General features: G+C 46.3%; 3 protein-coding genes across 5 annotated transcripts in view; 2 read left to right on the plus strand and 1 right to left on the minus strand.

Annotated features, from left to right (window-relative positions):
- Positions 1–698: 698 nt before the first annotated feature.
- On the minus strand, positions 699–84,960 carry LOC134395555 (uncharacterized). Its single transcript, XM_063121718.1, has 36 exons — positions 84,565–84,960; positions 83,109–83,345; positions 78,524–78,709; positions 77,125–77,298; positions 76,189–76,302; positions 73,231–73,367; positions 71,378–71,519; positions 69,666–69,797; positions 67,810–67,899; positions 65,511–65,651; positions 63,090–63,187; positions 62,693–62,804; positions 61,827–61,980; positions 58,249–58,328; positions 50,416–50,507; positions 49,157–49,289; positions 47,381–47,430; positions 46,682–46,870; positions 40,362–40,524; positions 32,164–32,370; positions 29,814–29,999; positions 28,453–28,626; positions 24,188–24,283; positions 22,606–22,742; positions 18,898–19,036; positions 17,824–17,976; positions 16,282–16,380; positions 14,035–14,172; positions 12,680–12,777; positions 8,966–9,080; positions 8,602–8,749; positions 8,259–8,338; positions 6,962–7,080; positions 3,547–3,679; positions 2,821–2,870; positions 699–1,213 (listed from the first exon to the last, which is right to left on the minus strand). The coding sequence occupies exons 1-36, from the start codon at positions 84,602–84,604 to the stop codon at positions 1,016–1,018; spliced, it is 4,734 nt and encodes a 1,577-aa protein (XP_062977788.1). The 5' UTR covers positions 84,605–84,960; the 3' UTR covers positions 699–1,015.
- Positions 84,961–89,096: 4,136 nt separating this feature from the next.
- On the plus strand, positions 89,097–99,281 carry ZBTB12 (zinc finger and BTB domain containing 12). Its single transcript, XM_063123526.1, has 3 exons — positions 89,097–89,156; positions 93,589–94,178; positions 98,082–99,281. Exons 2-3 carry the CDS (start codon positions 93,682–93,684, stop codon positions 99,112–99,114), a joined length of 1,530 nt encoding a protein of 509 aa, XP_062979596.1. The 5' UTR covers positions 89,097–89,156; positions 93,589–93,681; the 3' UTR covers positions 99,115–99,281.
- Positions 99,282–104,599: 5,318 nt separating this feature from the next.
- EHMT2 (euchromatic histone lysine methyltransferase 2) overlaps positions 104,600–142,942 on the plus strand; it is a 50,844-nt gene continuing 12,501 nt past the window's right edge. Inside the window, exons 1-20 of one of the 3 annotated variants that reach the window (XM_063122379.1) lie at positions 104,600–104,655; positions 110,309–110,372; positions 110,970–111,209; positions 112,065–112,357; positions 113,716–113,788; positions 114,064–114,164; positions 114,825–114,968; positions 116,331–116,483; positions 117,639–117,753; positions 118,604–118,705; positions 121,521–121,666; positions 122,768–122,911; positions 123,674–123,903; positions 129,750–129,941; positions 130,414–130,496; positions 133,022–133,128; positions 135,426–135,548; positions 135,676–135,738; positions 137,240–137,341; positions 138,397–138,501. In XM_063122379.1, the coding sequence (XP_062978449.1) occupies positions 104,626–104,655; positions 110,309–110,372; positions 110,970–111,209; positions 112,065–112,357; positions 113,716–113,788; positions 114,064–114,164; positions 114,825–114,968; positions 116,331–116,483; positions 117,639–117,753; positions 118,604–118,705; positions 121,521–121,666; positions 122,768–122,911; positions 123,674–123,903; positions 129,750–129,941; positions 130,414–130,496; positions 133,022–133,128; positions 135,426–135,548; positions 135,676–135,738; positions 137,240–137,341; positions 138,397–138,501 (2,610 nt within the window). In that variant the 5' untranslated portion in view covers positions 104,600–104,625. The remainder of the gene's footprint in view (positions 104,656–110,308; positions 110,373–110,969; positions 111,210–112,064; positions 112,358–113,715; positions 113,789–114,063; positions 114,165–114,824; positions 114,969–116,330; positions 116,484–117,638; positions 117,754–118,603; positions 118,706–121,520; positions 121,667–122,767; positions 122,912–123,673; positions 123,904–129,749; positions 129,942–130,413; positions 130,497–133,021; positions 133,129–135,425; positions 135,549–135,675; positions 135,739–137,239; positions 137,342–138,396; positions 138,502–142,942) is intronic. The other 2 variants (XM_063122380.1, XM_063122381.1) reach the window with 2 other exon arrangements.

Consider the following 142,942-nt stretch of genomic DNA (forward strand, 5'->3'; position numbering starts at 1 on the left):
AGAAGGGTCCTAGTAGCCAGGCTGAAACCCTAAAGCAGACATCCCCAACCTGGTGGCCTCCAGATGTTATAAGAACATAAGAACCATGCTGGATCAGACCAAGGGTCCATCTAGTCCAGCACTCTGTTCACATAGTGGCCAACCAGCTGTCGACCAGGGGCCAACAAATGAGGACATGGTGCAACAGCACCTTCCCACCCATGTTCCCCAGCAACTGGTGCATACAGGCTTACAGCTTCAGATACTGGAGGTAGCACGTAGCCATCAGGTCTAGTAGCCATTGATTGTCTTCTCCTCTAGGAATTTATCCAACCCCCTTTTAAAGCCATCCAAATTGGAAGCCATCACCACATCTTGTGGTAGTGAATTCCACAGTTCAACTCTGCGCTGTGTGTCGAAGTCCTTCCTTTGATCTGTCCTGAATCTCCCACCAATCAGCTTCATGGGGTGACCCCATTGGGTTCTAGCCTTTTGAGAGAGGGAGAAAAAGGTCTCCCTATCCCCATTCTCCAGACTATTCATAATTTTGTACACCTTTATCATGTCTCCACTTAGCCTCCTTTTTCTCAAGCTTTTCCAATTCCCCCCGCCGCTCCCCTTGTGTGTTGTGGTTAACTGAATTTTTGTAAGCCATTCAGGAAGCCATTTTGGCCCAGGAGCAGGATAAAAATACTTAAATAAATAAATAAATAAATAAATAAATAAATAAGAGTTTATTTTTATTTTTCAGGTTCATCTGTGCAATCATGATGTAGAAACTTCTAAGAAAGAAAGACAAACACAGAGAGAAAGCAAGGAAGCTGAGATCTTGGGGGTGTGAAATTCTGTGCATGATAACAAGTCATAACTGTTTGGAATATGTACAGCTCTCCATAGGATATGAAATCCCCTCTCACGGAGTCAAGAGACGAGCAAATGAGACTATGTATCTCATCTTGCTTTTTGTACAATGACATTTAATACACAATTGTTAACACTGCATTCGCTTGACCAAATTTAAAGGTACTGGTTCTATTTACACAGAAGGGGGTGGGATGAATTCCAGATCTTCTTCCGCCAGCTGTTCTCTGAGCCAGGGCAGGACCTTAAAAAGGTTGATGTGAAAATCCCTGGCATGGGTGGGAGACTGCTCCTTGGGAGCATTTGCACTGTCGCACACAGGTATCCTCTTAAGTTTACAGAGATCAACGACACCCCAACTGATCACACCCACCTGCAAAAAGGGAGAGGATGGAGTGAAAACACAGCCTGAGGTTTTGCAGGACCTAGAGCAGTGGTTCCCAAACTTTTTCAGTTAACCGCCCCCTTGATTCCACAAACTCATGCCCAGTGCCCCCTACCCTACACTATAAAAACCATTATTCAGAATAGCAGTTTTCAACGACCCACTAAGGAAGATAATAACAATAAAATTCAAAACAGTAACAATTAATTGAATATTTATTCAAAATCCAAAGCACCCGCCACAGGCTTGCCGAGGGAGGGAGGGAGGGAGGGAGGGAAAAGAGAGCGAACGGCTCTGTTTTGCAGCCGGCGTGGCGGGGCACACCAAGCAGGGTATGTCTCTTCATTAGCGTTTTGGTGCTTTTGAAACATTTCAATTCACCGTTAAAAGGACTCTTCTTAAATGGTATTAATACATGTGTGGATTCTTCCCCTATATGGCTTGGGACCAATCTACCTTCTCCCATAAAAATGTCCCTGGGTTTTAAGACCTTCTGGAGAAGCGCTGCTCGGAAAAGATCACCTCAAGCGCCTCCCTGCTGCCCCTTTGCCTCTTAATGCCCCCCTACGCAATCCCACTGCCCCCAAGGGGGCGGTACCACCCACTTTGGGAACCACTGACCTAGAGGGAAGGAAGCCTCATCAGTTAAGCAGAACGGCTGAACGTGTTGCTGACTTTGGTCAACCAAGCTGTGCATCAAAAGGTTTTTAAGAAAAGCTGAGATTGTGGCTGTACCCACACCTGCATTGAGCAGGGGGTTGGACTCGACGGTCTTGTAGGCCCCTTCCAACTCTGCTATTCTATGATTCTAAAGAACGAGAATGGGAGACTGACAAATTCATCCATCCAGGCAGAGGAATTAGAGTGTTTAGGTCTTAAAGGTCTGGCCTTGAATCCCTACGCATTCAACTATATTTGTCTCTTTAGGGTAGCCATCTCTTTTTTTTTCCTGACAGATTCTTTAGCAGCTAGGGATGGGGGAGAAATTTAGCATTTTAATGCAAACTTAACTAATTTAGCACCTTTGAACCAATATGTGAACCGAAACTCAGTTGTCCTTCAAAATCGGCACTTCCCCAAATTTTGCAACTGAGTTTTCTAATCAAAATGGTTGTAAAAAAAATCCATGTATTAGGAAAAAAACGCTCACAAAAAAAGTGAAAAGTTTTTCATTCTCAAAATTTGGGACAATTTGAACTTAAGGTAGGAAAAATGAGGAAATGACTGAAATTGACTGATTCATCTATCCCTATTAACAGCAAAAGTGTGAATGTGGGAGAAACTTAAATAGACAGATTTGTCCATACCAAATGCTGCACTTATGCGGTACAGTTGTAGAACTTAGAGACCCACAGCTCTGCTTATGCTCCATGGAAGGCAGCCTTCCTCAACCTGGGGCGCTCCAGTTGTGTTGGACTGCATCTCCCAGAGCTGGCTGGGGCATTCTGGGAGTTGTAGTCCAACACATCTGGAGCGCCCCAGGTTGAGGAAGGCTGATGTAAGGGAATGGAAAACGGAGCTGGCAATTCTCCGCAGGACACTGAATGTGGGTCTTCGGTTGTCTAGCAGAGGAGCCTGCTCAAGTTACCACTCACCTGAATGTAACGCATCCTGTGTGCAATGATGAGGGGACCACCAGAATCACCTGCAAGCAAAAGGAAAGAGGGGATTAATTGAGGGGTGGGTGGCTGCAAAGGGATGAGTCAGGACCCGTATGAGAGGTTCCTTGGGAGAGTTTCATAGAATCAGAGTAGACTGGACTCCTAGGCTGTGGCCACATTAAAGAGCTGTACTGTTCACACTGTGAGGAGCTTAGGCTCTTTAAGAAGGAACATGGCCACTAATTCCAGCTGTGTTCATTCATGTGAAGGTTACAGATGTGGGGGGGTTTCACATTTTTCCTTCCCATGGGGCTGTTGTTCACCCCTACAGGAGGAAGCACAGTCGAGAATATCAGAAAGGGATATCCTATCCTCACAGGACTTCACTGACTGGAGTTCTCTTTCAGGACGCGATCCAAAAGTTGCGGTAAATCGCGAATGCGAATATACGCATTATTGTGTTAAAACCCCGGCACTACGGTGAATGGACGGCTGCGTCATGTGTCCTAAAACGTAAATATGTGCATTTAGGTCGGGGTAAACAAGCCGTATAGACAAGCCTCAGGAAGAAACCAGCGTTTTATAGTCCCGAACAGTCCCTACAAAAGCTTATCTTCCTCTGAAATGTCACACTAAGGTGAAGCACAAGGTCAGCCTGTGGCAACTGAGTGCCCTAAAGAGGAGGGAAGCAGGGATATAAATTAAGTTTCTGTTCCTCACCTTTGCAAGTGTTGGGGTCCACCTGGGGTACAACACCCCCTGTGCAGAGGAAGCGTTCAGTCACCACCTTCGAGACGTCCGTGACATTTTTGTAGTGGCTGGCTTTCTTGGCATCTTCCTCACAGGCCAATTTCTGAAAGGAGAGATGGAAAGGTCGGTTTCCTGAGGCAAAGCAGTATATCCAAAATGAACCCCACATATGCTGGCACCAAATACTTCTCACTATACGCCTCTTCTCCTACCTACAATCTGATCACACGATGCTGCTCCAAGCAAAGAAAATGTCCATAGGCAAAGGCCAAGTTAAAAATCCTACTCCCTGATAACTAATTTTATACATGGAGGATCTGGGGGCAGAACGAAGAAGTATTCAAGGATTTTATTTATTTTAATTATTGCATTTATATGAGAGTGTCTGTGACTGGCCCAAAGTCACCCAGTGGGTTTCCATGGCTGAGTGGGGACTAGAACCCGGATCTCCCGACTCCCAGTCCGACAAACTAGCTACTACACCACACTGGCTCTACACCTCCTGAGCCACCTTCTGCAGTGGTACAGTCCAGGCACAGAGTTGCCACCAACAGATGTGAGTGCTAGGCCCTAATTTTTATGAAGAACCGGTGTATTCACAACCGGCAGGCTGCAAGTGATGCTGAGCTGCAAATAGCAGATCTGCTCCAGAGCAGGGGGGGGGGGGGGCAATGTGTGGCCTTCCAGATGTTGCTGGATAGCTACACCCATCAGTCCTAGCCAACATAGATTACTGTGAGGGATGATGGGAGTTGCAATCTAACAACACCAGGAGGGCCACAAGTTGCCCACCTTTGTTCTAGACCATTGGTCCATCTACCCCAATATTGTCTGCTCTGACTATCAGTATTGTCTGCTCTGACTATCCGCCCCGCACACTCCAGTCTTCTGGGAAGAATCTACTTCAGTCCACCAAAACTAGGCTGACAAGTATTACCCAGAGGACCTTTTCTTCTGCTGCTCCCAGACTATGGAATGGCCTGCCGGAGGAGATTCATCAACTTAACAGTCTTTTTTAGCATTTAAGAAAACTATAAAGACTGATCTATTCCGGCAGGCCAACCCAGTGGAATTTTAGGACGTTTTTAGGTTGTTTTAATAATGTATACCATGTTTTTAGTTCAGTTTTATGTATTTTATACTTATTGTTCCCCGTCTCGATCCAAACGGTGAGGCGGGTAAGAAATAAATGTAGTAGTAGTAGTAGCTCTCTTCCAGCCTGAGATCTTACCCACTGTTTGCTCTCAGGTTCTTTTCCCCTTCCCTACCCGTTTTTTGCTTTCGCTAGAACGCTGGGGATGGAACTGAGGACAGTCTTGAGGCTGAGGATCTGCTGCAGCTCTCCCGCCACCAGCCCTGGCCTTAGCAGCAAGCAGAGCAGCCATGTTCTCGCTGACCTTGGCTCAGCTTCTCCGACGCGCCTGCCACTCGGCGGCTGGCAGTTTTCCCTTTTTTGAACCGTGCTGTTTTCATACCAGCACTTCAAGGGGGCTGGCACCATTTTGGCAGAGGCATTCCTTCCTCTTTTTCATAAACCGCCCAGAGAGCTTCGGCTGGGGGCGGTATATAAATGTAATTAAATAAATTAAATAAATAAATAAGAGGAAATGCTTCTCTAATGCTTGACCAGGGATTTGCCCTGGGGAGTGAAAAACTCCGGAGTGGCGGCAGGTCATCTATATGCCGCCGCTGCCGCCGCAAAACCATCCAGGGGCAGACCCCCAAAGCGCCGGCACTTACCCTGACTTTTTTTTCTCTTGGATCTGCTTTAGAGGGGTGTCTGGGCAGATGGCGAAGCCTGATTGGTCTCCATCTGCCAAGACGGGGGGGAGGGGTGGGCCAGCGGGCTGAATGGCTTCTGGCCAGCCTCCGCGCTTCTCCGGCATGAAGAGAAGCCCAGAAAAGGTAAAAAAAGAAACCCCCAAAAAAACAGGGATGGAAGACGGTGCGGGCACCCCGTGTACAGGCGCGGCGCCTCCTCCAAAGTAAAGGGGGGGAAACCAATGCTCCTCCTTGCATGCAACCCCCCGCGCTCGCTTCTTCACATGTGGATAATGTGAAGGAGCACAAAAGCAGGGGTTTGGGGGCTCACGGCACAGAAGCACCGTTGTCAAGATGAAGCCTAAGAAAGAGCTGCAGCATACATATGTATGCATCATCTAAAATCCAAGTAAGGAGGCTTTTTTTCTTCAGCACTGTTTTATTCATATGCAGATGTAATTGCTTTATTAAAACTCACACTATTAATCGCCTAATATCTCTTTGATCAGATGGTATCCCATGTGCGTCACTCTTTTCCTCCCCCTCCAGCTGCCCTGTTCCCCCCCCATTTTCAAAAAATCTGTAGATGCGAAGGTTCGCATCTATACATTTAAAAAGAATTGGGGGGGGGCAATGGATGCACAGCGCCCGAACCAGCCCTTTTCCAGCTGATGGTGACCAATCAGGTCGCCATCAGCTATGGCATGCCTCCGCTTAAAAAAAGCCGGGGTACGTGCCCGACTTTTTTAAAGCAGAGTTAAAGGGTTTGCCCCTGGATGGCTTTAGGATGGCAGCTGCGTCTCGCAGGTGGTGACTGCCGCGCCTCCGAATCCACCCCGGGGCAAACCCCTCGTCAACACAGGCTCCAGCACTGTTCACACGGTGTCCAACCAGCTGTCAACCAGGGACCAACAAACAGGATACAGGTGCAACAGCACCCTCCCACCCAGAAACCAATGTATATAGGCTCACTGCTTCTGATACTGGAGGTAGCACATAGCCATCAGGACTAGTAGCCATTGATTGTCTTCTCCTCTAGAAATTTATCCAACCCCCTTTTAAAGCCATCCAAATTGGAAGCCATCACCACATCTTGTGGTAGTGAATTCTATAGTTTAAATATGCGCTGTGTGAAGAACTCCTTCCTTTGATCTGTCCTGAATCTCCCACCAATCAGCTTCATGGGATGACCCCACTGGGTTCTAGTATTATGGGAGAGGGAGAAAAATGTCTCCCTGTCCACATGCTCCACACCAGGCATAATTTGGTACACCTCTATCATGTCTCCCTTTACCCTCCTTTTTTCCTAGCTAAACAATCCCAGCTAGGGGAGAAGCTCCAGTCCCTTAAATCATTTTAGTTGCCCTTTTCTGCATTTTTTTCCAGCTCTGCAATATCTATTTTTACGGGTGTTGACTAGAACTGTACACAGTATTCTAAATGTGGTCACACCATAGATTTGTATAAAGCCAGTATGATCCTGGCAGATTCTGAAAAGGGCCTTGGAAAGAGTCATTCCAAGGCTAAAAGGAAGGTGTTTCTAGCTCATTTGCATTCTTGCTGTCATCAGTATAATAGTACTAGTGGTTCTTATTCAAAATAGATGCCCAGGTTCTGTTCTCACATTTCCACCGGTCTTGATCCGCACAATTTTGTGACGCAGTCCATTTTCTGATCGGTCACGGTAGCTACAATCAGTTACAAAACGAGAAGGGATGTCCCCGACAGGCAGGAGTGCTTCCTCTGGGGAAAGCAAAGAACAAAACTCATAGTAAGGATGAATTAGGTAGATGCGGGGAACAGGGAGAGACGCTTGGGAGGGTCAGAATTCCAGTGGATCAATGGTGGCAAACAATTCAGGCAAGTGTGCCACAAGTCTAGGGCAGGATCTGCACTACTGCTTTAAAGCGTTTTAAAGCGCTTTACAACAGGTTTGACAACGGTTGGGGCCCAGGACACAATCCATATACCATTGTCAAAACTGTTATAAAGCGCTTTAAAGCAGTAGTGTCGATCCGGCCTCGTTCAAACAATTATGAGATAGAACTAGTGTGATGTACACTACAATACACAGTCTAAACCTCCCAAACCCCTGGTGATAGTGGGATGGTTTTGGTTCAAGTCTACTGAGCTTGAGAGCAGAGAGCCGTGCAGGGATGCAGAAGGAGATAGGAGCGTAAGCCTGCGTGAGTGTCACAGCTCGATTGACTGGTCCTCTTGCTTCTTTCAAGGCCCTATGAAGAGAGACTGAAAGAACTGGGCATGTTTAGCCTGGAGAAGAGAAGATTGAAGGGAGATATGATAGCACTCTTCAAATACTTAAAAGGTTGTCACACAGAGGAGGGCCAGGATCTCTTCTCGATCCTCCCAGAGTGCAGGACACAGAATAATGGGCTCAAGTTAAAGGAAGCCAGATTCTGGCTGGACATCAGGAAAAACTTCCTGACTGTTAGAGCAGTGCGACGGTGGAATCAGTTCCCTAGGGAGGTTGTGGGCTCTCCGACACTAGAGGCCTTCAAGAGGCAGCTGGACAAGCATCTGTCAGGGATGCTTTAGGGTGGATTCCTGCATTGAGCAGGGGGTTGGACTCGATGGCCTTGTAGGCCCCTTCCAACTCTGCTATTCTATGATTCTATGATAAGGCCTGCCACAAAGGCTCCCAGCGATACCAGTCAAAAGACCTAGTGCAGCTATTCCATGTTTCCCTCCTTAATGGATTTTCTGCAGTAAGGAAAAAGACTGGTGGGGAAATGTGTTCTCTGTATGTGTGTGTGTGTTTATAAATGGAGGATCACACTGTCTGGACCTCTGAAATCCTGTAAATGAGGCAGGACAACTGCAAGATAAAAGGTCTGCCGTCTACACCACTTGTGGCACCTCTACTGTGGATTAGCCATTCCTAAAAACCAATGACCTCTTACCATGATCCTTACAGGTGGTCTGTCCAATGGGCTTCCTCAGAGCCCGGGTGGCTCCTGCTGTGCATGGGAGGCAAATTGGCCTGCGGAGGAGAAGCACCAGAGAAACATCAGTAGGACGTCACAATCTGCCCTGGTGTGGGAACTACAACTTGCCTCATTTATTCTTTCTAGTTTGTTTGGGCAGTGTAAAACTTCTTCCATTAGACTATTAGGTGTCTTTAACCAACTCCTGTCCGTTTTCCTGAAACCAACTGCCTGCCACACACCTAGGAACATAAGAATTGCCCTGTTGGATCCATCACGGCTTAGCGTGTCTTTTTCTTTCTTTCTTCTTTCATCTCACCTTGCATCAGCGGAGTACTCGACTTTCTTGCCAAGTTTCACCAAGGCAACGTCATAATCATAAAATTCAGGAATCCCTTGATCTCGTAGCTTCCCAATGCGGTACTGAGGGTGGGACTGGAGCGCAGCCACTTCAAAGGTTTGTTTGCCTAGGGAAGAGGAGGATAAACATAAACTTCCTGGAGACATCTGAAGACATTAGCAGGCCACAGTTGAGGTGATGAAAAGCAACACCAGCTGATTTCTCCTCATCCAGCTGCTGTTCAAAGCACAACAGCACGACAGATTTTTTCCCCCCTGGCCTGTAGGCAACCCACCCTATTCCTTGCCTCTGTCCTTGCCCTTCATGAAAGAATTTGGCTTACCAATCCTGACAGTGATCTGCACGGCCTGGTCATCTATGCTGAAGCAGTGGGCTGCCGTCAAGACATAATACTCAGAAACAAGGGCTCCTTTACAGTGCTCAAATCCAGTCTCACGCTTTGATTTGGAAGAGAAAAGCATCATTTATTTATTTATTTATTTATTACATTTTTATACCGCCCAATAGCTGAAGCTCTCTGGGTGGTTCACAAAAATTAAAACCATGAAGAGCATAAAAAACAACCAACAATCTAAAAACACGATATAAAAAGCACAACCAGGATAGTTCAGAGGGACACCCAAAGAACTCACAGCAGAATCTTATGCATTTTTATCTGGAAGTAAGTTCCACTCTATTCAGATAAGTGTGTATAGGATTGCAGCTTCAGACGTGTAGCAGTGGGCAAACCTTCTGTCTTTCTGTTTGGGCTTCTGTGCATTGTAGGCAAAAATCCAACAGGTGAATCTTTTGTACGATGGAGAACTATACTTGATTAATTTCTGCCAGTTGTTAAAGGCACTGAAGATAAGCCCTCCTTCACAAATGTGATAGCCCTCACCCATCGTAGCTTGCTGAATAGTATTGTGACCAGATACAAAAGAGAGCAGGGCACCTGCAGCTTTAACTGTTGTGATGAAGAGGAAATTTCACCAGGTGCTGCATGCACACAAATGACACCTGTTGAAATTCCCTTTTCTATGCAACTGTTAAAGATACGGGAGCCCTGTCCTCCTTTCCATATGGTCACCCTAATGGAATCAATGGGAGGTAATGTTAGGGTGACCATATATGAAAAGGAGAACAGGGCTCCTGTATCTTTAACAGTTGTATTAACAGTTAAAGCTGCAGGTGCCCTGCCCTCTTTTAAATCTGGTCACTCTAGTATAGCTCCTGCAGCTTTAACTGTTGTGATGAAGAGGAACTTTCACCAGGTTTGACATGCGTACAAATGACACCTGCTGAAATCCCCTTTTCTATGCAACTGTTAAAAATATGGGAGCCCTGTCCTCCTTTTCATATGGTCACCCTAGGTAACTTGGAGATGGAGTTTCTTTATATGATTAATGCAGAAGCACAGAATTTGGCATCTGATACACAAATGTATGGGAGTCTGACTTAAAAAATAACAACAATATTTCTATCACTTACGGGCTGTCGAATGTCCGGGGAAAAGCCAGAGTGTCTGGGGGGAGAGGTGTGTGCATGCCACATGTGACTGAGATGTTCTCTGAAGCCCTTCCCCGTGATTGGTGATCCCTGCAGCAGCTCATTCTCACAAACTGGAGCTCTACAGCTGATTCCCTAGGCTCTAACCTGTCTCCCTGTTATGGAACCTCCGGATCCCCTTAGTGGCCATTCCTCTGGTATGCCTTCCTCTGCTTTCCAAAACGAAATATGTCAGGGAGTGGCAGGGCCAGGCAAAGCCCGGGCCAGATGGGAAATGTAGGCCCCGTTCCAAACTGCTCATTAAGTATTTTTTCATCAGTTCTAAATACATATGAACTAGAACGGTTTATAAAAAAGGTAATGGCAAGCACTTTTATTCAAGATGTATATTAGACATCACTTCTTCACATTCAGAAAAGCTTTATGCGCTTTTCTTTGGGCAAATTCATCAACAATAACAGAAAAATCAAGCAACTCTACCAGGGGGACTCGAAGTTGTTGTTGTTCATTCGTTCAGTCGTTTCCGACTCTTCATGACTTCATGGACCAGCCCACACCAGAGGTTTCTGTGGGCTGTCGCCACCCCTAGCTCCCCCAAGGTCAAGTCTGTCACCCCCAGAATACCATCCATCCATCTTGCCCTTGGTCGGCCCCTCTTCCTTTTGCCTTCCACTTTCCCTAGCATCAGCCTCTTCTCCAGGGTCTCCTGTCTTCTCATTATGTGGCCAAAGTACTTCAGTTTTGCCTTTAATACCATTCCCTCAAGTGAGCAGTCTGGCTTTATTTCCTGGAGTATGGACTGGTTTGATCTTCTTGCAGTCCAAGGCACTCTCAGAATTTTCCTCCAACACCACAGTTCAAAAGCCTCTATCTTCCTTCGCTCAGCTTTCCTTATGGTCCAGCTCTCGCAGCCATAGGCCCCCTCAAAATTGTAGGCCCATGCCAACTGGTCCCACTGGCCCCCACTCTGCTCAGCAATGGCGAGCGGGAGGGAAACCTTCTCCCAGGCATTTTTAACAGCATTTTAACAGCATTTAACAACGTTAAGTTTGTTTTTAATGGACCCCACAATTGTTGTTTTTAAATGGATACTGTTGTTTTTATACTGTTTTTATGTGTGTGTGTGTGTGTGTGTGTGTGTGTGTGTGTGTGTGTGTTTTTAAATTGTATACTTTTAATGTTTACTATTTTTAAATGTTGTAAACCGCCCAGAGAGCTTCGGCTGTGGGGCGGTATATAAATGTAATTAAATAAATAAATAAATAAATAAATAAACCAAAAGAAACAAGGCCTTGTGATTGTCCCAGCCACAGAGGGGCTTTGAAAGCCTCATATGCTTTGAAAGTCCCATGGTAGCGCTGCTGCATCAATTTTACAACGCAGCGGCCATCTCACAGGCATTGTGGTGCTTCCCCACAAAGCTGCAAATTGAAAAATTCAGGGGCTTACCCTGACTTTTTCGCTGGAACGAGGCAAGTACGGTGAATCCACCGATCTTGCTCTGGCATCACGGCGAGGGCGTTCCTGGGCAGATGGCAACGCTGTTTGGCCGCTGCCCGCTTGGGCAGACAGCAGGGGGTAGGCCTGGCGAGCTGAATGGCCACCGGAAGGCTTACACCCTCCCTCTGTGTTGGGATTAACTTCTGCCACCCCGCAGCAGAGAAAGTGCGGGAATTCCTTAAACACATGGCAACCCGGCACTGTAAAGACAGGGGCAGAAAGAGGGAAGACTTCCACTGCCTGTTACTTACAAATTCCTGACCCAGGATTGCTGACACCCTTTTAACCAGACCCTGCTCCTGTGCCTTTAACAGCAACTTGACCTGCAGATAATAGCTAATGATAATATTTAGCTCCACAACATAAAAAGTTTTATTGGGTGGTTTGTGCACATCAAGCTGCTATCAAAAGTACAAAACTATACGACAGGCCGTAGACTTTTGGGGGAGAGGGGTGGCTACCTGAAATGCAACTAGAGAAACACACACCTGCACTCCTTCCCTTTTCCCCCATGAGACTGACGCTTCTCAAAGGGAGTTGGTAGGATTGGCATGAGGAAGAAACAAGAGCCACGATCTGAGGCCTGTTCTACAAGTACAGCCAAATGAGGCGGGTAGCATGCTGCGATGGTAAAATAGACCATACCACGTCTGTTTGCAAGTGGTAGAATCACATTTTTAAACTCCTTGCAAGTAGAAAACTAGCACAGCAAGGTACAGGGGAGGCTAAAACATTTATCCTTGATGTTGCAGGTGGTGGTTCTTGTTTTAAGTGAGCATTCAAAAATAGGAAGTAGTAAAAGTCCAGAATTCTACCTCCTCTCAGTCTATCACCTCATTCCGTGGACTGTGTACAGTTGTGGCTAAGCAACCACAACTTATTTCCTGAAATGTAGTCGAGACAGTATGATTCCCAGGGATGGATGCCAATGCCCCAGCATATAAGGAAGACATACCCCACCTATCCAGAGAATTTGGAAGCTCTGAGCCTAATCCGGATCTCCACCAGATTGACTAAAGGAAGCCGCCTTCTCAAACCCAAGACTTACCCTGATAGTGATAGTGGTGTGCCAGGGATACTTCTGTTGGTCTTCTGCTTCTTTGAACTCCTTGGCGATGCCACACATGGAGAACACCTGGCTTTCATCTGGGAATATAAAGGGACATTTTTCAAAGCCTGTGGGATTTAGAGTTTTTTTAGAAAAGGAGGGAGACTAAGTGGGTTGGAAAGCAAGCAAAGCGGGGAGGGGAGAACCCTGAGTTCATGGGAAAGAAAGTGAGTCAGACAGGCCAGAAGGCAACGAAATGCCACAAGCTCCTGGGCTTTCAGGGGGAATAATTGAGCCGGTATTGTAGAGTGGGTAGAATTGGATCAAAGCAAAAGTCTCTTTAGTCCAGCATCCTGATTCCCTACAGTGGCCGACTATATACCTCTTGGGAAGCCATTAAACAGGGTATGGAAACAACCATCATCTCCTGCTTTTACTTTCCAGCAACTGGTATCCACGGCTCTACTTCCTCTGAATCGGAAGGTTCCATTTAGCCACTATAGCTAATAGCCCTTTTCTCCATGTCTGTGTCCACCACCACCCCTTTAAAACAAATAAAGCTATTGGCCACTGCGGCACTTCCAGGTCAAGCAGGGCCATTCTTAAGGCCCAACAATCCTGGCCAACGCCTTGCGTAAATTACGTATCTCCCCCTTAGATGTGGGAAGGGTTCGCTGAGAGCAGGCCCTCGTCTATATGAGTTCGTTATTGCTGCGCCCGGCGGTATGAGCCACAGTGGAGCTGCATTGATGCTCCATCCCAGCATCTACATGGGAAGGAGTGCAGCTGAGGGTTTCCCGCCGCTGGCTGCCGTCATGCCCGCCCACCTGAGCGCTCACGAGGCCGGTCCGGGGGCATCTACGCCCCTCTGCTCTGGTAAGTGGGGTTTTTAATGAGAAAAGGGGGCTGACGTGTTGTTGTTTTTGTTTAGCTGTAAATGCGAAGGGGGTAACAAGGGGGGAGGAATGGGGTGCTCCCTCCTGGAGGGATTTCCACCACCACCCTTTAAATTTTATTTATTTTTCCTTAACAAAGCTCCGCAGAGGCGCGGAGCCTTCTTCCAATCTAAAAAAGTCAGCGTAAGTACCCGACTTCTGTAGTGTGGAGCTTTGGGGTTTCCCCCCTGGATTGCTTCGGAGTGGGGGCTGCATCATGTAGATCACCTGCCACCACTCCAAAGTAATCCAAGGGCAAAGCGCCCGTGTGGACGAGCCCCAGGTGTTTGAGAATCTGCTCTTGAGTGTCACAAAAAAATGAGGAGGCCGAGAGCCAGAACTCCTGTATGTTCTGGGAAAGGAAAGCTTGAGGGACGTTGTAGGCAAAGGATGGAATCAATGAAAAGCAGATCCAATTACCGATCATGTTGTCAAAGGCCACCCGGACGTCGTCATAGTCTTTGAGTTTGAAGATGTGTGTCTCATCAGGTTTTTGAGATGCCAAGGCATTCATGTTGCCCATGTTGACCAGTTTCCCGACACCAAAGATGTAAACATCTAAGTGCAAGTGTAGATGGAAGCATGGGTGAGTAGAGAAATACTAAGTCTCCTGGGCTAATCTTCATGGTCAATTTACTGTGGAGGGGAGCACTTCAAGGTCGTTTGGGGCACATGACATTATGTCAAATCCACAGCAAAGCTGCCGTTTCCCTCTGACAAACACGCAGTTTCCGAAAGTCCCTTTACTGCGTCTTTTTCCTGAAATGTGGCTTCCACGCAGTTTTGCCACACTGTGCCATCTCTCTCCGCATTAAACCCTGGGTGTGCCTCTGTGGCCTAGCAGCGATATAGTCAAGGGGGCGGGACCATCCCATTCCCCCTTGTTTCCCCAACAGAAGTAACTTTTCCCATTGAGAAAACCTCCAGGACCACTGCAGTAACCTCTCACAATGAGTGGGGACACTCATTCACCTTAGGTAGCCTGCCTGTAATCTTAAACATTTCCCCCTTCTGTGCATGTTTACTCAGAAGTAAGAAATAAATCTCGCTACCCTGCAGTGAATCATTAACATATCCCAATGCATATGGAGCCACGATATATTGCCAAATCTCGCTAAAGCATTTAAAGAATTACTGGACCTGTGATAATGTATTGGATCTCCTCCCCTTTAATCCTGTTACAGTTTTTAACATTTTTAACATGTTTTAATTTTACTGTAGGTTTAATTCTATTTTAACTTTTATAAGTTATATTTATACGTTTTAATTGTACGTGTTTTAATCTTGTAAACCGCCTTGAGTCCCAGTCTTGAGAAAAAGGCAGGAAATAAATAAATAAATAAATGTGCTAAAGCAGTGGTTCCCAAAGTGGGCGGTATTGCCCCCTTGGGGGCGGTGGGATTGCATAGGGGGGCGTTAAGAGGCAATGGGGTGGCAGGGGGGTGCTAAGAGGCAAAGGGGCAGCAGGGGGGGCGCTTGAAGTGGTCTTTTCCAAGAAGCACCTCTCCAATAGGTCTTAAGACCGAGGGACATTTTTATGGGAGAAGGTAGTTTGGTCCCAAGCCATATAGGGGAAGAATCCACACATGTATTAATACCGTTTAAGAAGAGTCCTTTTAATGGTGAACTGAAATGTTTCAAAAGCACCAAAACGCTAATGAAGAGACATACCCTGCTTGGTGTGCCCCGCCACGCCGGCTGCAAAACAGAGGCGCTCGCTCTCTTTTCCCTCCCTCCCTCGTCAAGCCTGCGGCGGGTGCTTCCCATTTAAAGGGGCCGCACGCAGGGGGCACTGGGCATGAGTTTGTGGAACCAAGGGGGCGGTTACCTGAAAAAGTTTGGGAACCACTGTGCTAAAGCGTTACAAGAACTGAAGTGCTAAAGCAGATTAGCGCTGTAGGTCTTTTACCGCTTTAGCACTTTAAGAATATGGCGCTGTACCGCGGCTCTGTATGCATTGAACATAGTGTTTACAAAGAGACATGATGACTACTAGTTATTGATAATGCATAATTTATGCATTTGTCTAATCCCGTTTTGTAAGTCATTGTTGCTGTCCTGTAAATGGTTTTGCACTTGCTGAACTGAATTATAGTAATGTTAATCTTTCCTTTTTTATTTAATTTGTGTTTTATATATAATTCACATTTATTTATATTACACAGTTGTATTGCTTCATGATAGGCTAACACGACTTGTGACCTATCACGCCAAATGCAGCTCACAAGACACGTAATCTGTTTTTGCAGGCCTGGGCAGACAAGAGCGGAAATGGACGGAGCTCCCAGTGGGCCCACGGCTGGTGAGCTACGTTCAACTGGATGGGTCACAAGTTGTTCAGAGACTGCTTTATGGTCTCATCTCCATATTGTTCTCCCTCTCTCGTTCCTTGTAGTCAGGTGACCAGAAGTAAACTGGACTGCCACCAATTAAAAAACAAAACAAAACCAGAGTGGCATCAGGAAATGAGAACGGTAGAAAGTCCGGTTTGAAACTCCAGATCCCTGTGAAAAATGATCACACCGGGAGTTACCACAGGGAAGTACAGCTGAGGCGGAATAAGCCAGTCATTCCCGAATGGTGGCCTGGTAGTGGTGATGGGTCCCCTTCAGCCCCATTGTTTTTCTTCCCATCCCCCCATGCAGTCCACACATCATCACAACCTACCCAAGTAGTCAAGGCGAGGACTTTTGTCACCATGTATACTGAGGAATTCTTTTATTGACCCAATAACAGGAACTGGGTTACCCCCCATGTTGTAGTCACCTGGAGAAGGGAGACAGACAGACAAAGAGACAGAGAGAGAGAAGGAGAAAATCTGTTATTGTAGAGAACAGCTTATTGCTGACGTATCTGGATGTGTTTTAAGGGAACCTAAAAGTTCATAAGGAGGGAATCTACGCGTCGTACTGAAGGCGCTTGCGTGCGCCTCCAGTGCGCCGGCAAAACGATGGTGTAGACGGAGAAAGAAGAGACGAAGGAAGAGGTGGAGGAGGCGGCGGCGGCTGGGGAACCGGCCGCGTCCTTGCCGGCCTCCTGCTGCCGGGGAAAGAGCCACCCGGGTCGGAGAGCTCGGCTTCCGCTTCCACCGAGCTCTCCGACCTGGGTGGCTCTTACCCCAGCAGCAGGAGGCCGGCGGGGATGGGGAGGCGGCGGTGGCAAGGAGGCAGCCGGCTCCCCAGCCGCGTCCTCCACCTCCTCCTCCATCTCTTCTTCCTCCGTCTACACCATCGTTTTGATGGCGCACTGGAGGCGCACGCAAGCGCCTTCAGTACGACGTGTAGATTCCCTAAGGAGAGCTCTGCTGAATCAAAGAAAAGCACACTCAGTCCAGAGTCCTGTTCCTTTACTGGGAAAGTCTCACGCAGGCAACGCCCCTCCCCTGTGGTGACCCCGACATCTGGGACACCTCAGAACTAGTCTGCTGCTGTTAAATGGAGCTACCATTTAGCTATCAGGGCTAATGGTTATTATCTGGTTCCATTTGGCAGAGCCTGGGCCTCACGGCTGACAGATCCTCTACAAAAGAAAGACGCTCTGCGCATTATCAGCAGCACTTTATCCTTACATCCTTTAAAAATATATGTGCTGCTCCCTAGTGAAGGGGAATGAGATACTACACCAATGCCTTTTAGGATGTGCCCATTTTGGGTTGCATAGCAGGAAATAAATATTAGAAACAAAATTAAATGTTTTGGGTGTGACGAAAAAGGGTCCTGCAAGGACAACCAAATGCTCATTGAGAAGACCACAGGGTGCATTTTCCTCCTTAAAACCTCACCATCAAATGGAAGGCGCAAGGTGAATATCAAATAGAAGAATGGTACAAGAAAGTTTGGGATATTGCTATTAATGATAAGCTTACGTGTAGTATTAAAGTTAAAAAAGGAGTATTGAAGCGAAATGATTTTGAAGAGATATGGAGATCATTTGTGGAGTTTGTGTTAATAAAGGGGAAAGTGTGCAAACCTTCACAAAAATTGTTACAATTTTGGAAAGGAGAATAACGGTCCCGGGGATGGGGTGCACTTATTATTATTCATTATTCATTAGTATTGTTATGTACATAATACATTATGTATTGTTATTAGTTAATTGTGTTATGTTAGTTTATTATTGTATTATTTTAAGTTGATGTACTATTAATGTGTTGTGTTTATGTGAATATTTTTTAAAAAAAATATAATAATAATAAAAATAGAACCTTACCATCACTCAGGAGGAGGATAACGTGGCGCGTCTGATTGGCAACAGGAGGTGGGTTCAACCCTCGCCTCGTCTCGTCTGCTTCCTGATCGATCATCATTGTGTAGACAGCACGGAGGCCTTTGTAGATGTTGGTTCCAGGCTTCTTCTTGTGTTCTGGGAAAGCAAGAGGAAGAGTGATCAGTGCACTGGTTGGACAGCGACTGCAGGCCTCAGAAGGCCTGGGGGCGACTGGTTTAAGCAGGCCTGGCCAGAGGGGCCCCCAGTGGGGCCAGTGGGCATGGGCCTACGATTCTGAGGGGGCCTACTCCGAGTCCCCCTGGGCAAAGTTGCTTGATTTTTCTGTTGATGATGATGAATTTGCCCAAAGAAAAGCCAGTAAAGCATTTCTGAATGTGAAGAAGTGATGTCTTATATACATCTTGAATAAAAGTGCTTGCTGTTACCGGTTTTTTAAAAATAAACCGTTCTAGTTCATATGTATTTAGAACTGATGAAAAATACTTAATGAGCAGGTTGAAATGGGGCCTACATTTCCCATCTGGCCCGGGCCTATTACCAGCTTTGCCCGGCCCTGGGTTTAAGAAACAAGCTTCTCTGTGGACAAGACCTGCAAGTGCTGTTGCCTTCATCCTGGAGTGTCTTGGGGTTTGCTCAGAGCTCTTATATGTGGTGGTGGTGGTGGAGGAGGAGGAGGAGGAGGAGGAGAGAGCTCTCAACTGTTGCCCCCTTCTCTTTCTCTCATAGCAACACCACAAGCCAACTGACCTCCAGAAAGCATCATGGAGGAGCATAGCTGTCACATTCCTCAGTGGCTGCTTTCTCCTTTTCACCTCAAGACCAAAGGACGTATTATATAATCCCTGCATTTTATTAAGCATGCTTAAGATGGCCACTTGCATCTCCCTGTCGAGTTTAGCACTCTGTCCAGATTCCTGATGAATATTCCCACTTCCCCCCCCCCCCCGGCCCCGCTCTTGGGCCTCCACCCCCCAAAATGCATAAATTCCCCAGTTTTCTTCCCATCCTCCTGCCCCACAACTGTCCTCCAAGCCAGGGATCAGGAATGCATCTCACCGCCGTGTGTCATGTCTTCCAGTTTCTTAATCACGAAGGCGGCGTCGGTGCTCTCCTCATTGACTGTGCTGACAACCTGTACTGCGTTGGTGGCAAACGTGATGATGCCATATCTGGGGGTGATGTCATAGGTGGAGACCTACAAGGGGAGCCCAGGGTGTCCGGAGAGGGAGGAACCATTAGGATGAGTGCATCTTGCTTCCTCAAGAAAGGGTGGGTGTTTTTTTAAAGCTGTACACCTTGGGTCTATAAAGAACATTTGCATTGTGTTCTGCTCCTGGAAATCATAGAATCATAGAATCATAGAATAGCAGAGTTGGAAGGGGCCTACAAGGCCATCGAGTCCAACCCCCTGCTCAATGCAGGAATCCACCCTAAAGCATCACTGACAGATGGTTGTCCAGCTGCCTCTTGAAGGCCTCTAGTGTGGGAGAGCCCACAACCTCCCTAGGTAACTGATTCCACCATCGCACTGCTCTAACAGTTAGGAGGTTTTTCCTGATGTCCAGCCGGAATCTGGCTTCCTTTAACTTGAGCCCGTTATTCCGTGTCCTGCACTCTGGGAGGATCGAGAAGAGATCCTGGCCCTCCTCTGTGTGACAACCTTTTAAGTATTTGAAGAGTGCTATCATGTCTCCCCTCAGTCTTCTCTTCTCCAGGCTAAACAGGCCCAGTTCTTTCAGTCTCTCTTCATAGGGCTTTGTTTCTAGACCTCTGATCATCCTGGTTGCCCTCTTCTGAACACGCTCCAGCTTGTCTGCGTCCTTCTTGAATTGTGGAGCCCAGAACTGGACGCAATACTCTAGATGAGGCCTAACCAGGGCCGAATAGAGAGGAACCAGTTCCTCATGTGATTTGGAAGCTATACTTCTATTAATGCAGCCCAAAATAGCATTTGCCTTTCTTGCAGCCATGTCGCACTGTTGGCTCATATTCAGCTTGTGATCTACAACAATTCCAAGATCTTTCTCGTTTGTAGTATTGCGGAGCCAAGTGTCCCCATTAAATGACAAGAAATGACCGGGGATGGGCTCCCAGCAATCAAGAAGACCTAGATCTGGGTTTCAATCAAGGATGGCATCTAGAATGCAGCACAGGTCTGCCTAGGAATTGTCAACTAATCCCAAGAACCAAGCTCCTGTCCACCAAGCCATAGAAAGCCTTCACAGAGTATGCACCTCACTCCAATCAACGGTATCTATTTGTTATCTAACTTTATTTATTTATTTGTTACGTTTATATCCCGCCTTTCCTCCAAGGAGCCCAAAGCAGCGTACGTGATCCTCCTCCCCTCCATTTTCTATTCACCGCAAACCTGTGTAGCAGGCCAGCGACTGACCCCAAATCACTTACAACGATTTTTAAAAACAAATCAGACAATAAAATATAAAAAAGCAATTACCAATAACAAAGAATAAAAACAATGAACACTAGAACCACTAAAAGGCTTCACAGGTGGGAAGAAAATCTCAACTCAGACTAAAAGTCTGGTGATGGTGGGGAATTATTAGGGGAGAGGGTTCCGTAATCTGGGTGCCACAACTGGAAAGGCCCTGCCCCGCATTCTAGCTAGACAAGCTTCTGACAGAAACGGGACACATAGCCAGGCCTTCAATAATGGCTGCAGTCTCTCAGGTGAAGATGTAGCGGAAGGAATATGCATTGTAGTGTGTAGAATTGATAAGAATTTATTGTATCTTGTAATTGTGACTTGTTCTATAAATATGTGTTTTGAGATAACGAAGGGAAGGGGAATAAAGTGGCAGCTGGAAGAGGGCTCCAACCAAGTCTAGAGGGCCCTAGGAGACTGCCCATCTCTTACACCAACATTAAAATCACTCCACTGGCTGCCAATTAGTTTCCGGGCAAAGTACAAAGTGTTGGTCATTACCTTTAAAGCCCTAAATGGTTTGGGTCCAGGTTACCTGCGGGATCACCTTCTCCCATATAGTCCGCCCCGCACACTCAGGTCCTCTGGGGTGAACTTACTTCAGTCAGCTAAAACTAGGCTGACATCAGTTTCCCAGAGGACCCTTTCTTCTGTCGCCCCCCCCAGATTGTGGAACGGCCTGCCGGAGGAGATTCGTAATATTAACTCCCTCTGTGTGATTTTAAGGCAGCTTTAAAGACTAGCCTTTTCCGGCAGGCCTATCCAGATCAATGTTAAATCATGAATTTTTAAGATGTATTGATTCCTGTTCTAATGTTGTTCCCCACCTCGATCCAAAGGGAGAGGCGGGTAATAAATAAATAAATATATTATTATTATTATTATTATTATTATTATTATTATTATTATTAATCTGGCCAGAAATTACAAGAAAGGTGTTTCCTGTCAGGGAATCACGGTGCCTGCAGTCCAGCTCAGGACGACTGCCTATTTGCAGCTCTTTTCCAGTTGCTACCCTGCCCCCCATTCGCAACATGAGGTTTTTTTGTTTTATTTTTTGTCCTTAGGAGAGGTAGATGAGGTAGGAGTAGGGATAGACTGATCAGACTATTTTCAGTCCAGGTCAGTTTCACATTCTTAAGTGTGTTCTATCTTTTTTCCACATCAATCTCTGGCAGGGAGAGGAGTTGGGAACAACTAGGCTGGCAACTGTTACCCAGAGGACCTTTTCTTCTGCCGCCCCCAGATGTGGAATGGCCTGCCAGAGGAGATTCGTCAGCTTAATGCTCCCTCTGAGTTTAAGACAGCTGGCAGGCCTACCCAGATGAATTTTAAACCTAAGAATTTTAAGATGCTGTGATTGTTATTTTAATATTGTATTGGTTTTATATGCTCTTTTAACTAATTTTATGTATTATATTTTATTTAGTGTTGTTCCCTGCCTCGATCCAGAGGGAGAGGTGGGTAATAAATTATTATTATTATTATTATTATTATTATTATTATTATTATTATTATTATTAAAGTTGGTCCACCTTCATTTTGCTTGCACCAATTCAAGCAGGGTTGCTCACACAGTTCTTACCCCACCAGTATCCACAACTGCCGCTCTGGACTTGACCCCTGCCTGAGGTTGACTGTGCACTTGCTTCCAGCTCGTTTGAAAGCTCCATCACACTGGGGGTTAACACGCTCCCTACCTTTGCTTCTCCGCCCGTGTTTTCATTCCTCAGTTACTTCCTCTTTCAAAAGAGAAAGTACCGAATGAGCACAAGGCCCATTGAGTCCGCTGTTCTAATGGCGCTGCTTCTCCTGCACACAGCAGGGGAGAGCAGCGATTCCGAGATTAAAAATACATTGGACCTAATGAGGGGATTATTATTATTCTTTTGTGGTGCAAGGAAAGCCAGAAGGGGCGGAAGGCAGACGATTTCATGTGAGGGACCTGAGCAAACTCTGTGAGTGCCCAGTAATGAGCGTGCAAGAAAACGTTCGTCAGATGGAGCTTAGAGTCTTGGTCGCTGCCTTGGAATGCAAACCTTGACTGGTTTTGACCATGTGCCCTGCTTCTGGCCCACTTGGACTGACGGCATGCTCCCTCTGGCTCCCCATAACCTGACTCTCTGGAGCCTAACTCTTGCCAAAGCCTGATACTGCCCATGCACTCCAGCCCCTCCTATATCCATAGGGCCCTGACCCACAAATCCCCACCCAGATACTACATCTTCTTATTTCAAGTGTTAGTGCTTACATCTACACCACTCTTACATCTTCTTGGAGCAAGGTGGAGTAAAAAAGGGTTTCTGAGCATTCCTTACCTTCTCAATCAACGCGATTGCTGCATCCTTTGCTTTCTTAAACGTCTCCTTGCGAATGCTTTGGGAGGCATCAAGGACAATGTAGATGTTCAATAAGCCACCTTTATTAATCTTGATTCTACGCTTCTCTGTAGCGGCTGTGGGGAGAATAGAATCAGGGGTGGATTTCCCAGCCTCACTCAGCCTCTACACCAGGGATGTTAAAACTCCCAACCGAGGTCCCAATCTGGCCTTCAGAGGTTCCCTCTCATCCTAATTCCCTCTATTTCCAATGCTCACTTGCGTGTGTCATTGCTCATGTAGCCAAAGTGGCACTATCTACACACAGGAGGGAAGTTATCAGCTGGCTTGGGGGAACCCTGAGGTTTGCAGAAGGAGAAAACAATTTAGGGAACAAACCTAAGAGGGGGGAAAACCCCAAAATGGCCCAGTTAGGATTGAGCATGCTCACTGGTCACAGAATGCTGACTGAATGTCAGGGGTAGAGGGGAGGAATGGAAAACCAGGTGGGAAGGGGAATGGAGTATTGTAAAAAAGGGCATGGTTGACCAGCTGGAACCCTGAACGCCTTGCAGAACCCACTTGTGGGAACCTCTCTGTGTTTTTGAAGGAAATGCCCAACATGGATGGAGCAGGTGACATCCCTCCAGCTGCAGGAAGGGGACAGATGTGTGCGAGAGAAGCAGCAACTGGGAGTTTGTAAAACGCAGAGAGAGAGAGAGAGAGACGGACAGACAGAGAGAGAGAGAGAGAGAACGAGAACAGTGTTGCTAAATGAAGTTAGCTAAAACTGGGCTTGGTGCTGTCTAAATGTCGTCTTTGCCCGCAGTGGCTCCAGATCAGTGCTGCGTCAGTTATATGACGCAGCTGCCAACTTGCATCCACCGTGGGACAAAGAGGCGAAGATGTGCAGGAAAAAAGACAGGGATTTACCCCAACTTTTCCTGCAGGAGCGAGGTCTTCTGCTGTCTTTCCTTGGTCTGGTGCTGCACTGGGGGCATTCCCGGGCAGAAGGTGACCTTGGATTAGTTGCCAGAAGCTGGGTGAGGGTGAGGGGGTGGGCCCAGCAAGCCTAATGGCCACCGGAAAGCCTGCGCTGCCTACCTCAGTCAAGATTGCTCACCGCCGGCCCACAGCAGAGACACCACACAGGGTTAGGTGGCGGAGTGGTGCCAGCTCGGCACTGTGAAGGCAGTCCCCTGGTTGGGGCTGCCCAAATTGCTATTGGTGGCATCTTCTGCCTTGTAGAAGTACCAAAAATTTGCCTCCACTTATACTTAACTTACGCTCTGCTGATGTATTTGCAAACAAAGAAAACTCTACACCCAGTTGTTTCACTGTGATGTTTTTAGTGAGCATTTGTTTGCTTTCTTGAATTTTGGAGGGGAAAAGCATTAATTTAAAAACAAAACAAATATTTACAGCACCCTCTCCACCACAGAAACTAATGCCAGTAGCATAGCTCTGGAATATCTTACCACTCAGGGATGCAGGGAGTAGCTATCAATATTATTTTGTCCCTTGTTGCAAGCCGGGGGAGGGAGCCCTTGTACCAAGGCAGACACCACTCACAAAAACTTACAAACATTTTTATCAGGATCCGAGATCTCTGCAACATCAGCGAGGGAAGATATGAACTTGTCGGCGACTTCTTCTGGAGTGTCAAAGGTGAACGGGTCTGAGAAGGAAAATGTGGAGACTGAATTAGGAATAGGAGTCTAAAAGCTTGTTTACACAACTAGATATATAAAATCCTGCTGCAAACTAGAGTAGGGGCTGAAAAGATAGCCGGCAGGGAGGGGGGAAAGGGAAGCAGTTTGCTTTGCTGAATGGGGCTTACTTGTGAATGAACACTGAAAAAGGATCTTGACTATGGGGCTGAATAGTGCTATAATGAAGGGCTTCTGACCGATTGTGGGAAAACAATATGCCTCAACAGCACTAAAGGGCTCCAGTGTGGAAGGGGTGATTACAATGCTGAGGAAATGGCAGTGGGGTGGTACTGAGTCCTGGAAATTTGCCCTCTCCTCTGCCAATATAACCCTTTTAATGGTTGACTTCTTTAGCCTGCTCCCTTGGAGCACAACCCTTGCCTTGTTATTCGGTTATGCACCTGCTTCTGGCCCTCTTGACTGCCTAATGCTGCCTTGATATTCAGTCCTTGTGTGGTTTGGCCCATGCACTTGGACTGCCTCATCCTAGGCCCCGAAATGTGCTTTCCTGCATGGAGCCTGACCTTTGCCTGAGGCCTGACAGCCTGCTTCTGATACTGAAGCAGTATCCCTCAGTTTCCCTTTCCCTCAGTTTCTCTCACTAAAGTCCATCTGGGCCCTTTCCCTCAGTTTCTCTCACTGAAGTCCAGCTGGGCCCTTTCCCTCAGTTTCTCTCACTGAAGTCCAGCTGAGCCTTTTCCCTCAGTTTCTCTCACTGAAGTTCAGCTGGGCCTTTTCCCTCAGTTTCTCTCACTGAAGTCCAGCTGGGCCCTTTCCCTCAGTTTCTCTCACTGAAGTCCAGCTGGGCCCTTTCCCTCAGTTTCTCTCATTGAAGTCCAGCTGGGCCCTTTCCCTCAGTTTCTCTCATTGAAGTCCAGCTGGGCCCTTTCCCTCAGTTTCTCTCACTGAAGTCCAGCTGAGCCTTTTCCCTCAGTTTCTCTCACTGAAGTCCAGCTGGGCCTTTTCCCTCAGTTTCTCTCACTGAAGTCCAGCTGGGCCCTTTCCCTCAGTTTCTCTCACTGAAGTCCAGCTGGGCCCTTTCCCTCAGTTTCTCTCACTGAAGTCCAGCTGAGCCTTTTCCCTCAGTTTCTCTCACTGAAGTTCAGCTGGGCCTTTTCCCTCAGTTTCTCTCACTGAAGTCCAGCTGGGCCCTTTCCCTCAGTTTCTCTCACTGAAGTCCAGCTGGGCCCTTTCCCTCAGTTTCTCTCACTGAAGTCCAGCTGGGCCCTTTCCCTCAGTTTCTCTCACTGAAGTCGAGCTGAGCCTTTTCCCTCAGTTTCTCTCACTGAAGTCCAGCTGGGCCTTTTCCCTCAGTTTCTCTCACTGAAGTCCAGCTGGGCCCTTTCCCTCAGTTTCTCTCATTGAAGTCCAGCTGGGCCCTTTCCCTCAGTTTCTCTCACTGAAGTCCAGCTGAGCCTTTTCCCTCAGTTTCTCTCACTGAAGTCCAGCTGGGCCTTTTCCCTCAGTTTCTCTCACTGAAGTCCAGCTGGGCCTTTTCCCTCAGTTTCTCTCACTGAAGTCCAGCTGGGCCTTTTTCCTCAGTTTCTCTCACTGAAGTCCAGCTGGGCCCTTTCCCTCAGTTTCTCTCATTGAAGTCCAGCTGGGGCCTTTCCCTCAGTTTCTCTCACTGAAGTCCAGCTGAGCCTTTTCCCTCAGTTTCTCTCACTGAAGTCCAGCTGGGCCTTTTCCCTCAGTTTCTCTCACTGAAGTCCAGCTGGGCCCTTTCCCTCAGTTTCTCTCACTGAAGTCCAGCTGGGCTTTTTCCCTCAGTTTCTCTCACTGAAGTCCAGCTGGGCCTTTTCCCTCAGTTTCTCTTACTGAAGTCCAGCTGGGCCCTTTCCCTCAGTTTCTCTCAATGAATTTCAGTCGGGCCCTCTACCTCAGTTTCTCTCACTGTAGTCTAGTTGGGCCGTTTGTCTCAGGCCTCCATCACACCCGTGTTTTATCGCACTCTCGTCATGCCTGGTTTGCGGTTTTGGAGCGTGGCACTCAGGTGGCGTTGTGCCTGTCCTGCATACATCCTGCCTCTTCCCCTCCCCTTTTCATGTTTTCCTAGAGCGGGGAAAGTCTGGATAATTTCCCCCAAACGGTATTAAAGCACCCTTCATGCCCTGTGTAGTGCCGTCCTCTCCCTATTTCTTTTGTTGGGGAAGTGCTTTGAAGGAAGAGCATGCTGACGAAACCAAATAGAAACCAAATGCACAGTTACAAGATGGGGGACACTTGGCTCAGCAATACTACAAACGAGAAAGATCTTGGAATTGTTGTAGATCGCAAGTTGAATATGAGCCAACAGTGCGATATGGCTGCAAGAAAGACAAATGCTATTTTGGGCTGCATTAATAGAAGTATAGCTTCCAAATCACGTGAGGCACTGGTTCCTCTCTATTCGGCCCTGGTTAGGCCTCATCTAGAGTATAGTGTCCAGTTCTGGGCTCCACAATTCAAGAAGGATGCAGACAAGCTGGAGCGTGTTCAGAAGAGGGCAACCAGGATGATCAGGGGTCTAGAAACAAAGCCCTATGAAGAGAGACTGAAAGAACTGGGCATGTTTAGCCTGGAGAAGAGAAGATTGAGGGGAGACATGATAGCACTCTTCAAATACTTAAAAGGTTGTCACACAGAGGAGGGCCAGGATCTCTTCTCGATCCTTCCAGAGTGCAGGACACGGAATAACGGGCTCAAGTTAAAGGAAGCCAGATTCCGGCTGGACATCAGGAAAAACTTCCTGACTGTTAGAGCAGTGCGACGGTGGAATCAGTTACCTAGGGAGGTTGTGGGCTCTCCCACACTAGAGGCCTTCAAGAGGCAGCTGGACAACCATCTGTCAGGGATGCTTTAGGGTGGATTCCTGCATTGAGCAGGGGGTTGGACTAGATGGCCTTGTAGGCACCTTCCAACTCTGCTATTCTATGATTCTATGAAAGGGGAGGGTGGGGCGATTCTTCTCCTCCAACACTGTGTCAAACGAATGGAGTTGTGCTGAGTCAGTTGAATGGACTTTTACTGCTCCAACCCCACTCCCGTTGTCTGATGAAACGTTAAATCGGTAAATCACTAGACGACAAAGCCAGAGCGAGGAGGAGAAAGAGCCCACGCCCATCACAATGTTACAAGAAATGAACTGGAGGCGGAAGAAGACGGGGCAGAGCGGGGTGGAGTGGCGTGGAAGAACAAACAAGTGAAAGGGAAGTTTCGTCAGTATAGCGCGATACCACAAGCCCACATGAAAGGGGCCATTAGCTTGGCATGCTAATGCAATGGAGCTAGAAATCACAGAGACAAACTAGGGGGGGAAAGTAGGTGTGATGAAGCCCTCAGTTTCTCTCACTATAGTCCAATTGCACCTTTTCTCTCTTGGATCCTCACAGGTACATAAAAGAATATGTGTCCATCTAGCCAAATATTACCTATTTTGACTGGTAGTGGTTCTCTGAGGAAAATTGGGCTATTTTCTGAATTGCTGGATTGGAGTCCAATATGGTTTTTGTGGTCTACGCACAATGCTATTTGCTGGTCAAAGGCCTCTTATCTTACCAGATATAATTGACTATTTCCCTTCACTTTCTCACCAGTTCAGACATAACAAACACACAATAGTGTGGGCTTTTATCACATATCTCATACACTCCCCTGCTCCAATTCTCTCCTCTCATGTGTTTGAATTCCCTCCCACGACTGAGCAAACCATGTCATGAATCAGACAAGTGATATTTACCTCAAACCATAGCTTCCTTACGTGTATAAAACAGAACTGGAAACCACAGTTTGAATTAGGTTTCAGTTCAGTTTTGTAGGCAAACTATAGGTTGTCTGATTCAAATCTTGTGGCAACTATGATTTGTTCAAACCAGGAAGGGACGGAGGAAATCAGAGTATGGAAGGCAAGGGAGAGAGGAAATGCATAAGCCTGAAGCCCATTCTTGATAGCTATAGCATGGTTCAGCCACTACATTTGAATTGTGTCTGATTGAATCCCAGAAAGCAAGAACAAATCTGAATTGAAATTAATGCTGCTTATCTTTAGATAATGTATTTCGTAAACAGGAAACTTCCTCATGGTCACAGTCCACACTTTCAGGATTTATTCCCCCAGTCTCAGACCTCCACCTGCTACCTCTCCCAATTTACTCACTTCGGCATTCTGGTTCTGAGCCACTCCATTTTTCTGACTCTAGGCAAGTCCGTTCGTTGGATCCCACGAGACTGAGTCCTCTGTCACAGTAGTAGCGGACCTTGTATTCTACCCGATATTCAGTGCCAGTTTTTCGGGCACCAATTGGGATACCAGGGTTAGGGCAGTGGCCACCTGGATAGGAGAAAAGATTACACAATTACGGAACGGTCAATCATTTTGAAGTGTAACTGTGTAACAGTACGTGAATGTAAAAAATATCTGTCATTGTTCAAAAAACTCCCAAAGATATAAGGTTGCAGCCCTCCACCTTACTTAGAGCTCCATCCGACAAGCGTTTTATTGCACGCTCATTACTGGGTACTCACGGAGTTTGCTCAGGTCCCTCACATGACGTCGTCTGCCTCCTGCGCCCCATTCCACCCCTTCTGGCCTTCCAAGCGCAACAAAAAACCCACCTCTTTAAGTCCAATGTTTTTTTAAACTCGGAATGGCTGCTCTCTCCTGTTGTTTGCAGAAGAAGCAGCGCCATTAGAACAGTGGACTCAATGGGCCACATGCTCCTGCACTTCCTCTTTTGAAAAGTGGAAGTAATTGAGGAATTAAAACACCGTCTGAGAAGTGAAGGTAGGGAGCGTGTTAACCCCTGGTGTGATGGAGCTTTTAATTATCCATACACTTCGTTATTTCAAGAATCCAGAAATCCCTGTTTTCTTACCCACGCAGCAAAGGAAGCTAATAAGACTAGGCCTAGGGTGACCATATGAAAAGGAGGTCAGGGGCCCTGTATCTTTAACAATTGTATTGAAAAAGAGAATTTCAGCAGGTGTCATTTGTATGTATGCAGCACCTGGTGAAATTCCCTCTTCATCACAACAGTTAAAGCTGCAGGAGCCCTGCCCTCTTTTGTATCTGGTCACTCTTCATATGGTCACCCTAACTAGGCCACACTTCAGTATTTTAAGGCTGACCTGCATCTCAATTCTCTTAACTGATTCACAAATTACCTCCTGCAAAGAATATCTTGACTTACAGAGGAGTGGGGTGTCTTTGCAAATGGATCTAGTTGACATAGAAATTCTAAGTCTTGAGCTTATCCTGCTATTGATATTAGTTTAAAGAGAAACAGAGCACACAATATAAACATATTTACAATAGTTTAAAGAAAAAGAAAAAGAAACAGAGCACACATACATGCTTCTTTGGATTCATCTGGCTCAGCTTTGCAAAACTTATGACAAATGACCAAGTGTAGAAGTTGGTAGGTCGACGGAATCCACAGACACCAATCTTTATCATTTACGCCCTTCCCAAAGAGGAAGAGTTAGCAGATCTTCCCTGCAACTGAATGTCAAACTCACCTCCATCATCACATATCGTTGTCTCTCCACTCCATTTCCCATTGGGGAGGCAGACGCGGTTCTGGGATCCCAGCATTGTGTACCCCTGGTAGCACTCAAACCTCAGTTCCTGGCTTACATTGTAGTATTGTTGGCGGGGTTCATACCGGCCATTTTCGAACTCTAGGGGCCTGTGACAGCGGACAGCTGGAAGGAATAGCAAACGTCAATAAGTGGTGTCTATAATTTGTCTGCTTGGTCTGTCAAACCCTCCCACTTCACAATCCTGTCCTGTCCTGCCACTCTGAGGCCATTTCAGCCTTGAGGCTTATGGCTGACCCATAGCATTTGAAAATGCAGAGGAGGGTGGGCAAAATCCCTTGTTCTCACAATCATTTTTGATGTGGTAAAATCACCATGAAAAGCAAAAGGGCTCCCAGAGACAGTAAATTCCAGCTCTTATCAGATCTGTGGGATTGGCACCTTTCTTTCTGTTTTTTAACCAGCTCCAGCACCAGCTGGATCTGTGGACATTAGCAGAGGACAAAAAAAGCTTCTCCTACTGGTTCTTGCAGATCAAGTAGCTCTTAAAATGCACAGGAGCAAGCCAAGCCAACGTTCTTCCCGATCAGTTGTCAATTCCACATAGGTATATATGCTGGGGAACATCTGCCCTGTAGCCAGGATGGGGCAAATGGGTGCACCACCCTCCTTCCCCTCCAGAGCTATGCTTTGCCTCCCCCAGGATGATGATATTATTATTATTATTATTATTATTATTATTATTATTATTATTATTATTATTATTGGAAAATTGCCCTTTTAATTCGTGACATAGCCAGACATTTATGTCATTTAAAAATATACATAAATACTTGTTTTAAGAACAGGAGCAATTTGAGAATGGGACCTTCTGAAAAATTCAGTAAAGAAGGCAAGGTGAGTACACCTCAAAGCCTCATCTGGAAGAGCTTGCATTTTGTTCGCTCTAGAGCAACCTTCCTCAACCTGGGGCGCTCCAGATGTGTTGGACTACAACTCCCAGAATGCCCCAGCCAGCTGGCTGGGGCATTCTGGGAGATGCAGTCCAACACATCTGGAGCGCCCCAGGTTGAGGAAGGCTGCTCTAGACTTTCCCACACTGAGGATGGATTTTTCTTTATCACAATAACCCTATAATTTACTTAAGTGATCCTGAAAAAAAGAGTTAAATATTAACACTTTGTATTATGGGCCAAAGTTAGACTCCACCCTAGTACCTGATGGCAGAGGATGAAAATACCCATAGAGGAATCGAAACTGCTATGCACACTACTAGGGTGACCCTATGGAAGGGAGGACAGGGCTCCTGTATCTTTAACAGTTGTATTGAAAAGGGAATTTCAGCAGGTGTCATTTGTGTATATATATGGGGAACCTGGTGAAATTCCCTCTTCATCACAACAGTTAAAGCTGCAGGTGCCCTGCCCTCTTTTAAATCTGGTCACTCTAGTATAGCTCCTGCAGCTTTAACAGTTGTGATGAAGAGGGAATTTCACCAGGTTCTCCATATATACAAATGACACCTGCTGAAATCCCATTGTCTATGCAACTGTTAAAGATACAGGAGCCCTGTCCTCCTTTTCATATGGACACCCTACACACTACAGTTAGCTGGCTGGCCACCTAGGCTGTAACCCAGGCCTAATTTCAGATTTTCCCAATGTCTGCAGCTCAGCATTAGCTTAACATCCTTCCTTTTTCTTATAAAACAAACAAAAAATGCCAGTAATTTAATTCTTGGTGTTCATACTATTTTTCCCTGTTAATTTGACCTTTACATAGCCCATTATGTAAGTTAACACTCTCTGCGTGGAGGAGGAGTGGGTGGGGAGTGGAGGAAGTCACTGCTCCGCCTGGCCTGGCCCTCAAACCCTCTCCACGAGTGAGGGGGAGATAGAGTGACCCTATGAAAAGGAGGACAGGGCTCCTGTATTTTTAACAGTTGCATAGAAAAGGGAATTTCAACAGGTGTCATTTGTCTGCATGCAGCACTTGGAGAAATTTCTTCTTCATCACAACAGTGAAAGCTGCAGGAGTTCTGTCCTCTTTTGTATCTGGTCACTTGGGCAGGGCTCCTGCAGCTTTCACTGTTGTGATGAAGAGGGAATTTGTATGCTGCATGCATACAAATGGCATCTGCTGAAATTCCCTTTGGGGGGTCCCCAATGCTGCAGGCCTGGCTTACTACGTTTTAACATCTTATAATCAAAAGAGGGGTGGGTGCTACAAAACCACTGCGTCCAGAGTGTAGAATTATGTAACCGCCACTACTTCCAGGCCAGTTTGAAAGGCAAGACAGCTAATTAAAAATGAACAACTGTCCTCATACCTTCACATTTGGCTTTCTGGACTGGCCTTTTGTACACATTTTCCATGGAGCTCCACCGCCTGTTGTACTCACAAACCCGGGTCTCCGTAGGGTATGGGTATTTCCCAGCTGGGCATGAATATTCCAGCAGCGTGCCATTTTCCAGCACTGTGTAGGTGCCTCCTTCAATCTCTGCAGTTTGGGGGTCACAGGCGCCATCAGTCACATCTGGGGGGAAAGCAGATGTGGAAATTAAAAGGGTTCAGGTTACAATTGGCAAGACACAACCTATTTAACTTTTGTAAACTGCCCAGAGAGCTTCGGCTATAGGGCGGTATATAAATGTAATAAATAAATAAATATTTGCCTAGGTCATAGTCCAGACATTCCTCTAGTGACTGTAACTCTTTTGCAACACTTAACAATTTCCATGCAGAGACAGAGCTTCTCTGCATTAAGCAAAACCCCTGAGTCTCTCTGGGTTTACGATGGGCAGCTTTAGATTGCGAACACGTGATTTGGGATTAAAAAACTTCCCTTTATTTATTACACTTAAATCCCACCTTTTTTCCTCCAAGGAACCCAAGGCAATATACATAATCCTCCCACTCCTCTCCATTTTATCCTCATAACAACAACCCAGTGATGTAAGTTGAACTGAGAGTCTGTGACTGGCCCAAAGTCACCCGGTGAGCTTCCATGGCCAAGTGGGGACTAGAACCCAGATCTCCCGAATCCCAGTCCAACACTTTAACCACTACATCACCCTGGCTCTCCCTTCTCAGCAATGCTTTATATGTTCAATGAAACGGTGCCCTCTAGTGGTTGAATTATAGCGCTACACACTGTTGATATTTAAATTTAAGGTCCCTTATTGCTTTATCTCTGATCTTTTTGAAAGTGGGATGAAGGGGGGAAAGTGGAGATGTCCTGGAGATTGACGATGTTGTGTAAAGGTGGGATATAAATGCAATAAGAATAATAAAGGACCCGCAAACTTCAGTGAGTGGCCAGTCACGAGCATGCAATAAAAATCTAATGTAGAATTATTATTATTAATAATATTTATTTATATAGTGCCATCAATTTTCATCATGCTGTACACAACAAAATAAAACAAAATACAAAACACCCTGCCCTATGGCTTGCATTCTAAAATCACAAACAGGGAGGGGAAAGGCCAACCAGTACGGGGGAGAATAAAATAATAAAAACTAGTATCGTCACACTACGGCTAATAATAACAAATTGTTTGTTTCTTTTCCCCCTAATCAGCTGACAGCCCTAGACAGGAATCTTGCCTGAAAAAGAAAGCAACTAAACTTTCAGGAAAAAAATACTTTCTGTAAAATAAAACTTAGGTAAATCGCCGAGATGATGGTAATGATGGTGATTATAATTTTACAGATGAAATTGTGTATAAGGTGTTCAAAAGACCCACACCGAAAGACCCCCTTTCTGGGGGAAAGTGTACACCAAGCACTCAAGGCATTCTAAAATCTGTCACCAGACCCCCCCCTCCTTTCCCTCTGTTCATTAATAAAGAGTCATCAGAATGCAGTTGGCTGGTTGCTCAAGGTTGCCCTGCACTCACCACCCCCAGAGAAAGTTTAGCCTGCTTGGCAAATGTAGCAGTTTCCAAAAACACAGCTGCTAAGGCTTGGATCCCGGATCCAAGTTGCCATTATCCCAGCCACTTCGGTGCACCGCTCCTTGTTATCACGAAAACCACCCCAAGGGTCAGCAAAGTTAGCTTTGCCCGCCTTTGCGGGGGGGGGGGGCTTATCTGGTGCAGAAAGTTACATAAACAGGGCATAGTTGTCACAATATTATGTGTTGTTAGCTGTTAGAAATACTTTCATTTATAGGAAATGTATAACTCTGCAATCAATAAGGGATGGGAGGAGGGAGGAGCATGGAATGTTATAAAAGATGTTGGTTGTGGATGATTGGTAGAGATTAAGAAGCTCGTCTTCGATCCGTTGAGGGTGAGTTTCCTCCTACACGTGTAGTTCAATAAAGAATGGTCACTGAGTCTGGACTTGTCTAGTTTTTCTGTTCCCTCCCTTCTGGTTGGTTTTTTTACCCTAACTCTCTCTCTCTCTCTCTCTCTCATTTACAGGAATGTTTTTGATTTGTTCCACAAGTGTGTGAGCTTCCAAGAATAAAGCAGAAGTCTCCCCCTACTGGCAGAAAATATATAAACAAAGATGGAGGCTTGGTGCTAGGGGTGTGCACGGACCCCCCGCTCCGCCCCGCGGGCCGATCCAAAAATTTCGCAAGTGCGGCCTAGACTTCCTGGTTGAACCGCGGGCTCAATTGAAGAAGCCGAGGGACCGCGGACGGAGGCAGGTAAGGGAGAGGAGGAGGGGTTTACCGGGCCCTGCCGCTGTCACCGCATGGGCGACAGCGGCAGGGCCCGGTAAACCCCACTTACCTTTCCGGCGGAGCTCCAGATCGAGGCGAAGGATCCGCCTTCACCTCGACCCTCTTCGCCACGCTCCGCCGGCCCCCCAATCCTCTTCGCCTCCGCCTTAAGGGGAGGCGAAGCACCCCGCTCCGCTTCTAATTCGCCAGTTCGATTAGAAGCGGAGCACATCCCTACTTGGTGCCAATATATTTTAAAGGTGGAACCCAATGTGAGTGTGGGAATGACCTAAACTCCCCTTTCCCTGCCTATTGCGACCACCCTCATCACCACCACAACCCGTGGTGTTTGCGTGTTGTTGTTTAAACGTACACATTAAATGCGGAGACACATTTAATGTCAAGTCTACTTTGACCTTTAAGGCATATTTACGCTACAAGTACGAATCAGTTCAAAACTTTTTTGAACTTTGTCTGAAACCGCTCTGTCACAGCTTCCCCCATAAAGACTTGTGGGGATGAGAATTTTGTGAGGTTCTTTTTGTCAGAGTGTATTCAGCTTCTCCACAGAACAACAGTTGACAAGGAGCTACAGCGGACAGAAAGGAACCTTGTCAACGAAACACTCTCTAACAGAAAGCTGTGTCCACTATAGAGATTTGGAAACTGGCTTAAACTGGCCTGAGAAAAGATTGAATTAAAGACTTCAGAAGTCCCCTGGTATCAAATAATATTTACAGCCCCATAATGTTTTGTTTTGTTTTCTCAGTTGCCATAATTCATAGACAGTGAAGTAGGGCTTGTGTCAGGGTTAGCGTCGACAGACACCTAAGGCCCACACCCCAATAGGGGAACTTCAGCTGACTCTCAGAACCCTTTGGAGAGCGAAGCACTGTGGACAGCTCCTTTAGAGTTCTAAGAGATTCGGACTGAAACTGGGATTGGATTCACCGCCCCACTGACATCGGAGCCCCCAGCCTCTGCTCCCACATCTTATGGGAAGATAACAGCCTTGCCTTGTAGGAAACTTTAAAGAGCTTAGTTCATGTTTGTTTTGATTTCTCTCTCTAGTTAGAGAAAAATAGTAGCTCTATTCAAGCATTGCCTACTTATTCAATTCACATTGAGAAGGGGGCCGCTCCCACTGATACTGTCCCACACATTCCCATTAGCCCCACATTATTTATTATGATTACATTTTTTCCCCTCTTGCAAGCAACCCAAGGCAACTTACATGGTCCTCCTCCTTCAATCTATTCTCACAACAACCCTGTAAGGTAGGTGAGGCTGAGAGTCAGTGACTGGCCCAAAGTTACCCAGTGAGCTTCCATGGCTGAGTGGAGACTACAGCCCAGCTCTCCTGAGTCGCAGTCCAACCCTAACCACTACACTACACTACACCACTACATATCCACACCATCCCTATGTTGGGGAGGGAAGGTCTGGATGGCACAGAGCTCTAAAACACGGGAGGAACTTATTTATATAGACACCCCACCCCCAATACAGGGTCACCAGGAGGGGGGCAGTGGGTGCAAGCCTGCTCTCCCCCGCCTCATGCAGTGTTAATTGTGTGAAGGGAGAACTCCCAAATGGGCCTATAGCTTTACCTCATTTTATCCTCACAGAAATGCTGAGAGCAGAAGCATTCGCTGACAGGACAGAGCTTGTTTCGAAGGCCAACATGCACCCCAGGGTTAGGTGAAATATTAATCAAGATCAGAAGGTTTCTGAATATGTAGTGAGTGCATTTCACCTCAGCAATAAGTAAACACAGCTGCCCGTCATTCATCTGGAAGTCTAACAGGCAGGGCTTTTTAGATCAAGGAAACAGATCCAGCAAACAACGTCATTTAAAAAAAATAAATTATCCGGCGCCAAGTGAAAACATGCCTTTTTAACAAAGCTTTTAACGGTTGAATTCACTAAGCTGGCACATTGTTTTAACTGTTTTAATAGTTTTACTGCTTTTAAATTATATATTGTTTTAACTTGGTTTATGGTTTAATTTGTTTTTAGCGTGTATATTTAGTCTTTTATACTGTATACTTTTATCTGTACACTGCCCTGAGATCTTATTGATATAGGGCAGGGTATAAATGTTTTAAATAAATAAATGTATTGCACACATGCAAATCCACGTTCACGCAGAGGAGAGTGATGATGCAATATTGACAAATTCTTCACATTGGGAAATTCGCGGACCGTAGCAGTGCTTCCAGATTTTGTCAGTGACCCGGGAGCTAAGTGTACTTAGCATAATATTTAATCTAGTCTTTGTTCGTAGGGCACCTTTTCCTAAAATTACTTATGCCCTAAGTCAGTAAAGTTGAAATCCTGCCCTGTACCAAACTTGCTTTCTACTTCCATTAGAAAACAAGAGGACAAAAAAATAAAATACCATCTTTAAAAAAGAAAGAAAAGAAAAACAATACAGCAAGCCTTGAGCGTCATTTTTCTCTGCATTGAGTGCCATTTTTCTTGGTTGAAAGGCAGGGTACAAATTCCATAAATATGTACATACATAAAATCCTCACATATATACATGAAGTGGATACTCAGCACTTCATCCCTAGTTGTAGAAGGCTTCAACCTAGTTCTTGCTAGTCTATGTACTAGTCTATATAGACTATACAGTATACTAGTCTATATAGGGTAGATTCCTGCATTGAGCAGGGGGTTGGACTCGATGGCCTTGTAGGCCCCTTCCAACTCTGCTATTCTATGATTCTATGATTCTACTAGTCTATATTTTAGTTTTAATGCCCCCTACCCCGGTTGGTTTTTCCCTTCCCTCCCCTGTCTGTTACGGTGATTTTAGATTGTAAGCCATATGGCAGATTGTCTTGTTTTGTTTTATTCTGTACAGCGCCATGAAAATTGATGGTGCTTTATAAATAAATATTATAATAATAATTATAATAATAATAATAATTGCTGAGGTGCTAATCCTGTGCTTGGGCACTTCAGGCTGGAGATGTGGTTTTACAAAAGATAATGATTCTCCATCTAAAAAATAATAATCCCTGCACATAGACAAACTAAAACAACCTGACCCTACCTAGAGTCCTCCAGATATTTTGGACTACAACTCCCAGCATTCCTGACTATAGGCCATGCTTGCTAGGGTTAATGGGACTTGAAATGTACAACATCTGGAGGACACCAGGTTGTGGAAGGATGGGCTAGAACCTTTCCCCCCTGACATCTTGTTTTCTCCATGAAATTAGTTATACAGAAACTATTCAAGCATTTAAGTCCCAGCTGCAGCTTGAGGAGGTATTTACGTCTCAGAGAAAGAAATACCCGCCCCCAATGAATATCATAGGACTGCTTCAACCATTATAACAATCTTATGCAGAAACTTCTTTCATGTAGGAATTAACCTGCAACCCACTATGTGTGTTTGTTCAGAGTACATGCATTTAGTCACAGCTAACAATTGCTCCCCAGCATACATGTAAAGAAGCATGTGTACAATGGTTGCAGTAGGTTGCACTCCCAATTCCAATATGCAAGTGATCTCCAATTGAAATGTCTCTGAAACATTTGAAATGGCTCTGAAGCTTTAGAACGGGGCTGAAATGCATAATTTGTAAATAACCTAATTTTCCAATTTTGTCACTCAGACAAAGTGTGAATGTTTGACTTCAAATTTAAGTGTGAACATTTGGATTCAAATTTCAAAATTTAATTTTGAACCTGATTATATTTTTTCCTAAACTCAGAAACATTCAAGTGCTCTACACAACGATTTCTTGATTATTTTTGGTAGATAACATATATGGAAATCAGACATGTTGCCAGATATTAATATCATTGCATGTTCGCTATCAAATACCAATACCATTCATGACAGCTTTTAAATGCTGCCAGATACTAAATTGTATTACATATCATCTATCCAATTCTTCCTTGTAAAATGAAAGTACAGTCCTATATATGAATCCCCATTACATTCAATAAGATGTACTCCTGTGAAAATGTGTATAGGATTGCAGTCCAAATCATTATTGGTAGAATGTCAAACCAAATACTGGACAAGTGAGAATTCAGGAAAAATAAAATTTAGTGAATATTCAACATCAATGGGTTGTATCGGATGTTAGCCCTGCTTAGAGTAGACCCATTGAAATGAGTAACACAAATCCTCCAGTGAGGGAGGAAGCAGCAGCCAGGCATCTTTCCACCGTGCCTGGGTCCAGCTCCAGCTGAGAGCCCCCTCCCTTCTGCTGTCAACTGTCTCTGCAGAGGCCACCAGTGAGGGAGGAAGCAGCAGCCAGGCATCTTTCCACCGTGCCTGGGTCCAGCTCCAGCTGAGAGCCCCCTCCCTTCTGCTACCAACTGTCACTGCAGAGGCCACCATGAGGGAGGAAGCAGCAGCCAGGCATCTCTCCACCGTGCCTGGGTCCAGCTCCAGCTGAGAGCCCCCTCCCTCCTGCTACCAACTGTCTCTGCAGAGGCCACCATGAGGGAGGAAGCAGCAGCCAGGCATCTTTCCACCGTGCCTGGGTCCAGCTCCAGCTGAGAGCCCCCTCCCTCCTGCTACCAACTGTCTCTGCAGAGGCCACCATGAGGGAGGAAGCAGCAGCCAGGCATCTCTCCACCGTGCCTGGGTCCAGCTCCAGCTGAGAGCCCCCTCCCTCCTGCTACCAACTGTCTCTGCAGAGGCCACCATGAGGGAGGAAGCAGCAGCCAGGCATCTTTCCACCGTGCCTGGGTCCAGCTCCAGCTGAGAGCCCCCTCCCTCCTGCTACCAACTGTCTCTGCAGAGGCCACCAGTGAGGGAGGAAGCAGCAGCCAGGCATTTCTCCACCGTGCCTGGGTCCAGCTCCAGCTGAGAGCCCCCTCCCTCCTGCTACCAACTGTCTCTGCAGAGGCCACCATGAGGGAGGAAGCAGCAGCCAGGCATCTTTCCACCGTGCCTGGGTCCAGCTCCAGCTGAGAGCCCCCTCCCTCCTGCTACCAACTGTCTCTGCAGAGGCCACCATGAGGGAGGAAGCAGCAGCCAGGCATCTCTCCACCGTGCCTGGGTCCAGCTCCAGCTGAGAGCCCCCTCCCTCCTGCTACCAACTGTCTCTGCAGAGGCCACCATGAGGGAGGAAGCAGCAGCCAGGCATCTTTCCACCGTGCCTGGGTCCAGCTCCAGCTGAGAGCCCCCTCCCTCCTGCTACCAACTGTCTCTGCAGAGGCCACCAGTGAGGGAGGAAGCAGCAGCCAGGCATTTCTCCACCGTGCCTGGGTCCAGCTCCAGCTGAGAGCCCCCTCCCTCCTGCTACCAACTGTCTCTGCAGAGGGCACCATGAGGGAGGAAGCAGCAGCCAGGCATCTTTCCACCGTGCCTGGGTCCAGCTCCAGCTGAGAGCCCCCTCCCTTCTGCTGTCACCTGTAACTGCTGAACTTTCCAACTAAGATTGTAGTGCCTGAATTTGCTTTCCTTTTCCCCCTCCTCCTCCTCCCTCCCAATCCCCTTTCCTTTTGTGTCATGTCTTTTAGATTGTAAGCCTGTGGGCAGGGACTGTCAAGAAATACTTTTGTAAGCCGCCATGAGAGCCTTTTTTGGCTGAATGGCGGCATAAAAATACTTAAATAAATAAATAAATAAATAAATATTGGATACAACCTAATGTTCACTCAGAAAACTTCAAGAAGGATTTCAAAGTCTTTTCAGCTGTTCTACATCAGAATAAACATTCAGAATGAATTATTTTAGCATGGTCACAAACAGAAATGAGGCGCTAGGATTTTTGGCCTTAAGGCATCACCAAGTACAATTAGGCAGTGCACTGCTGTGAGGGAAGTTCGCAGCACTCGGATTCCTCTGCAGTTGGCTCCAGGATATGTTATCTTACCTGTATAAAATGCCCCAAGGCCAATAAGGATGCAGAAAAGTTGGTGAAGTCGCTGCATTTCTGGTTCTTTCTTCTGCTGTCTTTCAGCCTCTCCGCTGTTTCTATAGCAGCCACAACACTGTAGTTCTACTACTTGTGAAACTTTGGTTCTCCTGCCCACAAGCTAGTTGTTGGCTAACCCCACCCCGAGAAAGCAGCTGAGTTTTGGGAAATGGCATATTCATGAAGCAATTCCAGGGTAACGCAGGGAGGGGTGAGGAGAATTTTAGCTTGCAGATGGACATAAATCCATTCACCCTGAAGGAAGGAAACGGGGGGAAATCCAAATGTCTTGAAGGCAGGAAGGGAAGAAAGTGAAGCAGGGAAATCCCCATCTTAGACACATTGCACACGAATTTCAGAATGTGCACATTCCAGAGGTGACGTGAGTAATTTCAGACCCATGAGGTTAGAAAGTTTCGCCTCAGGCATGACCCAATTCCTGCACCTCCTCCTGTATTTGCTTTTCTAACATTACAATATTGACCCAGCTAAGCTATACTTAACTTCCTCATTTCCCCCCCCCACCCACCCACCCACAGAAATGAACTGAAAATTATTACTAAACACTTGTGGTTGTCAGGAAGGTGGGCAAACAGTGCGGTATAAAGTTTCCGTTCTTCTCAATCATGGTAATTACCAAATCTCAGCTAGGGTTACCAAGTGGACAGAAAAGCACGGTACACGCATTGCCTACACACCACCAGCCTGGTCTGCACCAGTCCTTCCAAACAGAGTTTGGATGTGTGGAAAACAGCAGATTACGTTAGCAGGTGTGGCTTTTCGTGGCATGGAGTTGAATGATTTATTTATCCACTGTTGGTTGGACACGAATGTTTTGGGTTCGAAATTGTGCATTCGGTTAACCAAATATTAAAAGTCAATTTGTCGCTTGATCCCAGAATATATTTATCAACCACATCTAAAAATATATACCCAAGCAATTTACAAAATCAAAATGCATTATAAGAAATGCCAAAAGCTCAACAATTTAAATGCTTAAAATATTTGAAACCAAAACTAAGTATTGAACAAATGAACTGGGCAACACAATCATTCAGGGAAGGCTTGGCTAAAGGGACGGGTCTTTAACGGGTGCATAACAACCAGCACTCAGCAAGTTGTTGGAGAGGTTGTGGGGGAAAGGGAACGTATTTACATATGTGGTGGGAATGTAAACTTGTGCAGAAATTGTGGAAGATGGTGTTTAATGAGATTGAAGAAATAGTTGGAATGAAGATTGAAGCGACACCAAGAGTGGCATTACTCTCACTATTTGAAAATCTAAAGTGTAAAAAATAAACTAAGGAGTTGATAACAAATTTGTTGACTGCTGCAAGGTTAATTATATCTAGGAACTGGAAGATTCAAGGGGATTATTATATTGAAGAATGGTATAAAGAAGTTTGGGATATTGCTATTAATGATAAATTGACATGTAATATTAAGGTAAGAAGAGGTATAGCAAAGACGAATGAATTTGATGTGATATGGAAACAGTTCCTAACTTTCGTGTTTTCTAAGGGAAGTGGAAATCCGCCACCAGAAGAGGTGCTAAGATTCTGGAAACAGGAGTGATCCCGAAGGGAAGGGGGTGCACTGGTTGGATTATGTTGATTGTTTATGGAAAACAAGTAGTTAACATTTATATACTTAAGTAATTTGTTATGTATTTGATTGCATTCGTTGTTTAGTTTGTATGTTATGTTAAGCGGTATTATTTGAAATAAAATTTATTTAAAAACAAAACGAACAAACAAACAAAAAATAACGGGTGCATAAAACGTGCCGCAATTGGTGCCTCCCAAATACCAGGGAGGAGGGCATTCTATTTATTTTATTTATTTATTACATTTTATTTATATATTACATTCTAAAAGGTGGGTGCCACCATGGAGAAGGCCTGCTTCACAGTTGCCACCAGCTGGCAATCTGCAGGTCGCAGTACAACCAGCAAGGCCTCCTTTGGTGATTGTAGCGATCGCTAGGGATGTCGGAGAACAAGTTTTCCTAGATCCACACACACACCCTGACAACTGTGCAAATTCAGCCACAATTTGTGCAAATTGCTCAGAAATTTGTGGAGATGGCTCAAAAATTTACGCGAATTGCAGAACCTTCAGGGGGAAAATGGGCAAAAAAAGTTCCTGCAACCCGGGGGAAAGGCTGCAGATTGCTTTGCAAATACAAATCGAGTTGTATATGCCACGGAACTTGGCTGAGTAAAAAAAAAAGGTGGGGGGAGAACTGGATTTGGATCAATTCCTGAAGGAGAAGGCTATCAATGGCTACTAGTCCTGATGGCAAAGTGCAACCTCCAGTATCAGAGGCAGCAAGCCTATATACATCAGTTGCTGGGGAACATAGGTAGGAGGATGCTGTTGCACTACGTCTTGCTTTGCTGGTCCTTGGTCGATAGGTGGTTGGCTACTATGTGAACAGAATTTTGGACTAAATTCCAGCAGGGCTAGAATCATAGAATAGTAGAGTTGGAAGGGGCCTATAAGGCCATCAATGCAGGAATCCACCCTAAAGCATACCTGACAGATGGTTGTCCAGCTGCCTCTTGAAGAGCTGGGTCTTCTTATGTTATTTACCAGTGATGGACAACCCCAGCAATCACACCAAATTGGGGAAGGTGATCCGTTTGGTGACCTGGTCCCATGTTATTCAGGGTTTTATACGGCGACAGCAAGACCCTGAACCTGGCTTGGTAGCTAATAAGCAGCAGTGCAGCTGCTTTAACACTGGTGTAATACGTGCTTGTCCAGGCACTCCTTTGCTTCTGGACCCAGCACAATATAAAGCCCATCACAGTAATGTAAACATGAGTTACTAATGCATGGACTACAGTGACCAACCTATTCCTCACCAAGAAACAGCATAGCTGGCATACCAACATAGCTGGTAATAGGTGTGCCTTGATATGGAAGCCACTTGGGCCTTTAATAACAAAGAAACAAAGGTAGCCATGTTGACCATAAGAAAAATTTCAGAATCCATGATGCTGTAATACCTTTTATTAGACCAATCAAAATATGACCCCCAGAATTATGCAGGCTTTAGAGATCCCTGGATCTCTTCTTCAGGCAAACGAAGAGGGCAAGGTGGGGAGGTGTCTACATGGCATTGGCCTTGTCCAGAAGACACACTAAGCCATGGTGGTTAAGCATTTTGAGCTAAACATTTTGGCTTACTGTGTTGTGCGAACCATGAAACAGTGCATCATGTGAACCATTCTTCACCACGGCGGCTATATAACCATGGTTTAAAGATGCTCATTAACCACTTACTGCAAAAGGGTTAGCGGCCTAACCATGGCTTAGCATGTTGTCTGAACAGGTCCACAGTCACATTGTCTGCAAATCCAGACTACTTAGTCCCAGATGTCATGTGGGAGGAGGTGTCTGCAGGTCATGTGATGGTTACAAGAGAACTCGGCTGCGTCTGGTTACGCCCGGAAGAAGTGGGGGAAATGTTGTATTCTTCTGGCAACTAGCTTGCTATGGGCAAGATACTGGAAAATCTAAAGACATCCCACACTGAAAAATGAATGGTATTTCTGACGTTGGGGGCCTGGCTAAAATGAACAAGGTTCATGTTATTTAATTTGGGGAAGAATGGAAACGTTTCAGCGTCTTATAGTGTGCTCCCAAAAATACATCCATCCATCCATATATACATATTAATTATCAAAAGTAATCCATTCCTTCAGTTAAAAGATATTCTTTTCTTCATTGCTATTATAGATTGTTTTTCCTTTGGTATTTTTTAAACGATTCAAGGAATATGTAATTGGGATCAATAACGTTTTTGAAGATTAAAAAAGAGACTGAAAACCCATTATTCCGGCTCACAGCCATTCCTTCTCATAATTCAGCCATTCCTGATCCTGGTGGGTCCCAAGTCCAAATGACTCTCTCTATGTTTGAATAGTGAGGAGGGGTAGTCAACAGTTTTCTCGTAACCCATGTTGATTTTGAGCACACACAGATTTGCTTGGAGCCCTATTTTCTGCCCGCCTCCTCACAGGAATATATTAAAAGATGGGAAAACATGAAGGAAGAGGGCACTGCCTTGGGGGGCATTCCCAATACTGGCACTTCCTGGAAATATTTAGCTTCTACCATGACAGTTATCATAGGGTGACCATATGAAAAGGAGGACAGGGCTCCTGTATCTTTAACAGTTGTATTGAAAAGGGAATTTCTGCAGGTGTCATTTGTATATATGGAGAACCTGGTGAAATTCCCTCTTCATCACAGCAGTTAAAGCTGCAGGTGCCCTACCCTCTTTTAAATCTGGTCATAGTATAGCTGCACTATAGCTCTTGCAGCTTTAACGGTTGTGATGAAGAGGAAATTTCACCAGGTGCAACATGCATACAAACGACACCTGCTGAAATTCCCTTTTCTATGCAACTGTTAAACATACAGGAGCCCTGTCCTCCTTTTCATATGGTCACCCTAAGTTATCAGGGCCTTAGGCTGCCATCAAATTACAGCCTCAGGCCTCTAAAGCCTTTCCCTATGCTCCCACTTGTGGTTGTCCAATGGCACTCTGAATGCTCAGAGGTAAGAACCTAAGAAGAGCCCTGCTGGATCAGACCGAGGGTCCATCTAGTCCAGCACTCTGTTCCCACAGTGGCCAACCAGCCATCGGCCAGGGATGAACAAGCAGGACATGGTGCAACCGCACCCTCCCACCCCTGTTCATTATTACTTCACATGCATTATGACTGTAACCCCCAAAACATTAAAAATGCATTCTGAGGTTGCTTCCACACTAGTTTAATCTGGAATTATCTCTTATTCACTTAAAACACATATGCACACCACCACCCCTGGATCCAGATGATGTATTTGCCTTTTAGTGTTTCCTCTGCTGTTCATTTGTTTTTTCTTCCAGACCATTTCTTAAATTTAAAATGAAATTGCAGAGTGAGCTAGCAAGAATAGATTGATAAAGCACTATTGAGGCTTTTCAAAAAATAATCTCCCCTTAATTAAAAGCCACCTGTTTGAAGATTCAGCCCCATTTATTGCTTCTTGCTGGGCATGGCAGCAAGATTACTGATGAAAAGCCCTTTAGGGCTTCTCTGAACAAGCAATTTGCTGCATGCCTGTGATTGGCCATTCATGGAAGTTTGCGGGTTCGTTACATGACGTTATCAATGTCCGGGATGTCTCCTGCACTATCCCCTGGTAATCTGGCTTTTAAAAAGGTTGGAGATAATGCAGTATTTAAAGTTATCACAGTGTGTAAAGTTGGCAATGCACAATACTTCTTTCACTAAATGGGGCTGCTTCAATAACTAAAATGAAGGCTTGATAGGGAGGGAACTTTTCAGTAGAAAATCATTTGGTTGCAAGTAAAGGAACACATCGTGAACATGGAAAGACTGTGGCAGACGAAAGCCCCTGGTAAGGCTGAAGGATTTTTCCTATTTGTAGAGAAACTCTAAATATCATTTCCTGATTTATTGATTACTGATTTCCTCACATTGCCTATGCGGCAGGGCCTTGCTATTTACTGTTTTACTCTGTACAGCACCATGTACATTGATGGTGCTATATAAATAAATAATAATAATAATAATAATTTCTTCCTTTTCATTGTTATATAGCAAATTAGTGCCCGTGCGTGTGTGTGTGTGTGTGTATACACTGTATGAGCTAATTCACTATATAACAATGAAAAGAAAAAAATAAGAGGAAATCTGTAACTGAAGCATGTGTACACATGTGTGAATGCATGAACATACCTGCGCAGGATAACCAGAACTGATATTAATTCTCCCTGATCGGGCTATTCATCTGTAATCCCTCTGCTCTGCTCTGCTTTGCTCAACAGGAAGCAATAAAAGGGACATGAACCAGCAAGGAGGCAGCTTTTAATTAACGTTGTAAGTGACCTTTGCCAAATAGGACTGCCTTTTGAATACACATTATAGATGCACCTTGGTATGGGGAAGAGAATTCCTGCCTAATATATGATTACATTAAGTGCTATGAAGAACCACTGCTTTAATTCTTCTTCTGATGGATTGAGGAAAATCAATGTCTGTGGAAGCAACTCAGGGCTCTGAATCAATGAGCCCTGGCATCAATTAAGTTCTGATCTTTGAGCTGGGAAAATAAACAGCACAGGCGTACAACAGACACACCTCACATAATCACTCTTTTTTTCTTTTTTTTTAATAACCATCATGGGAGTTGACATCTTGGCAAACGGTGCTGGGAAGAATTCTGAGTTAACACTGAATATGTGTTTGTGGCTCATTGCAGAGGGATGAATCTCAGAGAATCGCTCAAGTGTTGCCTCAGCCAGTCCTGCACACGAAAGAGGCTGATGTAGAAATCTCGTGGTTTATGCTGGCGCTGAGGGGGCTCCCGTATTATCTCTTTTGTGTTTGGGTCTTTTTTCTTCCATTTACATGGGTCATATGTGCCCCAGCTGATCACACCCACCTGCCAGGAGAGGTAAAAGAGCTGAGTCAAGAGCTAAAGCAGAAAATCTACAATTCACAAAATCAAAATAATTTAAAAAGGGGGGGGATGAACGGCCCCGTTCTTCTCTTCCCCCCACCCCCATTTTATTTATTTTTTGTTACTTTTACAGGCACGGGGCTGCCCATGGCAACCAATCGGGATGCCATGGGCTCCACTGCCAAAAAAGTCAGGGTAAGTGCCTGACTTTTTTGGAGCGGCGTTTCCAGGTTTGCCCCCAGAAGGCTTCGCAATGGCGGCTGTGTCATGTAGATGTCGTGCCACTACTGCAAAGCCACCCCAGGGCAAGCTTTTTGTGTAGACGAGCCCATGCGCGAACTAGCTCCAGGGTTTATGGCTGAGGAAGGATTTGAACAAAGCTCTTCCCTTGTATAAATCCAACATTCTAACCACTGTGCCACACTGGTTCTCGTGAAAAGTGGCAGGTCCATAGCAGCAAACAAGCAACTTGCCTGGAACAAGCTCACTTACCTGAAAATGTCTTTCCTTCCTTGCCACAAATAGTGATCCCCCAGATTCACCTATAAAAAAGGGGGGAGGGGGAATTAAAAGCTGACATAAGCCCCACCATCTCTTCTCACCACTATTTCAGAGAGGGAAACGCTCACATTTTATTTTTAGGCTTCTTAAACTCAATACATCTCTGATATGGGGATCAGAATAATAGATGACAGGATACCTGTATCTCCCCCCACCCCTGCCCTACCACAACAACCATCAAATCTGGGAATATTAGGAGATAGAGAACTTCTAAATCTACAGCCTCAACACTTTAACTTAATCAGGAAGGTAAGGGTAAATTTCTATCTAGCTTTTGATCTGTGTTTTTTTTTAAATAAACAAAAATAAACTCTCTTGCATGTGCTGCTCTCCTTAAAATGCCTCCATCCTGAATGTTCTGAAACGTCTCCCGCTGTTCATCTGGAATTCCAGCTGCATTAGCTGAGGAAGCTGAAAGGCAAAACCTTTAGCCGAACAGCACTGAACTTCTCTTTGTTTGGTCGTTCACATTACATAAAAGAACAGGCCAAGCCAGTTGCCATTTTGTCTGGCCCGCCCTGTAGATATATATATATATGAAAGCTGCTCTGCAGAGCAATTGTCACGGGAAGGCTGTTTCATGTGGCTTCCACATGGCAACTGTGAAATGAACACGCACCCTAATGAGACCTGTTCAAATTCCTTTGGTGTCTGAAATTCACAAGACACTGACATTTTATCCTATAAGAACAAAGAATAGAAACTTATTCAGCTTGGAGGAAGGATTCTTTATATGAAAGTTGTGAGCGACTAGATTCGATGCAGGCAAGGGAATTCCACAGTTGTGAAGGGTACATCATCTTTATGAAGGATACATCTACCACACCATTATCACTACTAGGAGCTTTATCACCCCAGGGTTATACTGTGCAATCACTGCGAATTGCATGGAAAGGACTCAGAAGTTTTCCACCTTATAATCCGCTTTGACTGTGAAGTATTCCCATGCATCCTGCCTTAATTGTGCAATAAAGCCAAAAGAAGTGCAATATTTTGGTACTACTTTTCGAGCGCGTCATTTGTTGTTTTCCGAGCTGCCGCTGGGGCGCAGGAGCAGGATTTGAGAAAAATTAAACAAATGCTTACATCTGCGTAAGCTTTAAAGATAAAGACATCAAAACTGGCACAGTAATAGATATTAAGGAGAGCTTTAAGCATACCAAATTTGAATCGGATTGGGACATCCGTTGATTTTTTATGATTTTTTTTTTTTTACATTTCCCCCCTTCAAACCCTTTGCAAAACGCTGCCGCCAGGGGTGTGGTTAGGCAACAACAACGCCGACAGCTTAGCGCTGTAGGGATAATACGAGGGAAACAGGTACGTGGGATGAAGCCCTAGTACTATTGCATTTACATCCTGCCTTTTTTCCTCTTGCAAGGAGAGGTGGCTTACATGGTCCTCCTCCTCTCTGTTGCATCCTCACGACAGCCCTGTGAGGTGAGTTAAGCTGAAATCAGCCCAAAGTCACCCAGTGAGCTTCCTGGGCCAGCGGGGACTAGAACTTAGATCTCCTGGGCCCTAGGCCAATACTATTAACCACTACACCACACTGGCTCTTGTTATCGCTCTGGTTACCAGGAGAAACTGTACAGCTCTGTTTGGATGAGATGCTTCTTCAGGATCCAAAAGGCTCTTTCTGCCTCTTTCCCCCTGCCCCTCCACTGAACCAGGACAGAGTCACCCTCCTTGTGTAGGCAAAACAACCTTTGCAAGTGGCAGCCTCCACAGCATTATCTTCCCCGCTGCACAGGAATCTATCCGTCACCACGTCAGAGACATCAGACACTTTGGAATATATCATATCCTCTTGAACAGCTCCGGAAATACACGAGGGACGCTACGGGAAGCAAAAAAAAAATAAAAAAAAATTCATATATTTGATGGCAGAATTGCTACCTGTGCCACGGTAGCTCAGCCCAGTGCTTTGTAAACTTTCATATAATGAAAATCAAGCAATATGTGCAAATGGAGCAGGAGTTGTTTTCTCCAGTTAGGACAGGCGACAGTCTTATTTAAACAAAAGTATATTTCATTCATCATTCTGGTCTTGGGGACAAAAACTCAGAAATGTATTTATTTACAATATTTATTTACAATATTTATATACTGCTCCCCTTTGAAAATTTCAGAGCGCTGTAGAAGATAAAATAAAAGCAGAATAAAATATTTTAAAATTATTATTATTATTATTATTTATTTATATAGCACCATCAATGTACATGGTGCTGTACAGAGTAAAACAGTAAATAGCAAGACTCTGCCGCATAGGCTTACAATCTAATAAAATCATAGTAAAACAATAAGGAGGGGAAGAGAATGCAAACAGGCACAGGGTAGGGAAAAACTAACAGTATAAAGTCTGCACAACATCAAGTTTTAAAAGCTTTAGGAAAAAGAAAAGTTTTTAGTTGAGCTTTAAAAGCTGCGATTGAACTTGTAGTTCTCAAATGTTCTGGAAGAGTGTTCCAGGCATAAGGGGCAGCAGAAGAAAATGGACGGAGCCGAGCAAGGGAAGTAGAGGCCCTTGGGCAGGCGAGAAACATGGCATTAGAGGAGCGAAGAGCACGAGCGGGGCAATAGTGTGAGATGAGAGAGGAAAGATAGGAAGGAGCTAGACCGTGAAAAGCTTTGAAGGTTAACAGGAGAAGTTTATAGTGGATTCTGGAAAGGTTTCCTGGCCTCCAGAAGCAAGGAATTCCACAGGAGGGGGGCCACCACGCTGAAGGCTCTTCCCCTGGTGCATTCCAATCGGAGGATGGGTCTATGTGGAACCACCAGCAGCAGGCCCTCGGATGACCTCAGTGACCGGGCAGGTTGGCAGGGGAGAAGGCGCTCTCTCAGGTATCCTGGTCTCAGGTTGTTTAGGGCTTTGTTTAGAAATGCTCCCACCTCCATTTTTCCAGGCCTTTACATTTCAAATTATTATTACCAATTATCCTATAAAGAGAAAATGGCACACTTACACTTGTCTTTGTCTTGATTTCAACGTTCATCCTCTTGTTGTCTATGGAAATGAATTGGGCAGGCACCTTTTCAAAACTCAGCAACTCCAGCTCTATAAGGCAGAAAAAGGGTGTGTGGGGAGGATGGGCTTGGATAGCGGAAGTTCAGGGCTTTCTGAGAGAGAGAACTGAAGCCCAGCTGTTCAATTAGTTACAGCAGGGGAAACTAACCTAGAGAGCAGTGAGGTTTAGTGGGCGATGCACTCTGGGACTTTGGAGTTAATAATCAGAACTTCCAGGTTCCAAAAGACAACAAGGTAACCTAACACCACAGTAACAGAATCTAACACCAAAGTTTGAGGTGGTTTAACACTTGGCAAACGTTGATCTCAGACAGATTGATAGTTCTCTCTTGAATCTGTGGGCGGGAGTGCATGGCCATTCTTAGTTGGTGGAGAGATTTGTCTGCTTAATTCCAATAACGAACAAGACTCTGGCATGCTAATGAGTTACGTGACCCCTGAACGGTCAACATGCAGCTTTCGTGAGCCAAGTGGCATGAAACTTTCAACTGGCTTCCAGGAAAACAGTCTTTGGGTCCAACATTGCAGAAGCTCAAAGGAACTGACTGAATAGCACAGCAGGAGTGGAGCCTGTGACTTAATTTGACTCAGCCGGGTTTATCCCAGGGCCGGTCTTGGCCTATAATGAGGTGGCAGAATGTTGAGGTGTAGAATGGACTGGACCACTGCAGCTCGGGGTGGTGCCATTTTTCAAAGCTTCCCCATATTAAAAAAACTTTTTGCGAATAGAAAATCAGAACAAACAGGCAAAAGACTGAGTTTGGACTTTCTCCTAGATGTGCGCATTTTTGTTTTTAATTTGTAGGGCATTTTGTTCGCAGGGGATCATTCAAAAGGAGTACCCCCTCTCCGCCCCTGTAGTATGAAGTGGCTCAGCCTGTTCTCCCACCTCAGCGTTCAACCATTTTGCTTCCTGTGTAGACCACCCAACATCACTTGCAGATGGTGACCAGGGCTGGTGCTACCATTAGGCCAACTAGGCAGCCGCCTAGGCCGCAGACCTCAGAGGGGCGCAGTACTGACCTTTAAGGGTCACAGTTTTATACAAATTAGCTGTTTTAAGAAAAACACAATAAAAGGAAAATATAATAGTTCAGAAACTCTTCTTGAACAGCTGAATCAAAGTTGGCAATTTTTGGTGTGTGTGTGTGTGTGTGTGCAAGTAGCTTGCCTTGCCTCAGGCGCAAAATAGTCTGGCACCGGCCCTGATGGTGATAGTTTCCTCACTTTCTGACCACTGAATAAGGAAACAACAGACTTTCCTTTGAAGGGCTGAGCAACTCTATCCCTCATAATGGAGTTTTGAAACTCCCTTCCGTTTCAAAAGGAACTGGTTGCGCTATGGCACTGGGAGCTTTCATTTGTGAAAAATAAATCAATCCAAAGAACGGTCTGGTTCATGAAACTAACTGTGTGGGCCTAGCAGTTATAGGCCTGGTTCTACACTTAGAAGAGGTGTTAGAATGGACCAATTCTCTTCAGACTGCAGGTGGGAATAGGGTTTGGTGCAGGTGTAAGGACGACATCAGCAAAGTATTTATTTACAGCATTTTAATCACACTCTTTAGCCAAAAAAGGCCCTCAAGACTGGCTTACACAGATTAATAATAAGACAGTTTATTTGCTCAGGCTTACAATAGAAAAATCACTTACCTGGTGACAGCGTTGAGTCACCATTTTGAATTCCCCATCATGCCCCATGCTGATGCCATCTCAGGCACTCTGGGGCACTGTGGGGGATTTAAAATGGTGGCTCTGCTGTCCATCTTGAGGTCTAGTGCAGGCATCAGTGCTGATAGGGCCTAGGGCACGTCTACATGAAGGGTTTGCCCCAGGCTGGCATCGCAGTCGCGGCTCATCATCTACATGACGCAGCCGCCATTGCGAAGCCATCCGGGGGCAAACCCTGGAAACTCTGCTCCAAAAAAGTCAGGCACTTCCCCTGACTTTCTTGGCAGCAGAGCCCATGGCGCCCCCTGATTGGTCACCATGGGCGGCCCCGCAACTCTGCAAAAGTAAAAAAATAAAAATGGGGGTGGATGGAGAGGAACGGGCAGCCAGAGGGAGGAGACATGGTTCACCCAGTTCCTCTCCTTGCGTCCTCCTCTGGCTGCCTTGTTCCTTTCCCCCATTTTTATTTTTATTATCTGTAACTGCGCAGCTGCGCAGATACAGACAATAAAATTGTAAAAAGTGGGGAGGAATGGCCCCGTTCCTCTCCCCCCCCCTTCACATGCAGATGCTGGGAAGGAATGCAAGTGCGGGAGCAAGGTGCCTCGTAGCGGCAAAGCACCACCGTATAGACAGGGGCCTAATCACTGCCCAAGGGTGCAGAGGTCGGACTCCTGAATACTCCCTTGTTGTTGTTGTTTTAAAAACCCCACAAATTTCCTTGCAAGTAGAAAATCGGCAAAGCAAGGAGATGTCTGGGCTTGAACCTTTACCCTGATGAGCTAGTTTTCTACTTGCAAGGAGCCTTTTAGCCGAGAACTCTGCATGGTATGTAATTCTTTCTCTGATCTGATCTGAATCTATTGGAAATCATTTTCATTGGGTGACTGAATAAATTCTCCTACCATGCACACTTTAGCCCTTTCCTCACAGGCAAAGCAAGGACGGGGGCAGCTACAGGGAAGAATGGAATGGGGAGATTTTTGCCTACTAGCCTGAGAAAGCAGAAGCATGCAAGAGGCATGTGGCTGCAACATGGAGAGGAAGTGGGGAGAGAAGGGAAGCAGTTCTTGAAAGCAGCAGCTGTGGTCCAAGAGTCACACGTGCCTCATTGACCTGGTACATACCCTGTTCTAGTGAAACTGGGGGAATGTTTATACGGGTTCTTTACCCCAACCTAAACGCACGGATACGCGTTTCAGGACACATGACGCAGCTATCCATTCACTGCAGTGCCATTTTTTTAACACGATAATGCACATATTCGTAGTTGCAATCTACTGTGACTTTTGGATCAATGTCCGAGTTTGCACCGCGTTATGGTTATGTGTCATTGGGAGAGTTAAATCGTATTTTGACATGTTGGGCGTAGCTTTGAGGGCAGGACAAAGTGATTGACCGATTTCCCACCTATCACGTCCTCCTCTGGCTCCCTCATTCCTTCGCACCGTTTTCAGTTTGAATTATGTGATTCTGCGGCACTCCGCAGATAGAGCTTATGATATTAAAACAAAGAGGGGGGAACGGGCAGCCGGAGTGTGGAGACATGTTCAGTCTCCCTCTCTCATCCTCCTCTGCTGCCTTGTTCATTCCCCCCCTCTCGGTTTTTCTCTTATATGAATCTACGGAGCTCCACATATACAATTTATAGCTTCACTCGTCTCTACTCCGTATCATTGTATGTGTGCATTAATAACTGCACTATAAAAAAAAATTCAGGAGATAAATCGCTGCTGCTGCTGCTGCAGTGTGACGCTCTTTGCCTAGATTTGAATCAATGGAAATTCGGGTTTATATTCAATGAGGAGCAATCCCGTTGTCGTATAGACAGGAGCTGGGTTGTGTTGTTTGCTTGGGAGGTTAGCCTTGACAAAGCGGTATGCTTTGTGTGTTTCTGTTTACCTGGAAACCCTTCTTCTGTTTTAGTTTAGTGGAAGAGCACATTATTTGCACTCCAAAGCTACTCCAAGGGTGAGAGCACATCAGGGTCATCCATGACACATGATGTCGCCACACCGCAGTGTTTTTCTGTTGCATCATCATTGTGTGAGGGCTGGCCCTATTTCCCCCTCCCCCCCATTTGTAGTAGAATCATAGAATAGTAGAGTTGGAAGGGGCCTATAAGGCCATCGAGTCCAACCCCTTGCTCAATGCAGGAATGCACCCTAAAGCATCCCTGACAGATGGTTGTCCAGCTGCCTCTTGAAGGCCTCTAGCGTGGGAGAGCCCACAACCTCTCTAGGTAACTGGTTCCATTGTCGTACTGCTCTAACAGTCAGGAAGTTTTTCCTGATGTCCAGCTGGAATCTGGCTTCCTTTACCTTGAGCCCGTTAGTCCATGTCCGGCACTCTGGGAGGATCGAGAAGAGATCCTGGCCCTCTTCTGTATGACAACCTTTTAAGTATTTGAAGAGTGCCATCCTGTCTCCCCTCAATCTTCTCTTCTCCAGGCTAAACATGCCCAGTTCTTTCAGTCTCTCTTCATAGGGCTTTGTTTCCAGACCCCTGATCATTTCCTTTAGCACTATTCCTCAGTAGCATGGTTCTACTCTTTACCGCTGCACAATTTCTGCAGTTGTGCGACTGTGCAGTTTTGCAATTGTTTCAGGGGTGGGTTAGAGTTGGGAAAACTGGGTGGGGAAGTTTTAAAATCCTACCTATGCATAGTCTTGCTAATCTGGATTGTGTGCCCAAACATTTACTTGGAGGTAGAAAAGGAAGTAAGGCTCAGCTGCTCACTATGTATTTGTGTACTTTAGCTCTCAAAGCTGCATTTGCAAGGATCCCTGCTGCTTTCCAACATTCCTCCAAATGTGGGCTCAGATCCTACTCCAATCCCCACTTGTTCCGCACTGGCTTGGAAAGAGATGGAGAATTCAAAGAGCAGTTCTTAATACTTAGCAGTGTGTTTCATAGAACACACGTCACCTACTAACCTTCCCCAACCTGGATCTTCCCAGATGTTTGAGAGTTTGACTCCCATTACCCCCTGCCACCATGGCCAATGGTCAGGCATGCTGGGAGTTGTGGTATAAAACAAACAGAGGGCATCAGGGTGGGGGAGGCTGACCTACACAATGTCCATAATCCTTACAGCAACCTTACTTTCTCCTGTGTAATTCTTAAAAGATGCCCCCACGTCAGCTTCATTTCAAGAAGGAAAGGAGCTTCCCTCAAGGGGCAGGGAGGAAAGACAAGTTAATTTTACCTTGGCTTAAGAAGTAAAATATCAGCGTGTGCACACCATGGTTCCAACACTGATGTGAAAGCAGCCCTACATTAACCTTTAAGCAATATAAGCACCTGCTTAGGGGACCAAGGGAAGGAGGGCACCACAGAGCTGTAGCCATCTAATTTTAAGGAATGCCAGATTTATAGGAAGGGCCTAACGGCATATTCTAAGAGTGGCAGATTTTTATTATTTGTGCTTTATTTTATTACACCCCATCGACCAGCTTTAGGCTCTACGTGCCCCACGACGTCATCTGACATCTGAGATAACTTTCTGACCATCTTTGTCTCGACATACACCTAGAGTTCAGTATGTTTGTCTTACCAACGTTTTCCGCGTGAATTTCAGTGTTTTGGAAGGGCCAAGGGGGCACCATTATTGGGCTGTGCTTAGGGCATTAATCTGGTCCTGTGTGAAAGCCTGACCCAACAAAAACTGCCCCGTCCACTCGCCCTGTTCCGTCCTCCTCTATATCCAAGCTGTGTGGATAAGAGCAAGCAGTTTTAAAATCAGAGCCAACTCCAAGTCGGGCCCCTCTGTCAGTGTGGCTGACCTTAAGATTCATCAACTTAACGCTCTCTCCGAGTTTAAGACAGCCATAAAGACTAATCTCTTCCGGCAGGCCTACCCAGATGAACAGGGCTGGGCAGGGCAGGGGGGGCAGTGGAGCCAGATTTTGAGGGGGCCTACTCCAAGTCCCCCTGGTAGAGGCAAAGGGGGACCCTTTGGTAAAGATCTGTTACAAAGTAGCTCTCCTGTGAGTGAGCAGTACTGACTCCATTTTGAGACAGCCAAAAAGCCAAAGTGTCTTCACCCCCCAATCTCTAGCAGAGATGAGACAAAAGCACATGAATAGGGCTGAGAGCAATCACAAAAGGCTAGATCAAGCGATTTTTATAAATTCTTCTAGTTCATATGTATTTAGAACTGATTAAAAATACTTAATGAGCTGTCTGAAATGGGGCCTACATTTCCCATCTGGCCTGGGCCTATTACCAGCTTTGCCTGGCCCTGCAGATTAATGTTAAACCAAGAATTTTAAAGATCTGTTGATTGTTATTTTGATGTTGCATTGATTTCACATGCTTTTAATTAATTTGATGTATCTGCTTTATACTGCATTGTTGTACTAATACTGTTCCCTACCTCAATCTAAAGGGAGAGGCGGGTAAGAAATAAATATATTATTAATTATTATTATTACTATTATTATTATTATTATTATTATTATTATTATTATTATTATTATTATTACCTGGTTGCAGCAGTAATGAGTGATTGACTCCAGCCACTGTTTCAATTTCCCAAAATGTACTTCTTCCCCATTTCTGACAAATCTCATTATTTTTATTACATGGACACTTCTCAAATGTAGCAATAATGAAATTATTGGGCAATAATGGAATAGTACACCAATTGGGAACTAAGGAGGGCACATATTAAGAAATGTGGGTGTATGTTTTTCCAGAAATAGTATTATGGTAGACTTCCTTCAGAACCTTTAAGACTTAGTATTTTATATAGTGTTTCATACCTCTCCAGTGTTCAAAGTACTGCCCAGGCATTATTCAGTGAGTAGTAAAGACCCTGTACCTTTAATCATTGCATGGAATAGAAAAGTGCAGCTTCAATGTGCAACTTCTCCCAACTTTGCATCAGTATGATATGTACTGGGAAGTATACTTCAATGTTCAGGACTATTCCTTGTAAACATGGCCAACTGAGCCCTGCCAATGCCTTTCCTTCAGGCTTCCCCGTTTGCAGTGTCTCCTGGCCCCCATCTTTATGGCGGCAGCTGGACAACCATCTGTCAGGGATGCTTTAAGGTGGATTCCTGCACTGAGCAGGGGGTTGGACTCGATGGCCTTGTAGGCCCCTTCTAACTCTGCTATTCTGTGATTCTATGAACACAAGTGTGAACTTTCTCAGTGTAAAGTAAAAAAAAAACCCGGGGGGAGGAGAGGAAATGGGGCCGTTCCTCCCCCCCTTTTTAATTTTTATTATCTGTATCTCCACAGCTGCGCAGATACAGATAATAAAAAGAACTGGGGGGCAGGAACTGGGGGGAGAAACGGCCAGAAGGAGGGCACGAGGAGAGGGGGCAGGGGTGAGCCACCTCTCCTCTCCTCCCTCTGGCTGCCCGGTCCTCCCCCACCATTTCTTTTTATTTTTATTATCTGTATCTGCGCAGCTGCAGAGATACAGATAATAAAATTAAAAAGGGGGAGGAACAGCCCCATTCCTCTCCTCCCTCCCCCCATTTTTTATTTTATTTTAACAGGCACGGGGCCGTCCATAGCGACCAATCAAGGGGTGCCATGGGCTCCGCTGCCAAAAAAGTTGAGGTAAGTGCCCGAATTTTTTGGAACGGAGTTTCCAGGGTTTGCCCCCGAATGGCTTCGCAATGGCGGCTGTGTCATGTAGATGATGTGGCGCTACCGGGAAGCCACCCCGGGGCAAACACTTCGTGTAGACAGGCCCCTGGGCCTGGCCTAAACATGCAGAAAAATGAAGCCAGTGAATCCTAAAGACCGTACCATCTTCTGTTACTCTTCCATCTATCAACCTTCCTGCAAGTAAACAAAACCCCTGTCACTTCAGAGAAAGGTTGTATTCCCATCCCGCTGTGCTACTCTTCCAATTGCAGGGTTCATTTGATTTTAAAATGTAGAGGAGCAAAACTGTGACTCCTCACCTGAAATGATTCAGTGCATTCTACCCACTTCAGGACTCTTCTGCCTCATTCCTGCCTCATTCCTACCTCATTCTGCTGCATGAGGGAACCAGGCCTCGGTCTGGTGAAAGGAGCACACAGCATTGTCCGCTGCAGCTCATTCCAAGAGATATCTGGTACCCTGATGTGCTCACCATGATCCTTGCATGTCGTGGTCCCTGGCTTCTTCTTCAGAGCTCTGTTGGCACCTTCGGTGCAAGGAAGGCAGACTGGCCTGCAAAGTAGAAGCACATGTGCTGCTGGCTTGGCGTTTGCACCATCAAAACGAACAAAGAGCAGGGCGGAGGATGCTGGAAGGCCCCAGCAAAGACAACAGAGAAACAGGTAACGAGGAAGGCAGGATTGCTAACCGATTACATATTGAGCAAATTCAGAATTAGGCCAAGTAAAGGGGGAAATGATGTAAATGTGCATAACTTAGAAAGGCTGCAGAATCCAGCAGGATCATTTATAAAGTCTGGGACGAGATGAGGGCTTTACTTTGACCACAAAAGGATTCCACTGGAGGGGGTGTGGCTGAACTCTCCCTTATGTCACACCTTAGCCGGCCTCCTCAGTCTGTCGTTCCAGCCATGTTTCTTCATTCCTGACTCACGTCTAGCATTGGAGCCAGGAAGGGAGAAAAGTGCCTGAAGCAAGCAGCTGCAGACAGTGAATGCGTGAGGTGAGGGATGGCTCAACCTCCCCCCTCCCTCCTACACTGGCTCTTTCTGCTGTTAAAAACAGCCCCTCCCACACCTACTTTGCATGCGAATGATGTCCTCGTTGTACCTACTTTGGCCCTGACGCACTAACCTGGTTCACGCAATCACTGCTGTTTAAACAAGCCACAGCGGCTTGTTCAAGCCACGATGCATGCTGGGCGCCATTTGCTTAATCAAGCGCCTGTTATGTCATGTGAACTCAGGCAGCATGTCTTGTTGGAGGGAGAAAACCCCCTCAAATAACCCAACAACAGCCCATAAGTTATTTGAGGGTTGTTTCCCCCACCCCACCCCAAACAAGTCATGCCACCTGGGTTTGGATGACGCTGCAAGTCGTGCCCGCGTAGGTGATTAGGCAAATGGTGCCTGGCACGCGCTGTGGCTCAAATATTGTGCGAAACGGGTTTCTTACTTTCTTCTGCAGCCCCCTGAACTTAATTACATTTATATATTTAGCAGATTCATGATTTGCACCTTCCATCCTTCAGGTGCTCAGGACCATAGCCAATTAAATTACAATAAAAACTAGTTATAAAATTCAGCTTCACGAAAAAATAAATATGAGGAAAACATTCAATGCAGTCAAATTAGAATGAGTGCCAGTAAAGAGCAGCATAAAAATATTAAACACCATCAAGAGTCCCGCAGAACAAGGCAGTCTTCATTGCCCGCCTAACGCTTAAAAGAGGGGTAGCCAACCTGACCTCTCTAGGGAGGGAGTTCCCTAAATTAGAGGCAACGTCACTATTGCACCCCAAAATGTCTTTTTGAGAGCGTGCAAAGTAAAAGCTTCATCACACTGGGGGTTAACACACTCCCTACCTTCGCTTCTCTGCCCGTGTTTTCGTTCCTCAGTTACTTCCTCTTTTCAAAAGAGTAAGTACAGAATGAGCAGGAGGCCCACGGAGTCCGCTGTTCTAATGGCGCTGCTTCTCCTGCACACAGCAGGGGAGAGCAGCGATTCCGAGTTTAAAAAAACATCAGACTTAATGAAGTGTTTTTTTGTTGTACAAGTAAGGCCAGCAGAGGCGAGAGGCAGACGACGTCACGTGAGGGACGTGAGCAAACTCCGTGAGTGCCCAGTAATGAGCGTGCAACAAAACGCTCATTGGATGGAGCTTTAAGAACTGCCTGGCTCAGATAAATTTACTCCCTTGGCATCTGCATGAGCCACTTCGCAGGAAATAGGAAAATTTACACTCCCCTCTAGCTCAGCCTTCCTCAACCTGGGGCGCTCCAGATGTGTTGGACTGCATCTCCCAGAATGCCCCAGGCTGAGGCATTCTGGGAGTTGTAGTCCAACACATCTGGAGCGCCCCAGGTTGAGGAAGGCTGCTCTGTACCAAGGGTGTTGAACCTCAGGACCATGGGCCAAATATTAACATCTTGGGGGTCTGCATCTGGCCCTCTTGAGTTCCCCAGATGGCCATGCCCTCTTGCCCTGTCCCTATCCCCTTCCCAGAAACTCAAAGGGCTGGATCAGGACCTCTGTGGGGGGCCCTAGGCCTGAGCTTCTCCATGCCTGTGTTAGACCAAAACAAAAACTCTGAGCAGTTTTGCATTTTAGGTTCCCTTAAAGCAAAACACCATAATGACTCCCATTCTGGGAGTTGTAGTCCAACACATCTGGAGCGCCCCAGGTTGAGGAAGGCTGCTCTAGCTGGAGTTGATAAGCATTGTTGTCTATCACATCTCCAGGGCGCCAGGTTGGGGGTGTCTACCATACAAAAGCAAAACAAGTGAAAAGTGCCCCTTCACTGTTATTTTCTTTAATCTTGTGTGGTTTACCTCCCCACTCTGCCCGCCCACTACAATCCCTTGTGGTCCACTGTTGCAGCCTGCATTTGCAAAGCAAGAGAGCCAGTGTGGTGTAGTGGTTAGAGCAGTGGTTCCCAAACTTTTTCAGGTCACCGCCCCCTTGGTTCCACAAACTCATGCCCAGCGCCCCCCTACCCTACCCTATAAAAATCATTATTCAGAGTAGCGGTTTTCAATGACCCACTAAGGAAGATAATACCAATAAAATTCAAAACAGTAGCAATTAACTGGATATTTCTTCAAAATCCAATTACATTTTTTTAGTTTATTCAATTAAACATAATTGATGAACTTGATCCAGTGATACCATCTTGTCAAAGCCTGATAGTCATTTAGCAAGAATATTAGATATCACATTTAGTAACTAGGGTAGAGTACCTCGCTATTCTGTAAGTGCTTAATGTGATGGATGGGCTTGATGAAGTGATACCAGTTTCCCAATGTTGGGTTTAAAGTCACTTAACATGAGTCTTAAATCACGTTTAGTAATCTGGAGTCAATTTCTTTGCTTGGAGAGAAGTAGGTAGACCCCACTACAACCACATTCCACCAAATATGACGTTGAAAATACAACCAGGAGCTTCTGAACCACTCTCCATAGTGCAGGATAGCGATCAGAATTTTCCTTCTGTAACCAAAACTCCTGGTACGGAAAAGACCATCTCGAGCGCCCCCCTGCCGCCCCTTTGCCTCTTAACGCCCCCCTATGCAATCCCACCGCCCCCAAGGGGGCAGTACCGCCCACTTTGGAAACCACTGGGTTAGAGTGTTGGACTGGGAGATGGGAGATCTGGGTTCTAGTCCCCATTTGGCCATAGAAGCTCACTGGGTAACTTTGGGCCAGTCACAGACTCTCAGCCCAACATACCTCTCACAGGGTTGTTGTTGTGAGGATAAAATAGAGAAGAGGAGGATTAAGTATGCTGCTTTGGGTTCCTTGGAGGAAAAAAGGCAGGATATAAACGCAATAAATTAAAATATATGTGTTCAGCAATCTTAAGGCATAACTAGCATGATGTGACTGAAAAGGCAAAAAACCGAACTGGATCCCTTCCTCTTTTTTTCATGAAACTTCTGTTTTGAATAGAGAACACACACGAGTTTTCAACCAAGACAACAGAGCAAGCCAGCCACTATAGCCTCAGATGTTTTCTTGGTTTGTCTAACCCTGTCCATAGGGGCAACATTACCTGATTCTCCCACCAAACTGCACAGGATTCTCCAGTTCGACTAGGGAAATGTCATAGTCATAGAATTCCTCAATGCCTTGGGCCAACTTAGCCCGAACATCGTATGATTTGTGGTCAATCCGTCTCTTTATTCGTAACTTTCTCTCTCCTCCTCCTAGGGGAGGAAGTACAATGAAATCAACCTCGGAATCCATTTTTTTACTGTAAAATGTTCCAATGTTTTGACGGTCCCAGTGATCCAGACTATCAACCTTTGGTACCTTTCCAGAGCTGGTAAGAGGGCAGAAGCAGGGGCCCAATTTGCAGAGGGGAACCCCTGCCCCTTATATGGGAAGAAGCTTCCTGTGCAGAGAAACCCAGGTCCACGCCACTATGCTTGCTTTACGTATGGAAGAAAGTGCCAAAGTCATGCTCCCTTTAAAACAGGGGTGGAGAACTGCAGGGCAAATTACAAGCCCACCAGGAACCACAACTCCACCCAGCACAAAAGAGGCCAGGGTCATGGTTCATGCAGTCCACCCCTGATGTAGAGTTTGCCAAGTAATGAAGCTGAGAAAGGCCTCTGGCAGGAGAACTAACGCTTGTCCCTGAAAATATTCAAAAATCATTATATAACTTCCAGGTAATTTGGGAAGAGCCACTAAGTAGCTCTAGCATGGAAGCAACTTTGCTCTTGCCTGCTGATCCCTTATTTTGTTTAAACAAGCCCAGAGGGCCTTAGCAAAGGCCTCCAAGCTCCACTAGAACCAATGGCAATGAATTTATTTATTTAAAACATTTCTCGGCCGCTTTTCAGGGCAGAAGTCCTCCCAAGGCGGCAGACAGCAATAAATGATACCAGGCTTGCCTTTTATTTTGCAGCTTACCCAGAATAACGGTCCAGCTGGAAGTGTCGTTTAACCTGTTGAAGCAGTGAGCTGATGTCAGAACCCACTTCTTGGAGATCAAAGCACCCCGGCAAGCATATTCTGTATGAACCTATAGCAAGAGCGACTGGGTTAATTCAATGGAGGGCTAACAATCGCAGGATTATGCTGAAGGCCAGCCTTCCCCAACAGAGGGCCCACAGATGTTTTGGACTACATCACCCATCAGCCCCAGTTAGCATGGCCAACGCTCAGAGATAATGGGAGTTAACAATCAAAATGTTTGGAGGACACCAGGTTGGGGAAGGCTGTTCTAGGTCTCTCAAACCTGGGAAGGGGTAATTAGAAATTTCATAATGGTATTGGGGAGGGTGGGTAAAAGTCAGGCTGTACTCACATCGCCTTGAAGGAGTACGTGCCACGGGTTCTTCTGGTCCCATCTGGCACTGTCAGAATAGTTTGCCAATCCACATATATCATCCAGATCCCTGGGGTCTGAGAATGGTGGAAAGGGTGGGGGTGGAGATACTCAATAATAATATAATAATCATAATCATAATAATTTATATGTTACCCGCCTCTCCCTCTGGATCGAGGTGTGGTACAACACAAATACCATCAAGTACATATAATTGATTAAAACATATAAAACTAATACCTTATTAAAAGCAGCACAAAATTAAAAGGCATCTTAAAATTCAACTGGGTAGGCCTGCTGGAATGGATCAGTCTTTACGGCTTTCTTATATTCTGGAAGACTGTTAAGTTGACGAATCTCTCCTGGCAAGCCATTCCACAATCTGGGAGCAGCAGAAGAAAAGGTCCTCTGGGTAATGGTTGTCAGCCTTGTTTTTTGTCGACTGCAGTAAATTCTTCCCAGAGGACCTGAGTGTGTGGGGCGGATTGTATAGGAGAAGGCGATCGCACAGGTAGCCTGGACCCAAACCATGTAGGGCTTTAAAGGTAATAACCAACACTTTATACTTTGCCCGGAAACTAATTTGCAACCAGTGAAGTGATTTTAAAATTGGTATAATATGGTCACCCCTAGGTGTACTGGTGACCAACCTGGCTGCCATATGCACTAGTTGAAGTTTCCGGACTAGGCACAAAGGTAGCCCTAAGTAGAGTGCATTGCAGAAGTCGACCCTCAAAGTTACCACTACCATCTTTAAGTCTTCCAACTCTAGGAAGGGGCGCAGCTGGCATATCAGCCGAAGCTGACAGTAGGCACTCCTGGCCGTAATTGATTCTCATTACTGTCATGGCATTTTCTTATCTTGCTTTTATCTTTTGCAGACCTCCCAAATAATCCTTCCAGCATGCCAACATACGGACCTTATGCTAGAAGAATCCCATTCCCTGTGGCTTGGTGGGATGCCACACGCAGGGACATCCCGCCAACCGGAAATGCGGTGCTGCAATTTGCTTTTGCATGTGGGAAAGTAAGGGAATCAGTGTGCGTTTCCCTACCGTTGCTTTGCCTCCTGCTTCTGTCCAACAGTAGGGGCGAACAGCTTCCTCTTTCTTCAGATGGGGGAAGAAAGAGGAAGCAAGCAACAGCCACGTTTCCGGGCCTTTTTTGTGACAGAAAAACGAGCAAAAGAAGTGGGGGGCATGCTAGGGGGAAGGCAGTGTTGTGAAAAGGACCCATGAAAACCTGTGAGTGGCCAATAATGAGCATGCTATAAAACACTCGTCTGATGACACGCTTAGCATCTATACAGCTTGTTTTGAGCATTTTAAAAACAACACCACCTGTTATGAGGGAGAGATAAGTCAGCAAGGACCCATACTTCAGCCTGACTGCCACTTGGCTACTCCTCTCCCAGAATTCCTTCCTTCACTGTCTGCCTCAGAGGGAGAAGGGAATCAGCAAGGCCCATTCTGTTGACTCAACTTGGGCCCAACTACCATTTGGCTCCTCTGCTCCTAGATTTCCTTTCTTTACTGTCTTCTTCAGAGGGACGGGGGGCGGGGTCAGTGAGGCCCATTCCATTGGCTCAGCTGTGAGTCAACTGCCACTTGGCTCCTCCTCTTGTCCTAGAACTGCCTCCATCATCAGTGGCTAGTTTACCGGGCTAAACATGGGGCCCCTGCAGCTATGCAAGGATGCCATATGCTGACACCAGGTCTGAGAAAGACAATCCAGGTACACAGAATCATAGAATAGTAGAGTTGGAAGGGGCCTATAAGGCCATCGAGTCCAACCCCCCACTCAATGCAGGAATCCACCCTAAAGCATCCCTGACAGATGGTTGTCCTGCTGCCTCTTGAAGGCCTCTAGTGTGGGAGAGCCCACAACCTCCCTACGTAACTGGTTCCATTGTCGTACTGCTCTAACAGTCAGGAAGTTTTTCCTGATGTCCAGCCGGAATCTGGGTTCCTGTCACTTGAGCCCGTTATTCTGTGTCCTGCACTCTGGGAGGATCGAGAAGATATCTTGGCCCTCCTCTGTGTGACAACCTCGTAAGTATTTGAAGAGTGCTATCCCGTCTCCCCTCAATCTTCTCTTCTCCAGGCTAAACATGCCCAGAAGTTGGCCATGCCTGGATTAGAAGAGGTGAAGTACCTTGGTTTTCTGTGAAGTAGAGAATGGGTTCTATACATCTGGAAGCTGGGAGGTGTCCAGCTGATGTTTTTCAGCTAGAGCACTGAGGTCCAGAAAGCCAGAACTGTGGTCTATCATTGGCTTCAGATGCAAGCTGAACATAGGGAAGACGCATCTGACACTGTGTACTCCCTACCCACCGCCCCTTTCCTCCACTTGCACAGTCCCCAGCTTTGCTGTGTCATGTGTGTGATATATCATACCTACCAAGAATGTCTTCAAAGGCTTTCTTGAGTTCCTGAGGGTTTTTCAGTATGAAGGCATGCCTCTCGCCCGGCTTCTTCGATGCTATCTCATTCATGGCCTGCCAGTCCACTTCAATGCTTCCAACCCCAAAAGCATAGATATCTGAACGCGACCAACACAGGAAAGGTCATCACCGGACATTCCAATAGCAGAGACTGGATATTCCCCAAAAAAACTCCCATCAGCTGAGTTTGCTCAAAACACAACAATTCACACACCCAGCAATGAATTGCAAGAATGAATGAATCAGAAGCAATAAACATCTTCTGAAACAGGAAGGTATCAATTTGCCCACCAAGTATCAACACATGTGTGTGAATTGCAGGGATTGTGTGTGAATTCTAAGGAGCATGCAGGAATTCCAGAAAACATGTAGTGAATTCTAGCAGTGCTTTTTGAACCTGATCCTGAAGAAACCTGTTGTTTTTGGTTTTTTTAGAATCCTTTTAGGATAAGAGTGGAGACGCTTTCCTGAAAGCATGTCAGCCACTACCAATTTCACACACCCTTCCTGCCCCCCACAATATGCAGGGGGTGTTGGGGTGTTCTACAGTATGGACTTCCAGTTCATAACAGATGCCCTTTCAGGTCTCCATGTGGGCTGCGCCTGTATCCTTTGACATGCCCCAGAATCCCTTGCAATGTGTAAGGATTCCATGCCAGATGTGCGACACAGCAGGGTTTTACCCTTAAAGACATCCTTAAAATAACTTTAAACAAATAAATAAAAGCAAATCAGCTTCCTGAAACAGAGGAGACTCTTCCCAGAATGATGAGGAAGTACATATTTGTTTATGAGTACCTCTTTCCAGTATCAGGGGCAATACGCCTATGTACACCAGTTGTTGGGGAACATGGGCGGGAGGGTGCTGTTGCTCCATGTCCTGCTTTGTTGGTCCCTGTTCAACAGCTGGTTGGCCACTGAGTGAACAGAATGCTGGTCTGAATGTACCCCTGGGCTGACTGAGCAGGGCTCTAATGTTCTTTCATGATATTTACTGTGTTGAATTACTTCTGCATTCAGTACTTGTTTTTCTTAAGTGTTATTTTCATTTTCTGGTTTTTAACCAGTGGTTGTTGTTTATTGTCAGTACATTTCATGTACTGTCAGCAGTACCTTTTTCAAGTATTCTATTTATGTGTGATATTTTAATTATTTTTGTCTGTGAGTGAGAGTCTAAGCATTGGTCCTTCCAGCTGTGTAGCCTTCACTAAGAACCTAAGAAGGGCCCTGCTGGATCAGACCAAGGGTCTATCTAGTCCAGTACTCTGTTCACACGGTGGCGAACCAGGTGTCAACCACTGCTCCGGTGCTCTGGAACTCTCTTCCCGGGGAAGCTAGGCTGGCTCCCTCCTTGATGGGCTTTTGGAAGCAGGCTAAAACTTTTTTGTTCCAGCAGGCCTTTGGAGAATAATCCAGCCCTCCATCTATGTTAATGTCTTATAATTTTGTTGTGTATTTTTTAAATTGTTTATGGTTTTGTTTCCCTCCCCCCAATGTATATTTTAAACTTTGTAAGGCCGCCTTGAGGCCCAGCATTGGGCAAAAGGCGGGATACTAATAATAATAATAATAATAATAATAATAATAATAATAATAATAATAATAATGGAACCACAAGCAGGACAAGGGCCCAACAGCACTCTCCCGCCCATGTCCTCCAGCAACTGGTGTATATTAGGCTTACTGCCACTGATAATGGAGAGAGCACATAGCCATCAGGACTAGAACCCATTGATAGCCTTCTCCTCCTCCAGGAATGTATCCAACTCCCTTTTAAAGCCACCCAAATTGGTGGCCGTCACTACATCTTCCACTGTTTGGCAGAACCTCTCCAGGGTATCAGGCAAGAGTATTTCCCAGTCATACTGGGACATGCCAGGGACTGAACAGGAGACATAAGATCCTATGAAGGGCCATGTTGGATCAGACCAAAGGTCTGTCTAGCCCAGCATTCTCTTCACACAGCACCCAATCAGCTGCCTATGGAAAACCCACAAGCAGGACATGTGTGCAATAGGATCTTTTGCATATGAATCATGTGCCCTCCCACTGAGCTACAGCTCTTCCCCCAAATCAGACAAATCGCTGCTGTGCAGTAGAGTCCCTGAGCCCAGCTCCTCCACCATGATGCTTCCCTTGGATCTGGGATCCAGAAACGAGTGCTCGGTTCTGTTGATTGCAGGAGCGCTGATTGCCTAAGGCAGGTTGGACTTCCTCATAGCAATTGCTCGGATAAAGTCTGTTTGTACCACTCACCCAGATAATCCTTTCGTCCCGCTCTCACGTTCACGAAGTCTTCTATTCTGCGCACCGCCGTTTGGGGAGAACCTCCCATATTGGATTTCCCTAAGGCAACAACCAGAGGATTTAGCGTCTTTCTACGCAAAGATGTTAACTGCTGAATCTACTTTCGGTTTTGTCGCAGAATTGAGATCGGAGCTCCAAACAAGGAGCTGTCCTTTTTCTTCTTTCCAGCTACATCATCTCTAATTAGAGCTGCCCCATGTTGGTATAGCACAAAAGCAAAGTGCTTTTAGAAATAATACCCCATTTTCCCTACAGACGTAGCCAGTGGAGAGAACCACACCGGCTATGAGGGGAAGGGGACAGGGAATGCGGTTTCTGGACTCTGAGGTGGGACCCCGGTTTCTGACTTTGGAGCTCATAAACTGACCAATCCTATGTTCCCCCCAGACATTGTCTGGGGGGACATAGGATTGCCCCCAAAACCAGTATTTATGGATTCAGGAAAAAATGTCCTATAACTGACTGGTTGGTGAATGCTGGGAGTTGTAGGACTTCTTTCTGTCTAAACATGCACAAGATTGTGCCCTGAATTTATTTATTAAATTGCTCCTAAAATACATTTTTCAAGGACAACCTCCATAAACTTAGTGCCACCCAGATGTGTTAGAGGGCACCAAGTTGGCTACAAGCACATCTGAACTGCAACTCCTATCATCCCCCAGCCAGCATGGCCAATGGAGTTTTTTCTTTCTTTCAGTACCTCTGCAGGAGGGGGTATTTTGGAGGGGGGGACAGCTGGGTAGGAAAGTTTATCCCTACCTTCATCCCATCTACATGTGGTGGTCCTGATCTGGATTGGGGCCCCACATGCTCACACTAAAGTAAAAAACAAGTTAGGATCATCTACATATACTATGCATTTCATATAACATGCAGTTTAGCTCTGAAGCTTAGGTGACCACCATGAGAGATGTAGTTCTCCCAAGTGTTCCTGCAGTGAAGGCAAAAAACTTTCCTCTTCTTTTGATGCTTAGTTATTATTTAATTCATAAGCTTTCTATACTTCTTTTAATTTAAAAAAATAAATAAATCCTAAAACAGATTACAGGATAAAAACATGATAAATGATCATAGACCCATAAATAAAACAGCAATAAACAAATAAAATATCTTATTAAAATAACCAAGGGTAGTGTCAATGCTAGAGTTCAGGAAATGCCTGGGCAAACAAATACAGCTGAGGTTGTCAGCAGAAACACTCCACATTAGGAGCCTGCCTGATCTCAATGGAGAGATCATTCCATGTGGTCGGTGCCACAATAGAAAAGGCCCCGCCTCCACACCACAGCCAAACACATCATGCTTTCGTTTACCATTGCTCTTGCCACCAGTTTAAGGAAAGGAAAGAGTAAGGGGGATCTTTTGGGGGATTGTGGTGGCAGGAGGGACCCTTGGGGATGGGGGAGTGGTGGAGAAAGACAAACCTCCAACCTTCATTTCCAAGCCAAAGAACATTCCCACTATCTCTAATGCAACCCGATCCTTTTAACGAGAGATGACCAAGATTGAATCTGTGACCTTCTGCATATAAAACAGGTGCTCTGTCACTGAGCATGGGTCACTCCCCTTGGCTTGCTTCCATGTATCGCCTGGGTAGACAATTCCGTGACTGCCTTCCACCACTAGCTGGCTAAGGCGGCACACTGATGGGCGTCTTGCCCGGAGACTCCCATAACCCTGAAGTTGGCACTGGTGCTGTGAGTTGCAAGAGCACAGGCCAGCTCGCTGGCAGGTGGAGGGACTTGGCTCCCTGGCTTGTGTAGGATCTTCCCCCAAACATTTTCCGCACCCCTATATCTCCTCACCATCCGTGAGCAGGATGATAGCGTGACGGACTGTGTTCCATTGCTCTAGGGAAAACGCTTGATCGGTGACCATCATATCGTAGACAGCCAATAACGCGGCCTGGATGTTAGTCCCTGTTGCGTTGCCATGATCTGAAGAGAAAACAAATTGGTATTGAATTGCTGTACAAAACTAAGGGGTACTATATATACATATAAAAGAAAGTAAGAATTAAAACACACACACACCGAATCAACAATTAAAGTGGCAGTAAGTACTTGCTACAATGCAAGTAGCACGATTCCCGAAAAGCCAGTCCTGTTGTCTCCTTAGATCCACATGTGTGAACATGTACAGGAGGAGGGGGATTGTGCCCATGGGCTAAATCCTACTTAGAGTAGACCCACTGAAATGAATGGGACTACTGAAGTACCATTCATTTAAATGAGTCTACTCTAAGTAACATTTAAGTTGGATTTTTTTCCATTGACCCCACTCCCAACCTCCACATGTTCAGTGGAAGGCAAGACGCTTTCCATATTTTAGATTTTATGCTTTGCCTTTATGCTGTTTTAATTTCTGTGAACCGTCCAGAGAGCTTTGGCTATTGGGTGGTATAGAAATGAAATGAAGTAAAGTAAGTAAATAAATAAATAAGGGACTCTACACACATTGGCTCTGTACATGTGGTCAGGAACCTGAATTGTGCCAGTGTTTCTGATTGTGCAGACAGACCATGGGTGCTAGAAGCCATTCTTATGTTCTGCTGAACATATGGAGGGCAGGGTCAACGGACACAATCCTGCACCCCCTCCATGCATTCACCAGTGGAATTCTTTTGACCTTGATGGGAGTATAAGGCCTTCAAGGTCAGGCTTCTTTGCAGGCAAGCACAAACCATAATTTGCTTGTTCGGGTGTGGGGGGACCTCCCTAGAGTGTGGCAAACTATGGTTTGCCACAAACAAGAACTAGACATGACCAATTGCTGCATGTGAGGGGAGACAGGGAGATGGGAGCACACAAGCTGAGTTTCATGCCTGTTTATTGCTGTGGCTGAGGGTTATGTCCCAGGACAAGGACCCTAAAGTTTGGGGGGACCCTGGGGTAAATTACCCCCCATCTCCAGTCACCCACTGTCCAACCCTGAACCTACCAGGCAATGGTGGGCAGGGGTCCCCTTTTTTTCTTTTTCTACATTTTTACTAGGGTGGGTGCATTGGGAAGCAAATCATCTGCTGAGGATGCAGCCACTCACCAGTTTCTTTCCCCCAGAATGCCTCTGGGCCATGACAAAGCAGAGTTCAGAGACATTCTGGGTAAAAGAAAATGGTGGGTGGATGCAGTCTCAGCCAGTGCCCAGCTTCACAATGCGCCCAATGCTCTAGTAAAAACATTAAAAGAAACAAATGAAAAAGGGATATACAGATAATTAAATAAAAACGGGGAGGAACTGCCCTGTTCATTTCTTTGGAACTTTTAAAAACCAGGAAAGTTTGCACTTGTGTTCCTTCCTGTGCAGATGTCAGGAAGGAACGCAAGTGCGGGCGTAAGGCACCTCATGGTGCTAAAGCACTGCAATCAAGATGGGAGCCTAGAGGGGGAAAGGCAGGTGTAACAAATCCCCCACTAAGGGAATAATAAGAAAAGGCCAGAGCGTTTGCTGGACCTTGCGTTTCAAAATAAACTCAGACCATGTAGTTGCTATGAATCAGAAGTTACTCTCAGCACACCTTTGTAGTTCATATCCTTCATCATCATCTCAAGAACTACTCCTGGATCTTCAGCTATATCGTCATAGATGTTAACAATGGCCTTGGGCTGGCTGGCGTAAGAGATGACTGAGAACTTGATGGGAACATCAAAACTAGCAACCTGGGAGGAGGAAGGAGGGGGGGGGGAAGAAGCATAAAGGCAAAGGGGTAAGGAGAAAATTGGAGAAGTGAGAAAGAAGAAAAAATGTGTTGGGGTCATAGAATTAAAGATGCACCCCTGCAAGTGCATTTTGGCCTAATAAATATTGAAATCACCTTAGAGAATTGTTTTTAAAAATTGCCTTCTAAAGAAAAATATTTGGTATTTTCTGTAAAACTGCTTTCTGGATGTTAACCCATAAATAAGGAGTTTTCAAATGACTTACAATCAAGGTACCCTACTACAAAGGAACCCCTGCACACCCACTATGGAATGGTAATGTTTTTGCAAAGGATTCTGGTGTATATTCCATAGTGTTCTGTTCCCTCAGTTCATGTGAAGCATGAGCCAAACCTGCCAGTCCTCATCGTGGCCTTGTTTGAACTGACCTAAATCACAGAACTGTGCATTACAAGGGAAGATCGATAGAATTGGGCAATTAATCTTTCAGGAAATGTTGTTTGCTTTTATATTAGGGCCCTTTAGAATTATGGACAGATTGCTTTTCCAGAGTTAACTGGAAACACAATTAAAACTGTTGTTTTATGCAGCACTTAATTGTGCTACATTATCCATCAATGCCCATGAGCAAGAGTTTTATAACGTTCTTTTACAAGTAAGTCCCATTCAGCAAAGGTCCCCTGCCACATTAATTGAAAGTTTCCTTCTAGCGAGATTTCAGGAATTCCTTGCTTTGTTCTCAGAACAATTTTCCCCATGTACTATGAAAGTAATGTGTACACTACAAACTTAAGAGCCTATTTCCAAGAGACTTTTATTCTGCACTTGTGATTGCTCACTCTCATAGTTTGTGGATCTTTAACATGATGTTTTCATCCTCTATAGCCTACTCTTTACAACCATTTCCCTAACTTTTGTTTAGGTTAAGGAAAGAGTTTAGAAATGGTGAAATGAGACTCTCATGTATTTGCACAATTTTGCTATACCACATCGCCATCTAGTGGTTGTGTATAGAAAAGAAGAGAAAGAAACTCCCTGGGGGGGAAACACGTGTAAAGGAGTTGAGTTTAATCCTGTAAAATATCCAGAAGCAAGAAGCCTCAGTAAAAGTGCATGTTAAATGCCTCATTTAGAAAAGTCCTTAAATCACTTAACTGCTGTGGTTTTCCTTCAAGGAATCCTGTGAATTCTCATCCCTCTAAAAAAGTTAATTTATACCGAGTGCCTTGGAAGAAGCCATTAACTTGCATGGGCAGGAGGATTTTCACTGAGATCACGGTGTCTGGGGAGGGGATGTTTAACTCTCCCCTCCCTAGTGAAGATCCCACCCCCTCTCACAGCAATTAACATTAGAGGGGGGAAGTTGCATTGGTGACTGTCAAAGCTTTTTTCTGAGGCTAATTACTGAGTTGCGAGGGGGGTTAGGATCATGGCTAAATTGTTAAACATCACCTCTCTGCATACTGTGATCCCAGTAAAAATCCCACATACTTTTTTAAAAAACACACACATACACACTCAGACATTGTTACTAATCACACTATTAAAGTAATGCTAGGTTTGGCCCTGAGTGACCATTAAATGAGTTTAGAATTACCTTATATTTGCAATGTAAACATGCCCTGAGGCAGCTAGAAATCAGCACTGTACATAGCAAACCAGCCTGGCACTACTTACCCCTTCAACAAGTCATATCTGGATAGAAACTTACCCTTGTGATGATGATCTCTAGACACTTTTTAAAGATCTTGAAGTTGGCTTCAGTGACACTGTGGGAGGCATCCACAAGCAAGTAGATGTAGAGGAAATTATCTTTGGACAGTATAAGCCTTCGTCCTAAAGATGGAGCTGGTACGGAGAAGGAAAAACTATCACCTTCCAGGTGAGTACAAGGGAGAGGGCCTTCTCAGTGGTGGTCCTGCGCACCTCTGGAATCAACTAGGGCTGTGCAGCACCTCAGGCCGAGGCCCCGAATCCGAGCCGAGGTGGGCTCATTCGGCCCATCTTGGCTCGGTTCTGAGGTGGTTCAGGCAAAGCCTGAGGCACCCCGAAGTTGAAGCCAATTGGCTCTGAAGCTTCAGGGCACCTCAGTGCTTCAGAGTTGGCCCTTACCTGCTGCCGCTGTCTGCTGCCACCCGCCATCTCCATCCTTGTATCTGGCGGCTTCCACTGCGGCATATGACCAGAAGTAGGCCGCATGCACAGGCCACCAGTGAGGGAGGAAGCAGCAGCCAGGCACCTCTCCATTGTGCCTGGGTCCAGCTCCAGCTGAGAGCCCCTTCCCTCCTCCTACCAACTGTCTCTGCAGAGGCCACCAGTGAGGGAGGAAGCAGCAGCCAGGCACCTCTCCATCGTGCCTGGGTCCAGCTCCAGCTGAGAGCCCCCTCCCTCCTGCTGCCAACAGTCAACTTTAACTGCTGAACTTTGCAACTAAGATTGTAGTGCCTGAATTTGCTTTCCTTTTCCCCTTCCTCCTCCTCCTCCCTCCCAATCCCCTTTCCTTTTGTGTCGTGTCTTTTAGATTGTAAGCCTGTGGGCAGAGACTGTCAAGAAATACTTTTGTAAGCCGCCGTGAGAGCCTTTTTTTGGCTGAATGGCGGCATAAAAATGCTTAAATACATAAAATAAAATAAAATATGCATCAGCGGCAACAGAGGCCGCCAGATGCAAGGATGGAGACGGCGGGTGGCAGCAGATGGCAGCAGCAGATAAGTGGGGAAAGAAAGCCTTTTCTGGGTGCCGGCTGTGCAGCTGGCACCCAGAAAAGTCTGAGTCACCTTGGAGGGCCCAAATCTCACCTCAGCTTCAGCGCTGAGGTGGGTCGGGCAACTCCCAAAGTACCCCCGAGCTGAACCGGGGGTACTTTGGGGGTTCCAAGCTGGCCTCCGAGGCGGATCGGGAGGTGGGTGGACAGCCCTAGAATCAACTTTCATTAGGGGTTTCTCAGGCCCCTTCTTTGGAGGTCTTCAGGAAAGCTCTGAAGACCCACATGCTTTGATAACTTTCCGTTAAGTTGGAGCAGTTGGTTTTTATTGGTAGGTTTCATTTTTAAGGATTTTAATTAGTAATTTCTCTTTTATGGATTTTGTTGAAGCATGTTTTTGTAATAGACATTTCATTTTATCCAATGAAATATTGTGTGTGTTTTTATCTTGTATGCCACCTTGAGAGGGCTCCTCCCTTAAAGGTAGCCTTTAAAGGTAGCCTAGAAATAATTTTAGGTAGATAAATGAGATAGACTGTCCCCTAACATGAGGAAAAGTGAGGCGGGCACCTCAGGTAACAGATTGCAGGGGACGGGCCATGAGGGATTGGAGGACAGAGCCGTATTTGCCACACGGCCTACCCTGAACCCCCTAAGCTAGTCAGCTGTCCTCAGCAGTGGTGGAAGATGTTGTTCCATTGCCACTGCTTAATCCAACTAGAGCTATGCGTAAACGGCCTCTCATAATTCTTCACCTTATTTGTGGGGAGAGAATTTATTATTATTGTGGGGATTCACTGGATTTTTCTGACGGAAGAGTTTCTTGCAGGTGGTGCTCACATCTTCTTTCTTTTCCCCCATCCACCCAAAGTCATTTTGGTTTTGCTGCTACTGTGTGGGCAGACTACTACTGTACATCCTCCACAATGCCTCAGGCCCAGTGTTCTTCTGGGGCATTGTGGGAACAAAAATAAAAAATGTGGGAATATTTTGGGGGGAAATATACAAAATGGCTTTCGACTGAGAAATTTCAGCTCAATTCTAGATTCGCCTGTCAGTTTGGTGCCATCTTGTATATTGCCTCAGATGGTGAAATAGCTTGGTTTGGCCCCAGTAGGCATTCCTCTAACAGTAGATGTTTTATAACCTTCATTTGGGTTACTTACTAGCTGATATGGAATATTTTGATTGTGTATTTTATTATTCATGTTAAGAGCTCAGCAGGTCTAAGGAAGGAATTTAGGAGCCGGTTGTTTGAGGCCTTCATCTTCCACTTTTCTAGCTCTACAATATCGTATCGAAAAGTATATTGTAGAGTTAGGAAAGGTGCAGAAAAGGGCAGCCAAAAATGATCATGGGGCTAGACCACCGCTCCTACAGGCGGAGAGATGACAGGCACAAGGAGAAGAAGCAGTAGGCTGTGGTCTCCTTGCCCTCTCCCTTAGGCGGCTGTGTGAGTTGAGTCCAAAGAGAGAAGGCAAGCGAATGAGCTGCAGTGACAACAGTGAGTTGGCGGGGGAGGCACTGAGGGCAAAGCCACACACACACACACACACACACACACACACACACACACACTCAAAACCTTTAGCCAACATTCTTTGTGTGTATGTTTTTATAACAGCAGCCATGAGGGCCTCCCTCACCCCCAACCTTGATCAGGTGCATGGCGTTGTTGGAGGGGTGATGAACTCTTCCTTTCTCTCAATCTAAGTCGGGGCCTTCTATGGCTGCTATTTTAAAATCCACACAAATGCAAAAAAGCATTTCAGGTAATATGTAAACAGGTTCAGGCGCAAACAGGTTCTAGTGTTAGCCCACCTGGAAAAAAAAAACATCTAGGAGTGAACCTCTGACGATGCTCTAATTAGATTTCCTTCCAGTCTCTGTTTTCTGGGTTTCAGCTTGAATGATAGAAACTCCATCACCAAAGCAGCGATCAGAGGGTAGAGAGCTCAGACCCACCTTGAGGTGTCCCAGAAGGATCAGGCCCAGAAGATGACACCTCGCTCAGGACATCGGTTAGTGAGGCTCCAAATTCAGCTCTAACATCTTCGGCCCGATCAAAAGAATAGGGGGCTATACGGAAAGGGGAGAAGGAACAGGCCATATGTCATTGCAGGATGAGACAGCAAAGAGATCAAGTGACATGTTCTCAGAGAAAGAGGGGGAATCTAGTGGGTTAGAGCTACGGATGGGAAAACTCCCCCATGCCGAGCTCCATCCCCAAATCAGATTCCTCTAACATCCCTAGGCTGGGTAGAGATGAAACAGTGTGAGTATTTGGGTGAAGGGAATTTCAGAAGCAAGGTATCACAACATAAAATGAATGAGTGGATCCAGTAAAGCGGGGATCAGCAGAAGATAGTCTGGGATCTGCTGGTAGGTCTCTGCGCAACTTGCAATAGATCAACAAAGGTTTCTGACTCCCAACTGTTTAACAGGAGCAACAAAAATACAGCTTTTCCCATCTAAATTAGGCTGCTAAAATGAAGAAAGCTTGGGGTAACCAGGAGTAGACCTTTCTAAGAAAGGACTATGTGCTCAGTTCAGTTCAAATATTCAAAATAAATTTCTGGGCTCAGGATGTGCTCAGAGGCACACTGTTCTTTTAATTCCAAGTGTCTGTCTTTTGCATCTGACTCTGGTTGGTGCAAGTTGTAGTTCTAGTAAAAGGAAAAAACACCAAAGCCCACCCAAAAAGCCTGATGCCTGCCCAACCCTGTAATAAAGAGAACACAAGGCTCAACAAAAATATGAAATGAAGAAACAGACAGGGAGCAAGAGAGATTTAGAAGTAAGAGTAAGAAGCTTATATTGAAGACACAGAAGGGTAAGGAAGTCAGCGAAGACGGACTCACAGCTTAGAGGTCATCTAGTCCAACCCGCTGGAATGTTTACCTCGACAACTCGGCTCAGCTCCTGACCATTCACCCTCTAGAGTGCAGACACGCTGGGATGATCCTACCAAGTCCAGGCCGCTCTGACACTGGAACGAGACCTGATCTCCAAGACTGTTGCGCCCCCCTGTAGCAATCGCCCCCGGTGGGATGGCAATACTTTGGCAGTGCCCCTCTGCAGAGTGAACAGGACAATGTGTGCACCAATGGGGAGAGAAACCACAGGATACAGGGTTACCTACCACCCTGCTCCAAGTCATGCAACAAGCAAAGCACAGCCCCTTCTCAGCTTTGTACCACAGCAAATTCCACAGCCCAGATCCAGCTAAAGCAAGCCTGGGATTCACTACCCTAAGATGTGGTGATGGCCACTAATTCAGACAGGGGATTACACAAATTGGTGGAGGATATGGCCATTAACGGGTACTAGGCATAGTTATATTTTTAATTTATTTACCGTTACATTTATATCCCACCTTTTTTCCTCTCGCAAGGAACCCATGGAGGCATACGCGGCCCTTCTCCTCTTCATTTTATCCTCACAACAACAACCCTGTGAGGTAGATTAGGTTGAGAGTCTGTGACTGGCCCAAAGTCATGCAGTGTGCTTCATGGCTGAGTGGGGACTAGAGCCCGGATCTCCCTAAGTCCCAACTCTAACCACTACACCACCCTGGCTCTCAGTGTGTGATGACTAAATGCTTCCTATAGGATCAGAGGCAGCATGAGCAACAACAGTGGGATGCTCTTTTGACCTCATCTCCTGCTTATAGGCTTGCTGTGGAAAACAGGATGCTAGACTAGGTAGCGCAAGTGGTAGGAACTTTTTCAGCCTAAGGCTCAAACACAATTTCGGAGAAGCTTTCAGGGGTCACATTCTAATGATGGACACCTTTTGATGGGCCTTTGGTTAGGTCCAGCTGGGCTCTTCAGACCTTTCTTAGGACACAATGAAAGCTATAATCCTAAACACGCTTACTAGAGAGTAAGCTGCAAGATACTTAAGAGACCTGCAGCTAACGTGCTCCATTGTTATTAATTTATTTATTACATTTATATACTGCCCCATAGCTAGGGTGACCATATGAAAAGGGGGGAAGGGCTCCTGTATCTTTAACAGCTGTATTGAAAAGGGAATTTCTGCAGGTGTCATTTGTGTATATGGGGAACCTGGTGAAATTCCCTCTCCATCACAACAGTTAAAGCTGCAGGTGCCCTGCCTTCTTTTAAATCTGGTCACTCTAGTATAGCTCCTGCAGCATTAATTGTTGTGATGAAGAGGAAATTTCACCAGGTTCTCCATATACACAAATGGCACCTGCTGAAATTCCCTTTTCTATGCAACTGTTAAAGATACAGGAGCCCTGTCACCCTAGTACTGAAAACCTAGCAGGAGTTACCTCCATCGTCACAAACTGGGGAGGTTCCATTCCAGCGGCCGTTGGGCTGGCAGTGCCTCTGGGATGAACCGAGAAGTTGGTATCCATCAGAACACTCAAAGCTCAGGACGTCACCGACTGGATGTGCGTTCCGTCTTGGGTTGAAAGAGCCGTGTTCAAAAGACCTCTGTGGAGGGCAGCGTATGGCTACAGAAGAGAGAGATTTAAACCTAATGAGTCAGCTTCTGTTCTTTGCTTGTCGTGGAGTGGAGATAAATTACTAGTTTCTCTTGCATTTCCCATTTCTTTCTTTTATAGCTAAGGGTGCTTATGCTATACATTTTTAGCAGGGGGAGCCCAAGTCTCAGCTGGCTGGGGAATGCTGGGTGTTGTGTACTGCCTCTTTAAGAGGCAAGCCCAGAAGGCCTCAGTGTTAGCGGGCCATATTAGAGGAATAGAAGGGGATGTTTTTGCTTTTGAGCAGAACTCACTAGGAGCAGCTAGGCCTGCATAATCGCCTGAGAGACCAGGACAATCCTGAGCCTACATGACTGTACCAGTTACAAGGCGGATCTGTGTTTCTGTAAGTTATGATAAATAGCTGTTGAGTTTGAAGAGTGAGTGTTGTTGTTTCCCATGAATAAAACTGGGAATTGAAGGACACACACCCTAAATTGCATAATAATAAAAGAAAAACAGAAACAATTCCCCGTTCCACAAAATCAAACAAAATAAACAAAAACGGGGGGGGGGGGGCACAAGCTGAATAATAGGTGACAATTCATCAGAAATTCTCTAGCTGCACTGAATAGCAAGTAATAAAATAATCAGACCCTAAAAGGAGGAAAAAAATAATTAAAGGCATCGTATCTGTGATAAGCCTCAATAGCAACTTCCCTGTAAACACCAGGATAGGAAGTTGCTGCAACTGAGTATATGGCAAGAAAAATGGCTACACATTAAGCCCGGGGGGGGGGGGGGACATACAAAGGGCAACACAGGAAAAAATTAGAATGCAACAATTTTACATTATCATATGAATTCTCCATAAAAACAAAGTGATCAAAGCATTTATTTATTGCATTTCTATACTGCCCAATAGCCGGCAATTGCCAATAGTATGGCAATTCCAGGGGAAAAAACCCACCACAGTAGTACCATGGAAGCAAGCCCAAGCCTTGTGTCTCTTGAACCACAGCCTCCTCTGTTGTATGGCAAACCAAGTTTGAAAAAGCAAGAGGTGTTTTAAAAGCCTTTTGTGATAATTATTTCTAGCATTTGGATAGCACTTTCTGTGGCTCAAAGTACTTCACATAACTCAGGAATAACTACGGCATTCAAAAATCTCCCTCTTAATGAGCCCAGCTCTCTGCACAGTTGATACAGTTACCAGAGTTCCTGATACAACTCCCTGATACAGTCACCATAGCTGAGGGACTGGAAAGTGGTGACCCAAGGCTGGAGCTCAATCCACTCAAGGCATTTCTGCCTGGCCCCTCTTCATAGTTCCTCAGCCTCTCTTTATTTTGCCAAGAGCTCTTTAACTCCCTCTGCTCTGGGTCGAAAAACAAAAGCATCGCAGAGGTTTTCAGTTATGTGCCTCAGCTGCTCACTCCCCTTTGCCTGTAGGGTGACCCTATGGAAAGGAGGACGGGGCTCCCGTATCTTTAACAGTTGCATAGAAAAGTGAATTTCAGCAGACGTCATTTGTATGCATGCAGCACCTGGTGGAATTTCCTCTTCAATTTCACCAGGTCCTGCATGCATACAAATGATACCTGCTGAAATTCTGGCTGAGTTCGGACGACACGCTAATCAACGGTTGTTTCCCATCCTGTTCCTATACCACCACCACCCGGTTTGATTAGCGTGTTGTCTGAACTCAGCCTCCCCTTCCAATATAACTGTTAAAAATACAGAAGCCCTGTCCTCCTTTTCATATGATCACCCTACTACAGGAATGAGTTTCCTAAAGTGGAGCTCTCTAACAGCCTCTGTGGCTTTTCACAAGCTGCAGGGCCAGGTTGGAGCGAGCCTCAGCAAGGGTAGGCAGACACCCCTTCTACACTGGGCCAAAAACCTGAACTAAAGTTCTCAAGAGCACTGTGGGAAATTTAAAATGGCAGGAGGTTTCCAGTTCAAGCGGTTGGGCTCTGATGGGGCACTTGGGCCCTGGCAACTGCCCAAGAATGCCAGGTAGTGATGCCAGCCTTGACAACACAGACTTCAGCTGGCCGTTGCCTTGAGTTCTCTTCAGGAGACACTCAGGCAGAGCCAATGTTGCTACAGGCCCTTCAGCCCTTGCTCAATTAGAAAAAAAGGGCCTCTGTTAAAATTTAATTATCCACCAGGGCCACAGAGGTCCTGTTGACTGGAATTTCTCCCCCTGTCCCTTCCTTTCATTTTCTCTTTTTTCAGCCCTTCCAGCAAAGAGTAAGGTGAGGCATATGTTTCTTTTTTGACCATGGATATTAATCACCCTGTGGCAATTCCAGTATGATGCATTCTGGGATACCACAGGAAATTCCATTCTTTCAACGAACTTTCAGGATCATAAAAGATGGGAAGTGTAATTTGGACATTATGTACAGAATGGATTAATAATTTATTACAGTCGCAGACCAATAAAAATTAATACAAAAATGTTACATAATAAGAAAACAAATACATTCAACCAAAAGCCAAAAGGGAGCTCTTCCTTTAACATCGGCTTCCTAATTTGTATTGAGGACAAAAAGAATTTAGCTGCCTTTTCACTAGTGGAAATGTTCTATGGTATCAATGATATCAAGAGTCTCAGTGGGTCTTCCAGGTAGAGTTTTTAATAAAGGAAAAATTAGCCTCTTTTGAGGCTTCCTCTACAAACTGCAATATAAAAAGAGGTGACCAACAGATTCTGCCTCTGATTCCACAGGGACAATGTCAACATTAAGTGGAAACTTAGTCAGTCAGCAAAGCAGAATGCAAAACATTTTGATGAACGAGCACTAATGCTGTCCTGTCAGGGCCTCTAGTGGCAGACGATGGGAGAAGGGGCAGTGGTAGGCAGCCAGGTAGAGTGGTGAGTGAGAGGCAGTGTTGAAGGACAGAGTTCTGGGTTTGACATGCCCTGCCCATCTAAGCTAATCTGCTACCCCAAAAGAAGATGTCCCCCTCTCACCAGCCTTGAAGTAACATTCAATAGCCAGGTCCAGTCAGTTTGTGTACATAGAATAGCTGTGGGGAGCACGGGTGGTGCACTATTTTGTGTTTTACCTCAGGCAGCAAAATGATGGTTTTAATGGTCAGTTGAAGTAAATATCTATAGTGCAGGCTGCCCCTGAAGGAAGGGTGTCCTCCGAAACATTGGGCGAGCGCTTTAAACAGGTGCTTTATTGGCTCAGAAACTTGTTTTTCTTTCCATTCCACAAAACAAGCCACCTCTCCAAGTGCATACTGGAGCCACTGTGCGAATTGGCCTTGTATCTGATTACATCAGGGGTCCCCAAACTTTTGGGGTCAGTGGGCCCAGTTGGAATTTTGAGAGTGTTTAATTTATTTATTTACAATATTTATATACTGCTCCCTATTAAAAATTTAGGAGTGGTGTACAAGATAAAATCAAATCAAATCAGAATAAAACTTTAAAATAGATTTTAAAAGAAGCAAAATGTACAGTGAACCGTGGTTGGTCATTAAGGAAAGGCTTCCTGGAATAATGACGTTTTCAGGAGGCGCCGAAAGGAATACAAAGTTGGCACCTGCCTGACCTCCAGAGGCAGGGAATTCCATAGGAGGGGGGACACCACACTGAAGGCTCTTCCCCTGGTGGATTCCAATCGGAGGATGGGTCTATGTGGAACCACCAAGGGGGGAATCCGCACATCGTAGCGAGATCGCTTCTAAGCGACCCCAGTGCGGCGTGAAAGCGATCGTGTAACTTGCCTTTGGAAGAGCCGACGAAGAGACGTCTTTGCTGCCGCCGCCGCCACCCACAGACCTCCTCGCCTACCGGCGAGGAGAGCTCGGCTGAAGAAGGCGGGGTGGAGAGCGGAAGAAGCTCTCCACCCCGCCTTCTTCCCCCGAGCTCTCCATCCCAGCCGGCGAGGAGGTCTGTGGGTGGCGGCGGCAAAGACGTCTCTTCGTCGGCTCTTCCAAAGGCAAGTTACACGATCGCTTTCACGCCGCACTGGGGTCACTTAGAAGCGATCTCGGTACAACGTGCAGATTCCCCCCAGGAGCATGCCCTCGGATGACCCACTCGCAAAATGGCTGCCATGGGGACAGGGGCTTGCCTATTCATAAAATGGCTGCCACGGTTGATCAAAAAACACTCATTTTGCAGAAGGCAAACTGGCATGAGACAAAAAGAAAAGTAACTTGCCTGAGAACCTAAATCAAGGCAGAGGTGGGGTCAGAGCTCCAGAACACAAAACCACTCTGCTGAACCCAAATAAAGATGGTGAGAGAGGGCAGAACTTCACTTTACAGCATGCCAGCCTCCCAATTAAAAAATAATTTAGAAATCTTTTAAAAAATAAAATATTGGAGATCACCACATTGGAGATCCAGGATTGCACCATGAGCATGCCAGCAAACTCCAAAGTAGCCAGTAACCTTGACATACCTTTGCATTGTGCTAGATTGGTTCGGCCTCCACTGGGTAAGCGCATGGGAGTCCACTTCCCATCTGATTGGCAGATCCGGCTTCGTGATGGGTATGGATAGGCGCCAGCTGGGCAGGAATAGGTGAGGATGCTTCCTTGGTGGTACCCATCTGAGAGTGAAAAGGTGCCACCTCTGATAGACACCGCCATTGGGCAGAATGGTGTTGTATCAAGGATAGACTCCTGGGTGGCAGCAGCTGCAAGGAGTGGGAAACAGGTGTCACTAGCTTAGGGTTTGAAATAAAATCTCTTTAGGAGTTTGACCCTTCCTCAGTTTGAACCTGGATTCAATACTGCTACCAATGTTTACATCAGGCTGTGAAGCAGTTATAAAGGGAGGCACGTCCAGAACTTACATAGGCTGCATTCGGACAACACAATAGTCAATGGTGGGTTAATAGTCAGCTCCAAGGTTGATAAAAGATGGGGTACTCCCCACACAACATGTGCCTACACAACTGTGCCATGGTTGGGGCTGGCATTGAGTGGACTAGTAGTCAACCTGGCATTTGACTGACACAGCCCCCACCTGCCCTCCTCCCGGTGCTATCCCAACAGCTTCTGCATGTTGTGTCGCTGTAGTAGAGCGGCTGGTGTGTTTTAAATACACATACAGGCTGCGTAAACATGCATAGGTCTCAGCTGTGAGAGAAGGAAATAGAGTGGTGTTCTGTTTTGTTTTAAAAAAGGATATTAAGGAAATAGAATGAAGCAATGAGAATAATAGTGCTTTCTTATGTCTACTCTAAAGCAGGCCCCATTTTGTTCAGTGGGACTTTACTTCCAGGGAGGAATATGTAGGATTGCATAGTTTACTTTTACATTTCTTCGTAATTTTAATAATTTTCTTACAGCTGCAATCCCAATTTGCATTTACTTGGGAGTAAGTCCCAATGAATTTAGTGGGACCTGCTTGCGTAGGTAGATCTGTAGGATTGTACTGTGCAGAAGATAAATTTGAAGGGAGGAAGAAAAACCCCAAAGAGAGAGGAAAAGAATTAAAGGGTTGCAAATAAAAAGTGAGATCAAAAACGAGGAAAGAACTTCGAGAGGAGGAAACAACCCGAGAGCTTGAAGCCGCAACCCTATACACATTTACCGGGGAGTAAGTCCCATTGAGCTTAATAGAACTTACTTCTGAGTAGGGATGCCTAATAGGATTTGCCAAATGAGAATGGGGTAAAGAATGAAAGTCAGAACTTAAGACAGACCTTCAGAGAAAACATCAGGTTCAAACATAACACAAACGGAGATTATTATTATTATTATTATTATTATTATTATTATTATTATTATTATTATTATTATTATTATTATTATTATTATGTTAAAGGCAGGTAGAAATGCTACACCCCTCTCCCGCCTCGCCCCCTTGCCAAGGACTTCCCAGCAGCGCGGGTCTGTGGCTACTAGTACCTGGCAAAAGGCTGAGGAGGGCACAGAGGAAGGGGATCATGGTTCAGCAGCTTCGGGGTCCGCTCCTGTTTCATGCAGCAGCTGCAAAGTGGGAATCTCCCAGCTTAGTTTCCAGCTGCTGGGGAGAACAGTTTCGGATCCGCCTTCAAAACGTTGAGAAGAGACACTGATGTGGGGGGAGAGGGGAGAAACCAGGGATTGAGCAAGCTCGATCGGAACTTGCAGTTCTCGGACGGACATCTCATTCAAAAGAGATTTCTGCTGGTAGGCAGGTTGCTGCTGCTGCTGCTGCAAGTTGGATCTGACTGGTGGTGCCGGGAAAGGAGGCATTTAACCCTTTCCTCCATGCAGTTTTCTAGATCTGCCCAACCACTGCCCCAAAGCTGCTGTGAGCCTGGCAGGGGTCAAAACATTGGTATAATAATAAGACGACATATGTGTGTTGTCCCACACGTGTGCGTGTGAACGTCCACGCAGGTTAAAATGGTGCGTGTGTTTATGACGCCTAAACTTTTCCTCCTGCTGCCAGGGGTTGTCTCCTTTTCCTTATGTTTCTGTGTCTGGCAGAGAGTTTCGCAAGCCTGCCTCTGGGTAGCTGGCATGAGTTGCATGCTCGCGATGGCAAAACATGCCCTGCACAAACAAAACCCCACTTTAATTTCCCGTAAATCTGTGTTATTTTGGCAAGTTTACTGAGCCAGGAGTCAAGGATATCTCCCATCCCTGTTAAAATACTGGCCCTTCCCATTCCAGTTAGGCAAAGTTGATATATGATTCTGAACCAAACAAAAAGATCAAAGTGCTCATTGTAACCACACTGCATATTCAAAGATACCTGGCTGGTACCATTTTGAAAATCCAATTTTAATTAATAAACATTAAGGAACAGATCAGTAGTTATAACATCTTCATTGTAGCTACTGACCTTCGTGATATTTGTTATGGCATCAACTTTCTTGGACTACAGTCCATGTTTATTAGCTGCTGTAAGTCCAGAGAATCTCATGCCGTAATAAATGTGTTAACCTTTAAGGTGTCACAAGACTTTGTTGTTTTTGCTGAGACAGACTAAGACAGCTAACCTTCTGGAAATTGACACTAGCTACTTTTCTCTTTACTTTTTTTTCTCTGCCTACTGAGGAAACTGTGTGTTTCCCCTAAGGTCGGAGGCAACTCTGAGTAACAACTTGATATTATTTATTTTAAAAATGGGGGAATCACCTTTTATGTGTCTGTTAGTCCCATGTACAGGGCCAGAGCGGTGTAGTGGTTAGAATGTTGGACTGGAAGTCTGGGAGATCCGGGTTCTAGTTCCCACTTGGCCATAGAAGCTCACTGGGTGACTTTAGGCCAGTCACAGGCTCTCAGCCCAACCTACCTCACAAGGTTGTTGTTGTGAGGATAAAATGGAGAAGAGAAGGATTATGTTAGCTGCCTTGAGTTCCTTGGAAGAAATAAGGTGGGATATAAATGTAATAAATAAATAAAATCCCAAGACATTTTGTGAAGGAAAGGATGGTGTTTCTGCTCCCATTCCATGTATAGAAGCCAACTGGCCTTCACCACACCTGAGGACAAAAGACTAGCTTTGGGGTCATAGGACAGGCTGTGTGGAATGCTCAATTCTGTCTTCCAACACCCAACTATTGCTCCCTGCCCCCCAGTACTTACCACCTGAGGCAGCTACCTCACTCTGCCTAACGGTAGGGCTTGTGGCCCTGTCTCACCATAACCTGAAACCTGCATGGCACGTAGGAAAACCTAATTCATTTACTTCTTTGCCTCTTCCTCTACTCCATCTTATGAACTGATCATGCATCGAAGTCAGACTTTCCCACCTCTCCCCATTATTAACATCTTGTCTGATGAAGAGATATGAAGATCTTGAAAGCTTGCCATGAGTTTTGTGCATATTTTAGTTAGTCCTAATAAAGGTATCATGGATTTAGGAAAATTTCCTATGGAATAACACAGTTTACATCTTTTTAAATGGGACGTGTAATCACGTAGTAAAATACATTTTCTGCTTATTATGGACAGAGGAAGAGAGCAGAATGGAGCCTTTCCCTTTACGTCATCTTTGCGTGGGGAAGGAGAAGACAGGTAGAAGGATTCAGGATGTTTAAACTGTTCCAGTTTGCTTCTGATCATCCTGCATCTATAATAATCAAGGAACCCAAAAGATGTCAATGTAATATGTGCAGATGTAAAAGAAGGCAGCGTTCTTACACTTTTAATAGTTGTGTAGGAGGCAAATCCAGTACTATTAAAAATGCAGGAAGGCCTGTCCTTTTTTGCAGCTGGCCATTCTAGATTTATGTAACTTGTATATTTTTTTATTGTTTGTCATAATAAACTTTCAGATTTTAACTTTATGAGAGGTTGGAAGTACATTTAATTGCCATCTTTTTAAAAAACTGACCCTGCTTTTGTGCTTTTAAACAGCAATGCAATGTAGGCAGCTGAAGCAATTCACACTACCCATGACACACAAAGCTTTGTTATTTATTTGCGTGTGTACATGTATGTAAATCTGCATCTCACCTTTCCTTGCAAAGCAAATATAAGGCAGCTTACAATTTATGAATACAAAATCCAGTATTGGAGCAATAAAATATAATGAACAGACTGGAGACAGAGCAAGAGAAAAACTTAAAAATTACTGGGCTTTCAAAAGCAAAAGAAAGAAACCACCATTTCTATTTTGTACTACTGCTAAATTTGTGTGGGCTCAGCTGCTCTTGGATATACAAGAGGACACCATATACAGAAGTTGAAATGTTACTTTGGAAATTTATTTATTTATTTAATTTTTATACCGCCCAATAGCCGAAGCTCTCTGGGCGGTTCACAAAAATTAAAACCATAATAAAACAACCAACAGGTTAAAAGCACAAATACAGTATAAAAAGCACAACCAGGATAAAAACCATACAGCAAAATTGATATAAAATTAAAATACAGAGTTAAAACAGTAAAATTAAAATTTAAGTTAAAATTAAGTGTTAAAATACTGAGAGAATAAAAAAGTCTTCAGCTGGCGACGAAAGGAGTAGTGTAGGCACCAGGTGGACCTCTCTGGGGAGCTCATTCCACAACCGGGGTGCCACAGCGGAGAAAGCTATTCAACAGTGGGGTGGCCAGATGCCAAAAAGGATGGGACTCTTCCACCTTTAATAGTAGTGTAAAAGAGGGAGTATCAGCAGGTATCAAGCAAGCTACAACTGCTGAAATTCCCTCCTTTGCCCGCCCTAAAAGAGCAGGGGTACTTCCAGACTAGGCCTTTATCATGCAATCATCATACCTCATTTACATAATGTTATGGGGAGTCCAGCCAAAGTAGTCTTCAATCTGAAACTCCTGCATTTTCCCCAGTGCTTCTTCTACTTTGTTTTTCTTATCAGAAAACAATCTGCTAAGGAAGACAGAATAGTTGCACAGTGCCTTTTGATCATTAGCATATCCAGAAGCACTTCTGGATAACAATATCATTTTAATTAGTATCCAAAAGACATCAGATTTGGTACCATTTTCTGAAAAAGATACCTTTTGAGACACTCAATAATCCTTGAAACTAAACAGATATTTGGACAGCAGATTGAACTAACCAGGCCAAATTTAGCCACCTGACTCAAATTGCTCCACAAATGGCCTCCCTGCTTCCTTTCTTTTTCCTATTATACAAATCCCTTCCTCCAGTTCTTCACCTATCATGGCTCTTTTCAATCATTGGTATGTTGTTTTAATGCTGGAAATAAAGTATTCCACAAGAACAGTGTCAATCAAAAAAGATAGCAACCAAAAGACCTAACAGGAATTCACTGATAGGATTGCTCTCTGTCTCGTTTTTCCTAGCAGGGCTTGAGATGCTCAGTAGAGGTATAACAGCTGGAAATCCAACAGGCAAAGCCAGTTATTGGGGATGGTATTAAAGAGATGAAAAAAGCTGCACCTGATGAATTTCTGCCTGTTGTGTAACAGTTGGAGGCGCAAGAGCCCAGCCCGAGTCTTTCCAATTTATTTGTCCTTTATCACATTCAGGTGTTTGGAGTTTAATTCCCAGCCAAGTGTGCTTTTTAAAAGTGTTGCATGGAGTGGCTGCAAGGGAAAAAGCGCTTTTACAGACTTGTGCACCCAATACTGCTTTCAATATACGCCTAAAACTTTCCTCCTTGGGGGGAGCTCAATGTAAGCTGAAACCAGCTATTTCAGAAGGAGGGGGGATTAGTTGCCAAGGTGATTTGGAGGAGGCTGGAAAAAATGCACCCCTCCCACCAACCTCCTGGAGGCGCGTTTTTATGACATCACTGGCCTTAAAGGGGAAGAAGGAGCGGATTTAAAGGACCCACAAATGGATTAGCAACTGTCCCACAATTCAATGAAGTTATTTCTCTCTTCTCTCTCCCACCCCCCGCTTCTTTCATTGACCCTTTTCTGTTCTTTTGCTGTGTGGCTGGCAAATATTCCTCTCCCGTTTCTGGCCGCCTGGCCCTTTAATGAGGCCCCTTTAATTCCTTTCTCTCCGTTCGCCTCCTTGTTTGGCCATTTGGGGCCACCCCCTCTCCTCCAAGAGAGGGGGAGCAGCGTGCAAGGTGAGAAGAGGGGGAGGGGAGCGAGAGGCTGGGAAATGGGGTGAGGGGGCAGGGAGGTGCATCCGATTTGAGCATGGTGGGTTGCAAGGAAGAAAGGAGCGTGTAAAGGGGAAAAGGAGGGACAGAGGGCTGTGGAGGAGGAGTGGAGGGTGCGGATCACATTGTTTGCATCTGGCTGTGAATGAAAGTGGGGGAGATTTGCACGGGATCAAAGAACACCGTTGAATCGTATTCTGCTGTATCTGGGAAAGGAGTATTTAAAAAGAATGGAGAAGAGTCGGCAGGGGGTGTGGGGGTGTAGAAAGCATGCAAAGAGGGAACTGGGGAGAAAGATGCAATCATTCGTTGCAATGCATGGAAGAGGCAGCGTGGAAAGCTTTGCGCAGGCAAAAGGGGATGTCGAGCGCACCATTAGCGGGCTTATGTCACATTTGGGCCGTTTCATATCGTATGCGTTTCCCACACAGAAGGCACGTGCGTGTAGGAGATCCCTATGCCGCCTGTGGGTCGGTTATCATGTGTGACGCTGGCACACGCATGTGTTTCGCATGTGCATGTGTTGCAACTTCGTGGTGCACGGATTTTGTGGGAATGCACACTAGTCGTTAGGCATGACAAGCAACACATGGTTAATCATACTTTTTCTTAACACACTTTCTCCATGCCACAAATCACAAGGCATCTTGCATGGGGATAATCATGTATGGTGTTTGCAGGTGTGTCTATTTCATAGTGGGCTTGTGCTGGAAAGCCACATGCAAAAGCAGGTTCCCAACGCACGGATAGTTGAAATGCGCAGCTTAGACATCTTATTGGCTGAAACATGGGATGGATGTGTAAACATAAGTTAAAATAAAATAAATGAATTTTCCGATGATGATGTACCTACATGTTCATATCTCTTTTGCAGTATAGGAGATATGTAATGTGGAAACTGAGGTTTGGAAGGAAAGGCCAGATAGAGGGTGTTTTTTTTTTTGCATTTGAGCACTGAACTAAAGAGAGGGTAAAGTTGTTGGATGTATTCAGATATCATGATAATCCATGGTTAACATGATAGGTACGATACCCTAGCCCCTCTCTCCCAAGGCTTCCAAGATCCCCATTCCCCTCTATTTCTTTGGCATGGCCATGAGTTGGAGATGAAAAGCTTTCACTCCCATTTTTGTTTCACTGTGGCTTGTGGTGTCATCCAAACCCAACCAACTGTAGTTCATCTTAACTGTGGTTTGCTTGAAATAAGCAACTTCAAGCTATGGGCCAGTTTGCATGATTAAACAATGCACTGTAGGTTGTTTAACCCATTGTGAGCTGTGGCATCGGCCAGCCACCATTTTGCACATTCAACTCCTGACTGGGGGTTGTCGTATCATGTGAACTGGGACACAAACTTTGCATAACCCACAGTGGCTGAGTTCAACATGACAACCCCCACTTGGGGGTTGAATATGCAAAATGGTGGCAAGCACGTACTGTAGTCTTACCATGGCTTGAATAACCCATGGTGGGCTGTTGTGTTGTGAGAATCAAGTCGATGCTTTATGAAGCAGGCTTATTTCAACCAAGCTATAGTTAAGATTAACCACAGGGTTCAGGTGACATGCTAAATGGCACTTAATCTAAAACAGAAGCAGAAGATTCCAGTTTCCTCGTAGCCAGGGCAGAGGGTGGCGGTGGGGAGAGAGCACTTGAGTCCAGGGGGAGGCTTATTTCCTTCCTGTTATTGAAAAAAAATGTTTTTTTCCCTGATACAGCCATAGTAAATGAGGAGCATCCACATGTGGGGGAAATGTGTGTTGGAAGGAGGAATAGAGATATGTAGGAATCTACTTTACATCTTCTGCGGAAGATGTGTTCAAAGGATGAAATAGACATTATAAACATTTGGAAAGGAAGAATAGGGACATGTGAGAATCTACGTTGCATCTTCTGTGGAAGAATAGGGTGCAAGAGGCCAGCAGGCTATCCAATATTAGATAGACTTCTGTCCTGGCCTTTCTTTATGACTCAGGCCAGACTGTAGCATCTTCCAGACAAAAAATAACTGCATCAAAGCATCAGGGTTATCATTTCAGATTTCAAATTACAAGTGGTGAGAAGCAAAGTAAGGTTGAAAGTCCTGCTGCCTTGAGCACTATTTTCAGAGAAAATAGGACATATATTGAAAAAGCAGCAAGAGGCACTTATAGATCCCAAAACAGAAAAGTTCTCAGCTGCCTGGACATAATATTTTATTCTGCCCGACGCGTTTCAGAAGAAATGTACTTCAATATGTCGAAAATATGCCTTTCTCTGTAACTTCTTTTTGAAATGCTCCATTTCAAGATAGATGATATATAGGAGGATTCTTTTCAGCAGGTTGCAACTGAACCATTGCTCTGAATCAAAGTGTGTACTTTGTGGATGTGGGATAAATTGGAACAAGGTTGCGGTGAGATGAAGACTGAAGAATTTAGGGGGGGGGGAAGCAAAGTGTAGTTAGATTCTACTTGTGCGAGACAACTGCCTCTTTGGCAGAGCAAGAGAACTGGACAAGGTCTTCTGTTCTAGGAGCATGTTAGTCCCAGGGCTGACAGAGTTTACACTTCTTTTTCCGTCGTATGTTTTAGGTCACGATCCTAAACCCACTCACATAGTGAGACTTGCTTCTGAGGAAACATACATAGGATTGTGCTGTAAATGTGTCTTTAGTTTGTTTGCTTATTTATTTATTAGACTGCTCAATAATGAAGGTCTGAGTGGTGTAATTTTCATCTTGCGTTGTGTTTTGGTTGGCTATGTCTTCTGGTAGGTTGGTAGAATTCTGAGATGCTGACTGTGCAATCATAGAATCATAGAATAGTAGAGTTGGAAGGGGCCTATAAGGGCATTGAATCCAACCCCCTGCTCAACCCCCTGCTTACTTTTATACTGTTAGTTTTACTCTACCCTGTGCCTGTTTGGTGCATTCTCTTCCCCTTCTTATTGTTTTATTATGATTCTATTAGAATGTAAGCCTATGTGGCAGGGTTTTGCTATTTTATTGCTTTACTCTGTACAGCACCTTGTACACTGATGGTGCTATATAAATAATAATAATAATAAAGCATCCCTGACAGATGGCTGTCCAGCTGCCTCTTGAATACCTCTAGTGTGGGAGAGCCCACAACCTCCCTAGGTAACTGGTTCTATTGTTGTAATGTTCTAACAGTGAGGAAGTTTTTCCTGATGTCCAGCTGGAATCTGGCTTCCTGTCACTTGAGCCCATTAATCTGTGTCCTGCACTCTGGGAGGATCGAGAAGAGTTCCTGGCCCTCCTCTGTGTGACAACCTTTCAAGTATTTAGAGAGTGCTATCATAAGCATGGTGACTCAGAAGTACCTCGCTCTGAGTTCAGCGGGTCTTACTCTACAGCAGGAGTGTTGAACTTCAGGCCTGAGGGCCAAATCTGGTCCAAATGGCCACACACCCTTTCCTCGAACCACTAATCGCTGAATGGTTTTCCAGCTCTTCTGCAGTCGTCCCCCCACCATTCTGAATGGTTGAAATGCCTTTCCTGAAGCTTAGTGATTGGCAGAAAGGGCCTTGAGCTAAAATATGATGGCTTTTTGGCTCTGTCCCTTTCTTCCTTTGGTTTCGCCCACCATTTAACTGTGGCCCCCGAGAGCTTTTCTGAAATTGAATTCGGCCTGCGGACTGAAAGAGGTTTGGCACCCTTGCTCTGCAGTACACATGCTCATTCTTTTAGAAGATTAATTTATTTGGGTGAGGTATATGGTCAATAAATAGTTGGTAACGGGGTGGGTGGGATAACGTAGGTATGTGAATTAGGGTGGGGGCAGGTGATGTGGGGAAGAAATAAGGGGACTGGAGGGGAGAAGGGGGACATATGTGTGGCCTTGAGTAGGTTGTAGAATTTTAACAAATCAACCATGTATAAACTTGAAAGGGGTTTCAATAAAAAGGCAGAAATTATTTATTTCATTTCTCTACTGCTCCATAGCTGAAGCTCTCCGGGTGGTTCACAAAAATTAAAACGACAAAGTACAGCTTAAAATTTAAAATATGAAAACTTAAACCACAATGTAAAATCGCAATATAAAAGTACAACCGGAATAAAACCGAGCAGCAATGCAGAGACTTAGAATACAGATTTAAAACAGCGAAGCTTTAGGATGGGGAAATAAAAAGGTTTTCACCTGGCGCCGGAAAGAGTGCGACGTCGGTGCCAGGCGAGCCTCTCCAGGGAGCTCATTCCACAGCTGCGGTGCCACAGCAGAAAAGGCCCACTTTGAGAGAAAATGGTGTGGACTTGATTGCATTTTGAAAATAAGCAAATCTGACAAAGATCAACAGTGTGTCCCTGTGTTTGTGGGCAAGGGGCTGTCTGCTCGCAGGCACCTAAGGTGATGTACAATGTCAGAACTCACCTCTTCTTTCTCTTTGTTCTCAGGGCCTGTTTTCGTCAATCTTCCAACCTTCGCCACCCCACTGCCCTGTTTCCTTTGTCCCTTCCATTGACTTCTACTCCATCCCGTACGAACCAATGGCATCTGGTGTGGAGCTCCTTCGCTTCCAGCTCCCGGGCCACGAAGCGGCCACCCTGCGCAACATGAACCAGCTTCGCTCCGAGGAACGCTTCTGCGACGTCACCATCGTGGCCGACAGCCTCAAGTTCCGGGGCCACAAGGTGATCTTGGCCGCCTGTTCCCCTTTCCTGAGGGACCAGTTCCTCCTCAACCCGTCCTCGGAGCTCCAGGTCTCCCTCATGCACAGCGCCAAGATCGTGGCCGACCTCCTCCTCTCTTGCTACACGGGCGCCCTGGAGTTCGCCGTCAGGGACATCGTCAACTACCTGACCGCGGCGAGCTACCTGCAGATGGAGCATGTGGTAGAGAAGTGTCGGAATGCCCTGTCCCAGTTCATCGAACCCAAGATCAGCCTCAAGGAAGAAACGGCAAAGTTTGGCGGCCACCGGCGGTCCAAGTCCCCCAGTGTGGTGGGCTGCTCTACCTCATCCCGCAAAGAACATTCGCGCAAGAGGTTTGCTGAAGAATCCTATGTTCCTCCGATGCTTGCAAATAAGTCCACAAAAATTACTAGTCCTCATGGGCACACAATTCCGTGTTAATCGAGTTCCTTCTTAAAAGGAAAAACAAAACAGAACCAACTTTTCTCAAGGTTCCCTGCCTGGTCGCCTGGAGGTGATTCTTACCCGCCACAGGCGACCAAGGCAAGCAATTTAAAGATTGTTCTTAATTAAATCTTTTTAAACTGTGTTGTAAGGAATACTGTGGGTAAGTAAGGCCCTAGCCCCATCTCCTGGCAGCCAGAGAAATAACCACATCAACTGCTTCAGTGCACGTTTATCCTATTTTATTAGCCTGTTTGATCAAACTATAAACACTGTTTTGCATGTTTAGAATTGGCTGTCTTAAATGCACCCCGAGTGTCCCTGAAGATGCAGTCACAAGGTGGATGTAATGTGAGGCCCAGCATCCACTGCTACATTATCCCAATGGTGATTCGTGTGAATGCAGCAGCTTGGAAAACACGTTGCCGGAATTGTTGAAACAATTAGATGTGCTGGGTCACACGGTTCATCCCCTGTTTGAACATGGGCATGCATACAAAAGAGGATCAAATAATGGGGTAGTGATCTGGATCATGGGGTCTGGGCCATTGGATCTGGAGCCATGCGTGGTTTTTCACAAGTGCAGACGTTCTCCTTCCGTGCAAGTATGGGTTTCTTTTGATTGGCAGGATGCAGAAGTTTAGGCAGGCAGGCCCAATCTGTCGTTGGAGGGTTTCCCCAGATGACTCCTGGCCCCTTTCTCTAAACCACTGATCATTTGGTGCAGCCTTCCCCCAACCTGGTGCCCTCCAGATGTTTTGGACATCAGCTCCCATTTTAGCCCTGCCCTATTTTGGCGTCAGTCCCACTTACTACTGGAAACCAGCCCCCAAGAACATCCCCCAAATTGAATTTGGCCTAATATATGAAATAGATGTCCCCGCATCTCCTAGGAAATTGTCATGGAGAATTTATCATCCAGCAAGAAAGTATCCGTGCCCACCCCCTCACCAGCCTTTAAGTGATAAGGATCCCATCTTCCTCTGATGGATCAGACCAAGGATCCATCTAGTCCAGCACTCTGTTCACATAGTGACCAACCAGCTGTCAACCAGGGACCCACAAGCAGGACATGAGTACAATAGCACCCTCCACACCCATGTTCCCCAGCAACTGCTGCACACAGGCTTACTTCCTCGGATATTGGAGGTAGCACCTAGCCATCAGGACTAGTAGCCATTGATAGCCTTCTCCTCCAGGAATTCTCCTTTTAAAGCCATTCAAATTGGTGGCCATCACCACATCGTCTGATAGAGAATTCCGTAGTTTAACTCTGCACTGTGTGAAGAAGTATTTCCTTTTATCTGTCCTGAATCTCCCTCCTACAATCAGCTTCATGGGATGACCTCATTGGGTTCTTCTAGTATTATGGGAGAGAGAGAGAAAAATGTCTCCCTGACCATGCATAATTCTGTACACTTCTATCATGTCTCCCCTTAGCCTCCTTTTCCCCCTAAGCTAAACAATCCCAGCTGTTGTAACCTTCCCTCATATGGGGAGATGCTCCAGCCCCTTGGTCATTTTAGTTGCTCTTTTCTGCAGCCAACTGTTCTCTACCAGATGACTTGTGCAAGCTAGCCAAGTCGCATGTCAAATTCTTCTCGAAAAAAAATACCTTCCTTCCAATTTCAGTCACTAAAGGCAGCATTACCATTCTTCCCACCAGTGGGGCCACTTACCTATTTTCAGAGATAAGTTGACGTTAAAATGTCAAGGGCAAGGAAACTAAATGAACAATGAAATATAAAATCAGGGAGCAGCAGGTGCAGAGAAATAAAGGCCGGAGAGTAAAATGCTTAATAACACCAGATAGCAAATAAACTGACCTGAAAAAGAATTTCTCATTAGATAAAAATCAGTGTGGCGTAGTGGCTAAAGTGTTGGACTGGGAGTTGGGCGATCCGGGTTCTAGTCCCCCACTCGGCCATGGAAACCCACTGGGCGATTTTGGGCCAGTCACAGACTCTCAGCCCAACCTACCTCACAGGGTTGTTGTGAGGATATCATGGAGAGGAGGAGGATTGTGTATGCCGCCTTGGGTTCCTTGGAGGAAAAAAGGCGGGATATAAACGTAATAAATAAATACCATTGATCATTAAATGGCTGGGCAGGTAAAAGCTGCTACCAAAAGCAAAGTTGTGAGGGTCATTGGCTTGGCATCTTACCTGCCTGAACGTTTAGCGGTCCATGATCATGTTTTTAATGAACAGGAATGGGGAAGGCTTGCTCTGCTCGCCTCCTGACTAACCTCTGGCCGTAAGGGGCATCCAGAGGAGAGCCTCTTCTTTATACACGGGTTTGTATAGTAGTAAGCCAGTTTTCTCCACCCTTCAGATGTGTTGGACTACAAACCTCAGGATTCCTACTCATTGGCCATGCTGGCTGGGGTTGATGGGAGTTGAAGTCCAAAATGTCTGGAGGGCCCCAGGTTAGGAAAGGATGTAGTACCCAGGGCTAGTATTTATTTATTTATTGCATTTTTATACTGCCCAATAGCCGAAGCTCTCTGGGCTGTTGACTAAGGGGCAGGCAAAGAGGTGGTGGTCCTTCATTTGGAGTTTTTCTTCCAGGGCTGCAGATCTCAGCAGGCTCCCTGCCAGTCCCGTGGCCCGAGCCGGTGTCCTGCCTTGCCACCCCCCTGGAGCTGGCTGTGCTGACATCTGAAGCAGCCCCTGATACTCCTGGGCGGTGGCCTTTTCATGTGTGCCTTGTCCGTTCTCTTGTTTCTAACCTAAGCAGTGACATCGGAACCCAGTCAGATTCCATGGCTGTGACTGGAATGTTGATTAATAACATGATTCACATGGCAAGGGACTAGTGCTTAAAAACATGCCTGCTGTAGATCATGGGTGAGTGGAATGCAGATCTTCAGCTGTTTTGGACTTCAACTCCCAGAAGCCTCTGCCAGCATAGCCAATGGTCAGGAATGCTGAGCGCTAAAGTCCAAAACATCTGGAGATCTACTTTCTGCCAACTCCTGCTGTAGATGGTTTTATTTTTATTTATGTGCCACCTTTATTTCCTCCAACATGGCGTACATAATCCTTCTCTCCATCTTATCCTCACAACAACAACCCAGTATCCGAGGCAGTAAGCCTGTGTGCACCAGTTGCTGGGGAACATGGGCGGGAGGGTGCTGTTGCACCATGTCCTGCTTTGTTGGTCCCTGGTCAACAGCTGGTTGGCCACTGTGTGAACAGGGTGCTGGACTAGGTGGACCCTCAGTCTGATCCAGCAAGGCTCTTCTTATGTTCTTAGGTTGGGCTGAGAGTCTGTGACTGGCCCAGAGTCACCCAGTGAGCTTTCATGGCTGAGTGGGGACTAAAACCCAGATCTCCCGACTCCCAGTCCAACACTTTAGCCACTACACCACCTTGGCTTGTCAATGTTTCATTTCATTCTAACCCCTGGCTATGGGGAAAGGCCCATAGATCGGGGTGGAGAGCCTGGCTTTCCAGGGGAAGGTTCCACATTCAATTCTTGGCTTTGACACCTCAATACTGTACCGTAGCAGTGCTGTGAAGGGCCCTCTGCCTAGGAAACCCTGGAGACATGCAGCCAGACAATTTGGACTAAATAGCATTTGGCCGAGATCAGCCTTTCCTGACCTGGTGCCCGCCAGATGTTTTAGACAACAACTCCCAGCATTCTTGCCCATTGACCAGGCTGGCTGGGTCTGATGGGAATTGGCGTTCAAAACACCTGAAGGGCGCCAGCTTGGGGCAGGCTGGCCTTGACTCAGTATAAATCCACTTCATAAACATCTCTCAGCCAGTGACTGCACTGATGTTTTGTGTCTTTACGGCCGGCAGGTCCATGCAAAGGCCCGTCAAGCTGGAGTTCCCACTGGAAGAAGAGCTGGAGATGAAGGCGGAAGATGAGGATGAGGAGCAGGACGAGGATTATGGGGATGAGGATGCCGTCTCAGACATCTGCATCGTGAAGATAGAGTCTGCCATGGAGGTGGCCCAGCGGCAGAAGAAGCAGCAGCAGCAGACGGGCACTGGCTGGAACAAAGATATGTCCCCCCAGCAAAGCTGGAGCAAGGAAACTTCTCCCCAACAAGCTTGGGGCAAAGAATCTTCTCCCCCACCTGGGTGGAACAAGGATGGGTCTGGAGACCAGGAAGAGCCTCAAGTCAATTCTACAGTGGCAGAAGCCATGGGGTCTTCTCCGGAATCCACGCCGGAGAAGCCCCAGCACGGTGTGGTCAAGGCCTCCTACAGCCTCTCTGAGGATGCGGAGGGCGAAGGCCTCCTCATCATCCCTGGCGGAGGCTACCTGGAGGAGACCAGCGAGGCGGCGGCCGTTGCTGCCGAGTGCCAGAGCAGTGGTGGCGGGATGGGGCTGGTGCTAGCGGGACTGAGCGGCCGTCCCTTCTCCACCTTTCCCGTGGGGGGGAGAGGGGGCGGCTCGGGGATGGCCGGAGGGGGCGGCGGCAGCGGCGGCGTCTCGAGGATCATCCGTTGCACCAAGTGCGAGGAGGTCTTCCAAGGGGTGGAGAAGCTGGTCTTCCACATGCGGGCCCACCACTTCATCTTCATGTGCCCCCGGTGCGGCAAGCAGTTCAACCACAGCAGCAACCTCAACCGCCACATGAATGTCCACCGCGGCGTGAAGTCGCACTCCTGCACCATCTGCGGGAAGTGCTTCACCCAGAAGTCCACCCTCCATGACCACATGAACCTCCACAGTGGCGAGAGGCCGTACCGCTGCTCCTACTGTGACGTCCGCTTCGCCCACAAGCCGGCCATCCGGCGCCATCTCAAGGAACAGCACGGCAAGACCACGGCCGAGAACGTCATGGAAGCCAGCGTGACCGAGATCAACGTCCTCATCCGCTGAAGAAGGCGGCAGCGGTGGCAGAAGTGGAAGAGGGGGAGGCTCCTGAGCTCGGAGGGAGGGAAGCGGGGTGTAGTGGTTAGAATGTAGGGGTGTGGCGAGCCGGGACCCCTGAGTTTTTTGGGGATAGGATTAGCGTCTAGTATACTAGAGGGATGGAACTCCTGGATTCTGTGGAACGGGTGTGGGGGTGGGTGGGGCTAGTTGATTAGAAAAAGTGTAAGGCACATGGGAAGCAAGGCTCCCTGATTATCTGGGAGGCAAAGGGGATCTAGCCAGTCAGAGCAGGGGGTTGTGGGAGAAAGGGTTCCTGGGCCCCATCTCTTCCTTCACCGTCCCCGTCACTATGCTCCCAACGCCCCGTTACTAGAAGAAACTGCTACCTCTTTTTAGAGCCCGATGCTACGTGTGTTTCTTCAGAAGTCTAAGCCCCGTTGAAGCTGGTGGGTCTGACTCCTGAGTAAGCAGGCATAGGATTGTGGCCTTTGGGTCGTTCTGGGGAGAGGCACGGGGCTCTTAAATACCTCCTCCGCTAACGGGGCATGAATGAGAGCTTGCTCTGTCTCAGCAGCCAAAGAATCTGAACAAAAGGCCGTTAAAGACACCCTGGGCGGTTAGGCAGCGAGGGCGAATTGCAGTCAGTCAGTGGAAGATGCAGCAAGCACCGTCACGGACCTGTCGCCTTCCCTCCTATTTCTTTTCTTTTCTTCCGGTAACTGCTCAAGAGGTGACAGCTGTTCAGCTAGGAGCCCATAAAAGAGCCCCCCCACCCCAGCGGCGCAAAACCTTTGGGTGACCGTATCAAGTGAATGTGAAGTCGGCAGCAGCCTCGGTCTAATGGGTGACCGAACTTGCCCTGGCATTCAGGCCCCAAAACCATTTGGGTGAAGAGGGTCTCTACTGTGTAGTTTGACTTCAGAAGCCCTCTAGTTAGTGGGGTGGGGTGTGATTTTATCCAAATACTGAGACGCCAGTCACCCAAGGGAAGTAAGAGGAGCATGAAGGCAAAACAGTTAAGGGAAGTGGCAGGGCTTCTCCATGATTACACCGTGCAAGTGTGGAATCTCAACCTTCCAAGACTTTTTTTTTTTTTTTAAAAAAAGAACTTTTAACTTAGGGATTTAAAAGGAGGTTTCTAGTCCTCATGGCTGTGAATATGCTCTTGAACTATGCGAGCAGTGATTGGAACCTTGGGAGCCGGAGGAGCCCTGAGCAGGGCCCAGAAAGTTGGATTTCCGGTACAAATCTCCTTGCCCCTTAAGGCTAACAGAAGCAAAATAAATTATGACATTCCCAAAAAACAAAACAAAAAAAGCCAATAAATTATTTTCTTCGTATAATTTGCTCAAGTCCCATAGTTTAGCTTTTCTCGGTGCAACTCATGGATTTTTATTTTATTTTTTCTACTAACCACAGAGTGGACATATCACAGGAAATCGGAAATCTTATTTTAGAATCTTGGTGTGGGCTATTGGTCAATGCTAATTATTAATTTTTAGCCATTTATAAAGTGCTTAAAATTAAGAAGTGCTACGCAGAGATTAGATTAGGCAAATTTCAAGCTTGTGGGATCTTCTTTTTAAAAACTTGGGATGCTGGGGCAGTTTACAACAAGACACAAGCGGTTGCACAAATTGCACTGCATGATGGGAAAACCCGTTGCGCCAGCAAACGCTATTTTTGTATTGCTAGTGCAATGTCATTTATATTAGTGTTCACGTCACGTTGGATACTGCCCCCAAAGTCCGCCAGCCGGAGCAGGAAGCGAAATATTGAACATAGCAGAGAGCCGTGCTGGATTGGATCAAAGGCCGGTCTCATCCTGCTTCTGCCCAGGGCGATGGGACGCCCCCAGGCAGAATATGAACCCCAAGCTCTCCTGCTCATGTGTCCCAATTAAACGATGGAATTCACTACCACAAGATGCAGTGATGGCCACCAACCTGGAGGGCTTTAAAAGGAGATTAGACAAATTCATGGAGGGTAGGGCTATCGATGGCTACTAGACATGATAACTGCCCTACCGGAGGCAGCGATGGCTGGGAAACATGAGAGTTAGGACACTGTTAGGCTCATGTCCTGGTTGTGGGCTTCCCATGGGCACACTGTGGGCCCATTCAGAAGACACCTTAAACCATGGCATTAACCACGATGAATAAAGCGAAAAGCCTTATTCACCATGGTTAAGGTGTCTTCTGAACACAGCCCAGCTTTCTGGCTTAACCACCGTGGTTAAAGCCATGGTTTAAGGTGTCTTCTGAACGAGGCCTGTATGAACAGAATGCTGGACTAGCTAGGCCTTTGGTTTGATTCAGCACGGCTCTTCTTAATGTGGGCTTCAGTCCAGAAAAGGGCAAGTGAAGCATGGGATGTGGGTTGTTTGTCTTCTAGGCAGCGTTATTAAGGGCTATGTACTTAATGTGTCTGGTAGCCAAAAGCTTCCAAGATTTCCATGCAGGCAAGTGTGGGTTGATGGGGAAGGGATAGATGCATCCATATTTCCTGAACTTGTTCTTTTTTCCTTCTCTAAGAGGCTAGTCACCTGTGTTTCCATGATGGCCATGGAAGAGGGGTGGTGGCTTCCATTCCATTCTTCCACAGACAGCATGGCAATGGAGGCTAATAGCCCCTTAACAGGCCAGTAAGTTTCGTAAGTTTTAAAAACAAAACATAAACAGATGTATTCTTTGTGCTGAAAAAAATAAAATCAAAATGCTGAGCCATGAAAAGCTGGATTTTGCAACTTCGTAGAGATGGTGCACATCAAGACAAATGTGCTCATGCATCTCTGCTTATATTCGATCAGTTATTCTGTTAATTGAAAATTGGGGTGGGTGGGAAATCCTTAAACCCTGTCCACTAAAAAATCTCGATTAACCTCTACTCTGGTTTCTGAAATCTCGGCAGGCATTGCCCACATGCTTTCAAGCAGTTATGGTCACAACCTTGAGGACTAGAAACTTCCTTTTGCAAAAAGAAAATGGAACTGAAATGCTCTGGATTACTGCGTTCTGTACCCAGTACCAAAATGCCAACCTACATGAAATCCTCAGTCCTAGAATTAGTCCCAGAGGCGACAATGTGAGATGGGGATTTTATTTTATTTTTACTTCTCAAGGCAGTATTGGCTCTGATCCTTTGGACTCTAACTAGTGTTGTTTTTTTCATTATTTTTTTTCTAAAAAAACAAATAAAAACAAATAAAAGTCATCAAAATTTTGTCGTTTTTGTTGTTGTTAGCTGTTGGACCAAATCACTGGAGAAGTAGAGCAAGATTCCTGCATTGCATCTTCAGTTCTGTATGTAGGGAAGCCTCCCTTGAACAATCCTAGCCATTAAATTCGATGGAATGGAGCGTCAAAGAGAAGGAATTTGGGAAGGTAGTGAGAAGTTGGAGCCGTGCTCTGCTGGCTCAGATGAAAGATCCATCTAGCCCAGCCTGGTACCTGTGGGAAACGTACATGAAGGCCTTGGTCTTCCCCTGTGCCCCTGGTTTTGTCTCTGTTGGGGTAGGGGGCCTGCATTCTAGTGGGCGGGACTAGAACCAGTGGTGGGCGGGGCCTGGGCTGCCTCACTCTGCCTAATGGCAGGGCCACCTAGGGGGTTCATCTACTCCAGCATTCTGTTTCCGAAAGCAGCCAGCTGGGTGACACTGGGAAGCTTAAAATGTAAGGCCTGAAAGTGATGGGATTTCCCTCTGTGGTTCAACTGCCCAAGCGCTTTGATTCCTGTTCTGAACTTGGAGGTTCCATCGACAGGCCTATCCTGTGATTTTTTGGTCTAATCCAGGGTTGGGGAAGCAGCAGCCCTCCAGAGATTGAGCTCCAACTTCTACCAGCCCATGCCAGCATGGCCAAGGATGATGGGAGTTGTAGTCCAACAATATTTGGATGGCCGCAGGTCCCCCACACCTTGTCCTAATCCTTCCATAAAGCCCTCTAAATCCAACCTGGTGTACTTCATATGTTTTGGACTACAACTCCCAGAATTCCTGACCATTAGTCATGCTGGATGAGGCTGATGGGAGCTGAAGTCCAAAAAATATGGAGGGCACCAGTTTGGGGGAAGGCTGCTGTAAGCAAGCAGTCGCGGCCAACTCTTGCAGTAGCGAACTGCACAAGCTAAGACTGCATATTATGTGAAGATGTACTATTTGCTAGCCCTGAACCTAATTAACTTTATTGGATGAGTTGAGTTTTACTGTTATGAGAGATGGAGGCAGGGGAGGAGGCAGAGATCCTCTCCATAATACCATTCATAACTGTATAAATTGCTCTGATGCCTTCGCATTTTAGTCCTCTTAAAAATAAAACAAAAACCGGGTTGAAGAAGGGAGCTCTGCACTTCTCCGTTTTATTCTTTTTCTATGTACAGCACCATGTACATTGATGGTGCTATATAAATAAATAAATAAATAAATAAAAATTTCCTGGGGTGGCGTGAGGAGCCCTGACCCCATCCCCCAGCCAAGGTGATCGTGGGATGGGGAGCCCTGACCCCCCCAAGCCCAGGTGATCGTGAGGTGGGGGCCCCTGACCCCCCAAGCCCAGGTGATCGTGAGATGGGGAGCCCTGACCCCCCCAAGCCCAGGTGATCGTGAGGTGGGGGCCCTGACCCCCCCAAGCCCAGGTGATCATGAGGTGGGGAGCCCTGACCCCCCCAAGCCCAGGTGATCGTGAGGTGGGGGGCCCTGACCCCCCCAAGCCCAGGTGATCGTGAGGTGGGGAGCCCTGACCCCCCCAAGCCCAGGTGATCGTGAGGTGGGCGGCCCTGACCCCCCCAAGCCCAGGTGATCGTGAGGTGGGGGGGTCAGGGCTCCCCCAAGCCCAGGTGATCGTGAGGTGGGGGGGTCAGGGCTCCCCCAAGCCCAGGTGATCGTGAGGTGGGGGGGTCAGGGCTCCCCCAAGCCCAGGTGATCGTGAGGTGGGGGGCCCTGACCCCCCCAAGCCCAGGTGATCGTGAGGTGGGGGGGTCAGGGCTCCCCCAAGCCCAGGTGATCGTGGGATGGGGAGCCCTGACCCCCCAAGCCCAGGTGATCGTGAGGTGGGGAGCCCTGACCCCCCTAAGCCCAGGTGATCGTGAGGTGGGGAGCCCTGACCCCCCCAAGCCCAGGTGATCGTGGGATGGGGAGCCCTGACCCCCCCAAGCCCAGGTGATCGTGAGGTGGGGAGCCCTGACCCCCCCAAGCCCAGGTGATCGTGAGGTGGGGAGCCCTGACCCCCCCAAGCCCAGGTGATCGTGGGATGGGGAGCCCTGACCCCCCCAAGCCCAGGTGATCGTGAGGTGGGGAGCCCTGACCCCCCCAAGCCCAGATGATCGTGGGGCGGGCGGGCGGCCTCGGAGAAGCGCCTGGGGGCGAGCCCCTCGCCTCCGCTCTCGCCCTTTGTCTGCCCGGGACGCACGGAGGCGCCGGCGGCCCCTTTAACTGGCTTCCTCCCCTCCTTCTACTCGCTCCGTGGCCGTGACGTCAGTGCGGGGCCGGCTCTTCTGCTGCTGCCGCCGCGGTACGAGGCCATGGAGGGAGCCGGAGCCGCAGCCGCGCAGGTTTGGGGCGCTGAGGGGGAGGACGAGGACGAGGACGAAGGGGGGGCTTTGCAAAAGAAATAAAAATTTAAAAAAATTCGAGGGGGTGGGGACGAGGAGGAGGCTTCCCAGTGTCCCCCGACCCTCATCACTCGTGGCCTCCTTTTTTTACTCCCCATTGCAAACTGGGAGGGGCTTATTGCAGCGCGATTAGGAAACGCGAAGGGGAGATTTTTTTGCAAAGGGGAGTGTGCGCGTTGGAGTTGTGGCGTGGCTGGAGTGGGGGAGCGCCGTAGTGGATCCGATCGTGGGGAGGAGAGACTGGGATTTGAAATGGGAAGTGATCGGGACAGTGGCGAGGGTGGGAGCGAGAGAGCAGCGAGGATTCCCGCTGCTCCCAGGTTGCACTGGTTCAGCTTCTCCCCATGCAATGAGTAGGGGGCTCTGGGTGAACGCCCCTACTCCCTTTTTTATGATTTCACGAGGATGGCTTCTGGGGAAAGGGGAATAAGGAAAGTAACCGGGATCCGTTGCATCTGGGAGAAGCACAAAACTTGAGTTCAAATCCTCCTCCGCTACCCCCTGTCACCATATGCTCCTTTCTCCCCTTCCATCACAACCGGACGTTCACGCTCCTTCCTTGACCAGGTTGCAAGTCGTTCTGCTTTGAACTCCTTCGGCTTTTGGGTAGGATAGAAATGTAAAAGAAAAGAAATCTTTCAAACAGCTCCAACAATGCTCCTTCCCACCCCCAATGCTACAATATAATAAGAGATCAGACAAGGATTTAATCTCCTACAATCTCTCTGCTGGGAATTAATTCAAAAAGAGATCCTATTTCATGACATACTGCGAACGTAAGAAGAGTCGTGCAGCATCAGACCAAGGTCCAGCATTTTGTTCCCAGTGGACAACCGGCTGCCACTGGAAAACCCACAAATAGGATGTGAGAGCAGTTCCCTGAGGTTCCTTCATTCTATCTCCACAACATACGGTTCCCTCATTCTATCCCTACAACAACCTCATGAGGTAGGCTGAATTGAGGGATAGTGATTTGCCCACCACTACTTGGTTAGCTTTATGACAAAGTGGGCCAGTTCAGACAACACTCTAAGCTGTGGCTAGGCCGCTAACTCTTTTGCAGCAAGTGGTTCGTGAGCGTGTTTAAACTGTGGTTATGTAGACACCAGGATGAGGAGTGGTTCACACGACATGCTAGGCCATAATGTTTAGTTCAAAGTACAGCGTGTTGTCTGAACAGGGTCAGTGTGTGTGTAGGGGGTTGAACTCAAATCTCAGTCTAAAGCAGCCTTCCCCAACCTGGTACCCTCCCAATGTTTTGGACTACTTTCATCACCCCTGACCATTCGCCATGTAAGCTGGGGCTGATAGGAAGTATAGTCCAAAACATCTGGGGGCTCTAGGTCAGGGAAGGGTGGCCTGAAGCCAAGTACCATATCCAAGGACATTGCACTGCACTGGGCAACCGAGCCTTCTGTTTTATTTATTTATTTATTTATTTATTGCATTTTTATTCTGCCCAACAGCCGAAGCTTCCTGGGTGGTTCACAAAAACTAAAACCATTCAAAGTATAAAACAAACAGTATAGAAACATGATATAAAATACACATTAAAAATATAACATACATGATTAAAATATCTTTAAAACATTAAAACATCTTTAAAACATTCTAAAATGTCACTGGATAGGCCTGCCGGAATAGATCAGTCTTTATTGATAAATTGATAAATTAATTTCATTTATTAGATATTCTATAACATATAATATATATATAATATAATATCAATGGCTTCTGGCATGCCTAACTCCACACCAAATTAGGTTGTTGGTTATTAAACCCCTTTGTCTTTGCATGAAAAAATCAGAGAAACAATAAAGTGGTAAGGAAAATGAGAGTAGAAGTGGAGATCTGTAGAACTTTTTTCCTGCAGTCGGGGACCCCAAACAGCTAACGATAATATTCATTCAAAGTATTGTCTTAGGACCCTCTGCCTGAAGGAGTGCCTTTTTCCAAATATTCCTGCCCAGTAGCTAAGATCACCTTTGGAAGCTTTTCTCTGGGTGTTTTCACCTACAATGGTGTGCCAGGTGGCTACCAGGAAAAGATCCTTCTCTGTAGTGGCCCCTTGCCTGTGGAATGCCCTTCCCAAGGGGATCTACCTGGTGTCTTCACTGTATATATTTCGACGTCAGATTAAGACTTTCCTCTTCCAGCAGGCATTTAATTTTTAACCTTTTACTAAAATACTGCTGGCTCTTTAATATTTTAATATCTAGGTATTGTCGTTGTTGTAGTTATTGTTCTAGTTACTATTTTGTTGTTTTTTGTTTTATTAAAATTATTATTGTAAACCATCCTTAGGGCGAGGTGTTGGACTGGGAGTCGGGAGATCTGGGTTCTAGTCCCCACTCGGCCATGAAAACCCACTGGGTGCCTTTGGGCCAGTCACAAACTCTCAGCCCAACCTACCTCACAGGGTGGTTGTTGTGAGGATAAAATGGAGAGGAGGAGGATTATGTACACCACCTTGAGTTCCTTCGAGGAAAAAAGGTGGGATATAAATGCAATTATATATATATATATATATATAAACCATTGAACTGTTAAAACTGTGCTCAAATCAAAAGAGAATGCCATATCCACCCTCGCCAACTGGGCCCTTATCAGGACACCAGTGTTGCACACAAAGCCGGCATCAAGGGCAGGCATGGCTGGCCGCACCCAGGCAGGGGCCCACTGACCAGAGCTCCCTGGAGTTGTTCCTCCTCCTCACCGTTGCAGCTTGCTTGTTCACCTGCCTCTTACTCTGAACCAGACCCCACTGGTGGTGAGGAGGAGGAAAAGACCCCCACTGCTTTCTTGTTCACTGACTGTTGGCCTGTTAAGGAAGCAAAAGGTAGGAAGGATGAGGATCAATAACAGCTGGTGACAAGGTGGACTCACTGAGGGCAGGAGGTCATTGAGTGGGTCTTGTTTGAGGGCCCTCAAAAGCCTGGAGCCAGCTCTGGTTGCCATTCTGTGTCCAAGAAGAAAGGTCTCCATCTGCTGTCTGAAAAATTGAGGACCAAGCCTCACTTGACAGGGCTTCTGTACACAGGGCCGGTGCTACCATAGAGGCCACTCAGGCGGCCGCCTAGAGTGCCAAGCTAAGAGGGGCGCCGGGCGCAGCAGAGCACTCACGTGCGTTGGCTGTGAGCCAACCCGGGCCAAGGATTCAGCTGGGCCTGGGCAGGCAAGATGGCGCTCCACGCCCGCCCAGCCGAAGCAAAACCAGGGGCCCTGGGGTGGGGTGGGGCCTCCATGTTCGGACTTCTGCCCGGAAGCCGCCCTCCCAGAGCTGCTTAAAAATCAAAGTTGGCATTTTGGGGAGGGGGGCGGGGGGTGAAAGTAGCTCACCTTGCCTAGGGCGCAAAATAGTCTGGCACCGGCCCTGTCTGTACACACAATTCTAGAGAGGAAGAGGAACGTAGGAAGCTGCCTTATACTGGCCACATTCAGAAGACACCTTAAACCATGGTTTTAACCATAGTGGTTAAGCCAGAAAGCTGGGCTGTGTTCAGAAGACACCTTAAACCACGGCTTTAACCACAGTGGTTAAGCCAGAAAGCCCTATTCACTGTGGTTAAAGCCATGGTTTAAGGTAGCTTCTGAACACAGCCTGGCTTTCTGGCTTAAGCTCCGTGGTTAAAGCCGTGGTTTAAGGTGTCTTCTGATTGGGGCCATTGAATAGGATCCTTGATCCATCTAGACCAGTCTTGTGAACACTGGCTGGCAGCAATGGCTCTTCAGGGTTTCAGGCAGGAGTTTTTCCAGCCACACCTGGAGATGTCAGGAATCGAACCCGTGACCTTCCACATGCAGAGCACACGCTCTGGCACTGAGCTACAGCTCCTCTTTCTAGACAGCTTTTCTTCTTTAAGGGATGGAATGTGTATCAAAGAAGTGGGTGGGGTTTATATAGCTGGCAACAAGCCCCGCCCTCACTGGATGGTGGAGAGAGGCTTGATGAAGAGTTGTTTGCTTGCTTGTTCAAATGGGGCAGAGGAATTCTCTCAGATTGGATCAGGTTGGAGGGAACCCGGGATGCTGGGGAGGGAGAAATGGGAAAAAATGTATTGGAGGAGGACAGGTGTCAAAAGTGGGAGGGGTTTCATTTTGGGGGTGTCTTATTCTGGAATATATTAGTTATTTATTACATATTTATACTGCCCAACAGCCTAAGCTCTCTGGACAGTTTACAACTCAAACCATAAAATCCAGATTAAAACTTTAAAATCACATAAAACCAGAATAAATTACAGTCCTCGGAAGGCGTGTTTAAAAAGATGTGTTTTCAGGAGGCATTTAAAAGTTACTACATTTTCCGCCTCTCAAACCGCAGGAGGGAGGATTATATGAGAAGATGGGTACATTCAGAGGGTGAGCTGGAGGCTGTGTGTGGCTGTTGGAGGTTATTTAAATAACCAGGGTCAGATCTGCACCAAGCAGGATAGGACACTTTGAAAAGGGTTTGAAAACTGTATATGGCGTGTGTCCTGGGCCCCAGCGGTTGTTACCACTGTTCTAAACCGTTTTAAAGCAGTAGCGTAGATCCTGCCCAAGATTCAGACATGGTCCAGGTGTGGGAATAGAACATTTGATTTCTCTAAAGTGGCTACTGTAGACTTCATGACTGGCACTGGTGGAGAGAGACTTATTTATTTACTGTGTTATTTATTTATTTATTGCATTTCTATACAGCCCAATAGCTGAAACTCTCTGGGCGGTTCACTGCCTTTCCTCTTAAGGTAGGGCCCCCTGACCTTTTCAGGTCAGTGGGCCTATTTGGGGATTTTGAGGGAGTGTTGTCGGTGCTCTCACAAAATGGCTGCCGTGGGGTGGGGTGGGGGGCTTGCCAGGTCATTAAAAGGCCTGCCATGGTGAGTATGGCTGGTGACAAAAAAACCCCACTCATTTCCCAGAAGGTAAACTGGTGAGACTAAAAGAAAAATAACTTGTCCAAGAACTTAGGTAGAAGACAGACATGGGGCCTGACTTGTAAAATATGCAACCACTCTGTTGAACCCAAAATGAAGAAGGCACTGGAGGGCAGCACTTCTCTTTGCAGTATACTAGGCTTCTGGTTATTTTTTTTAATTACAAAAAATATATATTAAGAAATAAAGCAAAAATCAAGAGTTACAGGGAGCCTGGTGGTTGCTAAGAGAGGTCAGTATTACTATCCCCATTTTATAGATGAGGAGGTTGTTGTTATTATTATTATTGCATTTATATCCTGCCTTTTCTTCCTTCAATAAACCCAAGGTGTACATCCTCTTCCTCCATTTTATCCTCACAACAGCAACCCTGTGAGGTAGGTTGGGCTGAGAGTTTGTGACTGGCCCAAAGTCACCCAGTGGGTTTCCATGGCCGAGTGGGGACTAGAACCCAGATCTCCTGACTCCCAGTCCAACACCTTAGCCACTACACCACACTGACTGGAAGAGTAGGGACGTGTATAAGGCTACCCGGCACTGCTTGAACCTGGCATTTCCTGGATCATTGCTCGCATTTGTTACCAGTACATTACTCCAGCAACAGAACAAAAGCCTACTTACTAGATAAACGTGGAATTCAACTTGAGTTTTTAATCTCTGCTTTTATTCCTCAGGGAGAGGCTCTTCGAGGGGTGACAGGGGCAGTGTTGCTGGTGGAAACGGGACCAGACGAAACAGGTAGGCTTTTCTGGAAGTTCGGGGTTGGAAATAGGGTGAGTTCTGTTTTGCTCCGGTCTTATAGTCCATATTTGAAACCTGCTGGCAGGGGCATTGCTAGGCCCATAAAAGATTCAGGGGCCAGGCCCATAGGACGCAAATCTTCGTAAAATCTGCATATACTAATTTATATCGATATATGCACTTTCAGAAATAATTACTCAGATTTCATTAAATTCCACAGGAGGCAATGCCAGCCAATCAATTTCTCATCCAAACCATCTCAAATAAAATAAACCCTTGATCTTCCCAAACCAATGCAAATGTTTTTTTTTTCTTTGTTTACATAATCAAAGCAGGGAAAGTTTTGAGGGGCAAGAAGTTTTGCAGCATGAAGGAAGGGGAGAGTTATCCCTTCCCTTCTCAGCTGCAGGACCCCCGCATGGCAGTTAAGCAGAGGGGCGGGGGGAACCTCACATTGGTACCAATGGATATATCCAGGGCCTTGTGAAATAAATTCGGGGCTAGGGCCTCGTGGGGCCCACTCTCGCAACACCCTGCCTGCTGGAGCCCTCCGGGATCTTGAGTGTATGCATGCACATGTCTTGGATTATCCAGGTGCCGTACCCTCCAGAGACGGCCCCGATCCCTCTTCCGGATCCTTGTCTCCTCGGAAGCCCAAAAGCACCTTGGGAGGAGCAGGGGAGAGCCTGCTGGCCTCTGGCAGGAATGGTGACGATGGGACACGGACACAGATGGCCACGAGTGGGAAAGAAATGGGAGGAATGTCACCTGAGACAGGGGGCATCTCAGCTGGCTCAAACACCAGTCCCAGTCCTGGGAATAAAGGTCTACCAGGTAAGGTATGAGGCGGGCTGGAGATTGCATTCGTGGGATGTAATTTGATGCCATTTCTTTTTTGCGAAAAATGCTGGTTTTGTGGCTGCGTCTCTTCTGTGTTTTTGTTACGAGGCCTCCTGTTCTTGTAGTGTTATGGTACTGTAATCATAGAATCACAGAATAGTAGAGTTGGAAGGGGCCTACAAGGCCATCGAGTCCAACCCCCTGCTCAATGTAGGAATCCACCTTAAAGCATCCCTGGCAGATGGCTGTCCAGCTGCCTCTTGAATACCTCTAGTGTGGGGGAGCCCACAACCACCCTAGATCATTGGTTCCATTGTCATACTGCTCTAATAGTCAGGAAGTTTTTCTTGATGTCCAGCCAGAATCTGGCTTCCTGTAACTTGAGTCCATTATTCCTTGTCCTGCACTCTGGGAGGATCGAGAAGAGATCCTGGCCCTCCTCTGTGGGACAACCTTTCAAGTATTTGAAGAGTGCTATCATGTCTCCCCTCAGTCTTCTCTTCTCCAGGCTAAACATGCCCAGTTCTTTCAGTCTCTCCTCATAGGGCTCACATTGTCTGATGATTTGACGATATGCTGTTCTGTGCTTTCCCACGGCTTTATTCTTATTATTGTTACCTGCCTTGCAAGCAAGGAGCAAGAGTAGTGGAGCCAGAGGACTCTACGGGCCTCAGCAGGTCCAGTGATGCCAATTCAACGTCTGCTCTGGTCCTCTGATACAGATGCCCCTTGCCCCATGTCCCCAGTTCAGCTCTTTATTTGTGTTGATCTACGCCCCATGAAAAGAGTGTGGACGGAGCGGTGGGGGGCCATTTCTACTAACCACTCCTCCTTCTTCCTCCACTTCAGGCCATGCTGCCAAGACTTTCCCATCATCCCCCAGCAAAGCAGGAGGACCCAGCCGGGCAAAGATGTCGCTCACTGGAACCAGCAAGTCCCCGACCTCCATTCAGAGTTTGGCTATGCGTCTGCTGAGCATGCCCGGGTCGCGGCTGCCTGGCGATACCGGGACTTCTGTGACGGATGTGCCGGCTCCGCCTCCGACCTCGACCCCTGCTCAGCCTGCAGTCCCAGCAGCAGAAGAACCCAAACCCAAGGTTCACCGGGCCCGGAAAACCATGTCCAAGCCCAACAGTGGGCAGGTAGGGCTGCAGACCTTGCTTCTGTCCGTGGGCTGACTTACCACCACACGTGTCTCTATTTTTTGGAAGTTTGCTGCTGAATGGTTGAATTGTTTGCACTGGGGACTCGTGCTGCGTTTGGGTGAGGGTGCAAGGTTCTTACCTGTGGTGTTTGGCCGTCAAGTTCTCACTGGATACTGCAGCCTATATTGCAGCCTTCCCTCCAGTCATGACCACACATGTGTGACCTTGCCCTGAGGCACAGGAAAGAGGGAACAATTTAATTCTCCAGGCTTTGGGGTTCCACAGCCAGAAACCCCTCAAGTCACGGGGATAATTTAACACAAACAGATTTGATTTGGCACGCTCCCTTTTTGTATTTTTTAAAAAGGATTGTCGTGCTGTCTTTGGTGGCACTCTTAATTTATTTGTATTATTTTGAGCACCTGCCTTTTTAAAAATGTTCAGTTGACGGGATAGGTTTTCTGTTCTCCCCCTCTGCCTGCATCAGCCAATCAGTGTTCTGTTCGCATTCATGGAATCATATAGAAACATAGAATAGTAGAGTTGGAAGGGGTCTGTAGGGCCATCGAGTCCAACCCCCTGCTCAATACAGGAATCCACCCTAAAGCATCCCTGACAGATGGTTGTCCAGCTGCCTCTTGAAGGCCTCTAGTGTGGGAGAGACCACAACCTCCCTAGGTCAGTGGTTCCATTGTCGCACAGTCAGGAAGTTTTTCCTGATGACCAGCCAGAATCTGGCTTCCTTTAACTTGAGCCCGTTATTCCGTGTCCTGCACTCTGGGATGATCAAGAAGAGATCCTGGCCCTGCTCTGTGTGACAACCTTTCAAGTATTTGAAGAGTGCTATGATGTTTCCCCTCAGTCTTTTCTTCTCCAGACTAAACATGCCCAGTTCTCTTAGTCTCTCTTCATAGGGCTTTGTTTCCAGACCCCTGATCATGCCCATTGCCCTCCTCTGAACCCCCTCCAGTTTGTCTGCATCCTTCTTCAAGTTTGGAGCCCAGAACTGGATGCAGTACTCAAGTTGAGGCCTAACCAGTGCTGAATAGAGGGGAACCAGGACCTTGCGCGATTTGGAAGCGAAACTTCTTGTCCACCCCTGTTCTAAATTTTACAAATGCTAGCTTCAAAGTTTTGGTTGACACTCCTGGATAATAAGTAGCATAAGCCTTCTTGGCCAACAGATGTGTTCTTTTTGTTAAAGTAGCCAGTTAGTAGGCATGACTCTGCCCTTTTTCTTGGGGGGGTCTAAATCGTGGTTTAAATCGATCCACCCTGAGCAATGGAGCCATAGCCCCAAAGAATCCCAAGACCCAACCTTTGCTACAACCACCCTTCCTCTTCTATCTCCCAAGGTACCTGAAAAGCGAGTCTCTGAGATGTTGCACTTCCGAGTCCCAGACGACCTGAGGAGCATTGAAGAGCCGGGTACGTCTCCGTGGTGTTTTGGCCGAAAGGATGCCGGGGTTCATGTAGGGGTGCGTTTGGGGATAAAAATTCAGGGGTCCCAGTAGAGTTGTTGTGGCTTTCCCTGGTTTAGTGCTTCCAGATGTTTTGGACTAGAACTCCCAGCATGACTGACCATTGGCCATGTTGGCAGGGGTTGATGGGACTTGAAATCCAAAACATCTGGAGGGCAGCCAGGTTGGGGACGGGTGGCCGGCCACGATTCTCTTTTCATTTTCTTTCCTCTTCTTCCAAAGAAGAACCTGCCAAGCGCAGGAAGTTTGACTATATGGCTGACGCCATGCACAAACGGATGCCACTCTCGCTCCAGCGGTCGAGTCCCAGGGCTACAACGGAGGTAGGCCTCGTTCCTTGTCTTGACAATTTCAAGGGTCCACCCTGTCCAGTTTCGAATAGGGCTCTCAGCCTGACAAAAGAAATCTCACCTGGCCGGTCGCGTCGGTTGTCGTGGGAATTAATGGGATTTGACCTGCTCGCATTTTCATATGAATAAAAGCAATTATTGAAAGCTGGGGAACGGCAACTAGGTGCGCTCCAGTTGTCTCGGAGTACGGTTCACAGAAGTCCCTGCCAGTATGGTCATGGATGATGGGAGTTCTACTCCAAAACATCTGAGAAGGTCAGGTTGCCTAACCCTCATCTAAAGGGCTGCTTGCTTCCACTTAGGACCTTTCCAGATGTTCATATTGGCCACAGAAGTAAGGTGGATGATGGCTAGAGGCAAGACCTTTTTAGTCGTGGCTCCTACCTTTGGGATTCCCTTCCAGAGAGGTCTTTCTGGCACTATTCCTTATTTGGTTTTGGTGCCTGGAATTCCCCTCCCCGCACATCTGTTTGCTCAGGCCTTTAAGTTTTGCATTGTTTTATGCTGGAGATTTTTCAACTGATCTCCTTTAAAATTGTTATTTCGTTGTGCTTTTACTTGGTAAACTGCTCTGAGAGCTACAGCTGAAGAGTGGCTAACAAATAACGTAAATCCATCCCTACCACTTCCCAGATTACAGTGACGGAAGAGATGACCGCTCCGGCCACGGCCTCCCAGGAGGAGAGGGGTCAGGAGTGGGAGACTGAGGTAGGGGATGACTTCAGCCTCTTCTACGACAGCTACTCTGTGGATGGCCACGTGGACTCAGACAGCAAGGTACTGTGAAACAAAGCTGTCTTAGGAGCTGGTGGGAGGGGGGATGCGGCAGGTATACATAGAGCTGAGGGATAAGAGGGTGGATGAATAACTAAATAGTAATAACCTCTTAAGGGCCATGTATGTGTATATGGAGGGGGGCAGCATTTGAAAGTGTTTTGTCCAGGCCAAGTAGTGGTACGTGGCATCCTTGGGAAGCTGCCAGGCCCCCAGGAAGGCCCTCCATTCACATCTGTCCTGGGCTGGAGCTGCCATTTTAATTTCCCACAATGCCCCAGAGTGATGCTACGTTAAAGGAGTCATGGTGAATTAAAATGGCTCCCAGCAATCCGGCGCTCATTCAGAGTGCTACCTCTGCCGCTGTTCACTGCCAGGACCCATGAAGATGGGGTGGGGGCGGGGGGCTTTGCTAAGGGGCCCCTCCAACCTGGAACTGGCCCGGATTTAGTGTTTGCCAGACTCTCTCATGAAAAGCATGCACAGAGCTTCGGCTGTTGGGTGGTATAGAGTTGTTGTTGTTATTATTATTGTATTTATTTGTATCCTGCCTTTTGCCCAATGCTGGGCCTTTATTATTTACTTTAATAATAATAAATACTCAGGAAAAGATCAACATTATGTGCCACAGTAACCCAAATTCTGTGTGACCCCGAAAGATGAATTCTGTGACCTGCATAAATTATGCAAATTGAGGGAACATGCACAATTCCTCCCATTTTGCATAATTTATTCTGCTTCTGTTAGTCTTGGAAGAGGAGGGAACCACTGGGCACAGAAGTCTTTTCTCTGAACGCAAGAAATCTAACTCAGTGTTCACTGCCTCCCTCCCATGTTCCCCAGCAACTGGTGCACACAGGCTTACTGCCTCGGATACTGGAGGCAGCACGTAGCCATCCGAGCTAGTAGCCATTGATAGCCATTGATAAATTCCTCCTCCAGGAATTTATCCAATCCCCTTTTAAAGGCATCCAAATTGGTGGCCATCATCACATCTTGTGGTAGTGAGTTCCATAGTTTAACTATATGCTGTATGAAGAGGTACTTCTTTTTATTTGTCTTGGATCTCCCAACAAACAGTTTCATGGGATGACCCCGGGTTGTAGTATTTTGAGAGAGGGAGAAAAATGCCTCCCTGTCCACATTCTCCACATCATGCATAATTCTGTACACCTCTATCATGTCTCCCCTTAACCTCCTTTTTTCCAAGCTAAACAGTCCCAGCTGTTGTAGCCTTCCCTCATAGGGGAGGTTGGCATTTATAGTGGGTCACGTCAAGAGCTGAAAGCAGATCTTTCCTAATTCCCGCTGCTCCTTCTCCTTCCCCAACCCCTTGGTTCCCAATTCGTCCTTTTTGCATTGCAGTCGGACGCAGATGTTGGTGGAGAGCATATGAGTGAGGAGGAAGAGGAGGAGGAAGAAGAGGAAGAAGAGGAGGAGGAGGAGGACGAGGAGGAAGATGACGATGATGAGGAAGAGGAAGAAGATGATGAAGAATCTGGGAACCTCTCTGACAGAGTGAGTTGAGGCTTTTTATTTAACTTCTGTCTTCTTCTTGATTGGCAGTGACAAGGGGTAGGGCTTTCTCTGTGGTGGCCCCTCAGTTGTGAAACTCCTGTACATCTTCAGCCTGTAGGAAAAGTTCTAGAAATGTATTTGTTCAAACTGGCCTCTCCTGAGAAGGTAGCTAATTTGTGTTTTCCGCTTTCAGCAATTTCAGACGTAGCTTAATGTCCTCAATTTCAAGAGTGCAGTTTGTATGTTTATATATTCTTCCGTTATGTACAAAACCTCGAAGATTTTCGAAGAGCCACTTTGAAGGGAGAATTGGAGGCAAGAGGAGAGGGAAATTAGTTCTCATTTGTGGCTTCAGGCCTGCTCCTTCCTCTGCCTTCATTTTACGCCCTGGTTGCAACGCCTCCACGCAGCAAAGCAGTTCCACAATTAAAGCTTAACCTGGAGCAGGAGCATTGAACCTTTCTCAACCCAAGGGCTGAGTTTCAGAATGGGTTGTAATTCTGGAGGTGTTCTCAGATGCATTCCAGTGGTGGGCGTGGCTGAAGGCAAAAGGGGCAGGGCCCCAGTGCAAAATTAACCAGCATATTTTAGCTGAAAGCTCTTACCACCAGCCAGCAATGTCTAGGGAAAGGCATTTCAGTGTTTGAGAGTGGAGGTGGGGGAACCTGCACAAATGCCAGAAAACCACGTAATGATTGGTGGTAAAGGGGAAAGGTCATGGGCCGGAGCAAAGTGGGCATGGCCATCTGGGGACCTGAGAGGGTTGGATTAGGACTCCTGGTAGGCCTGGGTTTCTGCACCCCCAAATCCGGAAGCATCCTCCTCTCACTGCTGAACATAGGTAACATAAAAAGCACCCTCATACCAGGTCTCAGCAGCTTCATAGCCCAATATTCCAACCTTCCCCACCCTGCTGCCATCCAGATATTTTGCACTGCAATTCCCAACAGCACAAGCTAGCATGCTCAGTGGCCAGGGATGCTGGGGGTTGTAGTCCAAATCACCTGCAGGGCACCAGGTGGGTTTATTCTGGTTGGCCACTGGAGATGCCGGGTGGTGAACCTCCCACCTTCTGCACACTAAGTGTGCGCTGTCGTCTCTGAGCGGCGGTTGCTCCCTGCCCTGTCTTCACGCTGTCCCTCTTCCTCACCCCAGAGCGCTGCCTCCAGCTCCAAGCGAAAAGCCCGGAAGCGCTGGCGGAACGACAGCCCCTGGGTCAAGCCGTCACGGAAACGCAAGCGCAAAGAGCCGCACCCCAAGGATGCTAGAGGTGACTTTCCAGTGTCGAAGCTGGGGTGGGATGGGGTTTTTTCCCCATTAGGAAAGAGAGGCCAGAAACCACGCTGGCGGTGGCGCCCCTGGGATGAGATGTGAAAGACTGCAGGAGGCATGACAAAACCGGCTGGGAGTGATGGGTGATCCAGGCCAACGCATCCGGAGGGCCCCGGGTTGGGGAAAGGCCTTAGGTTCGGGCCTAGCACATCTGAAGCTGCCTCATCCTGAGGGGCTAAACTAGACGTGACGTTTCTCAAGCATTTTGCCTTGGCTGCAGGAAACAGGGAAGGAAACAGAGTGCGACCAGTGTTGGCTGGTGGCTTCGATGTCAGTGGGGCAGTGAATCCGTTCCAGGTTTCATTCAGAACTCTCACGGAGCTCCTTCAGTGTTCTGACAGAAACCCACTGAGGATTCACTGCCCCACTGATGTCGGCACCACCAGCCTCCACTGATTGGGAGGCTGGGAGAGAAAAATTGGGTCCCAGGGAGGCCAATGGGCTGCTAATCACAAACACACACACACACACACACACACACACACACACATAGACTCACACTCACATCCACACTCACACCTCGTGTTCACAACAGAAGGAAAGCGCGTATTGATGCCAGTGGAAAATTTTCATCCATTGTGAATAGCAGGGGTGTTTGATGGGATGGTTCCAGTTGGAACCATGGTTGCTGGAAAAGAAGAAAAGCTCTCTCCCATCTTCTGCGTCCCTCACAGCCATCAAAATGGCCGATGAGATCTGATGAGAATTAAGTGCAGAAGCATCCGGCTGGCTGGCGTAGTCTTTCCTGCCCTCTTGACATTCTCTTTTTCCTCTTTCTCTCTCTCCAGGTCTGAATGGCGGCCCTTCAACCACACAGAGCGAGTATACGGAGGTGCCTCTTGGCTGTTTGGAGCTGCCCAACGAGGGGGCGCTGTCCCCCAACAATGCTGGTGCGTGCGTGCCCACCTTCCCTCCCTCCCTCCTGGGGTCACCACGGAAATAGCCATGCTGCTGCTTTGGGTTCCAAATCCAAGCTGTGGGTTTGTGGGTGGATGTCCTTGAACAAGAGCCTCCATTTTTGCGTCACGTTCACTGGGGGAAGTAAGCCTATATACACTAGTTGCTGGAGAACATGCGAGAGAGGGTGCTTTTGCACCATGTCCTGCTTGTGGGTCCCTGGTCGACAGCTGGTTGGCCACTGTGGGGGGAAAAGTGCTGGACTGGATGGACCCTTGGTCTGATCCAGCAGGGCTCTTCTTATGTTCTTAAGTTTGAGTAGATTTTTATTTATTTATTTATTTATTTATTTATTTATTGCATTTTTCATACTGCCCAGTAGCCAAAGCTCTCTGGGCAGTTTACAAAAATTAAAACTATGAAAAGCATTCGAAATATAAAACAAACAGCGTAAAAGCGTAGTATAAAATGAAATACACAGCCAGGATAAAACAGCAGCCATGCAGAAATTCATACAGATTTAAAATACAAATTTAAAACAGCAAAGTTAAACTTAAGTTGATAGGCTTTTAAAATGCTGAGAAAATAAAATTGAAAGAGCCTCTGTTAACCCTGGGCAGGCAGGTAACAATAGGCTCCCTGCCAGGAGGGTCCCAAGACGTGGTCTGAAGGCACCTGAAGTAGCCACCTTGCTGAAGCTAAGCAGGTCTGGGTCTGGTCAGTGCTTGGAAGGGAGACCACCTGGGGAACCACATGTAACCGCTTTGAGTTGCGCAATGGAAGAAAAGTGGGATATAAATGTAATGAAGAATGAGAGGTGTGCTGGTGGGCGGAAGAGCCACGTTTGGGGCTTCTGACACATATTCTCACTTGGTCACCTGCTATTTGCCAGCAGATCAAACATTCCATGGACTCAATAATAACTTCTTTTATATTGGAGGTGTTCTCTCCCCCTCCCTCCCGCCTGGCCCAATTGCATCATGGTGTCATGATGCGGTCTAGGCAACCTGGTGGCCTCCTAAAAAGAGCCCTGCTGAGTCTGACCAGGAGCCCGTGGGAAGCCCATAAGTAGGACGTAAGAGAAATAGTACCTCCCGCTCATGTTCTCCAGCAACTAGTGCACACAGGCTTACTGCCTCGAATACTGGAGATAGCACACAACCATCAGGGCTAATAGCCATTGATAGCCTTCTCCTCCAGGAATTTATCCAACCCCCTTTTAAAGCCACCCAAACTGATGACCATCACTACACCTTGTAGTAGCGAAGTCCATAGTTTATCTATGTGCTGTGTAAAGAAGTTCTTCCTTTTATCTGTCCTGAATCTCCCATCATTCAGCTTCATGGCACAAATGTTGGTTCTAGTATTATGGGGTTATCTACCCTGTTTCCCCGAAAGTAAGACATCCCCCGAAAATAAGACCTACTTCCAGTTTTGCCTCTCGCTGTAATATAAGGCATCCCCCCGAAAATAAGACCTTTTTTTTTTGTTCAACAATAAATGTGTACCGTATTCTTCTTCATGGAAAAATAAGACATCCCCTGAAAATAAGACCTAGCGCATCTTTGGGAGCAAAAATTAATATAAGACACTGTCTTATTTTCGGGGAAACAGGGTAGTATTATCTGGTTCGATCCACTTTCTCCATACCAGATATAATTTTTTTACGCCTCTTACAGGCCTTTTCTGCACCTTTTCCAACTCCACGTTATCCTTTTTGAGGTGCATTGGCAAGAACTTTACACAGCATTCCAAGGGTGCACCTCCTGACATTTTGGGATGGGCTATAACTCCCATCACTCCCAGTCTGCATGGTCAGTGGCTGGGGATTATGGGGGTTGTAGTCCACAATATCTGGAGAGCACAGGGGTTGTATACCCCTAGCATAAGAACATACATTAGAAAAACCCTGCTAGATCCGATCAAAGCCCTCTCTAGTCCAGCATACTTATTCCTATAGTGGCCAACCAGATTCATCTTGGGATGCCCACAAGCAAGACATGAGGGGGAAATTTTTGATCTTGTTGTTCCCCAGCATCTGGTAGCTCAAAGGCTTCTGATTTTTGAGGTAATGTGCAGCCTAGCAGCCTTGTTGACCAGTTTAAAGCGCCCTTGGCCTATAGGTAGACTGTGGGTGGGTGTAAGAGCATAAGAACATGAAATGAGCCCTGCTGGATCAGACCAAGGATCCATCTAGTCCAGCACTCTGTTCACACAGCGGCCTAACAGCTGTCAACCATGGAACCACAAGCCGGACACGACGCAACAGCACCCTCCTGCCCATGTTCTCCAGCAACTCGTGTATACAGGCTTACTGCCTCTGACACTGGAGGTAGCACTTAGCCATCAGGGCTAGTAGCCATTGATAGCCTTCTCCTCCAAGAACCTACCCGACTCGCTTTTAAAGCCATCCAAATTGGCGGCCATCTTGTGGTAGAGAATTCCATAGTTTAACTATGCGCTGTGTGAAGAAGTCCTTCCTTTTGTCTGTTCTGAATCTCCCCCCCCCCAGTCAGCTTCGTGGAATGACTCCATTGGGTTCTAGTATTATGGGAGAAGGAGAAAAATGTCTCCCTATCCACATTCTCTACACCATGTGTAATTTTGCACACCTCCATCGTGTCTTCTCTTCGCCTCCTTTTTTGCAAGCTGAGCAATCCTAGCTGTTGTAACCTTCCCTCACTGGGGAGATGCTCCAGCCCCTTGGCCATTTTAGTTGCCCTTTTCTGCGCTTTGTTCAGAGTAGGGTTTGTGGCTGAAAGCAACTATTCCCAGGTCCCATTCTTTTCTCCTGCTCCCCCTTCACAGGGGTGTCCAATGAGACCAGTTCGCTAGAGACAGAGCGCTTTGAGGAGCTGCCCCTATGCTCCTGCCGCATGGAAGCCCCAACTATCGAACGACTCAGTCAGCAGGCCGGAAATCAGTGCATGGCAACGGAGAGCGCTGACGGAGAGGTAAGAAGATGGAGGATCTGGAAGGAAGCAGGCTCAGGAGTCCTTTATTTTATTATCTCCTCCTTGCAGGCCCTCTGTTGATTATCAATAATCATTAGCAAACGTGGGTGGTGAGTGCCAATAGAAATGGATACAAAATAGGGCCACTGAGAAACAAGGAGGTAGCAGCCTGCTTGTGGACACCCTGAGGTTTATAGAATAAAAAAAAAACAATCTAAGGGAGCCCCCACAGAAAAAAACAGTCCGTTGAGGACTGAGCAGGATCAGTTTCCATAAAATATTGAGTGTTAGGTGGAAACAAAAAAAACAGGAGAAGAGGGGGAGAGTAGAATGTTTTGCTTGGAGGGAATGGCTGGCTGGAAGCATGAACATGAGCACTCCTGTTAGGAATCATAGAATAGCAGAGTTGGAAGGGGCCTATAAGGCCATCAAGTCCAAACCCCCTGCTCAGTGCAGGAATCCACCTTAAAGCATACCTGACAGATGGCTGTCTAGCGGCTTCTTGAATGCCTGTAGTGTGGGAGAGCCTACAACCTTCCTGCGCAATTGGTTCCATTGTCGTACCGCTCTAACAGTCGGGACGTTTTTCCGGTTGTCCAGCTGTTGCATAAATTGTTAATACGACGCAGCTGGAATCTGGCTTCCTTTAACTTGAGCCCGTTCTTCCGTGTCCTGCACTCTGGGAGGATCGAGAAGAGATCCTGGCCCTCCTCTGTGTGACAACCTTTTAAGGATTTGAAGAGTGCTATCATGTCTCCCCTCAATCTTCTCTTCTCCAGGCTAAACATGCCCAGTTCTTTCAGCCTCTCCTCATTTTGTTATAATAAAATGATACTATCCGGTTCAGTCTGTTATGAGTCTGTCTGAAATCCAAAATCTTTCTGGAAGTATTAAAAGACGACTTTGAGCCAGACGTCGGACCTCTATGATAAGTTGATGAAGGGTGGTGGTGATATGTCTGTGGGATGGATTTTTATATATATATATATGTCCTCCTGTGGAGTCTGAAGCAAGACAGGTCAGGCATAGATTGACCGCCTCAGTCTGAACTAGACTTGAGAGAGTAAGTGAGACGCCATCTTCCTGTTTGTGCATTCATAGCTGAACGGCTGCAGCAGCAGCATTTTGAAGCGGGAGACGATGCGTCCCTCCAGCCGGGTTCCCCTCATGGTCCTGTGTGAAGCCCATCGAGCCAGGATGGTGAAGCACCACTGTTGCCCTGGATGCGGCTACTTCTGCACTGCGGTGAGAAAAGAAGCCCACAGTTTTCAGGGAGTTGATGCCGGTTGTCAGGGCTGAGGGCGCTGGTGCCAGAACTTGTGAGATCTCTGAGAGGAAAAAACACCCAGGTTGCCCATTATCTGTAAGGGCCTGGCTGGAAGCATAGGTGGGCTGCACTTGAATCCAGTCCTGGGGTATGTGTATTTGTCAGGCCAAGGTCCCTGAGGTGAAAAAAAATATTGCTCTGTTTTCCGGCAAGGGAGCCTCGTGTGGCGCAGAGTGGTAAAGCAGCAGTTTCTGCAGCTGAAACTCTCCCCACGGCCTGAGTTCGATCCCAGCGGAAGCTGGCTTCAGGCAGCTGGCTTGGGTCAACACAGCCTTCCATCCTCCCGAGGTCGGTAAAATGAGAACCCAGTTAGCTGGGGGAAAGGTAATAACGGCCAGGGAAGGCAACAGCAAACCACCCCGCTATAAGGCCTGCCAAGAAAATGTCAGCGAAAGCTGGTGTCCCTCCAAGAGTCAGTAATGACTCAGTGCTTGCATGAGAGGTTCCTTTCCTTTTTCTTACCGGCAAGGACTGACAGACAGGCTTCAAATATTTGTGCTAGGCTCAGCCAATCCAAAGGAGTTTTACTGTCTGACAATTGCAGAGGCTGATCGTTTCACATCTTTATTCCCTTCTGAGGCCTGAGCGCCTGTATTTCTGCAAAGGTTGGTCATCAACTCCTTGAGCTTCTTGGCCCCAGAATCCCTAAAGATCTGTTTTCCACCCTCCCTGCTCTCCAGGGCACATTTTTGGAGTGCCATCCTGACTTCCGCGTGGCTCATCGCTTCCACAAGGCCTGCGTTTCCCAGCTCAACGGAATGATCTTCTGCCCGCACTGTGGGGAAGACGCTTCCGAGGCCCAGGAGATCACGATAGCCAAGGCTGACACCTCCACGCCGGTCCCCATTCCGCTATCACACGGACAGGGCGCCCCTGAGACCACGGGCCGTGCTGACACCACCCAGCCCAGGTGAGGGGAAGATGGTAGGATAGGAATTAGGAATCTGGTTTCTCTGAAGGGAAATACGTATCGTTTTGTTGATAATTTACACAGTATCTTTTTAATGTATGATTTTTTTATGAAGTTTTCGTCTCAGAGACTTGCAGTTCAGTATTTGATTCATTAGCACTTGAAATCATTGTATTAAATGTATCCCCTTCTGGTTCTTCAAGCTCCTTCTTCCTTTAACTTCCTAACTATCCATTATTTCTCCTTCCCTTCCCACCAACAGCAAATATCTCTATTTAAAAGTTTATAAGCTTTGTTTCAAATAACAACATTTAAAAACCTTTTTGAAACCTTCCATACATCCTGTCACTCTCACATTTGCGCTTTCCTTTCTCTCACACAATCACTCTTGAACTTTCTTTATTCTCAGTATTGATTAATATACTTCCACTACGTGCACACCACACTCTAAAGACACCACTCTCAAATTTCCCAAAACTTAAGTACCATAAATACAGAGAGCACTACAGACTCTAAGAGTCCCTAACAAGTCTCCCTGGAAAGAACTCACAATCCCCTCAGTCATGCCCTTATATATCACTCCTCCCCCCTCCCAAGACATTCTAACTCCGCCCACTCAGGCCAACATTCTACAAACCACAGACTTACAAACTGCAGGCATACCTTTGGGAACTGACTTGTGGGGTGTAACGCCACATATTCCCCCCCCTTTTTAAAAAAACCCGAGTATGGGACTGGTTTAATACCTGGACCTGTACATAGGGTTTGGGGAAATAAAATGGTTAAACATTTATATATACAATTAATAGCAATCACAATATATATACACATACAAACCTTTTGGAACATCAACACTAAAAGAACCACATTTTTATTAGTCCATTTCTTTTTGGCTCCCATTTTAAAAGTCCAGGAGCATCACAATGTCCACAACAAAGTCTCATGTTATTGGTGAATTGGACGATTCCTGGCGAGACAGTCCATCTGTGATGATGTTCTCCCGACCTGCCACATGCTGGATCTCCGCGTTGAAGCTCCGGATCCGCCACGACCACTGCTGCAAAAGTTGGTTGTGGCTTTCCATGGGTTGCAGCCACAACAGCGCTCGAAGATAGGCTCGCGTGATGAACCGCTGTCCCTCCGCGCATGCCCCGACTCTGTCCATAGCCCACACGATGGCAAACACTTCTCTTGGACAGCAAAACAGCCTCTTTTTCTCTCTGCTAACCCTCCGCTGGAATAGGCCACGAGATGCTTCACATCGTCCACTGTCTGCCACAGTTCTGCTCTATCTCTGACCTCCGAAGCGTCTGAGGCCAGAATAAACTTTTCTTTGACTGCTTCTAACATTCCCCCCTTCACTCCATCAGCAGACGATTTAATAGGGGAATGGGCTCCAGTCTTATTTTGAACAATGCAAGGTCCTTCCCAAACAGTCTCGAACTGACTACTCTTCTTGGGAAAGAAGACCATGACTTCAACTCCTATTCTAAAGCTCTGGTCTCTAGCCTTTCCACTACACCAAGTTTTCAGCTTGGTTTGGGCCCTAGCCAAACTCGTGGGTGCCAGCTCTATAACCTCTCTCCTGTCATTCTGAAGGCTCAGAACATAACCCACTTCGGATTCTTTCTCTCCTTCCAATTCTCCTTCCCAGCTTCCCTCCATAATACTCAGAGGACCACACACATTCTTCCCCATCATTAGCTCAAAGGGGTAGAATCTAGGGGAGTTCTGGGGAATGTCATTGTAATCAAAAAGAAAGTAGGATAATTCGTTGTCCCAATTAAAGAAATAGTCTGCCACATGAGTCTCAATCATTGGCTCAATGGTGCCATTATATTTTTCAACTTGCCTATTTGTTTGGGGGTGGAAAGCAGTGGATGTTATATGTTTGACACCGCAACACCTCCACAAACATCTCATTTCATTAAAGAACAAAACTGAGCTTTGATCACTCCAAATTTTATGGAGGAAACCCAAGCGACAAAAGATTTTTAATAGGGCTTCTGCCACTGACAAGACATCAACTTTTTGAAGGGCTTCAGCATTCGGGAACTTTGTGGCAAAATCTATTATGGTCACTTGAAACTTTTTCCTTGTCTGTGTAGGTCTAGGGAAGGGTCCTACTAGGTCCAGTCTTATTTTTAAAAAGGGTTGGTTGGTAAGGGGTAAGGGATTTAGGGGAGCCTTGACCTTGTCTCTACTTTTCTCCACCCTCTGGTAACTCTCACAGGACTTGTAAAACTCTGTGCCTTCCCTAAAAATATTTGGCAAGTAATAATTAGTCATCAACCTTTTCTGGGTTTTACCTATCTCCATGTGGCCTGCCAAAAAGGAGTCGTGAGCTAATTTCAGCAGCTGGTCCCTATATGGTATTGGTACCATAAGCTGCTTTTCAGCCCCCCAACTTCTTTGTTTCTTCTTGGGCAACCACTTTTGGTATAGGAGTCCCTGATCCCAGAAAACCTGTTCTTTCTGAATGTCACTAAAAGAGGTTTCTTGTGCTTCAGATTTGGATCTTAAAACTTCCAAGCTGGGATCATTTCCTGTGTTTAAAGCTAACGTGGTATCAGTTTTTGCAACGTTGTTTCTTGGCTCAACAGTTCCTTCAGCTGGGTTGCTAGGCAACTGCAGAAGCATGCCCTCAGCCTCTCCAGATTCGCTACAATTGTCTGACAAGCCCTCCACTGCTGCTTGTGAGCGTGTAATAATAAAAACTTTTCTACCTTCTAACCCCATGATATCAGTACCTAGGATTAAAGGTTCTTTTTGCCAAGAATTAACACCTAAAATACATTTTCCTGTGACTCCCCTCCATGTAACCTCCATCTCGGCTACCGGAATTTCAATTATGGGCCCTGTCACAGGTTTGATGTTAATTTTTCTGTGAGGAATAATCTCCTCCCTCCTCACAAGGTCTGCTCTAACCAGAGATAAACAAGCTCCAGTATCCAGAATAGCTTTATGCTTTTTTCCATTTATTAAAACATTTTCCCACACTAATGTGTAACACTGGGAACTTTGGGTATGTTCAGCATCTTTATTTATATCCACTCTCCTTACTGAGGTACTTTTCTCTTCCCTCAGCCTGGCACAGTGTGGTCTAATATGCCCCACCAACCCACAATGATGGCATGTGAGGTCTGTATTTCCAAACATAGGTTTGGTGGTGTTTCCCGCCTTTTCTGTTGGCAACTGATTTTTATTTACCTCAGCTTCTTTCTTACCCCCATTAGGTTTATACCCTGGTTTACTATTATTTTCTTTAGGAGACTTTCTGGTCATATGATAGCCCCGGTTTAAGGAAAATTGATCAGCCAGGGAAGCTGCATCTTGATATGTTTTTGGGTCTCTATCTCTCACCAGCAATCTTATATCTTGAGGGATTTGAAAAATTAATTGATCTTTAATCATCAGATCAACTAAATCTTGCTTGGTTTTCACCTCAGCGCAGGTGATCCATTTTTCAAAATGATCTGCTGATTTGTGTCCCAGCTCCACAAAAGATTTGGATGACACAGCATTAAGGCTTCTAAATTTCTTCCGGAAATACTCAGGCCCATAGCGAAATCTTTTATAAACTGCTGTTTTAAATGAGGCAAAATCTAAAGCTTCCCCCACAGGAAAACTGTTATAAATTTCAGCCAGGTCTCCCTTGATCAAGTTAGGGATAAACTTCATATAATCTTGTGGCTTTACTTCCCACATCATGGCTGCCTTTTCAAAGGTATTGAAGAAAATTTGGGGATCTTGTCCTTCAACATAATTTGGGAGGTCTAGCCCCTTCCTCAATTCTCCTCTGATCTTCCCGCTCAATTTTTCTCTTTTCCAAAGCAAGTCGTTCTAGCTCTAGCTCTCTATCTTTTTCTCTTAATCTTATTTCTGCCTCACGATCTTTTTCCCTCAGCCTTTCTTGTTGTTCTATCTCAGCTCTCTTCAATTCTCTATCTGCCTCTTGCTGTTCCAACTCAGCTCTCTTCAATTCTCTATCAGCCTCTTGCTGTTTTATCTTTTCTAATTCAAGTTGTCTATCAGCTTTTCGTTGTTCTAATTTCTCCCTTTCTAGCTGCAAGTATTGAGGAGACATTTCTACAGGCACTTGCCTCAGAGGATTTGCCTCAGTTTCAACTGCAGCATGAACTCTGTAATATTCTATAAGAGCCCATTTCATTTCATCAACTGACTTTCCTTCAGTTGGCAAATTTAAACTTTTACATCTGTCTGAAAGGGCATCTTTCTTCAAAGCTAAGATTTCCATTTTTATCAGACAGAGACTTAACCTTAATAAATAAAATGGTACTGGGAGTTTTCAATTGAGATCAGGAGTGGTAAACTTGATGTTTTATAATATGTATCTCACCACAGACAAAAATATCCTGTCAGAGAATTGTATCAGCGCAACCTCTGACTTAAGTAATATGTAACTTTCACAGCTAAGGACTTCAGAGGTGTTTACAGTAACCACCCTCTGTCCTGTTCACAAATAAAATCCTTTTTGACTTCTGTCACTATAAATGAACAGAGTCTACTTCGGATCCCGACGCTGCCACCACCTATTTATGCCACGACATAGGCTCTGAACACCAGACCTCACGTCTGCCACCACTTATTATGGGGCAGCACAGGCTCTGAACACCAGACCCGGCCGAGGCTACTCCTTGCTCAAGCCAAGCACCACCACTTGATACGCCTGAGGCAAGGGATAAAAACCACCTTCCTCCAAACTATGTGGAGAAAGGGGTTAAAAATGGAGAATAGATTTTAATTAATATATATATATATATATATATATATATATATATATATATAATAATGTGCTGTGAGTTAAATCTGCTTAGGTGAATGATTGTCAGAGTGGGTGTTATATGTGTAAACTTAAGATGATAAACGCCAAACAGACACGTGGGATTTTTGTGGTAGTTTTAAAACAAACAATCAAAATTTATTTTTAAAAGTTTATAAGCTTTGTTTCAAATAACAACATTTAAAAACCTTTTTGAAACCTTCCATACCATCCTGTCACTCTCACATTCGTGCTTTCCTTTCTCTCACACAATCACTCTTGAACTTTCTTTATTCTCAGTATTGATTAATATACTTCTACTACGTGCACACCACACTCTAAAGACACCACTCTCAAATTTCCCAGAACTTAAGTACCATAAATACAGAGAGCACTACAGACTCTAAGAGTCCCTAACAAGTCTCCCTGGAAAGAACTCTCAGTCCCCTCAGTCATTCCCTTATATATATCACTCCTCCCCCCTCCCAAGACATTCTAACTCCGCCCACTCAGGCCAACATTCTACAAACCACAGACTTACAAACTGCAGGCATACCTTTGGGAATTGACTTGTGGGGTGTAACGCCACAGGCGGAGCGGGGGGTCCGTGCACACCCCTATTATATATACAAATTTTATTTTATTATTACATTTGTATCCCGCCTTTTTCCTCCAAGGAATCCAAGGCAGCATACATAATCCTCTCCATTTATCCTCACAACAACAACCCTGTGAGGTAGGTTGAGCTGAGAGTCTGTGACTGGCCCAAAGTCACCCAATGAGCTTCCATGGCCAAGCGAGGACTAGAACCTGCATCTCCCAACTCCCAGTCCAATACTCTAGCCGCTACACCACACTGGCTCTCCTTAATAAACCTTAATACGCACGCACACAAGTATGTATGCACATACATTCTGTGTTTATTAAGGCTTACCTTCGGAACAGCTCCACTTGAAAGACAGCAAGACCTGCTGCCTGCTGCTAGGCCTCTCGCCTTCTTCAGACGCCAGAGAAGGTGTTCTTACTTGCATATTTTCCAGCTCTGTGTATCTCTTTTCCTCAGTGCCCGGATGCGTGGGGGTTCAAGCATAGAACACCCGCCAGATGACGCGCCTGGCCTTGGCGGCCCAGGGATCGACAGTGCCGGACCACGACTGACCCTGCCTAATGGGGCAGTGCTATCTGCACAGGGCCTGCCCTCAGGGTCTGGGCGGGAGCATCTGGAGCGTGCTCTGGTGGTGCAGGAGTCCGAACGGTGAGTGAAGCAGTACCCATACATCTCTCACTCTCTCAATGCTTCTTAGGAATGAAGGCTGCCTATTATATTGGTTTTAGCTGGATTAATGGTTTAATTTGTTTTTAGCTGTGTATATTTATTGTTTTATATGGTATAATTTTATCTGTACACTCCCCTGAGATCCTACTCATATAGGGCAGGATACAGATGTTTTAAATAAATAAATATTACTTTTATTAGTTCAGTAAATATTTATTATTTGATAGAACTGGTATAGGCTGTACAACACTGGTTTAAAGATCTTTTATAAGTATGTGTGGATCAGTGCTGAGTAGCTCAAGACTGCTGTTTCTAGAATCTTAGCAAAGTCTCTTCTGCTCTGTCTTTTGCTTCTCACAGTTTGCACTTTGCCCGAATTCCCATTTGCTAGGCCTGGGCTAGAAAATTATGTCTGTCATGACTTCTCTCTCTCTCTCTCTCTGTCTGGCAGGCGCAAGAAGCTACGATTCCACCCTCGTCAGCTATATCTCTCTGTTAAGCAAGGAGAGCTCCAGAAAGTGGTCCTAATGTTGTGTAAGTAAGGACAGAGCGAGCTTTTGGAAAGGACCAAAAATACAAGCATGCACGGTGCAGAGAATGTGGATAGAGAGACGTTTTTCTCCCTCTCCCGTAAGTTTCTGTAAACCGCCCAGAGAGCCCTGGCTATGGGAGCGGTATATAAGTTTAATAAATAAATAAATAATAATAATAATAATTTATTTATTTATATAGCACCGTCAATGTACATGGTGCTGTACAGAGTAAAACAATAAAATAGCAAGACCCTGCTGCATAGGCTTACATTCTAATAAAATCATAATAAAACAATAAGGAGGGGAAGAGAATGCACCAAACAGGCACAGGGTAGAGTAAAACTAACAGTATAAAAGTCAGAACAAAATCAAGTTTTAAAAGCTTTAGGAAAAAGAAAAGTTTTTAGCTGAGCTTTAAAAGCTGCGGTTGAACTTGTAGTTCTCAAATGTTCTGGAAGAGCGTTCCAGGCGTAAGGGGCAGCGGAAGAAAATGGACGAAACCGAGCAAGGGAAGTAGAGACCCTAGGGCAGGTAAGAAACATGGCGTCAGAGGAGCGAAGAGCACGAGCGGGGCAATAGTGTGAGATGAGAGAGGAGAGATAGGAAGGAGCTTACGGTTCTAAGCCAGGGTCATCCCATGAAGCTGATGGGTGGGAGTTAAACTATGGAATTCACTTCCATAAGATGTAGGGATGGCCACCAATTGGGATGGCTTTAAAAGGGGGTTGGATAAATTCCTGGAGGAGGAGAAGGCTATCAGTGGCTACTAGTCCTGAGGGCTCTGTGCTACCTCCAGTATCAGAGGTAGTATGCCTGCGTACACCAATTGCTGGGGAACATGGGTGGGAGGGTGCTGTTGCACTCAGGTTCTGCTTATGGGTTTCCTGTGAACAGTTAGTTGGCCATTGTGTGAACTGAATGCTGGACCAGATGGACCCTTGTTGTCTGATCCAGCATGGCTATGCTTATGAAATCAATGGACCCATCATGTCTCTGTTGTCTTACGTAGGCTGAATGTCTGAGAATGGCCAGTGAGGGCCACCAGCCATTTTCCTTCATGGTCTTCATCAGTGGGTTGATGTTCAGCTCAACTACCCCACCTTTTTTCAGAAGTGTGGGCTCTTTTACTCTTCCCATTTACATCAAGAGAGGCCCTGGCTGCAATCAGATGTCACGGGAAACCATAGTTTAGCATCACAAGAATGAGCCACAGGGAACCTTGTTTTGTGCACTCCCCACTTCCCTCTCTTCAGGTACAACTCCAGGGAGGAGTTTGGAAGCTTTCTCTTCCATTTTTTCTTTAACCACAGCTTGTCATGTTGTGCGGACTGCCAAATTGTGGTTCCCGTTAATGATGATTTGTTTGAAACAAGCCAACTTCAAACGATGAGTTCAGAAGCTGGCTTGTTTCAACAAACCATCATGATCATCAACCAAAGTTTAGGGGGTTGAACGAAACACTAAACTGTGGTTAATGAAAATGGAAAACGAAGCGAAATCCTCCTCCTATGGCAGTGTTAAAGAAAGAGGGGAGGGGGAAATGTGTGAGCCTGAGGCTCGCAGCAGCTTGTTCCCATCACGTTAAACTTGGAGTGCACAACCTTTCCAGCCACAAGGGTCGCCTATGGAGCCGGGTCAGGGGCTGCAGGTGTGTGTACACATGCATCATCAATCCTGATGATACAGATCACTCCTATCACCACTAGCAGTGGCAAGGAAAGAGCAATCTGCAGGTTGTCTGGGCCAAGAAGAGTACAGGCAATGGGGAATGGGTGGAGGGAGGTGGTGGTGGTGGGGGTGTCAGGGCACCCTCGGGGATCCAGTGGCTGTAGGGCACCCTTGGGGAGCCGGTGGCAGTGGGGGTCAGGGCACCCTCAGGGAGCTGCAGGTCTTGCGCCCCTGTACTAACCTAGTTTAGTATGACATGCCCACTTAAATCAGTGGCCCTATTCAGAAGACATTTTAAACCACAGCTTTAACCATGGTGGTTAAGCCAGAAAGCCAGGCCGTGTTCAGAAGACACCTTAAACCACGGCTTTAACCATGGTGAGTCAGGCAAAAAGCCTTATTCACCGTAGTTAAAGCCGTGGTTTAAGGTGTCTTCTGAACGGGGCCACTGATTTAAGTGGGCACGTTGTGAAGTCAGGGTGGAGGGCAAAGTGCCCCTTGCAGTACCCCCCCTCTCTTCAAGTTTTTCTGAGCTTTCAAAAATAATGCCTGCAAATCCTTGATGGCTTTCGAGACAAACAGATCCATGTTTGTCCATCTCTAGCGAAGAGAGCAGTAAAGGACGGCTTTCTTCCACCGTCGGCCGGTGGCTCCTTGTGTGTGAGGATTGAAATCCCACTTCAGGGACAGTGAGCGTAGACTCTCCAGCCGGCTAGTGGCCCAAGGGCGGGACCTCGTTTCCACTGGCTTCCACCTTGGCCTTGGAAAGGCTCTCTTCTCCTTCCCCTCTGGCCGCATCCCATTTTGCAAGCTGTTTGCGTCTCTCCCAGCACCCAGATGTCTGCCCTTCCTTTCCAGTGGACAGCTTGGACCCCAATTTCCAGAGCGAACAGCAGAGCAAGCGTTTCCCCCTGCACGCTGCAGCGCAGAAGGGCTTCTTGGAAATTTGCCATGTTTTGCTGCAGGTGGGACTCGTGTGTGTGTGTCTGTGCGCGCGTGTATTTCTCTTTCTCTGGGCATCCTTCACTGGCTGCACCCAACTCAAACAGAAGTGCAGTTCAGAAGCTGCAGCTTGTGCAAAATGCAACGGCCAGATTGATAACCGGAACCAGACGGTTCAAGCATATAAGACCGACTCTGGCCCACTTGCATTGGCTGCCTGTATGTTTCCGAGCACAATTCAAGGTGCTGGTTTTAACCTATAAAGACTTATATGGCTTGGGACCACAATACCTGACAGAACGCCTCTCCCAACATGAACCTACCCATACACTGCTCTCAATATCCAAGGTCCTCCTCCAAGTGCCTACTCTGAGGGAACCTTGGAGGATGGCAACAAGGGAGAGGGCCTTTTCAGTGGTGGCCCCTCAATTATGGAATGATCTCCCCGACGAGGCTCGCCTGGTGCCAACATTGTTATCTTTTTGGCGCCAGGTCAAGACTTTTCTCTTCTCCCAGGCATTTAACAGCATATGCTGAGTTTTTAAACTGACCCCAGAATACTTGTTTTAAACGGATATTGTCTGTTTTTGTTTGTATTATATGCTTTTTATGGTTTCAAATTTTGTATATTTGCTTTTAATGTTCACTGTTTTTAACTTTTGTAAACTGCCCAGAGAGCTTTGGCTGTGGGGCGGTATATAAATGTAATAATAATAATAACAACAACAACAATATCCACCTTCTCCTACTGTATATTTTGCTGTGTCCTTGCCTTTGACCATCCCTTTACCAACTCTACCCCGCCTCCATTTCCCAAAGTTCTGCTCCCTAATGTAACTCCACCCAATCCTCCCTCACGCTGGGAACTCCTTCCTTCACAAACAGTCATAGAATCTTAGAATCATAGAATAGCAGAGTTGGAAGGGGCCTACAAGGCCATCGAGTCCAACCCCCTGCTCAATGCAGGAATCCACCCTAGAGCATCCCTGACAGATGGCTGTCCGGCTGCCTCTTGAAGGCCTCTAGTGTGGGAGAGCCCACAACCTCCCTAGGCAACAGTCCTGCGCCCCTGCCGCTCCCTCTTCCTTCAAACCTCTTCTCAAACCCCACTTTGTCCATGAGGCCTTTGGCGTAACCTCTGAGTCCAGGGGTGGGGAAGCCCTTTCAGCCCGGGGGTTGAATTCACTTTTGGAGAAGCTCTCAGGGCCCCCCGCATTCCGGTAGTGGGGGGGGGGGGCTGAAGTTAAAGGGGTGGGCCAAAAGACAAAAAGGTCCACCCATTCTAGCTTAAGGTTCTTAATTGCCAGTGATTTAGGATTGGGAGAGGCATTTCACTCCTTTGAATTGGGAGAGGGGGAAGCTGTACAGAACCAGGGGAATGACCCAATGCTCAGTAGTTGGGCGGGAGAAGGGAGGAGCCAGGGGGAGAGGGTGGGGCCTTCTGGGGAACTTAGTTTTAGCCTCCTTGGTGTGCTTCTGGAGGCAAAGGCTAAAACTTTTTTGTTCCAGCAGGCCTTTGGGGAGTAGTCTGGGCCTCTGCTTATGTGTTTATGTATTGGATTTTTGAAAACAATTATTATTCGTATTTTAAATGCTTTACTATTGTAGCATGTTTAATGATATTTTTAATTTTTTGCATATCTCTATATATTTTAACTGTACAGGTTTTAATTTGTAAAATCCGCCTTGAGTCCCAGTATTGGGAAAAAGGTGGGATGATGATGATAATATAACAGCAACAACTTCAGGAAGCCAGGTTTGGTACCTTGACCTGAGTTTCCCAGATCCTCCTTAGTCCTTACCATAATAGGGCGACCATATGGAAAGGAGGACAGGACTCCTGTATCTTTAACTGTTTTAGAGAAAAAGGAATTACAGCAGGTGTCACTTGTATGCCTGCAGCCCCTGGTGAAATTCCCTCTTCATTACAACCGTTGATGCTGCAGGAGCCCTCCCCTCTTTTGTATCTGGTCACACTAGGCAGGGCTCCTGCAGCTTCAACGATTGTGATGAGGGAATTTCACCAGGTGCTGCAGGCATACAAATGACACCTGCTTCAATTCCCTTCTCGATACAACTGTTAAAGATACAGGGGCCCTGTCCTCCTTTCCATAGGGTCACCCTCCCTTACCCCCAACTGTGACCGAGGCTAAATACGTACAGGCGCTACCTCTGGGTCATGAGCCAGCAACCCAAGTTGTAACTAAGGGAAGGGAGCCTTCTGCAAGATGCAAGCTTAAGGGATGGGTGTATTGTGTTGGGTTTGTGTGGAGATCTATGGGGCCTGCTTATCTTGCCTTCCCCCCCCCCCCCCCCGCAGGCTGGTGCCAACATAAACACGGTGGACAAGTTACGCCGGACACCCCTCATGGAGGCTGTTGCAAACAATCATGTGGAGTTAGCACGTTACTTGGTCAAAAGAGGCGGCTGCGTTTATACCAAGGTCAGGAGACAAAGGGATATATATCTAAGGGGATGTTTCTTTCAGGGGATATTTGGGGTGCTATGAAAGATGATTAATGTAGGAGTCGAGTTGCCGTGTTTTTTTTTTGTTTGTTTTTTTCTGGCAGGGCTCCTGTGCCTTTAATAGGCCTACAACAGGAAGAAATCCCATAGGTGCAGTTCCTGGTATGGTGAGGAATGCTTCACCAGTTGAGTTTCTGCATGTCCCGCCGCTGTTAAAGGGACAAGAGCCCTGCTATAAAAACTGATGGGAAACTTACGTAGTTGGTAGTCCTGTTTCTGTGTGATGTGAACGGTGTTTGTGGCTGGGGGTGGAGACAGGAGGCGATCTGTGTCATAAATGTGGCGCTGTGAGGAAAAGAGAGGTCCAGATCATAGAATCATAGAATAGCAGAGTTGGAAGGGGCCTACAAGGCCATCTAGTCCAACCCCCTGCTCAATGCAGGAATCCACCCTAAAGCATCCCTGACAGATGGTTGTTCAGCTGCCTCTTGAAGGCCTCTAGTGTGGGAGAGCCCACAACCTCCCTAGGTAGCGGATTCCACCGTCGCACTGCTCTAACAGTCAGGAAGTTTTTCCTGATGTCCAGCCGGAATCTGGCTTCCTTTAACTTGAGCCTGTTATTCTGTGTCCTGCACTCTGGGAGGATCGAGAAGAGATCCTGGCCCTCCTCTGTGTGACAACCTTTCAAGTACTTGAAGAGTGCTATCATGTCTCCCCTCAATCTTCTCTTCTCCAGGCTAAACAGGCCCAGTTCTTTCAGTCTCTCTTCATAGGGCTTTGTCCGTGGAGCGAGTGATGTTCGCATGGGGCTTAGCTGGTAACATAAGTGAGCAGATAATTTGGCAAGGGAGTGACAAATTGTTTTGAGGTGATAGCATAATTCTGTGAAGGGAAGCAACAGGTCAGAGCCAGAAACTCCTGAGGGGTGTCAGCAGATGTCATGGTTTTTCTGGCTGCGTAATACCTGGGCTGCTCCAGTGACTCCCTCAAGAGACATTCTTATTTCGTTTCTTCATGTGCTCCAGCTTTTTACCCTGCTCCTTTGACACATTTGTGTGGCTCCCATTAGGGATATACAATAATTCATAGCCCAGTTAATTTCCTCCTCCCCCAATTAAAACTAGAATAAAAGACAGCAAATAAGAGTACCACAGTTAAAATGCAACTGCCGCAAATCCTTTAAGGATGTCTGGTAAAATGAAAAGCACGGAAAATGTGGTGTAGTGGCCAGAGTGTTGGACTGGGAGTTGGGAGATTTGGGTTCTAGTCCCCACTCAGCCATGGAAACTCACTGGGTGACTTTGGGCCAGTCACAGACTCTCTCAGCCCAACCTACCTCACAGGGTTGTTGTTGCGAGGATAACATGGAGAGGAGGAGGATTATGTATGCCGCCTTGAATTCTTTGCATGAAAAAAGGCAGGATATAAATGCAGGTAGAAATAAATAAATAAATAAATGATCCCAAGCAGATAGAGCAAAATGTGTTGTGTCAGGTCATATGTAACAAGGGAGGAAGTGAAGAGAGAAGTGTCTTATGACGGAATTCACTTGGGGGGTGAGAGAGAGAGAGAGAGAGAGAGAGAGAGAGAGAGAGAGAGAAATGTGACATCTGCCTCGCAAGCGTTAAATTAACTGTTGTTTTACCCTTCCTGTTGCTACTGTCAAAGGAGGACGACGGCTCTACCTGTCTCCATCACGCTGCCAAAAATGGAAACGTTGAGATGGTCAGCTTGCTACTCTCCACAGGACAGGTGGATGTCAATGCCCAGGTGAGTGAGAGGTTTCCTCCAAGAGGGGACAGAATTGGGCCTGACCTGCTTTTCTCCTTTCCCTGGCCTCTTGGGGGAATGTGTTTGGGTGTGTTTTCATTTCATGTCTTTTATTAAACTGCTTTTCTACACTCACATATTCAAAGTACAATAAAACAACCTTGAAAGGTAGTGACAGAACAACAAAGGCCGGAGACTTGTTATTATTTTGAAGTGAGGTGGGAGGAGTGTTGATTTATGGCGTCTAAACATATACAGTGAAGTCCTCAGGCGTGCCGGAGAAAGGCATTCCATAGATCGGGGGCCACCACAGAGAAGACTCTTCCCCTTGTAGCCATCTGTCACACCATTGTGGGCAGTGGCACCCAGAGAACAGCCTGCAAAGGTGATCCTAGGATCGCGGGAAGGAACGTATGGGAGAAGGCGCTCCTTGAAGTACGTTGTTGATGACGGCCTCAAATAGCAGGATGCCTCACCTTTGAGCCACGGCTCTCACCTTAGTATTGTACAACCTGTTGGGTAATCACTGTACTTTTACCGTGCTGGAAGTTACAGACTGTACCAGTGAATAGCAGAGTTGCAAGCGGCTCTTAGTCAGGACGCAGCAAAGACCAATAATATAAGGCAAGGATTCCTTGTAGTTATAAAAATAAATCCTTTACTGACAGATATAATTTAGTTATGGCAATACAAGTTAAAAGTTATACTCACAAATGGTCATAGTAATACAGCATACATCAGCTGGGGTAACAGAGGTATAGGAACGATGAGTGATGTGATCTGATCAGATTAACAATGGTTCAAACACAGTTTCTTTTATAGACAGTCCTGTACAAAATGATGCAACAGCTAATTGGCAATCTTAGAAAATGACACTATGCAATAGTCCAATAATTCAATAAGTGTCCACCTGCAAAGTTGACCTTTAAGTGATTGTGTTCTGCTGACTCCTCACTTCTTCCAGGTTTTGCAGGACATTGTAGAAATAAAGGAAAAGATAAAAACCAGAGTCCATTCCAGGACTCAACACAACCACTGTCTTTTTCCTCATTTAGGATAGCGGCGGTTGGACCCCCATTATCTGGGCTGCCGAGCACAAGCACATCGAAGTGATCCGTATGTTGCTCACCCGCGGAGCCGACGTCACGTTGACTGACAATGTATGTGAGTTTTGGTCCCCTGGTTTCCATGTGGGATGAGCTCCCGGCTTGCGAGGTTGGCACAGAGGAGAACTGGGCAGGCCTGGCCATAGCTCACGAGAGCCATCGCCTGAAGAAAGGAATCTCGCCTCAGGCTTGGTCTCCGCGAACGGAAAAGAAAGGGAAAAGATCCACCAACACTCCTGAAGTTGAGCGCGCAATATATATATATAGGGAGCACAATGTGTTGTGCATATTCCAAAAGCCTCGATGCGATTTATCCAAGCCAGCAGTCATATAGTAAGTGTCAATGGACATTTAGCATACATTTAATAAACATATAGCAAAGTTACTGGTGATTAATAAGGACAAACACCTGTCGTAAACATGAAAATATACAAACAAGGGAAAACGTATAAATGTAATATTAAACGTTGACTCCGGGTTGTATGCACCGTTTCCAACTTCGTCAGTAATTCACGTTTTCGGTTTTCAAAAGTTAAGCATTCACCCTAACATAAAAGCTTTCACCATAATATAAAAGCTTTCACCATAACATTAAAATGCTTAGCATGTTGGCTGCCGGTTCCAACCTTCGTGATAGACTGTTTGCTGAAATACAGACAAATACATGGACGTTGGTAAACATTAAGCGCCACTATATTTAAAAATGGTGAGCAAACCTTAAGAAAGGAATGATAGTCGTTACCGTCCTACACAACACATTGGGCTCCCTATATATTGTGCGCTCAACTTCAGGAGTGTTGGTGGATCTTTTCCCTTTCTCTTCAGTTTACAGTTGAGGGTTCCTCTTTTTTACTTTTGGTCTACGCGAGCGGCAGAAGGAGGTGGTCGAGGGGACTGTACCATTTTGGACTGTGAAGGTGTGGCATGGTGGAACATGCCCTTGCATTCAAAAAACAACCACACGAACTTTTAAGTGGAAACCCTGAACCAGAAATGTTCCAGCCCAGCCTTCGGCCTGATGTGGTGGGATTTTTTTAATGGAGGGGAGCGTCCAAAAACCGGATTGCCCCCCACTCACAGCCTGGAATGGTACAATCTGTTCAGCTGCCTCAGCGTTCTATCCCCTCATCCTGCTGCACATAATCCTTAGTTTGTGTGTTTTAATCAGGAGTTTATGCGATTCAACGCACATAAATCCACATCCAGGGAACACCAGTTGGTTATTTACTTATTACATTTCTATACCGCCCCATAGACAAATCTCTCTGGGCGGTTTACAAAAGTTAAGAACAGTGAACATTAAAAGCAAATATACAAAATTTAAAACCATCAAAAGCACAAAAACAACAATATCCTTTTAAAACAAGTATTCTGGGGTCAGTTAAAAACAAACAAACTCAGCACACGTTGGTAACTGCCTGGAACAAGAGAAAAGTCTTGACCTGGCGCCGAAAAGATAACAATGATGGCGCCAGGCGAGCCTCGTCGGGGAGATCATTCCACAATTGGGGGGCCACCACTGAAAAGGCCCTCTCACTACACAATTGTTGTGTAGGTTAAGACCATGTTTTCTGGTTCAGGGTTCCGGAGAAATCAGTCCCGCTGTTTTCAGTGGCCTTCATTCCCAAGACAAGCTGCCGCATTGCGGTCTTGCAGCCTGCTCAGACTTTCCCAGTATAATGCTCTGCCTTGGTGGTGCGGCCTGCAAATGCTTGGTTTGTTTCATTGAATTTATACTGTGCCTTTCCATAGGAAATGGCCAAGGTGGCTAAGTTCAGTAAAATCCACAAACAAGGAAGCCGCGTGCTCCATAATGGCTACCCCAGTGTACTGCTATGGTAGAACATAAAAGGAGCCCTGCTGGATCCGACGAAGGGTCCTTCTAGTCCAGCATTCTGTTCAACTAGCTGCCCATGGGAAACCCACCAGCAGGACATGAGTGTACCAGCACTCTTCTGCCCATGTTCCCCAGCAACTGGTGTATATAGGCATCTGGCCTCTGATACTGGAGGTAGCACAGAGGCATCAGGACTAGATGCCGTTGAGAGCCTTCTCCTCCTCCAGGAATTTATCCACCCCCCCTTTTAAAGCCACCTAACTTGGTGGCCATCACCACATCTTGCGGTAGTGAGTTCCGTAATTTAAGTCTGCACTGTGTGAAGAAGTCCTTCCTTTCATCTGCCTGGAATCTCCCACTGATCAGCTTTATGGGATGACCCCATTGGGCTCTAGTATTAGGAGAGAGGGAGAAATATGCCTCCTCATCCGCTTTCCCACCACCACCACCATGCATAATTGTGTGCCCCTCTATCACGTCTCCCTTTCCTTGCCCTTTTTCCAAGCTAAACAAATCCCAGCTGTTGTAGCCTTTCCTCATAGGGGAGCTGCTCCGGGCCCGTGATCATTATAGCTACCCTTTACAGGCATATCCGTCTCCACTTAACAATTCCAGCCACAGCCCACCTCCCTCCAGGTACACTCCCCACCATCACGAAGCGTCAGTTCACACCTTAGTGTTTAGCTATACACCTAAGACAATGTCCCCCATCAGACAACACGCTAAACCATGCATTCCCTTAACCATTTTGTGGTTTATTTTTAAATGATTTTATTTATTACTACATAAAATACAAACCAACATAACAATTAACATACCAATACCTAACAAATTACTTGAATATATAATTATTCACATATAATACTTTATCATAACATAATCCAACATAAATCAACATAATAACTAGTGCTCCCCCTTCCCTTCGGGATCATTCCTGTTTCCAAAATCTTAACACCTCTTCTGCTGGTGGTTTCCCACTTCCCTTAGAAAACACAGATATTAGGAACTGTTTCCAAATTTCCTCAAAATTGTTCATTTTTGCTATACCTCTTCTCACTTTAATGTTACATGTTAATTTATCATTGATAGCAATCTCCCATACTTCTTTATACCACTCTTCAATACAATAATCACCTTGAATCTTCCAGTTCCTTGCAGTCAGCAAATTCGTTATCAATTCTTTAATTTCTTTACTACTTTTTAAATCTTCATATAGTGAGAGTAATGCAACTCTTGGTGTTTCTTCAATCTTCATTCCAACAATTTCTTCAATCTCAGAAAACACCATCTTCCACAACTTTTGCACATATTTACATTCCCACCACATATGTAAATACATTCCTTTTTCCCCACAACCTCTCCAACAATTTGCTGAATGCTGGTTATTTATCTTGTTTAATCTAACAGGGTTAGGTACCACCTCCATATAATTTCATAATAATTCTCTTTTATTCTCACTGACATATTTCTCAACACTCTTTGTCTCTATAGTCCTTCCCAACTCTGCTGTCCTATCCTGCAGCATGGTTTAGCGTGTTGTCTGAATGGAGCCATTGTTACAGTATCTACCTACAACTCATGTGCAAAGTGTTTGTAAACACCAGTCTGTCATACAGCAGGGGCGTTGAACCTCAGGCCTGGGGGTCAGACTCGGCCCTCCTGGAGTCGCAATCCAGTTCCCCAAATGGCCATGCCCCTTTCCCCACATTGACAGGAGGTTCCCGCTTTCTCAGCCCCTGAATCGTTTGGCGGGTTCCCAGCTTTTGCGTGATCCCACCCACCCCTGTTCTATAAGGCTGCAGAGCCTCTCCTGCGGTCTAGTTACAGGCAGGAAGAGCTGTCAGTTAGAAGGAGCTGGTGTTCTGGGCCCACCCCTTGCCTTTGGCCCTGCCCACCACTGGAATGTGGCCCCTGAGAACTCTGAAATGGAATTTGGCCCCCTGGCTGAAAGAAGTTCGGCACCCTGGTCGTAGAAGTACACTCAGCAAGAGGTCATTGATGGACTACAGGTGAAAGCAGGGGCAGAAAAGAACCCAATGAAGTGAAAAGAAGGGAGAAACGAATTCTCAGGATACTGAACGTTTTATTCGTAGGTTGTCAAGCCCAACACATTTTGGCCTGTACCTTTTCAAGGCCTTTTTCAGGGGGTTGTAGGAAGACGTCTGCAAAGATCTTCTTATCAACAGAATGTCTTCGAAGAAGTTCTTTGCAGATATCTTCCTACAACCCCCTGAAGAAGGCCTTGAAAAGGTACAGGCCGAAACGCGCTGGGCTTTACAACCTATAAATAACCTACAGGCCGAAACGCCTCGAGCTTTACAACCTACGAATAAAAAGTTCAGCATCTTGAGAATTCGTTTCTCCCTGCTTTTCACACGGATGGACTACACCGGTCCTGTTTCCTTGCCAAGCTGGTTCTACCGAGAGATGAGGGCAGAACCAAGAAGGGGGAGAACCAGTGCTGAGCTGCCAGCTCTGCGTCTCTGGCTCTTTCTCCCTGTCCTGTCACCCAGTTATGGCAGGGAGGAGTTTAGAAATGGGGGTGGGAGGGAGAGGGAGGTGAGAAATGCTGGCTCTAAATGGTACTTGATTAATTGGAATGTTTTAAAATCATTGAGAACAATGCAAATGACCACCGGTAGTGCATCCAGTCTATAA

The sequence above is a fragment of the Elgaria multicarinata genome, chromosome 3, assembly GCF_023053635.1.
Source record: "Elgaria multicarinata webbii isolate HBS135686 ecotype San Diego chromosome 3, rElgMul1.1.pri, whole genome shotgun sequence".
Classification (NCBI taxonomy): Eukaryota; Metazoa; Chordata; class Lepidosauria; order Squamata; family Anguidae; genus Elgaria; species Elgaria multicarinata.

Coding starts and splice junctions, on each gene's coding strand:
- ZBTB12 (XM_063123526.1), top strand. CDS start 93,682: ATGGCATCTGGTGTGGAGCTCCTTCGCTTCCAGCTCCCGGGCCACGAA. Junction 94,179..98,081: donor AAAGAACATTCGCGCAAGAG/GTTTGCTGAAGA, acceptor TACGGCCGGCAG/GTCCATGCAAAGGCCCGTCA.
- LOC134395555 (XM_063121718.1), bottom strand. CDS start 84,604: ATGATCCCCTTCCTCTGTGCCCTCCTCAGCCTTTTGCCAG. Junction 61,981..62,692: donor CAGCTGGACCGTTATTCTGG/GTAAGCTGCAAA, acceptor TTCCTCCCCTAG/GAGGAGGAGAGAGAAAGTTA. Junction 9,081..12,679: donor ACACCACTATCACTATCAGG/GTAAGTCTTGGG, acceptor TCCAAATCAAAG/CGTGAGACTGGATTTGAGCA.